This window comes from Bubalus bubalis, chromosome 16, assembly GCF_019923935.1.
Source record: "Bubalus bubalis isolate 160015118507 breed Murrah chromosome 16, NDDB_SH_1, whole genome shotgun sequence".
NCBI lineage: Eukaryota > Metazoa > Chordata > Mammalia > Artiodactyla > Bovidae > Bubalus > Bubalus bubalis.
The window spans coordinates 11,118,701-11,235,176 of record NC_059172.1 but is presented as its reverse complement, the minus strand read 5'-3'; the positions used below and the strand labels follow the sequence as shown (position 1 = coordinate 11,235,176).

Here is a 116,476-nt window from a genome sequence, read left to right as displayed (position 1 = left end):
CAGGTCTACAAGGCCTGGACTTGCCCAGCTTAAAGACCAAAGAGTCCAGAGTCAGCAACAGAGATGTCAATGGGGGATCCTACCTGTCTGAAGTGATGTCCCGGAACAACACCCCACCGTGCGTGGAAAACATCGCTGGGCAGGCCAGGTGAGCAGCCTTCACTCCCCAGAGGGAGGGGGAGGTAACCAGTTATAGGGCAAAGTGATGTCAGGTGGGCTCAACTATGATGTCAGGTTAGAACAATCACTAGCTGGGGTGGGGGTGGGGCAAATATGTAGGAAGGTCAGTCATGTAAATAGGGTATAGGCGAAGCAGGCACTGGTTGGCAAGGGATGTACAGAGGGCAAGAGAACAGCCATCTTGGATGGCATGATCATACGGAAAGGCCTGGAAGCTCCACATCGCCCCCCGAACACACACACACACATTTTGCCCTTTGCATCTCTTTATCTGGCTGTTCCAAGTTATATCCTTTTATAATAAACCAATTATCTAGTAAGTAAGGGCTTCCCTGGTAGCTCACACAGTAAAGAATCTGCCTGTAATGCAGGAGACCAGGGAAGAGCCCCTGGAGAAGGAAATGGCAACCCACTCCACTATTCTTGCCTGGAGAATCCCACAGACAGAGGAGCCCGGCAGGCTACAGTTCACGGGGTCGCAAAGAGTCGGATACGACTGAGAGACTAATACACACACTCGTAAGTAAGCTGTTTTCCTGAACTCTGTGAGATGTTCTAACAAATGATCAAACACAAGGAAGGGTCATGGGAGCCTCTGATTTATAGCCAGAAGGTGAGAAGCACAGGTGACAACCTGGACTTGGTGACTGGCACCGAAGCGGGGAGCGGTCTTGCAGGACTGAGCCCTTAACCTGTGGGGCCTATGTTAGCTACAGGCGGTTATTGTCAGAATTGAGTTTGAATTGTAGGGCACCCAGCTGATGTCTGAAGAGTTGAAGAACTGCTTGGTGGGGAAAAACCCACACACTTCTGGTGTAAGAAGTATTCAGTGAACATTGAACAAAGAAAACAAGTGTTCTCCTTTCCATATTTAAAATAGGACCCATTGAAGGCCAGTTTAGCATGCTAGTATGAATCATAGGGCTGAGCAAGGAGTAGGTGTGCAGGGCACGCTTAATGGATGGTGCTGTGCCAGGGGGTCAGATTTGCATCCAGAACAAAGGCTCTCAGAATTCGGAGGGAGTTCACCTGGGATCAGGTCAGCTTAAAGGTGATCTCCTCCGAGCTAGCCCACCCATGCACTAGGCAGACCTCCTCCAACACGTGTTGTAAATTCAAAAACACACAGGAATCAGGTGCATCCCGTAAATGAGAGAGGAGGCCCTAGAAGAGGGCGTAAGGCATACCTACATATCTTAGGTACACAGCTCCTACACAGCTCCGCTCCATTACTGATATCCAAGACTGTCGACTAAATGTTGCCGGATCTTCCAACTCTGCAAAAATCAAGCAAGCAAACAAGCTGAAAATCTAAATTTTTAAACAAAAAATCTCCCAATCCATTGTGGACTCAATGAAATTAAAAAAAAAAAACAAAACAACACAACTTCGTAGCCCAAACAATACACCTTGGTAGTTAAGATCCATCCAGCCCAACGTACTACCCATTTGAAAAGTCTGTTCTTTCAATTCTAGGAGAATTTCACATACCATCTACCTGGATGGCTAGTCAGGATTTTCCTGAATGCCTCTGATGACAGGGGAGCTCATTACTTAATTTATTGGCCATTTCTAATTGTTAGGAAAATCTTTTTTTTTTTTTTTTTTTGGCCCTGAAGCATGTGGGATCTTATCTCCCCGACCAGGGATCAAACCTGCAACCCCCTGCATTGGAAGGTGGAGTCTTAACCACTGGACTGCCAGGGCAGTCCCAGGAAGATCTTAAATAGAACTTTACCTCCTTGCAACTTCCTCTCACTGTGTTCCTACAACCACCCATGTTCCCTCCCCATCTTAACTAAGAGAACAGCTACCCACCAGGGTCATTAGTGCCAGTTCCCTCCAGAAACTAAATCTTACATCTCAAAATGAGGATAATAATAGCCAACATTTATTGAGCACATATACGCCGGACACTATTCTAAGCACTCTATATGTATTAATTCTCTTATCCCTCAGGAGAACCCTGTGAGAGACACTATTACAAACACATTTTACAGACAGGGAAACTGGACAAATGATGCTAAATAACGTGTCCAAGTCACACAGCTAGTAAGTGGCAGAGCCACGACTGGAACACAGACAACCTGACTCCAAAGGGGATGCTCTTAACACTGCAGCGCTTGTACAGGGACGATCACGCTCATTCACTAATTGTCTGTTGATGTGAAATAAAACAATACCAACTCCTTCTTCTGGAACTTGAACATCATGAACAGGTCTCTATAACACCAGCATTAGAGATGGGTTCCACCATATGCAAAGATGTGAAAGATGAGAAGGGAGAAATAATGGGCTTCAATCATGGAGAATCAAGTTAGACACAACGCAGAACTTCCCAATGTGAGGGCTTTGCATCACTGGAATACAGAATGTAAAGTTGTGCTTGCTTGCTTTCTTGGAGATCCATTTAAAGAGGAAAGGAAGGAAGAAAGGAGGGGACTAATGTTTCTGGATGGCTCTTCTGTCTGAAGCTATCCAGAAGCAAAGACAAGTTTTATCAAGAAATACGGCTTCTGAGAAACTTGCCTTCTTCCAGTTTCTCTTCTTCATGGGTTTCCCTATGGGAGGCAGAACGATGATCATCTGGGTATTTGAGCTTACTGTGGTCTCAGGCCCTGATGGATCCCGGACTGAGGACACTGGAAGCAAAGAGATCAAAGATTCACAAATCAAACCCCATATCCTAAAATATAACTACGTGAGCCAAAAATTGATACAGTGTATGGTTATGCCAATCAAGATGGCTATTCTCTTGCTCTCTGAACATCTCCTGCTCAACCAGCCCCTGCTTCTCTCACATGAGGATGCCATCCTCTTAATTATAGGACTTAATTAGTCCACAGTAATTCACAAGCCCACCTGATGTCAATCCCCCTGTAAATGGTAGCCTCCTTCTCTCCAAGTAGGGAAGGCTGCTGCTGTGCCCTGCCCACTGTCCTCCACACATGCTGCAGTGTCGCTCCAGGAGCTTTCGTGAACGATCCCCCTGTCTAATAAACCACTGATGTCTCGGTCACTGTCTCTGGGCTCTTTCTTCCGTCTTGAGGTTGAGCAACCACAAGCTTGCAGGCCTGTGGGGTGCAGCCCACACACAGAATACCCAGAAGCAGACTATCTTAGTGTAGGAAATGGCTGAAGAAGCAACCTCTTCTCATCCAATCTCCCACTCACAACAAGAATTCTTTCCACTATGTTCCAGGCAGATGGGCACTCACCTGTTCTGGAGGACACTCACCCATCATAGCCCCTGGATCAGCCCCCACACCCTCGAAAACAGGTGAAGCGAATCACAGGTAGTTGTTGCAGGAAAATCTAGAGTCGGACTGAAGGCGAAGGCCTTGGGAAAGGGAAGTTAGGGAGACAAAAGAATCTGATGTGGGAATTTCTCAGCAGGGACTTTTCATGCATGTCCATGTGAACACGGGACAATTTTGAATAATGGTAGATGGATGCAGTTTGGGAAATTTGGAGCAGCTCATTCTAATCCTATTGCTGAGCTCATTTTTTCCAACACTGTGATAAAATGGATTATATTTCTCTGCTCCACTGATGTTGGACTTGGCCTTCCCATTTGTTCTGGTGAAACAAACACGGGTAGAGTTAATAGCACACCAGTTCAGAGTCAAGGTTCTTAAAAGGCATGGGGTGGGGTGCTTCTGCCCCTCCCATGAGCTCCTGGCATTCACCATGAGAACACACCCTGAGTGACTCCTGTTTCCAGGTGGTGGTTTAGTCATTAAGTCATGTCCAACTCTTGTGACCCCATGGACTATAGCCTGCCAGGTTCCTCTGTCCATGGAATTCTCCAGGCAAGAATACTGGAGTAGGTTGCCATTCCCTTCTCCAGGGGATCTTTCCGACCCAGGGATCAAAGCCAGATCTCCTGCACTGCAGGCAAATACTTTACCACCTAAGCCACCAGGGAAGCCCTTGTTCCCAGGAAGATGAGAGAAAATAGACCAGACCTGAACCCAGGACACATCCTGGGGCCAAACTTGGTCAACCTGCAGCCTGAAGCAGAAATGACCCGTGTGTGTGTGTGTTAGTCGCTCAGTCGCGTCCGACTCTTGCAACCCCATGGGCTGTAGCTTGTCAGGCTCTGTCCGTGGGATTTCCCAGGCAAGAATACTGAAGTGGATTGTCATTTCCTTCTCCAGGGCATCTTCCCGACCAAGGGATTGAACACAGGTCTCCTGCATCCCAAACACCTCACAAACGCATGAGTGAGAAAAAAACTTAATGCTAAAGAGCGTAAGCCCCTGAGTTTAGGGATGGTTTGTTATACAGCATTATTGTATCAAAAGCTGACAGACACAGATGACTATTAGTGACCTGAGTATCTGCTGGTTTTGTCACTCACCTGTTATTCTTGTCACCATCTTTTCATGCCTCCTGTAAGCCATCTCCTCTCCATCTCTCAGTCTTGTGCTTTGAGTGGGGAAACTCACCCATGATATACACACCTTTGGCCTTTTATCAATGAAGCATCACAGTCCCCAAACCACAATTTGTTCAGGAAATACCTGTGCCACGATTGCTGGGAAAGGTACAGATGTTCTTTCCCACTGGACTTGTATCCAGGCAGGTGCAAGGCTGGAAAGTCTGGAGCCATCTTACAACTAGACTGAAGGAGCCTATATGAGAAAAGAGCCAGCCAAGGAGAAAGCAGAACCTAGACATGGAGAAGGGCTTCCCAGGTGGCACCAGTAGTAAAACTCCTGCCAATGCAGGAGACATATTCCTGGCTGGGGAAGATCCCCTGGAGGGCATGGCATCCCACTCTACTATTCTTGCTTGGAGAATCCCATGGACAGAGGAGCCTGGTGGGCTATAGTTCATATGGTTGTAGAGAGTCAGACACGACTGAAGTGATTTAGCACACACAGGGAGATAGAGTGAAACCAGATGTCTGCTTTAAGCCCATACATGAAGCCACAGCTGAGGGTGACTCTGCCCTATGGACTTTCCAGTTAAATGAACTAAAAAAAAAAAAAAAATCCTTTTTAGATTAAGCCAGCTAGGCTGAATTTTCAGTCACTTGCAACTGAAATATTCCTGACTGTTTAGAAGAGTTGCCTTCCAACTAACCAACCCAGATACGAATCTCCCTTGGTGACTCCGGTCCTCAGGAAAATACTGCTCTAGGGGATACAGGGGGGTGGGAAGCATCAGGCCATGAGCACTGCCCTTCGGGTATTTAAGGCACCAGGAAGAAAGAGCAGAACCACTGCAAAAGGTTTAACTAACTGTTCTACACGTCAATAACATGTATTTGCCACCTAGACATCTTGGTTTACCATTGTTCCTCTTTTAACACCTAAATCAGGATAGAAAATGAAAGAAGTAGGTGGGAATGAGGCTTTTATTGACCAGGCTTACCAAGAGACACAGCAAGGGTGGCAGAGACTCGGGTGACTCTCAGAACCATCTAGAGACATACCCTGAAACTCCTCCATGAACGAAGGCTGAACTCTTACAAGGCTTGACATTGCCACAGCCGCCCAGATTCATCACTATTCAGCTTTCAAGGCATCAGGGATCTCATGGCAATTTGCTGATTTGTTGTTGCTGTTGTTTTCTTTTACAGTACTTATAAAAGACTTTCCAAAGTACTTTCCCAGTGCTTAAAACAGAGTCTTTTAGGGTAACCTGGGTCCATTTCCTCTGGGATGACATATGACAACCAATCAGCACCCTTCCCCTAGTGACAGCCCTTTGAAACAGGGCTGGAGGCGAGCCCCTAAAAAGAGATCCATACATGTGAAGGGACAGTGGAAGAAGGATTCCGCACCACACTACGCAGACTTAGGGGGCAAACTTGTTGGACCAGGCAGTTTCATGTCTCCATGACTGTGGCCAATGAGGTTCTCTCTACAGGAATACCCTCCCCTGCTTTGTCTGCTTACCTGCCCAATTTCTAATCTACTTTTGCAATCAGTTCAAGCATCACCACCTCCAGAAAGCCATGGTAGATTGTATTTTTGGTCCATATATTCCCCACCCCTCCCAACTGGCCTGACCCTGTAGAAAGATTATACTTCCTGCTCTATTTATGGCCGACTGACCCACATGACTTGCTTTGGTCAGTGCGGCATAAGTGAGAGTGTTATATACTACTCTAGAGCAGAAGCCATTGCATGGCTCTGCCATCTCTCTTTTCTCTCTGCCAAAATCACTGCAGATGGGGAGTGTAGCCATGAAATTAAAAGGTGCTGGCTCCTTGTAAGCAGAGAAGGCAATGGCACCCCACTCCAGTACTCTTGCCTGGAAAATCCCATGGACGGAGGAGCCTGGTGGGCTGCGTCCGCGGGGTTGCTAAGATTCAGACACAACTGAGCGACTTCACTTTCATGCATTGGAGAAGGAAATGGCAACCTACTCCAGTGCGCTTGCCTGGAGAATCCCAGGGACGGGGGAGCCTGGTGGGCTGCTGTCTATGGGGTTGCACAGAGTCGGACACGACTGAAGCGACTTAGCAGCAGCAGCAGCAGCAGCAGCAGCTCCTTGGAAGGAAAGCTATGACAAATCTAGACAGCATATTAAAAAGCAGAGACATTACTGGCAAAGGTCCATCTAGTTAGAGCTATGGTTTTTCCAGTAGTCATGTATGGATGTGAGAGTCAAAGTATAAAGAAAGCTGAGCACTGAAGAATTGATGCTTTTGAACTGTGGTGGTGGAGAAGACTCTTGAGAGTCAAAACTTGGACTGCAAAGAGATCCAACCAGTCCATCCTAAAGGAAATCAGTCCTGAATATTCATTGGAAGGACTGATGATGAAGTTGAAGCTCCAATACTTTGGCCACTTGATGGGAAGAACTGACTCACTGGAAAAGACCCTGATCCTGGGCAAGATTGAAGGGGGTAGGAGAAGGGGACAACAGAGAATGAGATGGTTGGATGGCATCACGGACTCGATGGAATGAGTTTGAGCAAGCTCTGGGAGTTGGTGATGGACAGGGAAGCCTGGCATGCTGCAGTCCATGGGGCCGCAAAAAGTCAAACATGACTGAGCAACTAAACAGAGAGCAGAAGCCATTGCATGGTTCTGCCATCTCTCTTTTCTCTCTGCTATTAAGACCAGCCAGACCCACACAGGGACAGCACTTTTACCTTTGGTTCCAGAATGAAGGGCACATGAAGCAGAACCACAGGCGACCTCTGATGGACAGCCATGCAAATAAATAATACCTTGTTTGTTTTTAGCTACTTGAGTCACTGAAGTCATTTGTTACTGCAGCTCAATGTAGCCCAAGCTGACAGATACACTTCCCAGGGCAGATTTCAGCAACCGCATCCCCTATGTTATCATTGCATATCATATGCAATCCAGTTATATCAATTATTTCACTGTAATAAAATCATTTACTGTCTTCTCAATGGACACAAAACTCCTGACAGAGGCGGTGTCATTTTAACTAGGTTTCCCCAGTGCCTTGCACAAGGCGTGGAACACAGTAAGCCACCAAGAAACATGAGTAAATAAATGGTCAAAGGATCCTAAAGCTCCGTACTGCCCTTTCCTCCTCCAGGAATGAAGCCCTCTCCTGAGGCCTTTTGCATGTTTGCACATAAATCCCCGTTTTCAAGGTGATAGCAGGTGACAAAATTAAATCAAAGAACAAGCTGCAGCTGAACTGTACGAAACTACCATCCTGAGTAACAGGAATTCGGAGGAGCTTTACCGGGAGGATAGAGGGCCTTCTGAAGGGCGTTCTCAAGTTTCTGATGTCCAAGGCAACCAGATTCAACAACCCTAGCAGGCTGGAGCAGAGGAGGGCGCAGTGGACGCTGAGCCTTCCACTCAGACTTCTCTTTGGGGGCTGATAGAGCTTGTCGGCAAGGCAGTTTTCAAAAACCTATCCAGGTCAAGTTCTTAGCAGCTATGGCTGGGACCTGGAATCTCAACCCCTGGCTTGATGCCTCTCTCCTAGTGAAACTTCAGCCCCAGGCAACTGCGACCTGGAAGAGACAGCCCAGCGAATGTCTTTTAAGGGTAGCATCCAGAATCAACCTCTGGCGAGGGGAGGGGCAAAAACACCTCCCACACAGTCCCGCCCTCTGAGTAAGCCCACACCTTCCAGTGCAGGGCATTTCCAACTGGGAGAGCACAGGGTCTGATCTCTGAGTATCTCTTGCTTTTCATAATATTTATTTCTCACCCTACTTGTGTATCCAACACACACCATCTTATCTCAGCTCCTGCGTCAGACGCACAGTAACCCAGAGGAGACAGACCTGGGCCAGGCCTTGCTGCCCAGTTACCAGGGGCAGCGAATGCGTCTTCTTGAGGGCTGAATGGAAGCAAACCACAATATTTACCCCGGGGGCGGACACGTGCTTGGGTGAAACGAGCTGGTGTTTAGGCTCCATCTCCTCCTGCGAAGCTCCTGTTTATTTTTCCACTGCCCTGTTCGAAGCGGGGTGTACACCGAAGGCGCCCTGTGTACAGTCTGTCACCCTGCTCGCGTCCGTTGCCCGCACCCATACGGACTCTAGAGGTGGGGGTCGGGGGAGGGGGCGCCCACAGGAAGAGATGGGAGATTTCAATGCTATTGAGGGCAAGCAGGTGCAGGGCGGAGGGTCCTGCAGGATGGCTGGGGACACGGGGGGTGCTGGGCGTGGGAATGACCTAGTGTGGGAGGGGGCAGGTAAGTGGGGTGCCTGGCAGTCGGGGAGGCCCGAGGGTGGCCAGCTCAAGGGGTTAAGGCTGGGAGCCAACCTTCCCGCCCCCGCCCCCAAGTGCACGCTGCGGAATTTTGCCAGCACGAAGCAGAGTCACGAGCTGAGCCAGAGCAGCGGAGCGGGCAGGACATCATCAGCGCCGGGAGAGCACGCGCGCGTGGGTGGATGGGGGGAAAGGGCTGGGAAATGGAGGTGGGGGGGGGGGTCCTCGCATCCAACTGCCTCCCTCGCCGCCACCAGCCCGCCCGCCGCTGTAATTCCGCATCCCAGCTTCTCCTCGCCCCAACCCTAGGGAAAAAAAAAAAAAAAAACCCTCGAGTGTCCGGGAGAGACTCTGGGGGTACTGGGGGACGGGGCTTGCCCAGAGGGAGGCCGTCGTTCAGCCCCGGGCGCCAGCCCTCCCCCCGCACCTCCTTCCTGGCCCATCCCCCTGCCTCCCCCGCCCCCAGCTCCTCGTCGCCTGGCGCCCGCTCCCCCGGCTCCGCCGCCCGCCCCCGCGCGGGAGCTCTCTGGGCGGAGGCGGCGCGCGCAGCGGCGCGGGGGCGGCGGCGCCGGGAGGGGCGGGCGCCGCTCTCCTACGCAAGCAGCCGCGAGAGGGGATCCTGGGCGCAGGCCCCGCCCCCTCACGTGCCCGCGGCGCAGCGCCGCGTGCGGCCCGCGTGACCGGCTGGCTCCGCCCGGCCGCCCCCGCCGCAGCTCGGCGCCCACGCGTGGGAGGGAGGCCGCGGCGGCGGCGGGGGCGGTCGGGCGGCGCCTTCTGCAGCCGCACCCCTGCCCCCGGCCCCCGCACCCGCGCGCCCCTCTCCGTCCTGAAGCTGGAGGCCAGGGTTGCTGACCTACCAGCTAGCCTGGATCTGGGGGAGGAGAGTGGAACTCTGTGAAAGGAGATCTCCCATCCCTACTCTCCAAACCCCTGAGTTTCAGGAGTAAGAGAGGACAGAGTATGGTGGTTCTTAGTGAAGAGATGGTTCCCCGATTTAAACCTAAGCTTGCCTTGGGAGGGGCAGGGAGATGAGGTTTTGAAATGAGCGGGCGTGCACTGCCCTGTTAGACCTCCATCACTGCGCCGACGCCGAGGCATCACCGCATGGGTTGGTCTCAACCACCAGACTGACGGCTCGGTTGCGTCAGGTGCCCTGGCATGCTGTATACAGTGCCGAGCATCGAGCTCAGTCCACAGGACAAGAGTCTGGTATCTTCTTCCTTCCCGGGTCGGTGACCTTGCTGACTCCCCGGGGCCCCATACCCCTCCCAGAAGTGGCAGGGGAAGCATCTAGAGAGAACCAGGCAGCAGTGGAGGCCAAGGACAGGCTAAGCACCGACTCGAGTGTCCACAGCAACGGAGAAGGAAGCCCATCATCTGTGCCTTTGCCTGTGTCCTTAAGTGACCCATGTTCCTGCCGGGTGTCAGGTGTTGAGAGAGTCCGCGCAGCCTTGTTGCCGTCTTGAAACTTGTGTCTTGCTGCTTGCTGGTTCCAAGGGCCGGTGAAACGGGGTGGGAGAGTGGCTCCGAGTGGAAGCCCCTCAAATAAGTACACAGTCTCAGGGAAAAGCAATGGATGATGTGGTCCAGAGCTTGGGAGCAAGATGCAGGAAGCCCGCAAGTGCCAGAGTGGGAGAGGGCCCTGCATCTGACCCAGGTCTACTTCCGTTTCCCCGTAGAAAACCGTGGTTTGGTTTGGTCTCTTGAATGTGGATAATATTGTCTAGAGCAAGGGTAATTCCCCAGGATGGTTCTTTTATAGAAGGCAAAACCTAGGTGTGTCCAGTTCATAGTGGTTTCGTTTCTGAATGGCCAGGGACTGGAAGACATTTGGAGACAAGAAGAGGGGTCCCCTTGGGCTGTGTCTTTAGGTGTCAGTGTATCTGGACTACTGCCTTTCTATTCATGGCTCTTGAGAAGGCCCATTGGCTCTCAGCACTCACTGTATTAGGTATGAGGGTGGTCAATAGAATTGAATGGCTACTGAGTGCCACGCAGTGTGGACAAAACAAAGGGGATGCCAGCTAATGTCCTTGATCGAAAGGAGTTTACATCTCATAGGGAAAGTCCTTCTTGAGATACATACGTAAGGAATGTGCCTATATGAAGTTAAGAACCAACATGAGTGCTGTAGACAAGTGCTTTGATAGAAGGGCGGGAACAATAGAGGCCAAGGAACCAGAGAAGAATGGGGGAGGTTTTGAATAAATGGACAGGAGCTAGGCAAGGTGTCCTTGGTGCTGAGAACTACCTAAATAAAGGCAGGGAGGAAGGCATGATTGTGGGCAGCCCACTAGTCAGGTAGAAGGCTGGTCTGGCTGGAACAAAAGATTTAGGATTAAAGAAAGTTGAAGATGGCCTCAATGAAGGAATCTACAGAGGCCCAAAGCAGAAACTTCCAGGTTCCCCTGCAGCCGCTAATTACCCAATAGGCTCTAAAGCTCAGCTCTGATCCCATAAAACCCTCCTTAGGAACATGCTGTGACTCTCCATTGCCCAAACTCTCTCTTGGCACTGCAGGCTCTCTGTGATTTATCCCAAACATACCTGTTCAATCTTAACATCCTATTCCCCTATTTGCGGAGCATTGTAATCCACAGCTTGGAGAAGGAAATGACGACCTACTCCAGTATTCTTGCCTGGAGAATTCCATGGACGGAGGAGCCTGGCGGGCTACAATTCACAGGCTCACAGAGTCAGACACGACTGAGCAACGATCACTCACACTCACTCACATAATCCACAGAACTGCTGCTGGGCCCCAAGCATGCCTTCTGCTTTCTCTCTTTTGTGTCTTTACTCATCTGCTTTTCCCCTTCTTTGGAATGTCCTCTCCTCCCTCGCCATTTCTACCCACTCATCCTTGAAGACACAGCTCAAGTGCCAGCTCATCCCACAGCCAGATGTAATTTTCATCTGAGTTCCCACAACACAGTGTACTCTATCTTGGCACCTCACGTTCTCCGGCGTATTATGCATATGGAGAGGCAGCAACTTTCAAATGAGGTACTGCTGGTCCAATCACTTCTTGCCACTCTGTGAATGTCAAGTCTCATCCAAGCCATGGTCATCTCTTGTTTCAGTACCATGATAGCCTCCTGACCAGTCCCATGGCTTTCCCCTTGCCTTCTTCAGTCAGCTTTCGACACAGCAGCGAGTGTAATTTTTTAAAATGTAACTCTTCTGCCTCAAACCCTGCAATGGCCTTCCATCGCATTCAGATGTAACTCAAAATTAACATGGCCTTCAGGACCCTATGTCATCTGGCCCCATCTGTCTTTCACAGGCTCATGATCTCTAGCTACCTTGGTCTTCCTATTTCTGGAATATTCCATTTCTGCTTCAGAACCTTTCTGAAGGTTCTGGTTGACCCCTCTTTTTTTTTTCTTATTTATTTTTATTGAAGTATAGTTGATTTACACTGTTGTTAATTCCTGTTTTCCAGCAAAGTGCTTCAGTGATACACTTCCTTCTTTAATATTCTGTTTCATTATGGTTTATCATAGAATGTTTTTTTTTTAATTGGAAGATAATTGCTTTACGACCTTGTGTTAGTTTCTGGTATACAACAATGTGAATCAGCTATAAATATACATATATCCACTCCCTCTTGAGCATCCCTCCCGAACTGCACCTCTCCTCTTTGGTCCCTCTTAATGAAGTGCATTTCTTTCGGAATGTACAGGGTTTGTGCTCAAATTTCATGTCTGTGGTCAAATACCTTCTTCTTAGAGGTTTTCCCTGACTACCCTATCTGAAACAGGCCTTCCTATCCATCACTCTCCATTTCCTTACTTTTTCTTTCTTTCTTTCTCTGTTTGTTCACTTACTTCTGGCTGTGCTGGGGCTTCATTGCTGTGCACGGGCTCTCTCTAGTTGCGGCAAGTGGGGGCTACTCTCCAGGTGCTGGGCACAGACGTCTCATGGTGGTGGCTTCTCCTGTCGTGGAGCACCGGCTCTAGGACACGCGGGCTTCAGTAGGTGGGGGTCCTAGGCTTAGTTGCCCTGCAGGCATGTGGAATCTTCCCAGACTAAGGATCGAACCCATGTTCCCTGCATCGGCAGGCAGATTTGTAACCACTGGGCCTCCAGGGAAGCCCCTCAGCTTTTCTTAGGAGCCATTAGCACTCTCAGCACTATGTTCTGCTGCTTTGGTTATTTATTCATGTATTGTGTGCCGCTGTCATGAGAAGATGAGCTTGGTGAGGTCAGGAGCTTGTTCACTGATGCAGAATAGTGCTACCTAGCACATGGTAGGCGCTCGATTTGTTATGTGAATAAATGAGTGGGTGAATCTTGTTACTCCGCTATCAGCTCCTTGAAGGCAAGCGCCATGTTTTATACACTTGGCTCTCTTTCCCCAACACCTGGTTTCTGTACATGTAGGTCCACTCGGATACCCGTTGTGGGCATTTCAGATTCTATAGAATATCTTTAACTGACTTTTTCTGCATTAATGTGACTTCACCTATTTAGAAGACATGAAGATATGGTCTCTACCTAGTCCATCACCTTCAAGGAACATTCATTTCTGGAAGATAAACCCAATCAATGTCTCTCCACTGATGAGTTGGGACCTACATTGTGTGTGTGTGTGTGTGTGTGTGTGTGTGTGTGATGAAATAGAACAAAAGAAGGAATATCAGAGTGCATCAAAAGTTGTAACGCTAGGCATTCTCTTTTACCTTAGTGTGTGTTATCTTCAGGTCATGATATAAAATGGAAATCTTACTGTTGGCCAGGGACCCAAAACTTTGAAAGTACTAGATGCTCTATAGATGGTCATCTGTAGAATGCATGCTTATAGTCTGAATAGTTAATACCTAGGCGGTGACTGTTGGCATATGTCCTCTTGGTGGTCACCATTAGCCCTACCATTGAGCCTTTAGACTCCAGGACTGGGTCACCTCAGGCCAAACAACTAACAGGGAAGGAGTAAAGCCCACCCATCAGCAGCTGATTGGATTAAAGATTTACTGAGCATGGTCCTGCCAGAGGAGCAAGACCCAGTTTTCCGTACAGCCAGTCCCTCCCATCAGGAAGCTTGCACAAGCCTCTTATCCTCATCCGTCAGAGGGCAGACAGAAGAAGCAAGAGCTACAATCCCACAGCCTCCAGAATGAAAACCACCATCCCTGAAAGCTCACAAAAATGACCACATGGATCACAGCCTTGTGTAACTCAGTGAAGCTATGAGACACACCATGCAGGGCCACCCAAGACATATGGGTCATGGTAGAAAGTTCTGACAAAACATGGTCCACTGGAGAAGGTAATGGCAAACTACTCCAGTATGCTTGCCTTGAGAACCCCAGGACAGTATGAGAAGGAAAAAAGGTATGACAATGGAAGATGAGCCCCCCAGATCAGTTCAGTCACAGTCATGTCCAACTCTTTGCAACCCCATGGACTGCAGCACATCAGGCTTCCCTGTCCATCTCCAACTCCAAGAGCTTGCTCAAACTCATGTCCATTGAGTTAGTGATGCCATCCCACATCTCATCCTCTGTTGTCCCCTTCTCTTCCTGCCTTCAATCTTTCCCAGCATCAGGGTCTTTTCCAGTGAGTCGGCTCTTTTCATCAGGTGGCCAAAGTATTGGAGTTTCTGCTTCAGCATCAGTCCTTCCAATGAATATTCAGGACTGATTTCCTTTAGGATGGACTGGTTTGATGTAGATGTCAAATATGCTACTGGGGAAGAGTGGAGAAGTAGCTCCAGAAAGAATGAAGGGACTGGGCCAAAGCAGAAATGACACTCAGTTGTGGATGTGTCTGGTGGTGAAAGTAAAGTCTGATGCTGTAAAGAGAAGTATTGCAAAATAAGCTGGAATGTTAGGTCTATGAATCAAGGTAAATTGGATGTGGTCAAACAGGAGATGGCAGGAGTGAACATCAACATTTTAGGAATCAGTGAACTAAAATGACAGGAATGGGTGAATTTAATTCAGATGACCATTATATCTACTACTGTGGGCAAGAATCCCTTAGAAGAAATGGAGTAGGTCTTATAGTCAACAAAAGAGTTCAAAATGCAATACTTGGGTGCAGTCTCAAAAACAACAGAATGATCTCGGTTCATTTCCCAGTCAAACCATTCAACAACACAGTAATCCAAGTCTGTGCCCCAACCACAGCTGCTGAAGAAGATGAAGTTGAATGATTCTGTGAAGACCTACAAGACTTTCTAGAACTAACACAAAAAAAAAAAAAAAAAAAAAAAAAAAACCCTCCTTTTCATCATAGGGATTGGAACACAAAAGTAGGAAGTCAGGAGATACCTGGAGTAATTGGCAAGCTTGGCCTTGGAGTACAAAATGAAGCAGGGCAAAGGCTAACAGTTTCCAAGAGAATGCACTGGTCATAGCAAACACCCTCTTCCAACAACACAAGAGACGACTCTACACATGGACACCACCAGATGGTCAATACCAAAATCAGATTGATTATATTCTTTGCAGCCAAAGATGGAAAAGGTCTGTACAGTCAGCAAAAACAAGACCTGAAGCTGACTGTGGCTCAGATCATCAGCTCTTTATTGAAAAATTCAGGCTTAACTGGAAGAAAGTATGGAAAACCACTAGACTATTCAGTTCAGTTCAGTTCAGTCGCTCAGTCGTGTCCGACTCTTTGCAACCCCATGAATCGCAGCATGCCAGGCTTCCCTGTCCATCACCAACTCCCGGAGTTCACTCAGACTCACATCCATCGAGTCAGTGATGCCATCCAGCCATCTCATCCTCTGTCGTCAAGCGATTAGATCTGATAGAGTGTTTGAAGAACTATGGATGGAGGTTCGTACCACTGTACAGGAGATGGTGGCCAAGCCACCCCCAAGAAAAAGAAATGTAAGAAGCCAAACTGGGTTGTCTGAGGAGGCCTTGCAAATGGCTGAGAAAATAAGAGGATTCTTTACTGCTGAGCCACTGGGGAAGCCCCAAAGAGATATCTAGTCTTTGCCATTCTATTGTTTTCCTTTATTTCTTTACATTGTTCATTTAAGAAGGCCTTCTTATCCTACCTTCCTGTTCTCTGGAACTCTCCATTCAGTTTGGTATATCTAAGTTATGACAAACCTAGACAGTGTTTTACTGACAAAAGTCCATATAGTCGAAGCTATGGTTTTTTCAGTAGTCATGTACAGATGTGAGAGTTGGGCCATAAAGAAGGCTGAGTGCCAAAGAATTGATACTTTTGAATTGTGGTGCTGGAGAAGACTCTTGGGAGTCCCTTGGACTGCAAGAAGATCAGACCAGCCAATCCTAAAGGAAATCAGCCCTGAGTATTCATTGAAAGGACTGATGCTGAAGCTGAAGCTCCACTACTTTGGCCGCCTAATGCAAAGGGCCGACTCACTGGAAAAGATCCTGATGCTGGGGAAAATTGAGGGCAGGAGGAGAAGGGAGTGACAGAGGATGGGATGGTTGGATGATATCACTAGCTCAATGGACACGAGTTTGAGCAAACTCTGGGAGATAGTGAAGGGCAAGGAAGCCTGGCGTGCTGCAGTCCATGGGGTTGCAAATAGTTGGACACAAGTTAGTGACTGAAGGACAGCAGCAACCGAAGATTTATTATGGGTTAACTCTGTGCCAGGCAGTGGGTTATACATTTTCACATAGATTACCTTTAACAGTCCTTATAACAATTCTAAGAGCAGGGTACTGTTATCATTACTATTCCCATTTTACAGGGGAGGAAACTGAGGCTTAGAGGAATTAAGTAACTTGCCCATGATCACAAGGCAACTAAACAGCTAAGCTAATGGTCCACTTTCAGAACCCTCCTTAACTGCTGTGCTGCAATATCTCCTGCAACATCTATCCTTTAATGAACTTAACTGGAAAAGCTCACCTTGTTCTGTGTGCATAAAACAAACGCTATTTACCCAGCATTCTGATGGGAGATGTTTTACAGTAGCCAACAGGAACCAATGAGGAACGTGGATCCCGGGACTTTTGTGCTGCGGAAGAGGAACACAGCCACAGACAACCCATAGCTTGGCCCAGAGGAAGATGGTGCTACCCTCCTGTCTTCAGACTTCCCTGGCAGGGTCCCCTCATTGGTTGAACCAGACATCCAGAGTTCATGGAGGTCAGCCTCCAGAAGCACAGAAGAGAATGAAGGAATTCCCAAGTGGCTCTGGAGGGGCAAGTGGAGAATCTCCAGCTCCCCAACCTCGGTGTCCAGACCCACATGGATTCCCAGGGCCTGGGAATGCCAAGTCTTGGCTCCTGCAGGACTTGACAGCTCTCCACAACTCTCACCTCTTCCCGAAGGACAAGATCTGAATGGGCCAAGTGGGGCACTGTGCGAGCTTGGGCCACACTGCAAGCCCCTCCCTTGGCCCTCTCTTTGTCCACCAGGCTGCCAAGGGAGGAAAACCAGGCCAGGAGAAGAATTGGCCCCCCTCATCCACCTAGACATCTGCACCTCTGCCAGCACTCTGGCATCTTGTCCATGATCTAATCATGGGCGAGGTCAGTAGGTCTTTATACAGGCTGGGGATTCAACTGTCTGTATGGCAGATGGCTCAGAGGGTAAAGCATCTGCCTGCAATGTGGGAGACCTGGGTTCGATCCCTGGGTCAGGAAGACCCCCTGGAGAAGGAAATGGCAACCCACTCCAGTATTCAAGATTCTGAAGAATCCTATGGATGGAGGAGCCTGGTGGGCTACAGTCCACGGGGTCGCAAAGAGTCAGACACAACTGAGTGGCTTCACTTTCAGTTTCTATGGCAGAAATCTGTTCTCTTCAAGGGGAAGGAAGCAGGGCCAACAGTGAGGCTGTGTGTCTGCGCAAGAAGGGAGGGGTGGAATGCAGCCTTCTAAAAACATGTTTCTGCTGTGCACACTTGCTCAGCCTTTGCAGGCAAGTGTGTGGCTGCAGCTGTGGCTAAAATATGAATGAATGTCGCTGTGTGCAGGTGCATGAATGGCTGTAGATTTCTGTGAATGAATGCATTTGTGATGAAGGGTGTCTGGGAGCCTTGCAAGCTGGGGTAGTGGTTTGCAGGTGCCTGGTTGGCTGGAAGCATCCACCGATCAGTGTCTTTACCACAGTCTACAGACTGCGCTGGGTTAGGGGCAGAGAGGAACACTGGGTTTTCTCGTAGCATCTCCCTGTTGCTGCTGCTGCTGTGCAGCACACGCCATAGGCACTTGCCTTGCCCTCCATGAACTGTCAGAGAGGAAAGAGGGGGAAAGACGAGGAAAACCATGTGGTCAGTCTGTCATCGGTTGAAGGCTCCTCCAAACCCCAGAAACTGTCCTTAGATAAACTCTGGCCCTACCAGCCCTCAGGGCTTCTCCTGGGTCTGACAAGGGCCAGATGGGGTTTGGTTTTCTCTGCACTCCACTCCCCTGACCTACTAGCCTGGCATAATAGAATTATGCATTTTCTGTCCTTGTCTGAAAATTTTGAGGGTGACAATATCTTACCTCTGTCTCTCTCTCTCTCAACTAGATTTCAGGGAGTGAAGGCAAGGGCCTCATTCTTTTAGGAAATAGTGATAAGCACAAATGATCGGGTGATGAGGCATGGGAAGCCTGAGTTTGTGTGTGTATCCAAAAAATTAAAGGTCCTCTTAATTTTAAGTCTTAATTTCAATACATTATGGATGCTTGTCCTCCACCCAAGACCCCCCACAACCCTTGTCATCCAAATGCTTCCCAAGAGGGCCCCTGTACACAATGGGCCTAATTAGTCCCCTCATTAACAGTCTCAGCAGAGGCTAAAGACTGAATGGGTCAGAGGCACAAGTGCGAGGAGAGAGGGTCAGAGGGAGAGGGTTGGGAAGCAAGAAATGTGGCCAATGGCCTCTATAAATTGCTTTCTCTGAAAATAGAGAAATCCAATATCCCCCCTCCAAAGTTTTGAGAGTGACACCTGTCACCCAACTTGCTTCTATGTGGGAGGCACTCTCTATGTTCCTGTATATAATTCATAGGTATGTAGAAAAATGTACGGTTGTAAAATAGTCCAGTTAAAAATGTACTGTGAACTATGTGAAGAGGGTGGTGGCTCCCCCAGACACACACACAAAAAAGCAGATTTTTAATACATGCAGACTTGAATAACATAATCTAATTATCAGGTTGAATATTTAAGTCCCCCCAATTAAACTGAAACCTGTTTTGGTGGGCTGCTATGCCTTTTCTGCCAAGCAACCAGGAGAGGAAGGAAGATCCCAGAGCCTTTGCTTATGAATGTACTGTGTCTGCTAAATGTGAATGCCCTGATGCTTTGTGTTTGTATGAATGGGGGTTGCATGTGCTGGTCACAGGCCACGTGAGACACGTGGGGTGGGAATTGTATCTTTAAAAGATGAATTGGGGAAAAAAAAAAACGATAAAGTGTGAATTGCATATATCTTCCCAGGGCGCCCCCTCTTCTCTATTACCCACCACCACGATGAGTCGCAACCGTTTTTATTAAAATTAATTCCTGGCTTTGCAAATATCAATAGATCGATATCTGCACTGTGTTCCACCCTTCACCAGGACCACACTGCTAAAAGCAGAGAGCTGCAACACAAAAGATACCGCAGTCAGCTCAAGCAAGGGGTTATTTTTAGATCAGAAAAAAAAGAGAGGAAAGAAAAAAAAGCAGTTCTGGGTTTTTGCAATCTAATTTGGTCCCTTTTCTTAAGGGGAAAAAAAATCCCATCAATGGCATTTTCCATACAATCTGATTTCTATTTGGCTCCTAGAAAAAGAAGAAGAGATCTGGGGCTGAAAATTCTGGAGTTTTATGGCTGATTCCAGCTAGTAGCCTTTCTTCACCAGGCTCCAACTGAATTAATTTGATACTATTTTTGAAAGTCAGTGTTTCTAAGGGAGACCTAATGACGCACTGACGTCAATGCAGGTCAATAGCACACGCTGCTGGAACTGGGCGTGCTACACCGAGCCAGAGCTGGAGCCTTTTCAAACAGCCCCAACTCTGCAAATATCCCAGCTTTGCAGGGGAAACAAGCCAGGGCTTGGTAGGCGTTGAGACCCCCCACCATTCTTCCCAAACACCCTCAAAATCGATGCATCTTTTCCTGATGCAAAAAAAAAGGTGGGGGGGAAGAAAATCCAAACATATAATCAGACGCACTGCAGTGCAAAAAAAAAAAAAAAAAAAAAGAGAGAGAGAGGAAAAAAAGAAAAAAAAATTTAAAAATCATACCTGTCAAAGGAAACGTATGTAATCCGCACACACACATTTACGCTCAGAATGCAATGCATATCATTAGGGTCTGTCTATATATAGCCCCCGAGTGTGTGTGCATCGGGACTTAGTCCCCAGACGGGGTTTTCAAACGTGGGTGATGAGTTCTTGCTCTGATCAGTTACTCAGGAGGTGCCTGAATGTGTGGGGGTGGGAGCGTGGGAGGGGGGCTGCCTCCTCTCTCTCCGCCGGCTCCCCCTCCTTTCTTCTCTCTCTCTCTCCCCCTCCCTCCTCGCTTACCTCGCCTCTCCTCTCCCTCTATCTCTCCCTCATTTCCTTTCTTTCTCTTCTCCCTCTCTCCTTCAGTCTCCCCCACCCTCTTTCTTACTCTCCCCTCCCTCTCTCCTCTCCTTCTCTCCCCCTCCCTCTCTCTTCTCCCTCTCCCTCCAAGTCTGGCACTGAACGCGAACTGTTTTGCTTTGCTCCGGGAAGAGTGCAGACACAGAACGTGAAATCCCGAGCTTTTTTTTTTTTTTTTTTTTTTTTTGCGTGGTGCATTTAAAACGCTTCCTTATTTATATTACCCTTATTCCCTCACCTCTCCCACCCCCTCACCAGCCTTTCCAAATTTCCCTAGAAATCTCTATAAAGCGTGCGGAGGGGAAAACATTTGCACAAAAAGTGAAGGAGCTCGCCAAGGTAGGTTATACCATGCACTGTCTTGTGTTTGGCTTTTGCAAAGTTTATGATGTCAGTTGGTGGATGTTTGGAGGAGTAGAGCTGTATGACTGGCCATGATTACTGTCTGTTTCATTGAACAATTATGTTCCTACAAATCGACTAGACTTCTTGAGCAGGCTTTCCTGGGGTTGGGTGTGTGTGTGTGTGGTTTTTGCAGAGGCATGCCAGTTGGAAGACAGTTCTGTGGTGTCAAAGTGGGGAAGGGATGCTGTCTCCTCTCCCCCTACCCTGATGTTTTGTGGTGGGGGCGCGGCATGGAGAGGGATTCTGTAGTGGGAGTTTGTCCACTTTGTCATATTTGGGGTTGATTCTCATTCACTAAGTGTCTTCATTCTTGTCATTATTTTGCACATGCAATCTTAGTTCAGAAAAGGCTTCATGAAGTCAGAGCAAAGTGGGGGAGGGTGGGGAGATGGCGAGAGTCAGAGCACGGTGGTGGTGATGGCAGTAGTTACATTTCTTGCATAAAGAATTTACTCTCTCATCCCATTATTTGGAGAAAAGCTGCGTCTTTAGCGGGGGCCGGCAAAATAATTTTTTTTTAAAAATCCTGAATAGCAGGTAAAATGAAATTAAAGAAAGAAAAACACCCCAAACCACCACGTTTCTATTGCAAGAGCAAAAACTGCTACAGCTCACAACCACCTGTAGAGGGAAATCTCTGTGCAGGATTTCTTAGGGCCGGTTGTGTGGAGGAAAACCGCCGGAAAAAAGCGCCTGGCAAACTTTGCAGCCTGAAGCCCGGAGAGGCTGAACTCCGCAGGGCGGAGGGTTAAACCGCGGGGGCGGCGGCGGCGGCGGCGGCGGAGGCTGGCGCGCGGCCAGGGCCTCTCACCGCCTGGGAAGCCGCGGCGCTGGCCTCCCGGCTCTTGGGGGGCTGGTGCTGGGATGGGCCCAGCTTGGAGTGGAGAAGGTAAATAAACGGGGCGCGGGCTTGCAGGGTGTGGGCGGTGGTGCCGCGGGGTGTGTGTTTTGGGGGGCGTCCCGTGAGGTGAGGGGCCGAGCCCTCCAGGGGGTGCCCTGCGGAGATGGGGGGTCAGAGGCCGGTGTGCCCCGCGGAGCCCTGGTTTCCCCGCGGTCGCACAAAGCAAGGTGGTGACCAACAAGTGTTATTCTTGAGAAGATTGATTCTGACAGAGACTTCAAGGGGTTCTCTAATCTGGGTAAATCCACCGGGGCTTCATTGTGTTGTGGCAATGAGAGTCCTTCTTTGTGAGGAGGGAGAGCTTGGGCAGGGGAAGTGGAGGGACAGACAGAGGGGACTTTTTGCACATCAGTCGTTTGACCTTGGGGGGCGGTGAGCAGAGTTCAGGTCCTCCAGAGGGCTGAAAAGGCCAAATGGGATCCCTTCTCCCACCCCCACGTCTTTCATCCTGAGCTTTAAGTTTAATGGGGAAAATTCAACGCCTGGTGTTGGTCAGACCTCGTCAATGGGAATTCCATGTGTCTGAGAGCAGGGTTTTTTTGGTGGTGTTTTTTTTTTTTTTTTTTTTAATCTCTGGAAGCAGGCAGCACTCTGAGCACTAGTACTGTATTTTCCCCTGCAAATGATCTTCTAGGAAAGCTGAATCACCTCCTCTCTGATGAGCAGCCACTTCTGGGAGGTGGAACACAGGTCTCTCCTGAGGGGGGTGGGGGCGGGGAGTCCCCCCACCACAATCTTTAAATATAGACGTCGGGGTGCCATTTGAATGTCTGGTTAAAATGCACTGGGAAATATGGAAACAATAAAAGGCAATGATTCTTTGGTGGGCTGGTAGTGGTCAAGACCACTCAGCGGGGGGTGGGGAAGGTGCTTCTAAAGAAGTGAGTTAGTGACTTTTTCCTCCTGGGGGTGCTGGCAGGCTTACCAGATTCTCATGAGAAGTGAATCTCTTTCAGCAGACAGGATGGGGGACTGGGGAAAGTGCGCTTGGAAATTAGAATCAGCCGTGCCCTTGCCACCTGTTGGCTAGCATAACCCAAAGGCGTAGAGATGAGGTGGGATGTGAGGTGGGATGAGACACAGACTGGGCACTAAGCCTGCTGTGGGGAAGAAGCACCAGGCAGCTAAAGGGAGCGAGTAGATGGCGACCCCGTCCTTCCGGACTCGCTGGTGCCGAGTAAAAAGAGGTCAGCGGGCCTGACATCCGCTCTCCACGTCACTCAAGGGCCTCGTTCATGAGACTGTCTCCTCGCTTTTTGGTCCAGGGGTGGAAGGGAAGAGTCTTTCACAGCCCTGGTTGCTCGTGTCACTCCTTTCAGAAGGAAGTCGAAAATTCTCTGTTCTTGAAGTCAATTGTGGTATAAAGGGAGAGCAGAGTGGTTACAGGAAAAACTGGTCCTGGAAATAGAGCCGTGTGTCCCCCCACCAGCCCCCCAAACCTGCCCCGATAGCTCTCCACTCTCAGCGGTGGTCTCTTGAGGACCAAGGCCCAGAAGGACCACGTTCACCCAAGCCTTAAAGGTGTTGTCAGTCAGGAGTCCTCCTCACCCCAACCCCGCCGCCGAGACCCATGTAAACCCACCTCTCTCAGGTTCTAAGAGGTGCCCAAGCCCACATCACATGCAAACACTTATGTGTGGTGTACGTGTACAATGTGTGTCAAGACCAACCACAACGCACCCAAATGTGCACATGTGTGTGTTTGTGCATGTGCAGAGTTCTCTGCACCCGTGAGCTCACGGACAGCATGGACTCTCTTCACCTCTGTCACTGTGTGAAGACGCCAACGGAGAAATACCACTTCTGGTTTAGGGGTGGATCTGACGTCCCTGAGTATATGTGGTGAACCGGAATTTGCCTGGGGTTTCCTCATATTCATTCAGGAGTGTCAGTTCTCCCTGCGCACGACGTTGGAGACCACTGTTACTACAAACGGATGCCACCTGCTTAGGAGAAGAATCAAGTCCAAGTTTTCCGTTCATTGCCTTGAATTAGCCCTGGTGCCTTGCCTCTGTTTCTCATAAGAAAAATAAGGGTAGGAGCAGGGCCAGCGACAGAACTCAAGGGGCCCAGTAAAAAAATGTAGGGCCCCTCGTTCAAATACGCAGGAAAAAAGTGTTATTAAAGGTACTAAAATATAAAGCTTTTTTCCTTAAGTCTCTCTCTTGTCATGTTTTTTATTTGCTAGTTTCATGTTGTGCTAAATAAAAATAAAATTTTCATTAGCATGAATTTTACCATCCATCTTTATACTGTGCAATGCTAGTTTTAAATGAAAATATAGGAGCATTTAATTCATTTGCAGAATCACTGAAATCACACAACTTGTATCTCATAGGTCATACCTGCGTATGTGTTTACTTCTTACCAGCACACTGGACACGTTGAACAAAACCAACTCAACTGCTTTCATCTGACTTCTAATATGTGAATGTTCTACCAGCATCTCTGAGTTCAGCTTAATGATGAGGAAGGAAGGACTGGAAGGAGAAGCAACTGTGGACTGCTCTAGTCTCCGCTTTCCTTCCATGCCATCCTTTTCAGCATAGGTGGTTGGCAAATAGAGGGAAGGAACAAGAGTAAGAAATGATAAAGTAGGGGTCCTTGGTCATTAGTGTTTCATAGACCCCCACTGCCTTATTTCTACATTCAAGCAAGTTCTGGTTCCAACAGCAGGACCTCTGGATGTTGTCCATGCCCCCCCCCTTCCTCATACACTCACCTTTGACTTACTTTGCATCTCACTGGGCTCTCACTGGAATTCTGTGCTCTTGGGGGAACTGCCAACCTCATGGGGGCAGCGAGGAATGGAGAACACATATATGGTGCGTGTCTTCCTACTCATGCATTCTCCTGCTGAGCACAGGGCCATGTGTGTCTACCCAAGTTGCACACCCGTGAAGCCAGCCTAGGCAAGAAGTCACCCAGATCCTAGACTGGGAGCACTGTTGCTCATTTTCCCTCCTCAAGCAAATAATCCATCTGCAGCAAAAACAGCAACAACAACAACAAAACTTCACTAGCCTCCATCTTTCCTCCATTGGGGTTTCCTCCTTCTCTAACCAAGTCTCACTCTGTGAAAAGCCCACCACTTGCTGGTGAGGGTGTCACAGCTTCGAAGACAGAATCCATCTGTTGATATCTCCCTAATTTTGCTGAAGCCTTGGGTTAGAGCCCAGGCCTTAGAAATGAAGCATCTATCCAAGTCCCACCCACCACTTTTGAGCTGGGCACCATCAAGCAGATCTTCTGCCTGATATGTACTTAGGTTTCACCATCTACAATCAAATGAAAAAATACTTAGCTTTGCTTCATGAGACATTTTGCTATTATTTACTACTTGATCAGTTATTGTTTACCTCACCACTGCTCCAAAGTCTCCTCAGGGATCTCGCGGGCTAGTGTGACAGGTTCTCAGCAATGACTTTGGTAATACATTCAATTGATGTTGACGTGGGAGAATTAGAGTTCAAGGCTCAAAGGGTCAAGAGGAAGACAGACTAAATTCCTGATGGACTCTAGAAGCAAGGGAATTTTTCCTTCCTTCCATCATCAACTGCCTCCCTGCTTCTTTACCTTGAAGGAGCAAAGCTAGGGGGCACCTCAGAAATGTGGGGTGGACTAGAATGGAAATAGGATAGCATTAGAAATTCATCCAGCAAAGAGAACGAAGACGCTACTGACCCTCCATCATTGGATCGGGGACTTTGAGACTTGAGTTTTTCAACCTTAATCTAGTTTTTCTTTTTTTTCCCTGGTCCTTCAGGTGACAACAGCACCCTTTTGCGAAATATTTAGCTTGGACTTAGCTACTGAGAATACCTAGAAAGAAGAAGAAAAGGAATTCCTCTGGTTTATTCTTTTATATAACCTTGACTAGGAGGCTGCTGCAGCTGCAGCCCAACTTAGTGACCTGGAAGGCCAGTCAATGAGGAACTGTTTGGTGTTTGTGAAAGAGCCTGGCACAGTGCTTAACCTGTGGTGGGTGCATAACAAATGCGAGCTGACTCTGAGTGCATCTGATGATTGTGACAGTATGTTATAGTGAAAGAGCCATGGATTTGGCATCAAACCGCACAGATTCGAGTGCATGGATGATCTTGAACAAATTATTTAGCTTCTTTGTGACCTGCTTACTTCACCTAAAAAGTGGGACTGTGTGCGTGCTCAGTCGCGTCCAGCTGTCTGCACAGCTGTGGAGCCCACCAGGCTCCTCTGTCCATGGAATTTTCCAGGCAAGAATACTGGAGTGGGTTGCCATTTCCTTTTCCAGGGGATCTTCCTGACCCAGGGATAGAATCTGCTTCTCCTCCATTCAGCAGGTGAATTCTTTACCATTTCACCACCTGGGAAGCCCCCCAAAGTGGGAGTGTTCACATTATAGTGTCTAATGTATGGAGAATGAAAGGAGAAGTAGCTTATCTAAACACACTCTCTTCTACATACATGATACATGAATCTACACATATTGTGCACAGAAGAAGATGTTAACTTTTTTTTTTAAACTGTGCCTTCCTCTCTGTCTCACCTCACTCAACTGTAGAGGTAGACATAGACATAGCTAGACTCTCACAGTGTCCTGAGTATAACAGCAAATAGTTCAGGGTTTGCAGCCAAACAGACCTGGGTTCAAACATATCTTGGCACTTGTATTTCATTGATTATATGACTTTTCATAAGTTATTTAAACTTTCCAAGTTTTGGTTTCTTGACACTTTAGTTCAGTCATTCATTCGTATCTGACTCTTTGTGACCCCATGGACTGCACAGCACGTCAGGCCTCCCTGTCCATCACCAACTCCTGGAGCTCACTCAAACTCATGTCCGTTGATTCAGTGATGCCATCCAACCATCTCATCCTTTGTCATCCCCTTCTCCTCCTGCCTTCAGTCTTTCCCAGCATCAGGGTCTTTTCCTATGAGTCAGTTCTTTGCATCAGGTGGCCAAAGTATTGGAGTTTCAGCTTCAGCATCAGTCCTTCCAATGAATATTCGGGACCAATTTCCTTTAGGATGGACTGATTGGATCTCCTTGCAGTCCAAGGGACCCTCAAGAGTCTTCTCCAACTCCACAGTTCAAAAGCATCAATTCTTCGGTGCTCAGCTTTCTTTATAGTCCAACTCTCACATCCTCACATCCATACATGACTACTGGAAAAACCATAGCCTTGACTAGATGGACCTTTGTTGGCAAAGTAATGTCTCTGCTTTTTAATACGCTGTCTAGGTTGGTCACGGCTTTTCTTCCAAGGAGCAAGCGTCTTTTAATTTCATGGCTGCAGTCACCATCTGCAGTGATTTTGGAGCCCAAGAAAATAAAGTCTCTGTTTCCATTGTTTCCCCATCTATTTGCCATGAAGTGATGGGACCGAATGAGAGTAATAATAGTATTCACCACAAAGAGTTATTATAATTTATTGAGTTATTTGCAAAGGTTTTGGCACATGGCAAAAGATCTATTACTGTTATTGTTATCTTTATTAGTATACCTATGGCCACTGACGGGCCCACGGAAGCATCAGAAAAGTGACTTGGGAAGCATCTTCTCATGGCCCAGTGTGGGATGGCATCTCCACCATATGACTTTCTTTCCTGGGTAGATTCTTCCTGTTCTGAAGCTAGTGTAGTTGTTCTTAGACCTTTTCACATACATACTCAGGTACTCCTCTTGAGAGATGCTGGGTAAAATCTACCTTCCCTCTTCTTCCCCTACTGAAAGTCAAAGGAACTATTCTCATTGACCCTGCCAAGCAAGGGACAGGCCTGGGATCTTCCCTGGACCTTTTCCTTCAGTTCAAAGCCCATAAACCCTTTTCTCCCAGCTCCCAGTCCTAAAAGTGGAGGTGTCCAGGTAAGGACAAAGGGTCCCTGTCAATACTTAGCACAAGTCTGGACCTCACGAGTCTGTGTATAAGAAGATCATCTGCATTTGACTCACTGGAGCTGAGGGGCAAGACTCAAGTCTCCTCCTTTCCACTGGGCCAGATGTTCAGAGTTCTCCTTGGACATCGTGAGAGTCCCTCAGTGATTCCTTGGGGGCAAGGATGACCATCTACTCCTCATCCAGGTCTTGATTTTCAATGACCTCATTCTCTAATAGAGAACAGAAGAAAGTTATAACTTACCCAGTCCCCATGGCCTCATCAACATCATGGAGGGTCTGGTAGGCCATATATTTTGTTGTTTAGTTGCTCAGTTATGTCTGATTCTTTGGGATCCCATGGAGTGCAGCACTCCAGGCTTCCCCATCCTTCACTATCACCTGGAGTTTGCTCAAATTCATGTCCATTGAGTTGGTGATGCCATCCCACCATCTCATCCTCTGCTGTCCCCTTCTCCTCCTGCCTTCAATCTTTCCCAGCATCAAGGTCTTTTCCAATGAGTCGGCTCTTCACATCAGATGGCCAAAGTATTGAAGCTTCAGCATCAGTCCTTCCAATGAATACTCAGGGTTGATTTCCTTTAAGATTGATTGGTTATATCTCCTTGCTGTCCAAGGGACTCTTCAAGAGTCTTCTCCAACACCACAGCTCAAAAGCATCAATTCTTCAGCACTCAGCCTTCTTTATGGTCCAACTCTCACATCCATACATGACTACTGGAAAAACCATATTCTAGGCTCAGCAGATTCAGAGATCTGGATCCTGCTTGCCACCACGGCACTCACAGTTCAAAAGGTGAAAGAGGCCTTTAGCAGCCCACATTCTCCTCTCAGTAAGACTTATGCCCACCCTGAGTTCTTATGAACTTATATAGCCCTTGCCTGACCAACAAGCCACCATAGGCTTCCTTTCCCTGTTGCAGACTTCTATGTCTTGTGTCCCACTATATCAGGAACACTTTCATCGATGAGTTTATATGAGCATGTCAGTGGGTGTGGATGGATCAGCTGAAAAGAAAAAAGCGCATCTGTTAAGATCCAGGTTTTAGTTCCAGGACTTGGTAATGCTTGGGGACAAGGCCAGGTTTTTATGGGCAGTTCATACTCTTGGAAGCCCACAGGCTGATTATGTTTGAGTTGTCAGGTCCGAGAATTATAGGCCTTATCCAGACCACCATATCTTTGGTATTAGGAACAACCAAGTCTGAGAAGGGAGTGGCTTTGCAGGGAGTGACTTCACCTACCCTCACTCTGGGGCAGGAGTTAGGATCCCAATTCACTATGAGGGTGATTTGCTTCTACTTAGTTTTCTGTTTTGAATTCACTTAGATTTAAGAAACAAAAATGGTTCAGGGAGGTGAGGTAAGAGAAAAGGAAAGAGCAAATTAGCCACTATCCCTCCCTGAAAACATTTCTTTGACCACTTCCACCAAGGCAAGAGAAGTTCTCCTGCTCTATGTTAGCCTACGGATGTCTGAGCTCTCAGACTTTTATAAGCTAACCACCCCCACCACCTGTGTTTCTGGTGATCTGGATATTTGGGGACAGAAATCAATGAGTTCATTCCCTAACTTGGCCTGTGAAGTGAAGTCGCTCAGTCGTGTCCAACTCTTTGCAACCCCATGAACTGTAGCCCACCAGGCTCCTCCGTCCATGGGATTTTCCAGGCAAGAATACTGGAGTGGGGTGCCATTTCCTTCTCCAGGGGATCTTCCAGACCCAGGGATCGAACCCGGGTCTCCCACATTGTAGACAGAGGCTAATACCATCTGAGCCACCAGGGAAGTCAACCTGACCTGTGAGCTGGCATAAACTGACTCTCCCTCCAGGCTCTAGTTCGTGACACAAATTAGAAAAACATCTCCGTTTCTTTTCTAGAATGTGGGGTCTTGAGTACTAGTAGCCTCCCTCAGCAGTAAGCACTGTATTCTCTTATCTGACCCCCCAGCCTTCAGACACCCCATGATCAGACAGCCTGACTAAACCAGGAGGCAGTTGGGTTCCCATCCAGGCTCTGCTGCCCTAACCTCGTGGACTTCGTGATTCACTTAGCCTCTTTTGACCTCATCTCTAAAACGAAGGGTCAGAGTCCGCGCACCCTGTAATTTATGCAATCTCATGACTGTTGCTCAGAGAAAGTTAAATAATTCTTGCCCTTTAGGAGTCACTCCAGTATTCTTGCCTGGAGAGTCCCATGGACAGAGGAGCTTGGCAGGCTACGGTTCATGGGGTTGCAAAGAATTGGCCACGACTGAAGCAACTTAGCATAGCACAGGAGTTCCTAAGGTGTGTTAAAGCTACTGTTATCACAGTCTTCTTCTATGGTGCTGGGTCGAGTGGTCAGGGGGTCCCCAGGCCTCAGACAACAGGTTTCTATGGGCCCATTAGTCCCTGTGATATCTGGTCTTCCGCACTCTGTCCACAGCAAATGCAACACCAGACTGAATATGGATCCCTTTGCATTTGAGACCTATACATGCCCAGACCCTCCCCCACTGACCCTACTGGAGATCCTTCCATGAGAAGGAGAAAATCTAGCACGGGGCTCAGAGCATAAGCCAGACAGCCTAGATGAGAACCCCACCTACTTAAATAGCCCTGAGACCTTGGACAAGTTCAGTCACCTCCCTCTTTTCTCATCTGTAAGATAGGAATAATACTGGTACCTGCCTCCTAGGGTTACTATGAGTAAATTGAGCTATGTGAAGTGCTTTAGGACACTGCCTGGTGTATATAGTGGTTTCCCTGTTGGCTCAGATGGTAAAGCATCTGCCTGCAATGCAGGAGACCTGGGTTCGATCCCTGAGTCGGGAAGATCCCCTGGAGAAGGCAATGGCACCCCACTCCAGTACTCTTGCCTGGATAATCCCATGGACAGAGGAGCCTGGTAGGTTACAGTCCCAGGGGTCACAAAGGATCGGACATGACTGAGTGACTTCACTGGTGTATAACAGGTGCTTGGTTAATTCTTACTGGTATTATTAGTGTTTCCCCCATTCTTAAGGCATCTGTGTCCCTAATACCCCATCCCTTTAGGTCCCTTGGAAGACTTCCAGGCATTGAAGGCAATTTCAGGGAAAACATAAATATTCTGTAAACAATTTGGCTCTGGAAGGCTCCGAGCAGGATGCAGATGAAGCAAGTTGCAGCCCGATGAAGGCTGGCTCCTGCTGAGGAGCTGGTGCCTCTTGTTTAAGTGAACTGGGCCCCAAATCCCTAATCAGAATGAACTTGTCCTGTGCATGAGCCCCAGATATAATCAAAACATTAGTAATTCTCCTGTTATTTATAATCCAGACAAAAGTTTTCTTTTGATTTGTAACTGAACATATTTCAAACCAGTTGGAACAAATTTGCTTATACTGGTGGCCCAGAACAGCAAGTTATTCCATGAGTCAAAACGTTAGAGACGAGAACATGAGAAGACAAGGTAGGAGGGACCTGAGACAGACCTGAGCCTCCTTCCTGCCAGTGGTTCTCGGGCTCTTCAAGACAGTATCATTTTTTTTTTTTCTCTTATCATCAGAAACCCACCTTCTCACTGGACGGCTTCCCTCTGTTGACTTCAGGAGAGGAGGGTAGTAGTAACAGTCAAGCTCGTGGGGTAATTGAAAGCAGGGCCTTTGTCATCTCGGATTGAAGAGAAGTGCCTCCTATGATGTTAGCTATACAGCCTCTGTTTTCCCTACCTGGTCCAAACCTCTGTGTCAAAAGAGCCAACACTGACCCTTAACCAGAGTTGGGCAAACAGAGCCCAGCAAAGTTACAACTCAGGGTAGATGGAGTCATGGCTTGAGAGCTGCTGATATAATCCATTACCTACTTCTACCCCCACTATAGATTATTCTTAATGGCAGGTCCCAAACAGTCTTTTCTTTTCTGGCATAAGGCTTAAATAATTCTACTCTTGAACTAGGTCTCCAGCTGTCAGTCTTCCAGCTCATCCCCAGTTCTAAAAATCGAATGAAATTTCCAAAGATGTAATGAGTCCCATTTGTTCTTTGCAGCTTGGTCAGGTGTTAGATGGATTATCTTAGAGAGAGAAGAGGAAGGCAAGAGCTTCATCCTGGTGTAATTGTTTCCTCCCAAGACAGGGCACACTTACCCATGGAAATGAGGCAATGCAATGAAAAGGAACATCAGATGCTTCCATGGGGCCTGAGGGGAATTTGACAAGGTGTGTACCACGGCCCAGGCTGCACTTACCCTTGGGAAAGTCCCTGATGCTGAAGGGAACTGTTGTCTGTTCTAGAGAACCCAGCTAGGGCTCAAAGAGGGGGTCACTCTGTATTTCAGAATATAGCTAATACACTGAAACAGCTCTTTGGCTCAGGGCAGGTGATTTTGCCTCTCCAAGCCCCAGCTTTACAACTTCAAAATGGACACTGTAAAGGTACTGTTTCACTAAGACGCTGTTAAGGATTGAATGGGATAATGTAGGCATACCTCTTAGCACAGCACCTGAGGCTTGTCAATATTCAGTAAATATCAGCTGTTGTTATTCTTGATAGTGAACCAGCAGGAGGAAGGAGAGGAGCACTCAGATGCTCTTAAGCTTCCTGAATGGCAAGTCTTCATCTTATTCTGGGTTCCTCCTGAGCTCTGCATCATTCTGTAAGTAGGTGATGCACAGAGCCCCTTGGGTACCCTTTAACAAAGGAGGCCACTGCTGATCAAAACCACACTGAGCAAATGTTAATTGCAAGAAAGACTGGCAAGATCTCCCGCCATCTCTTGGGACTCCTACTATTACATTGATTAACTATGAGCCAGAAAATAAGTGTGGGGAATAAAGAAGTTTTGTCCCTTGATAGTGGGCCTCCTGGTTGACCTGAGGGGTCTGAGCAGAGAAGGAACTGTGGAAAATCTTGTCTCAGAGGCTCAGCAGAGTTCATCTTGCACCTCTTGGCAGCATTTTAGGTCTTTTATCTGAGAAGGTGTTCATCCCCATCACTGAGTTCTCAGGTGCCTGCATTTAAAGGCTCTTCGGCATAGGCAAGGACTGTTTCCTTCAGCCTGCTGCTTCAGAGCATCCAGGTTCCATGGTTGCCTTATAACAGGTTTGTAATGAGGACTTTTGGGGCTTCCCAGGTGGCCCAGTGGTAGAGAATTGGCCTGCAGATGCTGGAGACACAGATTCTGTCCCTGAGTTGGGAAGATCCCATGGAGGAGGTAATGGTGCCCTGCTCCAGTATCTTTGCCTAAGGAATCCCATGGACAGAGAAGCATGGTGGGCTACACAGCCCATGAGGTTGCAGAGTCAGACATGACTTAGGGCATGAGCAATAAGGTCTTTTAGGGACTATGATCTTTTAGATTTGATAGACAAAATGCCTGAAGAACTATGGATGGAGGGTCATAACACTGTACAGGAGGCAGTGATCAAAATCATCCCCAAGAAAAAGAAATGAAAAAAGGCAAAATGGTTGCCTGATGAGGCCTTACAAATAGCTGAGAAAAGAAGACAAACAAAAGGTAAAGGAGAAAGGGAAAGATACATCCATCTGAATTCATAGTTGCAAAGAATAGCAAGGAGAGTTTAAGAAAGGCTTCCTAATCGAACAATGAAAAGAAATACAGGAAAACAATAGAATGAGAAAGACTGGAGATCTCTTCAAGAAAATTAGAGATACCAAGGGAACATTTCATGCAAAGGTGGGCACATTGAAGAACAGAAACAGTATGGACCCAACAGAAGCAGAAGATATTAAGAAGACGTGGCAAGAATAAGCAGAAGAACCGTACAAAAAGGATCTTCATGACCCAGATAACCACGATGCTGTGATCACTCACCTAGATCCAGACATCCTAGAGTGCGAAGTCAAGTGGGCCTTAGGAAGCATCACTATGAACAAAGCTAGTGGAGGTGAAGGAATTCCAGTTGAGCTATTTCAAATCCTAAAAGATGATTTAGCACTTAGCTGTGAAAGTGCTGCACTCAATATGCCAGCAAATTTGGAAAACTCAGCAGCAGCCACAGGACTGGTAAAGATCAGTTTTCACTCCAATCCCAAAGAAGGGCAATGGCATAGAATGTTCAAACTATCGCACAGTTGCACTCATCTCACATGCTAGCAAAGTAATGCTCAAAATTCTCCAAGGTAGGCTTCAATAGTACGTAAACCGAGAACTTCCAGATGTTCAAGCTTGATTTAGAAAAGGCAGAGGAACCAGAGATCAAATTGCCAACATCCATTGGATTATAGAAAAACCAAAAGAATTCCAGAGAAACATCTACTCCTGCTTCATTAACTATGATGAAACTTTTGACGGTGTGGATCACAACAAACTGTGGAAAATTCTTCAAGAGATGGGAATACCAGACCACCTGACTTGCCTCCTGAGAAATCTGTATGCAGGTCAAGAAGCAACAGAACCAGACATGGAACAACGGACTGGTTCCAAATTGGGAAAGGAGTATGCTAAGGCTGTATATTGTCACCCTGCTTATTTAACTTATATTATATCATGCAAAATGCTGGGCTGGAAGAAGCACAAGCTGGAATCAAGATTGCCGGGAGAAATATTAATAACCTCAGATATGCAAATGACACCACCCTTATGGCAGAAAGCAAAGAGGAACTGAAGAGCCTCCTGATGAAAGTGAAAGAGGAGAGTGAAAAAGCTGGCTTAAAATTCAACATTCAAAAAAGGCATCAGGTCCCATCACTTCATGGCAAATAGATGGGGAAACAATGAAATCAGTGAGAGACTTTATTTTCTTGGGCTCCAAAATCACTACAGATGGTGACTGCAGCCATGAAATTAAGACACTTGCTCCTTGGAAGAAAAGCTATGACAAACCTAGACAGCATATTAAAAACCAGAGACATTACTTTGCTGACAAAGGCCTGCATAGTCAAAGCTGTGGTTTTTCCCGTAGTTATGAATGGATATGAGAGTTGAACCATAAAGAAGGCTGAGCACTGAAGAACTGATGCTTTTAAACTGTGGTTTTGGAGAAAACTCTTGAGAGTCCCTTGGATTGCAAGGAGATCAAACCAGTCAATCCTAAAGGAAATCAGTCCTGAATATTCATCGGAAGGACTGATGATGAAGCCAAAGCTCCAGTACTTTGGCCACCTGATGGGAAGAGCCGACTCATTGGAAAAGACCCTGATGCTGGGAAAGATTGAAGCCAGGAGGAGTTGATGAAATGGTTGGATGGCATCACCAACTCAATGGACATGAATTTGAGCAAGCTCTGGGAGATGGTGAAGGACAGGGAAGCCTGGTGTGCTGCAGTGCATGGGGTCGCAAAAAGTTGGACACGACTGAGTGACTGAACAACAACAAGGGACTGTGAATCTCGATCTTTGTAGGGAGAGGATGATTAGAAAACTAGAGAATATTCAAAATTCCACGGGCTGGAAAAGTGTTAGCTTCAAAAGTCTCACCCCACATCTCCTGGGATCAGCCCTAATAGGAACTTTCTATTCTGGGTAGCCCAGAGCCCAAACTTGGCATGGGACTCAAGCTGTCTCTGAAGTACAATAACCCCTCCCTGGCTACTCTGAAAACAGGACTGGGTCCAGGTCTTTTGATGAGGGCTCCAATTTTCTCTAAGTAAAAGATTTCTGGTAGAGAAAAAGTTCCTGGCCTCTGAGCAGAGATTTGTTTTATAGAGAAATGAGGTAGACCGGGGAAGTTTTACTCGGGAGCTCCCTCTACTGGCTCTTTGGTAGAAATTCCATAGCAGTCATTTTGCCCTGCCCTGTGGGTAGCAATTTGAGGCATCAGAGCTTCTTGGTGCCTTGAACCAAGGAGAAAATAAGATATCCTGAGCCGCCAAGGGGGATGAAATTCCAGAGGCTGGTTTCTTCTGCCTCCTTCATAATTTCATGTAACATTTACTGGGTGCCAACTCAGTGCTAAGCATCTTACTTGCATGCTCTCATTAAATACCACAATTGCATGAGGCAGCCAAGACCTGGGAAGATGTAAATAACTTGCTGGCATCACCAGAGACTAGCAGACCCCGCCCCTCCGTGACATTCATGATTCTTAGAATTTCCCTGAGAGAGAGCAAGAGAACTCAAGAGAAGCGAGGAGCAAGGGACAATGTGAAACTGGAAGTGAAGCTTATTCTTATTACCTGATATGAATAGGTCATACCTGGTTCCAAGATTGTTCCATAAACTTCCTGGAGCTAGAGCATTCTGAGCCTGTTTTTCTGAAAAAAGATTCAGTCCATAAGGCAATTACTTACATAGCAATGCTTGTCCAATCTGTGCTCTCTGAAGCTCAGACAGAAAAAAGAAGAACTGCCACAATGACTAAGAAGAATTTCCATGACAGAGGTGAGGCCTTTTAAAATTGTGGCGCATGTTCACACCTGTGTTTTTAAAAATAAAATCCTGTGAGGTAGGGCAGGTAGCAGTACGCACATTTTCTAAGTTGGGAATTTCAGGTACCAAGTGCCGTGTTCTAGATTTCAATTGGGAGCAAATGGCAGAATCAAGACCAGAATCTTCACTCGCAGCTCAAGTTCTGAATTTCTGGTTGGTGTTAGTTGAAATCAAGGTTCTTGATCAGGCTTTTTAACTGCAGGTAATAAAGATCGTGAAACCACCTCCTTGGTTTACACACAGATCCTGTCCTGAGTCACTCCTTTCCCTGTTTCAGGTTGGTTCATGATTGAGCTTCCTCGATACAGAGTCATTTGGGAATTGGGAATTACACAAGCCGCTTACTTTTTTAAAGTTGGTCACTCACCAGCCCACATTTTCAAGGTATCTAGGTCCCCGGGAGAATCCCACATATTATTTCAACTTTCCTGTACCATGCAAAGGTGTAATCCTTTTCACTTCACGCAGAACCTTAAAGCATTTTTCCACATTGATTCTTCCTGGACATTTGAGATACGGGTAAGTCATAGGATGGGACTTCCCCAGTGGCTCAACAGGTAAAGAATCCACCTGCAGTGCAGGAGATGCAGGAGATGTGGGTTCAGTCCCTGGGTTGGGAAGATCCCCTGGAGGAGGAAACAACCTACTTCAGTATTCTTGCCTGAAAAATCCCTTGGACAGACTATATGCAGGCTATAGTCCAAAGGATTGCAAAGAGTTGGACATTACGGGGCATGCACACAAGTCATAGGATCCCCATTCCTCTTTGGATTGAGTGATGCTTTCCAGTTTCACTTCTGTGTCTCTAAATCTACACAGTGGGACAGCAGTCACACCAGATATTACCTACTTGCCCTACCCCTGTCTCAAGACCTCCTTCTAGCTGCCCCTTTCCCAGTAGGCAGAGTGATGTCATAATGGGGTCAGAATGGTACCTGCTGATGCAAGAGCAGGCTTGCTGCAGCACCTCCTGAACAATTGGGCTGTCGTTGTCTTAACAGAGTGGTTGGGTTAAACATATTTGTCTATGATGTAACCTCCTGGCCCTCAGCTACCAGTGGAAACAACTCTTTCTGGTTTGACCTGGTTGATATCACAAGCTCTGCTTTGCCAGAAATGTGACTTCTTGATGAACAGTTGGTCTAGATCTACCAATTTGGAGTGAACTCATATTTGGCCACCTGCTGGTAAGGCTGAGCATCCCTTTACCTAACTGTAGCCGTGAGCATCTGGCCCTCGTGTCTCTAATGTCCAGAGAAACCAAAATGATACCACTGAAGGAGAGGATGGGAGAACTTGGAACTGAGTGCTCACAGGGAGCTCTGAGTGATGGAATGTAGATTGCTGACACCCTTTCCCTTTCATTCTTGCTATTATAGGAGCACCAGCGACCAAGAGGAGACCAGATGAGTTTTCAAAGCAGTCCTCAGACACCCAGGACACACCTCATCCTTTGCCTCGTGCTTTCTGCAATGTTGCTGCTCACGTTCATCTTCCTCTTAACCCTCGCCATCATCACCCCCTCTTGATCACCATCCTTCCTCCATTCACTGTCTACCCAGCTCTTTCTCTGAGGTGCCCCTCCTGGGGCAGTGGCTTTGCTCTTTCTTTGGCAAGTTCCCCTCTGAGTTATATCCAGATGGCTGATAATAGTTTCCCTGTCTCCTCCTCCTGCCTCGTGCCAGAATCAGCCCAGTACTCAGCCCCCCAGGTCAGGGAAACCACGGCAAATCCTACCTCTTCCAAAATGAAGTTTCAAGACTCTCTGGCAGAGCAGTCTCACTCAATGAAGGTACCCCAGGTATCTGAGAGTGATGTAATTGAAACCAGATGGAGGCACCATCAATCCATTAATTCTGGTCACATAGAGTGAAAGAGCTTACTTAGGACTGATCGAGAATATGGGGGGTAAGAAAGAAAGAGCCCCAGAATTGGACTGCCCCTGAATACAGGATGAAATCATCTTGATTTTTTTTCTTCAATTAAATTTACATTTCATTCTACCATATTGTGATGGCTTCACTCTAGACATTTTCATTTAAGATCCAAGGCTTTTCTTCATGGGTTTTGAGCCACAGGTTCCTGGATGGTGAGGTAAGTGACATTTGCCAGCACTGTCTAGGATGATTGGTAATGATCTCGGAAACCCAGGGCTCGTGAGACAGGTCCACCTGGTTAGGCTGTAAGATTTTGTCATTTATTGGTTTCTTTTGACCTGAATACTCCTTGGGGATTCCCCAGCCCTGACACAGACATTGGTCTAGCCTCACAATGTTAATCTAGACTCCACATAAAACAGACCCCCCCACCCTGCCACCACCACCACCAGGATTAACCAAATCAGAATTTGTTGAGGTCAGAGTGCTCTCTCCCAATCACTACAAAAAGTGTGGTTCTCGGAAAGCCCACTGTACTTAGAAAATATATTTTCTCTCCCCCAGTTTTATTTCCACTTCTAGGGGTAAGTTAAAAACCATTGGCAGATGCCAGATTTTCACGTGTGAGCTGAACTATCTCCTCTCATGAAAAGATTCAGACTCAGCTCATTAACTCATAGCCTTGCCAATAAGTTAAAAAAAAAAAAAAAAAAGACAAAACCGGCCAATCCAGCGGATATGTTAGGCCTTTCTTCCACTGCTCCATGGCCTGTATTTATTAGACTAGGACTTAAAGAGATGCAAAGCCCATTTTTTACTGTTGGACTATCAGATATAGCAATCCAAGTCTCACAGAGCAGCAGCTAATTTCAAGACTACTTTAATAGTGATAAAAAGTTCAGCTAATTTGAATTCCATTAGATCACCCCCTCCCAATGAATTTGTGATTGAGGTCTCTCTGCCCTCAGAGGTAGACAACTGTCTATCAATGACAAGATCAAGGCCAAACTCACACAGCTATCTTGAAGCACTCCTCTTTTATTATTATTTATTTTCTCCCCATGATCCAAAGTTCCGATTCTTTTCTATGTAGCTTCTGCTAAACTAAAGCACGCTGGTGTCCTGAGTCCCACCCCACCCTACTGCTTCAGCCTCAGCCCCTAACACGTGCTTGCTCTGGCTTCCTTGTCTTTGCTTAGATCCTTACCATGAAGCCCACTCGAGACACTCCCGGGTGACCCTCTAGGTCCCGATTCTCCCAAATGTGCCTTTCATCTGGCAAGGCATCAGAAAGCCTATCATCTGGTTCTCCAAGCAGTTCAAGTGGCATAGGGTGGGGAAGAAGGCATTTGAAAGAGCTTGCTCCTCGATGATGGAGGTGTGCAAAGAGCAGATATTGTCTTAACTGTTCTGATATTGAACACTGTCATCGCTTTCAGGTGGATAGAGAGTTGAGACTTTTGAGTGCTGATGCCAACAAAAGGAAAGGGAGGGGGTGGAATTCTAGTTACTTTTCTTCAGCATGCAAGTGGTCCTTCAAAACATCTCCCTTAAACCTCCAAATATGCTGGCTTCTAAGAAGTGTTTTCCAAGACTGAATGTACCTCTTGATCAGGGTAAGTGATGAAACGTGTACTTAACAGAGGAAGGGGATGGTGGAATAGCTTGTATTATGCATGCTGTGGCTCATCTCCCCCACCGTGCTAATGGCTTGGCCTCTGAAGTTTTGATAATCAGGAAAAGGATCAGGGATGCCAGTTTCTAAAAGTGTAAAGGAGGACTAGTCAACCCAAATGCAAATTTGCTACTGTTCTCACCTTCAAAGACCCTTCTAGGGAAACTGGACTGGGGAGTTCCTAACTCCTCCCTGGTACCACCCACAGGACTTCCTTAATGGAGGTGGCAACATGGTTGGCTGTAGCAGCCTGAATGGACAGAAAGTTCCCTGCATCTTCACTTCACACTGGCTGGCTTCAGACAGATCCCTTGAGTTTTGGATGAAGCTGAACCAGCTGGAACTTTCCGGTAGAGAGATTTGGAGAGGGAGGTCTCTTCTCATAGGCAGATAGCCTTGTGGCGAGGTAGGGAGAGGGAGGGAGTGGTGGTGTGCTATATTGGCTCAAGGGACTCTTAGGAGAAATAAATCAATTTCATTGTCCAGGTTACTGCTGAAAAAGTCCCAGATATCTCTAATTCCTAATGATGGAGCTAGAACTAGAATACAGAAAACTGGATATTGGAATCGAAGCAATATGATAGATGTGAGCATGAGTATGGGAACCGCACAAATACAAATATGATCAGATCCTTAGTTTTACAACTTCAAGCTCCAAGACTTTTGCACAAGTCACTTAAACTGCCTGCTCTCCATTTTCTTAGCTTTAAACTCTAGTCCATGGAATTTAGTCCAACTCTTTAGTCCATGGACTTCTCCAGGCCAGAATACTGGAGTGAGTAGCTGTTCCCTTCTCCAGGGGATCTTCCCTGAAGAACCGGGGTCTCCTACATTGCAGACGGTTGCTTTACCAGCTGAGCTACCAGGGAAACCCTTGAAAATAGAAAAAATAAGTAATATTTTGGGATTGATTTAGGTACAACCTAATGGGGTGGGCAACATCATTATAGTGATACCCATAAAACAGCCATAAGCATAAGATCATTTATGTAATAGCACCCAGCACAGTGTCCAGCACATAATAGGTTCTCAAAAACTGTTGGTTTATTCTCCCCCTACCCTGGCCCTTATTTAGGCCAAAATAGTTCTGCTCCCTGATGCAGACATCTTTGGGCCAAGAGGAATCTCTTTCCTGGATTTCTTCCCTGATAGACTCCCCTTGGTTGATTTCCTAAGAGCTGGATTTTTTTTTTTTTTTTTTCCCTCTTCCAAACAGTACTTTACCTACTGGCATTTTTCTTGGTGCTTGGAGAGCAGACAAGAGACACGGGTGGGACATTTCTGGGCTTCATCGACCCTGAAAGAGAGAAGACTCAGTTCTTTCAAGGGCTTTGTGACAGCAGCCTACCCCACAGGCCCTCTGGAGCAGCATTAGGGGAAATGAGTCCTCTTCATGCTTGGGATGCCCAGGGATGGGTTGGCAGTGCAGAAGGCGGTTTTCATCTTGGACAGATTCCATGTCGGTCTATTAATTCTCTGGGTCCTTAGCTTGACTGCTCAGACAGGAATTGGGCACCACAGCCCTTAGCAAAGGATGGCAGGACAGCCTGGAAAGCCAAGGTCACCAGCTCCAGTCCAGGCGTGCACCAAACGATCTGACTGTTGATGCGTAGGGCAACCAGAGATGCTATCTGTGAAGGACTAACCTTCTGCAAATGTTTCTGCTGAGTTTCCTAGGTACCCCCAGCCCCCGGTGTAACCACTCAGCTTGATTAGAATAGCAAGACAGAGAAGAGAGGCATTCTCTTGTGGGGGGTGGGGGTTGTGAGGAGAAGCAAAGATACTGAGTCCATCAGACTGCCACAAGTAGTGAAGTTTTGGTTGCTACTCTCAAAAGTTCTGAGCACACTTCTTCTATTTCCAGCTCTGCCTTATTTGTTAGGGTTACATACGGGGTTTGCTGAAAGCTGTTAGGGGCGCCCAAAGTAATCTTGAATGAAGCTGCTTTGGCTTCAACATCAGATACAATAGCAGCCAACTACCATAGAAAGCCTAGAAACAGAAAGCAGCTCATGCGGTTCCGAAGTGTCTCTTCTCTATGTAGTTCATGTAGTCTTAGAAATGGTGTGGTCACATGAGTTTATGCTTACACATAGCTCATCTCATATCTCTAAAAACATAGACCTACTCTGTGCCTTTAAAAATATAGTCAGCCTAACACTCCCATTAATCCAGTAAGACTTCCTTGAAACACGTGATGGGGATGCTTTCTCTGTCCAATGGGCCACATCTAATGATCCCATGTGATAAGCCATTTTCAGTGCAAGAACCCAGGCAGACTCTCTCTCATTGATACTTCTTCTGGCTGCCTGCCTCCCCCACTGCAGCGGCATCCTCACATGCATACATACATGCATTCATGGAGCTAAAAATAAACAGCTGTTGATGGGCTGCCAGAGGGTGTCCTCCGTGCTGAGCAGGCGTCCTCTGCCTTCCTATAGTAGGCAAGGCTTAAGCCACAGACAGGAGTTGAGGGTCCAGGACAAGCTTAAGCTTAAACCAAAATCTCTGAGGCAAGTTACCAAGGCTCACAAGGCCTGAAGAGGGAGAAGAGAGGGTATTAAAGATGACACTGATTAAAGGTCAGTCCCATGACCGCACGCTGTCTCTCGGGCCTTGTGCCCCCAATCCTAGTGGTAACCTCTGGAAAATTGTTTATTGGCGTAGGGGAAATCACTGACAGGGGATGTTGATCATTAAAGTTGATAAAGGAGACAGACCAGGCATCAGCATGATGTAAATAGCTTTCTGGTCCCCTGCCTCCTCTCCTCCCCTCCTTGGGGCAGAAGTTATATGAGCTGGATCTGGGATTCTGTGTAGATTTGGGGAGGGTGATTTGTGTATGTAATTGTATTCCGATCTTCCAATCTGCAAGAATTCTTGCCACCTCCACCACATCCCCAATCAATAAACCCTCTGTCACACTGAGGTGTGGCATGTCTTCTGCCAAAAACCTCAGATTCAGACACAACACACACTGAGACACACGCTCGCGTGCGCGCACACGCATTCTTTATCACCCTCATGAAACAAGCTCCTTTCAAACTGGTTTAAAAATAGCACTAATCCATTCAGCTCATTTTTCAGGAGCATTATTTTAAGAAGAAAAATAGAAGATCCCCTGGTCTTTGAGAGGTAGAAAGGCTAAAGACTCGCCTAGTCTTAAAAAGTCCTGATAATGTTGCTAGAGACTAAGCCTTTGCAGTCTTTGTTCCATTTTCTCCTCCTCCCATTCAACAAAAGTTGTTTATCGGCTAATACCCTGCCATCTGGGTATTTATAGAGGTGGGTTTCCTTTTCAGGTGGTGGTGCCAGGGCAAAGTTACAGCAGCAAGCCCTTCCCTGTCCCTGGCCTCTCCGTCGGCTCTCCGCTCCCCCCGCCCCCCTGCAGTGACTGGAGGCCGGTGGATTTGTGAATCAGCTTTCCCCTCCCCTGCACAGGGGAGCTCCTAAACGCTGCTGGCCATTTGCAAAAGGCTGTGTGTATGTGTGTTTAATTGCAGGTTTATTTGTTCCTGCTCTGGGAGTCTGTCTGTCTGTAACTTGGATGACTGCTCTCTGGGAAGCTGTAGCTGGCTGATTCCGTGGGCGACCGAGCAGGATGCGTGGGCGCAGGAAACAGAAGAGGGAAAAGAAAGCGGGAGGGAGAGAAAGGGAACGCGAGAGAGCGGGAGCCTTAGAATCTGTTATTTGCGTCACTCGAGGAGCCGGGGCTATCTGCCCGACAAACACACAGAATTAATCCGAGTTATAGCCAGAGCTGTCTCCGCTACAGCGGTCAGCTGCGAAAGGGAGGGGAAAGGACGCTCGCTCTGCGTCTGTGCAGAGCCGAGCTTGCCCCTGGCGGCGCAGGGCGTTTGGGGTGGGGGGCTGTCCTGCTGGGCATGCCCTCGGGGCCCCGCACGCCCGGTGCACACCAGGTTGCAGCCTTCTCTGCAGCTGCCCAGCCCAAGCCTGGGGTGGCGCCCGCCTCGGCCACCTTGCTTGTTCAGTGGCTGCACCGAACACAAAGCGTTGTCTCTGAGCAGAAGCCTCTTCTCGGCTGAACCAGACCCACCAAGAGGAGAATCTGCACGTGACGTCAGTAGCTGATGACTGACGCAGGCTGGCAAAGGAGACTCAAGGCGGCTGCTCCGCGCTGCCTTCATGAGTCTATTTTCTCCAGCCCCTTCGTAGTGAATTACTAGAACGCAAAACACACACACACACACACACACAGCGCCTTCAAAACATACATTTCCAAAGGCGGTGTGTTGCAAACACAGCGAGATTTTGCAAAGCATGGGTGGGAAACGTGGGAAGGGTATGGAGGGTTTGTGTTTTTTTTTTTTTCCTTTCCTCATTTGGGAATCTCCAGCGTGGACCTCATTAGACTCTAGAGCTTTTTTTGGAAGCTCCTCTGGGGATGGGGTCTAAGCACCCCACCCCACCCCCATTTCCCAAGCAGTTCTGGTCAATGGAGACCTGCAGCTCTAAAAGAATACAACCACTCCAAAGCCTTCTGGTCGGGGAGACAGTGAGGAGCTTGCAACAGGCGGAGGCAGACGGGAGTTAATGGGAGGGAGGGAGAACATAAGCAATATTTGGGTGTTTTTCTGTTTTGAAAAAATCATCTGCAGTAATGTAAGTGAGTGTGGTGGTGCAGGGAAAAGTGGGGAGGGGGCGCTTAATACACATCTAATGTTTTGGACGTAACGTTCCGGCGAAATGCCTTTGTGTGTGGAGGTTTTTTCAGTACTTGCTAAAAATAGCATCAGGGTTTGATCGTGTTCCAGAAATAGACCGAGGGCTGCACTGGGATAAAAAGCCAGCGCGGGTGGAAGAAAACCTGGACATCACCGCATTCCTCCCCCGCCCCCAACTATGTCTGGAAATTAATTGTTGGATTTTTCCTCTCCTCTCTTCTGTCTCCTTCTCTCTCTCCACTTTCTCTTCCCACCCCTGTGTTTCTCTTTCTCTCTCTTAAGGAGTTCCCGTTTGGGTAAGTAATATTATGTCATGTGCATGCCGCAGACTGTGAGTATGAACTGAGGCTTACTTTGTGCATGCCCTGGGGTTCTTTTTTGGCTGCCTTTTCACCCCTTTTCTAAAGAGAAGGGTGGGACTGAGTAGGGGGTGAGGGGTATAGCTGTGTGTGTGCATAATGAATTTGGGGCTGCATGAAAAGGAACCGAAAGGGGGAATTCTTGCAGAGCCGGGAATCACCCTGACCAATCTCTGAATCAATAGCTGCAACTCTCTCTCTCTCTATGGGTCGGCGCTGTTGAGCCCGGTTCTCTCGACTGCCCCCCTCCCTTCCCCATTTTCTCTGTCTTAAAGGGTGTCCAGATACGACTTAATGGGTCATCTCTCCGCGATATTAATGGAGACGATGCGATATAGATTAAAATTGCATGGTGGGGCTGGGAGGTAAATGAAGGAAAAATCTGCGTTCCTTTGACAAACTTCCCTGCTCGCTCCGGTCCGGGAGCCGGAGGACCGCGACCCTGGCGGATCCCGGCTGGCCCAGGGCGCGGTAGCTGTCCATGGAAGGCAGGTGCTGAAATTCCTTGGTCCTTGGCGAGTTCAGCTCCGAGCGCCAGGGGGCGGGGTTGGCGCCAGTTGCGGATAGCCCCGCCCTGAATGCAGAAGTGGGATACGGAGAGGAGAGGGTTAAGGATGTTCAAAGAGGATAGTCGTGACTTCGGTGAGAGCTTTGGGGAAAAGGAGGGGTGAGTGGGAAGGCAAGGGAAAAAAATGTAAAGGAGGGGGTGCAAAGTGTTAGATTCGAGGATGAGCCAAGGCCCAGCGCTCCAGGAACCGCAAGCCGGTGGTTTACCGGCTTTCTCTGCAGAGGCCAGGCACTATCTGGGTCTCCATTCCCAGGCGCCCGCACCTTCCCGCCAGTGGGTTTGAAAGATTTCTCTCCAGTGATGGTCCCTTTCAAATAAGAGGCTATAGGGTTACTCTATTCGGACTCTCGTCGCTCCCACTTCATACCCCCACGTTCCCACATTCTGCAGTTCTTGGGAGGTGTGTAAAGATGTGTCTGTGCGTTATGGCATTTTTCTTACTATTCCCTTTCCTTCGCGTCCTAGTCATGGGAGCCCCAAATGAGTTGGTGGAATGAATGAATTAGAAGCCAAACCAAAGCACAGGAGTTGCTGGTGCGATGCGCAGAAAATCCAGGCTTGGGAACATCGCCCAGCGCCTTCAAGCCAAAAATGCCAAAGGGTTTCTGAAAAACCGGGTCTGAAGGAAACTAGGGAGGGAGGGGGTTCTTCTCCAAGTTCCCAAATGTTAGTGGGGAGACCATCAACTCCCTGGGGTTATGGGGTTGACCCAACGTGATATACACTGCAGTCAACTCCAGTGACTTTAGTTAAACCTGGAGCCAGACAGGTGAAGAGGGAGGAAGGTTATCAGAGGCCAGAGTGTGTGTGGGGGCGGGGAGCGGGTAGGAATAAACATCACTGGGGCATACAAAGACATCCTTGCTGATTAACTCCTCGGGGAGAAATAATAAAAATGCATCCTCAAATTGGCCCACAAGGGTGGGCTGTAGACAGTGGGGGGGAGGTGGTGGTGGTGGTGAAGCTATCTTGTAGATCTGCAGTAAGCTTGTGTACATGCAGGGATATTTTCTATACCTGTAATAATAATAAAGAAAAAAAAAAAAGGACAGTGAGGTAAGTATCTGTGAGGTCTGGCCTTCAACTGAAAGAGGAGAGCCCAGGTACTCCATCCTAACCCACTAACAGCCTATGGCTTCAGTGACCTGCCCTCCCCACCCCCCCAACTCAGGGCACCAGAGGCGCAGCCCTGGGGTGCGGGCTGGGGGTCGAGTTATTTTTACTTTAGAAGTAGTCTCTCTGGGACGATTCCCTGGCTGAGACAGTATTCGTCAACTCATAATAGTAACAAGGGCTGTTACTGATGTTGTGGAGAATAACGCAAATAACTTCAACCCACACTTCGTCTTGACAATTCAGCTCAAACCAAAGCCGCTCGCAGCCTCCCGGCCCACCCCTCGGCCTCCTCGCCACTCACCCGGACCCACTCGTTCCCTTTCCCAAGCCTTGCTCCTCTCAGCCCCACAAGTTGCGTGGTTATGTTTACAAATTCTGCCACATTTGCAAAGGCAAGAGCTTGGGTGGGGGGGCGGCGCTAGGAGGGATGGCAGCGCAAAAAAACACATGCAACACGTGGAGCGGTGGCAAGGGGGGTCATTAAGGGGAGAGAGGACGCCCCATGTCCTCATTTCCCCCCCGGACCCCTCTCCTCATCGCTTGGCACAATGCACAAGTTTACCCCCGAACTAGATCCTATTAAATAATTCAATGGTAGCTGTGTAATTTTGGTTGGAATCAGCACGGATTCCCAAGTCGTGACTGCAAAAAGTGAGTAATGCGCGCTGGCTGCGTCATGGCTCTAGTCACAGTTCATTCCGAACTGAGAAGGAATCGTGACTTCGCCTGGAGACGTCCCCTACAAGGGAGACGGGGCGGGGGGGTGGGGGGGGTAAGGGAATGGAGGTGGGGGGGAAGACCTATCCAATGAAAACCGCTGCCAGGGGGACTTTTGAACTCCGCCGCTCGCTGTCTGGCTCTCCCCTCTCGGCCCGGTGCACCTCTCTCCACCCTCCCCCCCGCACCCTCCTGGCCGGCGCGCTTGCCAGCGCGCTCGCTCGCTCGCTCTCCCGCGACCCAACGAGTCCTCAACAAGTTGGAGGAAGGCAGGAACGCAGGGGTTAAGCTCGGAGAGCCGCAATTACCAAGATCGTGACCCTCCCACACAGTACAGTAACTTATATACTTACCTGGAAGAGCCCGCTCTACCGCCGGGCCAACACCCGTGGGGGGCGGGGAAGGGCGGGAGGAGAGCGGGCCGGTTGGAGAGGGGCTCCTCCAACGCTGGCTGCAGTGCGGACCGGACCGGCGCGCTCCAGGGACCTGGGGACCCAGGTAAGGAGAAGGGGTGACGGTGCACAGGTCGGCCGGCGGTCGGTCGGCTCAATGGTCGGCTGAGTAGAACTTTTTTCTTTTATTTCCCACCCCTCAGGGGGCCGTGCCGCCGTTGCGGCGGCCGCGGACTGTGGAGCCCCCTCTGGCGCGGCGGACGCGCCGACGCTCGGAGGGTGTGTGCGTGCGTCTGCCGGTCGCCGATCCGAGGGGACGCCGTGGGAGGGTGGGAGGGTCGCAGAGCTGCCGGAGGGTGATGGATGGGCGGAGGGGGTGGGCCAACACAGACTTGGAGAAGGTCTAGCTGGATTTTCTCTGGGCAAGCTTAAGCCAGAGCTTGCGTGTGCGCCCGCGCCCGCCGGCACGTCGGTTCCAGGGTGGCAAAGAACAAATATGGCAACTTTTCGCCCCAAGTTCTGGCGATGTTTTGCAACACCCCACTTAGGCTGAATCTTTCCTCCCCCAGGGGGACTACCCTCGGGGAGGGAGGTGGTCCAAACGTTTCTTTGCCCAAATCCTTCTTGGACCGTGATGGGGCGGGGTGGGTGGGGGGAGGGGAGGAAGACCAGACTGGGGAAGGGTGGCGCTGCCCTGGGGAGAAGGAGGGCAACCCCTCAAAGTTTGGCTACGTTGGATGGTGGAGGGGGCCTAAAGGGAGAGAGGGAAGAGGGAAGGAGGGATAACGTAGGAAAGAGATCTCCCTCCTCCTTCCACCCTGGTCTCCCTTCCCCTCCCCTCTCCTTCCTCCAGCAGAGGGTGGAATCTCCCGACGTTGTGGGAGCCGGCGGTCGGAGAGGGGCTCGCCTCTTGTTGTTCCTCTCAACATTCTGCAGAATGGGTAGGGAGTGCGGGGCGGGAGCTGGAGGGTGGGCTGCAGCAATGAAAGGGCACCCGAGGCAAGTGGGACATTAGACACAGAACATCTAGACGAGTTTGGGGGGGGGGGGGCGGCTAGGGTACGGAAGGAGGGACTTCACCCTGCTTATCGAGCCTCCAGAACTTTACGGGGAGTGGGGTTCAAGCCATCCTCCTTTTTTTTTTTTTTTTTTTAAAGAAATAGGCTGACTACTGTGCAGTTTGGGTATATTTTCTGTTTATCTTGGCCTGTCATTTTACGTCTGAATCTCCTGGCTTAGGTCCTGTTGGGAGAGGTCGCTCTCTTGAACCCTGGCCCAATATCTCACGCCCTCGCCTGGGCTGGAATGGGGCAGGGCGGCTTGGCCGGATTTTTTGCAACAACAATATTTTAACGTGTTCCAGTCTGGGTTTTGTTAAATAATTAGAAATGGAAATATTTTTTTCCTCCCTCCCCCTTCTGGAAAAAAAAAAAAAGGAAATGTGAGCTCTCTCCTGATTGGTGGGTGACGATTTTAGTCCGCACCAATGAGCTGGCGGCCTCGTCTGTATTTATTTAGTGCTCTGGGGGAGTTTTTCTCTTTACGCAGCGCCTGTAGTCACGGCTGGAACCTCTGCTGGGGGACTAGGAGGGACAAGAGGGGGTTCAGGGGGAATCCGAACTGTACCTGTTCAGAGATCCGCGACCTTGCAGCCGGGGCTGGCGGAACCCTGAAAGGGGAAAGAGGGTGACAGGACAGATAGGCGGAGAGGCTCAGGGTGCTGGGGTACCGGAGAGGGGTGGAGGCTGGGTTCCGGGATCCCTGGTTCCCCCCTCTGTGCTCCTCCTCTCGCCCTACACACACCTCGCTCGAGGCTGTTGCGGGCTGAGTTGGGGGATCGCGGACGGTGTGGAGAAATGGAGGGGTTGGGCGAGGGGTTCGAGGAGGGGCGAGAGTCGGGCGGGCGGCGCGCGGGGTGGGAAGGCTGAGCCGCGTTGGAGCGCGCTGGGGAGACCCAGCCTGCTCGGCTCCGGGGTTCGGAGACATCCTGGGCTGAAGGCGGCGGCGGCGGACTGAAGAAGCCGGCAGATTCTGCCCTTCGCGAATCTTTTTGCGGTCTGGGCTTGCTGTACATAACTCAATAGCCGGAAGCCCTTACCCCAAAAAGCATTCGCGGAGGGCGCACTCGTCGAGAAGACGGCAGCCACCAGCGATCGCCGAAGTCCGCACCTTCCCGAAACGGCTTAGTCCGAGCCTTTCCCAGCCCTCTCCCCGTTTTCCACGGAAGAATCAGTCCTTTACCTCGCGTCCTTCCCGCGCTCCCTGAGGCTTTGGTCACCCGCCTGTCCTCCGCGCAGGTCCCCCACCCCCAACTTTTTAATCCACTTTGTATCACAGGGGGAATCGGAGCAGGCGGTGTGCGTAATGTTTTCGGAGAAGTGGGAAGAAGCTGAAATACAATAAAAGTTTACACAAGTTGTGTCTCCCCCCCCCACCACCAACCTCCGCCCACACCCCGAATAAGCCCATTCACCCACTGCAAAAAAAAAAAAAAAAAAGGAATCTGGTCTTAGGGCCAAATCGGTACCTGGAATATGAATCAGTTTAGGACATTTTCTGGTTATTTTTGACCCATATGATCCAACTCTGCAATATAGGGGTGGGGAAGCCCTTGAGGGAGAGGCGGGAAGCCCTCAGCATCTCCTTTCCTAGTGGGGGACCCCGAGGTGAGGCGAGCCGCGGTGAACTGGGCAGCTCCGAAAAAGAGGGAAAATACCCAGGCACCGCCCGCTCCCCGGAGTCCCTTCTTCCCCCCACACCTGCTTCCAACCTAATTTGAAGCGTTTTGCAGCCTCAGGTCCCCCCCATCTCGCCTTGCTCAAAACTAAGTAACACAGAAAGGGATAAAACATGTGAAAACTGGGAAAAACCCCGCAGAGAAGAAGCCTTTGAGAGATGTGGTTGCACCCGAGTCAGCAGCTCAGCAGTGGCAACAGCAGCGCAGTCCTGGCCTCTAAAGAGGTGCCCCGTCCTGGGGAGCGAAGCAGAGCTGCAGGGTTAGGGATCAGCTCTGGGTACCCCCCTCCTCACCTTCCCTTCCACTGCTTGCAGTCGTGACCGCTTCGGTTACAAGTGGCAAAGATCAGGCCTTCACCATGCTCTGCGCCCCCCACGTCCTTCGTCAGCTAGAAACACTGCTAGACGCCCTTAGGGACTGAACCAGAAGGACACACAGACACACGGAGGCCCAGAGGGATGGACACGGCTAGAGGATGAGTCTAGGGATATAAGAGTCCGAGACCCGAGGGCTGCGAAGCTTCGCATTTTCGGGGAGGGCCTGAATTTCCCCCCTGCACCCCAATCACCATTCTTCCAGCAAACTAAACGCCCACCATCATTCCCTTCTCCCTGAGCGGAGCATCCAGAGTTTACCCTCTCCCGCAGGAGGAAAAAGGGCTCCTAAGTCCGAGAGTGCTGGACAGAGTCAATCTTCTCTAGCTCAGCCTGCGAGGAGGCACAGAAGGCGAGGACGCCAAACTCCAGGGATAAATCAGAGCCCCTCTCCACAGATAAAAGAGATTTTCTCTTTCCGGTTGCGTTTTCTGAAAGAGTAAAAGGGTCCCTAAGATCTGCAAAGGAGATGGAGCCAAAGCAAAAGCTCTGGGGGATTTCCTCCCTGCCTCTCACCTGGGGCCGTCTGTGGAGCGATAGCTTCGCGGAGGGAAGAGGCGCAAAAGCCAAGCTAGATTAAAAATAGCCTCACCCCGTGTCCCCTCAGCATCTCTTTTGTTTTTCTTTTTTTGCTTCTTACCTTCCCCTTCTCTCCCCAGCCAGAAAGCCCTCCTCTCTCCAAAAACCGGAACCTCCACCAGGTTTTGGAGAGAGGTGACCTGAGCGAAGTGAACTCGCACAAAACCAGTAGAGCCGCCTGAGGGAGGGCGGCTCGAGGCTCCCGCGCCCCTGGCCCCCTCACTCCTCCCACGAGGCGAGGTGTGGGGCCGGGGCTCGGGAGCCCACGAGCACCCGGCCGAAGCCGGCGTCGTGCGCGCCCGAGCGAGTCCTCGCCTCGCCTCGCCTCAGCCAGACAACTGTTGCTGCTTTGAAGAGCTGCTGCGGCTGCAGCCCAGCTGCTGGGGCGCCCGGCCGCACACCGGGGCTGGGGGTGCTCACTCCTGATCCGGGGCGGGGGGCTTGCGGAGTGTGGGGGGGTCTCATTCCGGGTGGGATCAGAGGAAAGCACCCCCCTCCCTTTTCCCTTCACCAGGAGTGAAAATTGGTGGCTTCTTGTACATCTTTCCTTCCCTCCTAAGGGCGGCTGCTTCAACCTGAGGCCAGTGAGAGCTGTCTCTCCGCTTTCTCCCCACTTTGCCTTTGCTGAGAAAGGAGGGCAAAGTAGGGGGGAGGACCTCTTTGAACCCTCAAACTGCTAACGCACACACCTTTTGGAAAAAAAAAAAAAAAAAAAGCCACGTCACCCAGTAAGCCAGGGGCCTGATGGAAACTTCCAGGCACTTGCATCTGACGCAAACTCTCGAGCCTTTATATTAGGGAGAAGGGGTAGTGGTTAGAGACCCTTCCTCACTCCAGTCTGCTTCTCCATGGGGGTGGGAAGTGTCCAGGGAGTCCCTGGGGACACTTGGTCCCCGGAGCCCATCAGCTAGCTTAGTTTTTGCCCATGTCAGAAAATCCAGACCAGACTGGTCTCTCGAGCTGAGGAAGGGGTGAAGACATCACGGAGCCCCCTCTCTATGACCTGCCCCCTAGTGGTTGGGTCAGGCTGGGGGTTCCACGTGCTCTCACCCTCAGGCCCAGTTTTGGTTGCTCTGTTCCTGTGGCTTCCCCCTGCTTCTCCTGCTCTATCCGTGGCTGGGGCCAAGTTTCCTCCCCTTGCCGGGCTCTTTTGCCCCTTCTGGCCTCTTTCCCAAGACGTTGTGGTTGCTTTGAATCGCTTCCTTACCTGCCTTAGGCTGGAGGCAGAGGCAGGGACTGAGTCAAAGGCGCTGAGCACACTTGCTGCAGTCTCAGACCAGGACCCTCTCCTCTGTCTCAGGACTTCTCAACCTAGGGGGCTGTGTGGGCATCTCTGGAAAGCTCTCCCCTTGCTTCAGCTCCCCTGCCTTGTAATTCTTGGCCCAGATGCACCCTTCTGCCCTTTTCCTTCCTTGTAGTCTCCCTACCCCCATGATTTCCTATAAAATGTCCCAGCCCCCAAACTTTCCCATTCTCCTCCAGAGCCAGCAAAGTAACCTTGCCCATCTTTGGCCCTTTCAGGTAGTCAAACCTGCCCTGACACCTGGACGTCTGCATGAGGGGTGGTCACTGAAGGAGGAGTTGTCAGAGGCCATAGGAGCTAAAGAGTCTGTGCAGATGAGCTCTGGAGTCCCAGGTAAGTGCAAAGATACCCCAGCCCGCGGCCCCTTGGCCTGGGCAGTGTGTGTACACTCCCCACTTGGTGATGAGACACAAGGCAGCCAGAGATCCAGTGCTTGGGGATGGTCCTCAATGGCTTAGCATTTGGCAAAGAGAAGCATCCATCATACAGGTGAGGGGGGAGGCACAGTACCCCATGAAGCAGGCCCCTTTCCTGTCTTATCCTCTAGCAGGACCTGGACCTGGGTGTTTGGAAGCTCCCCAGCCTTAAGGATTCAGAGGTGCAGGGCTTCTTTAGTGGGGCCCAGAGTTGCCCCTCTGCCCCCATGTCCTGGGCTATGTCAGGCCTCTTAGGGGCCCAGGAGAGGTGTGGAGTTGAAGGGTAATTTGCTGCTGAGCTTAGTTTTTCTGAGGAAGCCAGTACATTGAGTTATGTCTACTTAACTGGGGTTCATCACAGGAAAGATAAGAAGATTTTTAGGTTATTGATTTTTTTTGAGGGGTAAGGCATTAAACTCTAAACACATTTACTTTTACTATTAACCAGCAAAATCCTTTGCTACAGAGCTTTTGTTTAGCTGCTTTGCTGAGCTTCAGAGTCATACTGTGATTTGCATTGGGGAATTCAGTTCAAAGCTAGGCAGAAAATTTTGAAACTCCAGGGCTGTTAGATTTGTGAGGTAGGGAGAAACCGAGCTCCCTATCTTATCCTTGGCTGTTTTGTGAGCAAAATGTAGGAAGCTGCTAGAAATTCTATAGGAAACTTGAGGCTCATGGTAGAACAGAAGCACAGTCCATAGAAGACCTTCAGATCATTATACAACAGACCTATTTACTGAATTAAATGACTGCTACATATATTTTGTGAAATGTTTACTTTTGAGAATGGAACTTTAACGATAAGCTGATTGATTAGAAACCCCTGTAATCCCACCCTGTAAAGTGAGAGCAAGATCTTCAAATCACTGGCTGAACCTAACTTCTCTTAAATTCCCCTTTTGAATGTAAGTTTTCAGCATCTGTCTTAGAGCAATAGGGCTGTAGTTCATTCCAAGGGTTTAGCATATCCCCCTTTTCCCCTTTAACTGATATTTCAGTTGCCTTGTAGAAACATCTAAGAAAATAATATAGGGGGTAAGATTTTCTTGCCTGAAGGGTAACCTCTTCTAAAAGCATCTGTTGATGGGTTAAATCTCAAACTTAAATATATACGTAGCATGTGAAAGCTAGAAAGAGCTACAGATATACAGACAAATACCTTTATTTTATAAATCACGAAACAGAGGTTCAGAGAGATTAAGTGATTTTACCAAGATCACACAGCTGGGGCTCAAACCCAGGTTGTTTATTGTCTACTCTGGATTCTTCTGTCTTCACTCAGTAATTCTTAGCACTACTAAATAATACAGACTGTCCATAAACACAAATTGTAACAGATTCCCTTCCAAAATGGCTTGCATTTAGGATGCCAGGGTTCAAAGAAGAGTTTACCTAAAGGTTCTGCTGCTAGCAGTTAGCATTCTGGGGGCATCACTAGGTTAGGCAAGGCTCTCCTCTCTTGCTTCTGACATAGCCTAGACCTCAGTGCCTCCATGTGGGCCTTGATCCGCTAAGGAAGTCATCAGCACAAGAAATTTGCTGTGTCACAGAATCCGAGTACTGGTCTCTTCCAGAGTCTCTCTTAGCCTGAAGCAGTTCCATGAGGCCTAGGCCTCTCTCCCTTATTTCTTTCCTCTGGGTGGCAGCTTGAATCTTATCCTTCTTGCCTACTGGGCTTGACTGGGAGCTGTTAGGAGGGTAGTAAGGTCCAGTTGAATTCTCCCAGGATTTCTTAATTACTCGACAAGCAAGGAAGGTCCACACAAGCAGCTTTCAGACCAAGCAGGGATTCATTTGATCCTTGTCCCTTGGATATCTTTTAGAGTGCTGCAGGTCACCTGTTCTAGGACACTGGCTTAGTCTGGTCAGTTTTAAGATTTACTGCCAATGCCTGGATCTAACTCAGCTTTGCATATTTCCATCAGTGACAGCCATTTTGATGCCATTATTAATCATGCCTTCAGCACATAGGAAGAGTAGCCATGCTGTGTGTGCTGTGACCAATAAATTATTGTGGCGGCCTTTTTTTTCATAGACTTTCCGTGCTGAATGCTTCCTCACTTCTCTTTCCGGGTGTGCTCTTACTGGCAACTTCTAACTAGGAAATAAGATGCATTTCTCAGCTTAAAAGAAACAGATTGGAAGGAAGAAAAATGAAATGGAGTGAAAGATACAGTTAGGTTAAAAAACAAATCAAAGAGACTGGCAAACAGTGGAAGGCATTAAAAGAGCTAGTTCTATCTGGTCCTGACTACTTGGGTTCATGACCCTGAAAAAGCTATTATATCCTTCCCAGGCTTCTACCCCTCCATCTCTAAAGTTGGGTCCTAGAGCTCAGATCCCTCTTGTTCATTCATTCATTCAACACATGTTGAATGTTTATTGAGTCCTTACTATATATCAGGCCTTATTCTAGGCATTGGAGATATAAATAAATTATTCTCCCTTTGATAACCTAATGAAGGTATGGAGCTTCTTCCCGGAAAAACAAAACAACAAAAGGAAAGAGAAAAAAGAAAAACACAGATATTTTACATAAAATTTCAAGGCGCTCATGACTTCCCTAGGCTTCACTAGGCCCTAATTAAACATTTTTCATCTAGTTAGTCTCAAAGTCCTATATTTTACAAAATTAAGGTTTGCAGCTTAGGTTGAATCATCAAATCTTGATTTGTAGCTGTTCTTTTTTTTTTTTTTTCTTACCTAGCAGCTCTGTGTTGTGTTTTTAATCATGGTTTTTGGCCTCCCTTTTTTGTAGAATAAATATTTGGAATTTAGTTAATACTGCAAAAGGCTAGAGTAAATGCTGAACAGAAAATCAGTAACTGAAAGGCAAAGCAGGCATGGAGGTGAGGTACAGAAGCAGATGAGAAGTTTTAATGGCCAAATCTAGCCCAGTCCTGCAGAATTTTGAAGTGACAATCCATCTTTCAGGCTAAATGTTCTTGGCAAAGTCTGGTGATTTGGCGGAGGGAACAGAGGTTGGTGTTGAAGCTGGACAGTGTAATGTCTCAACATCAGGGCTCAGAGCAAAGATGGATTTTCTCTGGTGCTTTTGACCACCAGGGAAAATCAGAGATAGACAGGAGAGGGATTCCCTGAGAAGGAAAGGAACAGTCCATTGGTTGGATTATTATGTTGGTAAAACTGGCCCTGTTGGGATGATCCTGTTGGGTTGGTAGGTTGCCTTTATATAGCATAGCTGGGGGCTTTATGGCAGGCAGTGCTGCTGAGGTCTTCAGTAAAGGAGAAATTGGAAGTCTTTAAGACTCAAAGTGGACATGGAGAGGTCAGCATGCAAAGGTTTTGCCCCACTCTAAGTCTTCCAAAGCCTCTTTCTCACCTGCTGGTAGCTCCCCAAAATTATTTCCTGCAATGAGGAAGGCCTGGCTTTTTTCATTTAGGGTGAAGGATGTTTATAGACTTTAGTGTGATCAGCTACTGATGCAAGCTTTACGTTCAGGGTGAGCTGGATGCTCTTACTCGGCGCTCCCAGGGTAAATAGCCAGTGGAAAGCACTGCAGGGAGATGACCTTGGAAGTGGAAGGTCTGGATTAGGATCTGAATTTGTAAAGACTTCTGGTAGACTGTGGGAGGATCCGGTGAAGTGTGTGAGTTTCTACTTAAGCAAGAAAGTAACAGATTGCTTCTGCTGAGGCTCAAGAATAGAAAGATCCACCTAAAGGCAAATCAGTCCTTCTCATTTTCCCAATTTCCTTATCTGTAAAATGGGAATAACAATAACAACCCTGAGATTCTGGTGAGAATTCAATCAGATTATGCATATAAAGAGCTTCACTCAGTTCTGAATAAACGTTAATTGTTGTTATTATTATGTTTTTTTCCCCCTGCCTGACACATATAGCAATGGCATACAAGGCTTATATCATGGAATCTGCAGTCATAGGACCAGAGCTATTCCCTGAGTAACAGATAAAAGATAATCTTTTCTGAAAGCATCTGTCCATTTGCTCCATAGCCTGCCAGTGCCCAGGATTACCCGACTGGGAGTAAATCAGGAGGGCTGATAGAAAAATCTTTTTCTCTACTTGATGTATCCCTACCCAAAGATTATCTCTTTGTTGTTTCATTCCCCTTTAATTCCTTGCTTTCAAGTTCTTTTTAAAAATCTATTGAATTTAATCACAATTGTTTTTGCAAATCATTCCCTTTTTGACTTAAAAATTTTTTTTGTGATCAGAGGGGGAAAAACGACTCACTGAGAATACTTACCATTCACCTTTTACGTTTGGCTTATATCCAGTCCTAAGTTTTCAGTTTAGGTGATTCCCACCGAGGAAAGAGTAAAGGAACAATAAAAGGGCAAGAACAGATAACACTGTTTGCTATCATCAAGGATGCTTTCTCTTTCCTTTTCACATGTATTTTCTCTTCGTTCCGTCCTTCCTCCAGCTTCACTTTTCACTGTCTTATAAATCTTTTTGTCTTCTCTTATCACCCCTCCCCACCTCAAAAAAATCTTTGCTCTCTTCTCTTTGATTCACTTAACTTGTTCTATCCGGCATTTCTTTCAAGTCTTAGTGGAAAGTTGCAGGGTGACGATAGGAAGCATCTTCACGTTTTCTGGGGTCTTCACGTTTTCTGGGGAATACTAGAAGAAAAGGGCTACTCTTTGTACCCCAGAACCTATAAAGCACATCTGAGGCCATTCCAAAAGATGTTTTTTGCCTTTGTTTGCTTTTTATGTATTTTATTTAATTTTCTTAGAAACAGGTGCCTTCTCCACAGGCCTTTCTGCATTTCCCCCACAGCCTACCCATCAACTCTACTCGAAGACTTTTCTTCTCTTTTTAAAAAACCATACTAAAAACCCCAGGGACGTGTCAAACGCAAACTGCACAGTAGTCCTCGCCATCCCTTCTTTGCAGCCTTTCAAGGGGCGGCTAAAAAGCAGCATAATTTGAGGAAGCAGTACAACTGCTTGGTCTAAGGCCACGGGCTTTGAGGCCAGTGCAATCTCGGTTTACTTGTCAGTTCTGTTCTTTTCAGCTGCATGCACTAGAGCAAGTTATCTCTCTGAGTCAGTTTCTTCATCTGTAAAATGGGGATATTCAAGTGCCTATTTCATAAAGTTGTTGGGAAGATGAAATGAGATATCAGTTAACACACAATCTGGTACTTCAGGCGTGTAGTATGTATTCAACCAATAAGCACTGCTAGCCTGGAGAATCCCAGGGACGGAGGAACCTGGTGGGCTGCCGTCTATGGGGTCACACAGAGTCGGACACGACTAACACGACTTAGCAGCAGCAGCAGCAGCAGCAGTGTTAAGACAGGTGCCTGCAGACCCAGGGTCTAGATAGAGTCCTGAACTGGTTGAAAGAGTGAAATAGGAATAGGAAGCAGGTAACACCACCAGGAGTCATGAGGTGGGAGATGAGTCTAAAGTCAAGGAGTGCTAGGATCATCTTGAGATTTTCCTGATGTTGTGAATTGGGCTAGGAACTGGTCTGGAGCTGAACAACAGTAATAGCCTTTCAGGACAGCTGTCATTCAAACTGCAATGATTTATACCACACTGACCTTTTAATATCTCCACAGGCAAATCAGACTGCCTTTGTAAAAAATTTTGATCCCCAGGGTTGACCCCTCTTTAAAGCCCAGAACTTAGGTTGGTAGAAAAAAAAAAATCAACTAAAAAAATAGTTTCACTGTTTCAAAGTGGAGTTAAGTGATTTTTTTTTTTTAATTATGGGGTCTCTTTTACCCTTTGAGTTTGTGACAAGAATACTTGATCAGAGATAAGAAAAAGAGCAGAAAACCCTCTTGCCAGAGATGGGTGTAGTATGAACCAAAATGAAATTGTCTGAGAAGTTCTGTAATTCTTAGCTGATAAAGGGGCAGTAAGTAAATTGGCAGCCTATACATTGAGTTTGAAAAGGAAGGGTGAATTAGAGATAGCCCTCCAAACTTTATCCTCTCGACTTCTACCACTCTGAACCTCAACATCACATCTAATGAAATGATATTTAAGTAAAAGAGGAAAATTGTTTCCCCTCAGCAGTTTTCCTTTATGCCTCTCTTTTTAAATTTTAAATTATATGTAGGTAATGGAGCACAGAATCAGTCATTTATAATAAAACTTTTTAAAGAAAGAAAAAAATTTATTGATAGCTTCCTGATTTAAAATTTGCTCATTAAAATCTTAAAGAATTAAAATTAAAATACTAAGAAAATATTTTAGGCTGTAACACTAATTTAGTATTTTCATTTATTTACAGACTTATGAAATCCTCCAGTTCATAGCTATTTCCCCCTCAAACTTGCCCTTCAGGGAGCTTGTCCAGAAAAAAACCTATTTCAGATAGTTTTACATAAGAATTATTTGCATTTAAATATGAAACAGTCATGAAAACAGTTGCTATCTCTTCAAATAATAAACAAATGGTATTTTAAAAATACAAGCTTATTACTTTTTTGAGGATTAGCTATTAGCTTTAGAATTTTTTTCAAAGTCATGCTTTAGAATTCTGAGAGAAAGGAAAATATTTTTTTCAAAGAAGGGAAAACTTTAAAGATAAACTGTAAAATGTTTTTAATCTTATGATTAAAAATCTTGCTTCTCAGTGAGCTACCTCTCAGCTTCTCTGAGATTTTAACATGAAATTTTGTTTATTTTATTTGTATAACATTAAAGATAGTTTATCCCAGTAAAGATCATTATTTAACCAAAGCTCAAATATCTAAGAAGATATTTTATTTATGATTATAAAACATTAATTTTTCATGTGGCACAAAACAAATATAATTTCCACAGAGAGATGTGTGATATTCATTAATATGCTTATTTTAGGGAGGAGTGGCACTTTCTTCTACTATTCATCAATTTATTCCTTAATATAAAAATAAGATGTCTTTTTAGTTAATCTCTTTTTTAGTTAGAAATAGAATTTTCAGTCAAAATGTTTTCTCAGATATAATTTTAAACTGACCACACTTTTTTTTTTTTTGCTAACATACTTAGGAGTTTATGTTTTAGCACTAGGTCGATTTCATCTTTAATTTTTTTCTGTATATGCTCACAGATTATAAAATGTATAGATTTAAATATAACACATCAAAATAGGTTGTCTTATTTCTAATATTTATGCTTCTAGAAGGATTATACATGGCACTAAATAGGGGCTATGTATTTATTGCTATGTTTTTGGCAAAAATATTTTTTATTTTTTTTAAAAAAATGTAATAAGGCTTTGTAATAAAGTAGTAGATTCTAGAAGTTGCTTGAGGAATCATATTATAGAATTAAATAAAATTTATGGAAATTTCCCCAAAGGATTGCAATTTAAAAAGCCAAATATCCTCCCCCAAAGTATAAAAACCTAGGTCATAGAATTGCTCCAAATTAAAAAATTTTTTTTCAAAAATCTCACAGATCTTTCATTGGCTCTCATACCTTGCACCACAATCATCAACCTGTTGCAAATGTACTAAATCTGCCATAGAGAAGAGGAGACATGAGGTGATTAAAATGACAAAAAATGCCTCAAGTAGTCACTGACCTCTTCTCTCTGCCATTTTCTTGAGCCAACAGGCCCAACCTCAGAAACAATTTTTCCATATACACAAATCTTTTTCCATTTTTCCTGTTGTCTGTTAATATGCAGTCCTACAGGGGAAAATACAGCTTATAGAGCTATCTTTTTTTTTAATGGAGGTTTTTTGATAGTCAGGAAGGTGATGCCTGTTAATTCTTCTTTCTTTTCAAGGGGGTCAGAATTATGTTTTTGATGTCATGCACCCTTGGAGGTTAATTAACATTTACTGAAAGTAGGGGAAGGAGTCTGTGATCTTAAAAAGATCCCCAAAGAATGAGGTGAAAATCTGTCACTAGATTAGGAGCTGATTCGGAGAGGACAAGGTAAAGAGAGATACAGGGACCTTATCCCAGTGTCTTAGTTCAGGGCACCATCAAAACCCTGAAACTGTATGCTCGACATCGGTCTACATGTTAGTTTCATTATGGCGTTTTTTGTCTGTTGCGCACGTGTATGCGCACACATACACCTATATATAGTCTCAGCAGCAGAGACGGTAGCTCATCTTCCTTACCCAGAAGGTAGAACTTAACCGCTTGTATCTGAAGGTAACCTAATGTTAGAACATAGTCTCATGCTGGCTTAGACTGACTGATATACTAGAAGATATGAATTCCTCTAAATTTCATTTAAAATTAAAGTAGTCTGCACATGAATAAGCTAAATATTGACATTATTTTTGACATAAGGTAGTCTTTTCATCAAATGTAAGTGGCCCTCAACTCTGAATTAAACCTAAGAGGTCTTTTGTCTCCTTAAAAAGACTGATGGAACTGTGTCTGACAATGCTAAATAAAAACATCTTTAAAGAAATAAAATTTTAGTCTCCAATCCGGAATATAGGGAAGCTCCAGCAATGATGTAGGAAAGGCACTCTTTAGAATGATTTAGCATCAGTATCATGTACCCCCCAAAATTACAACTGTCAAATTTTTAAATCCTGTGACAGGAGAAGGAATGCTGGTTTTATTTTCTCTTTGTAAACTACCTTGAGATCCTTCGAAGGAAAACAATAGATAATATAATTATAACCTTCAGTGTTGCTGTAACCATTATTATTTACTGTTAATTTTGTTATTAAAAAATATTGTTCACGGACAAAAAAGGAAATAGTATGAATAGCAAAATAAAAGAAAAAGTAAAACATGAAGAAGGAAAGAGAAAACTTGAGCATAGGAAATTAAATGTGCTTAAACCTGCCTCTAGTTGAGGCAGGTTTAAGCACAGTATAAATACCAAATAAAACTCTTCCCTGTTCCCCTTTCTTTCTTCAGGAATGCACATACATAAACCCAAAATTGATATGCAAGAAGCAGTTTTTAAATTGATATGTACAAGCTTATTTAAAAACTTCACTGCTATTAAATTTGCCATCATATTTGGTAAATTTAGAAATCAGTGTTTTCTGAAAGAGATTTTTTTTTTTTTTTCCCCCAAACTAGAAACAGGATTGAAAGGAGAAAAGGTCAGTTCATCCTTCACCCTGATAATTGGATTAAGGGCTTTCTGAGTCATAAAGATCGTTAACTTTTAAAAATCTTAATTACTCCATAATGACATAATTCTTCAAAAAGTAGCAATTACTTTTAAATATCCTGAATAAAAAAATAAAAATTTGGAGGAGGATTTTCTTTCAGGAAGAAAAAAAAAAAGGGCTAGCAAATTCTACAAAAACAAACAAAAAGTTTGAATCTATTTTATTAATATATTGAAAGTATAGATTTGGAGGGAAATGTTCTTTTCGGGGAATCTTCAGCAAAGGAAAAAAATACATATTTGATTTTAGGAAAGCCATTGCAGTGAGAAAAATATTTTTAAAAGGATATATATATATATTAAAATATATGAAGAAACTGAGTCTTAAAAATAGTGTCTTGAAGTTTTGGCTCAAAATTTTAATTGATTTTCTTTTCTTCCTTTGTAAAAAATTTTTAAAAATTGTGTTGATTGAGCAATACTGATCTGAAAACTGTCCCCCTCCTTGTAGACTGGCTTAGTTTGGCCTCTAAGAGCTAATGGCTGTACTTAACTGAAGATCCCTGTTTTAAAAGAGCCCTTCTGCTTCTCCTATGTTTGCATTAAAAATATGTTTAGCCTATGAAGTACATTAGTCACTTTTCTTTTCCCTTTTTTTTTTTTGATGTTTTATTTTCTCCAGAATTTTGCATGATGTTGCTCCACAGTCCCTCCAAAAAGTACCTAATCAAAATTTTCTTTTGTCTTCTTTTTTCTTTTTCTTATTTTATAAGTTTATTTTTCCCTGCAGATCTAATACCTTTTACTTATAGCAAACTCATAGTCCTGATATGCTAGAGCATTTTTATTGGTGCCACGGTGGCATTTCTGTATTTGAGGCCCAGTATTATGTGCCTTTGGTTAAAACAGTCTGATGAAATACTGGCACAGCACACAGTAAACATTTGATAGAAACAAAAGATGTGAGTCTGACCTTGACCCTAACAGCACCAAAGCCCCTGTTTATTCTTGGTTTTCTCTGACAGCAGAGGGAACAAAGGACACCTTATATCCTTGGGGAGGCATATGGAGAACTGTAGTGGGCCCCTCCTAAATCAAACTGAGGGTTCTCAGGTTCATCTGTATATGCACACACTTGGTATACAAGCTGTGTCTTTTCATCCAAACCTGTCTAAGGAGAGATTTAGTCCAGTCTAATTGATGGTTTTGAAAATAGCTGAGTCCAGATCAACTGGTTATTAAACAGTGAATGGATATGCCTTCATTGACACTCTGACTAAAATTGAGTGTTACATGTTCCCTCACTCCCTGCAGAAGTTGATGTAACCCTGTTGATTTCTCATTCATTTGGTCAAAAGAGATCCTTCTGCATGATTAGTCAGATGCTAAATGTAAATGAAGAGAACTTATTTGTTAATGGTGATCTTTGAGTTCTATAGGTCTGTGTATTTTTTAAAAGCCATTCTCAACTGTAAGATTAGTGGATTTAAAAATAATCTTCACTAGTTTCTTATGAACAACAACAAAAAATGGTAACCTCTAGTAAAGAGTAACCAAGCAGTGTTTTTACGGTTTGGGTATTCACATAAATTGTAAATTTCTTGAAAGTAGACTTCCATGGATTAACAGCTTTTCACCTCCCCCCTCAATGCACAGACACAAAACATTCTCAGAACACACACACACACACACACACACACACAGAAATCTATTGCCCTGTTTCCATAGTCTTCCATATTTTGTTGTACACAGATGGCCTGAAGAGTTAGCCAATTCCCAAGTCATCTCGTGTATGTTCTTTCAACATAGAATCTTAGGAACTGATCAGTACCTCTGAGGTCATCCAGCCCAAATGCCCCATTTTACATAAGGCTTCGTTGGTGGCTCAGATGGTAGAGAATCCACCTGCATTGTGGGAGACCTAGGTTCAGTCCCTGGGTTGGGAAGATCCCCTGGAGAAGAGAATGGCAACCCACTCCAGTATTCTTGCCTGAAGAATCCCCATGAACGGGGGCCTGGTGGGCTACAGTCCATGGGGTCTTAGAGTCATGGAGAGTCGGACGCGACTGAGCGGCACAGCACAGCACACAGTGTAGGGCTCTGTCTTGTCTAAAGTTCACAGAAAATTAGTAGCTGGTCCAGAGTTAGAACCGTCTAGCTTGTCGAGGTCCGACTCTGGGCAGGATAGAGATGATGCTGAGTTTCCTGGGTGGGGCCAAGAAAAAGAAGCAGAAAAAAGGACAGTGTTGTTTTCTGGCTAGGGCATTTTTCTAAGACAGAATTACCAAAGACTAAATATTTGGCACCCCTTCTCTATGCCATCCAACTGAGTTGAACAGTCTAATTTTTTCATTAAGTCTTCTAAAGGAGATGTATTTAAGTGACCTCCTGGTGAAGGTCAGAAATCAAACTATTACCCTTCTCTTTAATAGAATAGCACAACATACATTTATGAACGCCTGAAATGTATGAGCACTACCTGTTAGCAACAGAAGGATAAATTAGATGATGTCTGTGAAAGCACCTGGCAACCTTAGTAGATGTTCAATAAACGTTCATTCACTTATGACCCATAAGGACAGATTTAAATCAAGACAGATTCAAACAGCAACTAATAGAGGGCAAAATGAATTAAGTCTAACTAGAGGTCAAAACAAAGTGCCATGGCCCTGAAAAAGGAAGCCTAATTCTGATGGGGGTTCTGGGGGGTGAGGGACATGTGAGCTAAGCCTTGTATACTGAGTAGAATTTTGATACAAAGATGATGAATATAGGCATTCCTGGCGGTGGAACTTGATAATAAAGGTCTGGAATAGTGAATGCGAGGTGGATTCTGGGCTAATATACTGTGATTGGAGCACTGGATGATTGGAATGGTGAGGAGGAAAAGGAAGCTACAAAGACAGGGGCCAGGTTATAGAGGAAGCTGAATGTTGAGCAAATGACTTTGTACTGAGTTTTGAAGGCATTGCAGGATCACTGAAGGCTTTAGATGGGGGAGTTGATCTCTGATGATAATATTAGAGAGAGGTTCAAAGAGCAAGGAAAATGCAAATAAGTGACTCAACTTCATTCTGGTCATTACGAAAGACCCGTGTTTTTGTGTTCCTTTAAGGGAGGTCAAGATACTTGATATAAACTTGAGTATTGCCTGGAGAATCCCAGGGACAGGGGAGCCTGGTGGGCTGCCGTCTATGGGGTCGTACAGAGTTGGACACGACTGAAGCGACTTAGCAGCAGTAGCAGCAGCAGGGTGATACCACTTAGGTGATCACAGAGCCTGATAACTTGAGGAGCGATGTGGGTCTTAGTTGTCCTCCCTGTAGAACTCAGGGTACCTGGGGCCAGTGAGTGCCCTCCAACGAGCAGTCAAGTGATCAGATATCGTGCTGCTGTGTATGCTGTGAATGAAGTATCCTTCCCAGGGTGGAAAAAGCCCCTGACGTGGGTGAAAGGAAGGCCTCTGAATATCCAGTGCCTTCACCCAGAGTTCCATTATGGTGTCTTATGTAGCTGGTCTCCTGGGTCACTTATGTTCCTTTTGAACTGTGTCTACAGATAAGGTAGTACCTCCTCTGGCAGGTGGGAAAGCCGAACCTGCAGGTGTCCATGCATATGTCTTGCTCCAAGGATACTAGATGTAGACCTTTCTGATAACAGCTGTTTTCTACTCCTGATGCTGAGCCTTTGTTTACTCATGAATCCGTTTTAAAATTAAATTAAATTTATTTATTTTTGGCTGCACTGGGTGTTCAGTGCTTTCCGGGCTTTCTCTAGTTGCGGCGAGCGGGCACTCCTCTTCACGGCTGTGCATGGACTTCTCCTTGTGGCGGCCCCTCCTGTTGCGGAGCTCAGGGCTCTAGGTACATGAGCTTCAGTAGTTACAGCACGTGGGCTCCGTAGTTGTGGTTCCCAGGCTCTAGAGCTTGGGCTCCACAGTTGTGGTGCACAGGCTTAGTTGCTCCACTGGCCTGTGGGATCTTCCCAGACAAGGGATTGAACCTGTGTCCCCTGCATTGGCAGGAGGAATCTTATCCACTGCGCTACCAGGGAAGTACATGGATCCAATTCTTGACTTGGGGTCTTTCCCCCTCCAAACTTGATCTCGGTGAAGTTAATTTGCCTCCCTTGCATCTCCATTTCTGTCTGTGACAGTCCATTGCCAGTAGGAAAGTGTCTCTCCGTGGGACGCAGAGTGGGAAACAGATCCTCCTTTTATGTCACTCCACCCTGCAGCTCTTGTCCCTTCTTACTTTCCTGCCCTCTGTGCCTGCCTGGTTGCCCTTTCTGCTCCTAAGTGCCCGCCTCACTGTTCGTCTTCTTCTCTTAGTCCTTTTGGCTTGAGTTGCTTTTCCTTCGGAATCGTTTCTCATGCACACATCTCACATCTTTGCTCAAATGTCCCTGTCCGGTGCCTTCTGTGTCCGAGTGAGGTGTGATAAGTCAGACAAGGGAAATCCCTTCTGTGGGTGCAGAAAAGACTCGGTCAGACCTCAGGGTGCTGTAGATCAACAGGAGAGTAGGCCTGGGGTGTGTGTGTGTGTGTGTGTGTGTGTGTGTGTGTGTGTGTGTGTGTGTGTAAGTGTCTGCATAAGTGGGACTGCCCTGCGGTGCGTGTATCCAACAGAGCAGTTATACTCGAGGGAACACCATACACTGGATGTTTAAACATCTGGGCTCGATTTCTTACATCATTTGCACAATATCATGTTTAAGAATTAAGTGGAATCTTTTTTGTTAGTAAATACTGCATCTAATCTCATTTTATTTTTTATAATATTTATCATGCTATTTATCTAATCAACTATCTATCCACTGATTCTTTTATCTGGATAAAAATTATCTGGACTGATGTTCACCTGATGGCAATGTTGGTTATTTCTAGATGGTAGGACTTGGTGTGGGGTTTTTTTCACTTTTTTTTTTTAAACTTTATTTTTGATGCTTTTTTGCACTGCTTAAATTCCTAATAGGAAATCAGAATACTGGAATAGAATGAACATTGGCTTATATCACAACAGCCTACGTGTCCCTTAGTACTTCATCTCATTCTGGTTTGGTTTTGTTTTTTGCATTTCATACCACTGACTCATTTAATTTGTAACTGAAAATTTGTACCTTTTAATCTTCCTCACCGACTGCTCTCAACACCCTCTCCCACTCTGGCAACCACCTATTTGTTTTCTGTATCTATGACTCTGTTTCTGTTTTGTTATGTTTGTTCATTTGTTTTGATTTTTAGATTCCACAAATAAGAGAAATCGTACATTTTTTTGTCTTTCTCTGTCTGACTTATTTCACTAAGAATAATACCCTCTAGGTCCATCCATGTTGTCACAAAAGGCAAGATTTCATTTTTTAAAGGCTGAGTAATATTCCATTGTGTGTATATATATATATATCTCACATCTTTATTCATTCATCTATTTATGGGCACTGAGGTTGGTTCCATATCTTGGTTTATTTTGAATATTGCTGCCATGAACATAGGGGTGCATATCTTTTCAAATTAGTGTTTTTGTTTTCTTTGGAAAAATACCAGAAGTCGAATTGCTGAATCGTATGGTAGTTCTATTTTTAATTTTTGAGGACGCGCCATACTGTTTTTCACAGTGGCTGTACCATTTTACGTTTGTTCTCTTACCCTATAAAGAGGAGGAGATTTTAAAAAGCCCCAGCCAGCTCCCCAGATGCATTATTATAACTTTGTTTTTCTTTTTAAATAAAAATCACTATTGTTTTACTTTTAAAGGTACTTTATTCTTTTAAATATATCTGTGATTTTTAAATAATTTTTAGGCACATAAAATAGAACAACTAATGGAAGGATAAATGAATGGATGGTAAGAGATAGTCAATATATTATTGATGAGATACAAAATGAGGTCATACTGCTATTTTGAAATAGAATGATTGTGTTTAACTTAAATTGAAAGAAGAAAAAAGAAATTGTAGGAATCACTAAACTTCAAATACACATTTCTTTATCACAGGAAATATCATTTCTCAAAATATCCCTTCTAATTTTAAGAAGAGATTATGAAGTTCCTTAAGAAGTTATAGCCTTTATTTTTTACCCTGAATGATTTTGTTTTAGGCAGTGTTGATTTATTCCCCTCATGCAAGCACTCTTTTTTTTCCCCCACCTCTTTCTCTCTCACTTTGATTTTTATTGTTGTATCACATTATTTTGCTATTGTTTTGGTTATGTTTTTATTATATGTGCATTATCAGGTTTGGTATCATTTCTATAGCCATAATTCATATCATAGCTACTGTCTAGTATTTGTACTTTTTATTAGACTTTTTACAACAGCTTCGCCACCCTCAAGTTCTTTATTTGGATTTATTTTATAATTGGCTGGGTTTTAGTGTAAACACTTTTTTTTTTCTTCTAAAACAACTTACTGGTACTGTTTCATTGAATTCTTTTGTATATGTTGCCTATATGTTTGAATAAGGATACTGTTCTTGGGTCACCCTTTATTTCTAAAGAGCTATATAGTTATTCCTCTGTTATCTTTTTGGCATTGAATATTATTTCGGAGAAGGACGTCGGGTGATTATTTCTCATTGTCAGTAATTTACCTTGTATGACTGAATGTGTAAAAAGTGTTTTCTTTACCCTTGATGTTGTTTCGGCCTTGTAAATGTTACATTCCATATTTCTAGAACCCAGTGTGTGCTTTTCCATAGACATTTTCAGTTCTACCTGACTTAATATTATTAACTGTAAGATCTTAGCAAGTTATTAATCTCTTTATGCCTCAGCTTATCTGTTGTTCAGTCGTTGTTCAGTCGCCCAGTCGTGTCCGACTCTTTGCGACCCCATGGACTGCAGCTCGCCAGGCCTCCCTGTCCATCACCAACTCCCGGAGTTCACTCAGACTCACATCCATCGAGTCAGTGATGCCATCCAGCTATCTCATCCTCTGTCGTCCCCTTCTCCTCTTGCCTTCAATCTTTCCCAGAATCACAGTCTTTTCTAATGAGTCCGTTCTTTGCATCAAATGGCCAAAGTATTCAGTTTCATCATCAGTCCTTCCAATGAATATTCAAGATTGATTTCCTTTAAGATTGACTGGTTGATCTCCCTGCAGTCCATTTACAACTTATCTGTAAATGTAAATAATTATGTCTGCCTCTAAAATTGGTTGGGATGATTTTAGTTAATTTGTGTCAAGTGCATAGAATAGTGTCTGGCATATAATAAACTCTATTTTAAAGGCTACTATTTTTTTTAGGGAAATTTTCTTTTGTTGGGTCTTTCGGTACTTTTTCCCACTTTATGTGTTGAGTTTGATACTTTAAAGATACCTATTATTATTATGTTTATCTTCCATGTTTATTGGCTTCTCCCTAATCTGCTTTCTCTCTTTCACATACATTTAATTATTTCAACCTTTATTCTACACCTGTGATTTTTTTTTCAGCTCTGTCTATTCTGTCCCTTTGGTATTTTTATTTATAATTTTTAAATGATATTGTTCTGGCATCCATTTGTTTCCTCCAACCTGTTGTTTCTTTTTTCATCTCATTCTGGTTTTTTTTAAATCATCTCTTGACCTCATGTTCTTACTCGGTTATTCTTTAGTTAAACACACTTGTAAAGGATTTCTCTCCTCTTTATTGAGTTATATTTTGTAGGCTGGTTATTTATGTGTCTTTTGCATGCTGTGTATGGGGTTGCACAGAGTCGGACATGACTGGAGCGACTTAGCAGCAGCAGCAGCATGTGTGAGTGTGATATACAGACTTGTTTTAGTGCCATTTCATTTTTTAAAAATACTTGTTAATTATTTGGCTGCATTGGGTCTTAGTTGGGGCATGCAGGGTCTTCTGTTGTGTCTGGATCCACCAGGAAAGTCCCTGCGTTGATTTTTTATCTTGATCATGCTTTAGCAGTTCTATCTATATTGTATTTTCTCTCTTTACTCTTACAGTGTTAGTAGTACCTTAACTATCATCTCACAGTATCATTTGGTTTTTTTTCTTAAGGTCTACACTTTAAGAGCCCTCCAGTTTTTCCTAAAGAGCAAGGGAACAGAGAGGATTCACCTGGGGCAGGCTTTGTTAGACAGTTTGGGCTCTGCTCTCCCTTTGAAGGTTCATTAGTTGTCCTGGACCAGCATTCTCAGCACCTGGCTCCAGGTGGGAGGTGGATCTCCTTTTGCTGGATAGATAACTTCTGGCTTCAGATCCCTGCCCCACTCAGGACATGCCTGGAGCCTCCACTTCTGCAGGAGGCAGCCTCCTTGTCCACTTCCCCTGCTTCTATCATTGCGATTGTTCCCCCTACTTCCCAGTGAAGAAGGAAGACGCTACGCTAGTCCCAGTTTTCTTCTTACCAGGTTTGGAGTTTTAGTGAGAATTTTCATGATTGGTGTGACTTATTGTGAGAGCTTTTGAAAAGTCAGTATGCAGTTAGTGGGCATTCCATTCTGCTGCCCAGCTCCATCCCAAATCAGAACTGATTTTCTTTAAAAAATTTTTAATGTATTTATTTGTTTTTGGCTTCTCTGGGTCTTTGTTGCTTCTCAAGGGCTTTCTCTAGTTGCGGTGAGTGGGGGCTACTCGCTAGTTGCCGTGCGGGAGCTTCTCCTTGCGGTGGCTTCTCTAGTGCAGCATGGGCTCGAGAGGGCGTGGGCTTCAGTAGTTGTGGCGCTCGGGCTTAGTTGCCCCACAGCATGTGGAATCTTCCTGGACCAGGGATTGAACCTGTGTCCCTTGCATTGGCAGGCAGATTCTTAACCACTAGACCCCCAGGGAAGTCCTGATTTCCTTTTTAGCTGCCACTTTTTGAGTCTTACTTCCAGCACTGGCTACGCCCCTTTCCTTGTTGCTACTGGAGAACTTTGTGGTCACTTGACTGGGTTCTAGGGAAGGGATATCTGTGAGGCAATTCTCTCCTCATAACCAGAGTCATTCTCTGGACCTCATTCACTTCCATCTGTCTGGCCCTCGTCTCTCAGGAATATTGAGGGGCTGATTGTAAAGTTAAAAAGAACTTTTATGGAATTATATATACAAAGGTAATACATGCTCATTTCAATTAGTTCAATAATACAAAAATGTATAAATACTAAGTTCGTGTTTTCCTCCCAGCAAGTGCCCCTTTCCATTTCTGTGAGATAACAGCTTGGATGTGGGAGGTAATGTCTTTAAAGACACAAAAACCCTTTAGAGGTAAGGTGTAGTGCGAATTCATTGTACCAATAATATGCACACACAGATTTGGTCCTTTGGTAATATTAGCTAATTTGGTGGGATATTCCCAATGTGGTCTTGGAAGGCAACTTGAGAAATGTAACCTCCATGAGAGTAGGGATTTGGGCTTCCCTGGTGGCTCAGCAATAAGGAATCTGCCTGCCAGTGCACGAGACTTGGTTCGATCCCTGGGTCAGGAAGATCCCCGGGAGAAGGAAATGGCAACCAGCTCCAGTATCCTCGCCTGGAAAATCCCACGGACAGAGGAGCCTGGTGGGCTATAGTCCATGGGGTCGCAAAGATAAAAACACCACCAGCTGACACACACTGCTGACCCTCCATACTTACAGCAGCGTCTGGCACAAAGTAGCACTCATTTCATTTTTATCCAATAAATAAGCAAATGACTGAATAACGGTCCTCAGGTGTGCTTGTTTAGAAAGACACGTATGCCATTTGTCTTAGGCAGCTCAAGCTGCTGTAACAAAACACCGCAGACTGAGTGGCTTAAATAGCAGACGTTTATTTCTCAGGATCGTGGAGACTAGAAGTCCAAAATCAAGGTCCTGGTAGCTTCGGTTCCGAGTAAGAGCCAGTTTCCTGGCTTGTAGACTGCCTGCTTCTTGCTGTGTATTCCCGTTGCCTTTCTTTAGCACGTCAGCACATGTGTGTGGGGAGAGCAAATTCTGGTCTCTCTTTCTCTTCTTATAAGGGCACTAATCCCATTATGGGACTCCACTCCCTCATGACCTCCTTTAGATCGAATTACCTCCCCAAGGCTCCGCCTCCTAATTTCATCACACTAAGTGTTAGGGCTTCAACATATGAATTTTGGGAGAACACAGACATTCAGCCCATGATACTACACTCAAATGTAGTAGGTAAGGAGTGGAAAATATGACTGGCTGTAAGCTGTTTGAGTTAAGGTCTGTCATCCGGCTGTATCATCCTGATTATTTTAACTGTGGTTCTGCACTAAAAGATGGATGGGAAGGAACATTGGAACGTGGATTTTGAAAGTGAGTTGAGTCTGGGTCTGGGTTTTTCCCTGTTAAGTAAAAGGAACTATTTCCTCTCTGAGCTAACCTTAGGGTTCATTGTGTTCAGATACTCTTTTTTTTTTTTTTTTTTTTAAATATTCATTTGGAGGAGGAAATGGCAACCCACTCCAGTGTTCTTGCCTGGAGCATCCCAGGGACGGCGGGGCCTGGTGGGCTGCCGTCTATGGGGTCGCAAAGAGTCGGACACGACTGAAGCGACTTAGCAGCAGCAGCAGCAGCACTGGGTCTTCACTGCTGTGCACAGGCTTTCTATAGTTGCGTCGAGCGGGAGTTTCTCTCTAATTCTGGAGCTTCTTATTATGGCGGCTTCTCTTGCTGTGAAGCACAGGCTCTAGGGCACCAAGGCTTCAGTAGCTGTGGCACAGGGGCTTAGTTGCTCTGTGGCATGTGGGATCTTCCCGGACCAGGGATCAAACCCACGTCCCCTACATTGTTAGGTGGATTCTTTACGACTGGATCACCAAGGAAGTTTTCCAATACTCTTGTAAATGGTCAGGATAAAAAGGAACCCTAGACAGATTGTTTTATTTCAAAGAGAATATCTTCATCATCCAAGTCTCTAGAAAGTTGTTTGGCAGACAGGCTGAGGCTGGGGCTGAGATTGCGGGAGGTTTGCCATCCACCTGACACAGCAAAGCTCCAGGCATCAAGACTGGCAGAAGACTAGTTTGGTCCATTTAAGGAGGTTCCACTGCAACTGACTCCACACACACACACAAAAGAATCCTCGATTTTCTTCTGAGGACTCTTTTTAAAGAATCTTTTCTGGGTTCTTGGTCCAGAAGGACAGTAATATTGGAAGTATACTTTTGCTGTTAATCAGATTCCATACATCCTCTGCAAGGATGAACACACATCAGTAATGAGTGAAACGAATCTTGGTTTGGTGAACTTTGAAATCTTTTTGAGTGAAAAAAAAAGTGTTATAAAATGTGTTTTTATTTTTATTAACTTTACTAAGGAAAAACCTTTAATGAAATTTTACTTTGTGTGTGTATGGTTTCCAAGTTTCTTGTCCTGTTAGGGTACTATATCTTTTTATCTCTTTTTAAAAATGTAAAAAAATTATGTTAACTTGGGGAAAAACATCATTCAGAGTAGAAGATTGGATACAGAAAGAGACATAATCTGTTGGGATTCATAAAGCACATTTTCGTTGGCCAGTTTGAAAAAAGATACTTGTAAGTGATAAGTTATAGAAATGAATTTGGAATAATTATTATTTAGAATTTGAAGTTCCATGGCTTAAGCCTTTTTTAAAAAGCTTGCTTTATTTTTGTTTGTTTTGGTTTTTGGTGATTGAGTTTTTGTTTTGGGATCACATAAATCTATGCCCTGATTCTGCTATATTGTTTACATACACTTTATTTTAATGTGTTATTTCTAATTAAAAAAATCCTTCAAAGAATCAGACCAATATTTTTCCATATTTATTTTTAGCTCAGTGGTAAAGTTATATAAGAATTTAATCCAAATTTGTCTCTGAAAATGTAGACATAATCTGTTAATACAGAGTAAGACATATAACTGATGTACTAACCTGATAATTTTTGTAGCCAACATTTAAAAACTGTGATGCTGTTTGAGTAATATTTGAAATAAATGAAATACCATGGAGCTTTTGTGTTTAAAAATCATTATTATATAACATAGGCTTAGTTTGAATTGTAATATCTCAACTATATGTTTCATTCTCATTAGTTCCCCCATATATCTTACCTTATAATATGACTGTACATGAAAAAAAAAGTGTGAATTTAAATAAACCAAAATTCTGAATATTGAATAACTTATTTCTATTCTTCCAAATTATTTAAAAATTTTTATATGGAAATAGATATTTATTTTGACCTAGACTGATACAATTTGGTGATGTGAGAAAATTCCTGGGCAAAAATCTTCAATTAAACTAGAGATCCTTTAGTCTATAAGGAAGGGCAATGTTAAAAGAACATTAATGGGTTTACGTGGGTGTGTGTGTGTGTTTAGTCGCTCAGTCGTGTCCAGCTCTTTGCAGCCCTTTGGACAGTAGCCCACAAGGCTCCTCCATCCATGGGATTTTCCCAGCAAGAATACTGGAGTGGGTTGCCATTTCCTTCTGCAGGGGCTCTTCCAGACCCAGGGATGGAACCACCGTCTCTTGCGTCTCTGCATTGTAGGAGGATTCTTTACCTCTGAGCCACTAGGAAGGCCCTTATAGGGATAAAGGCCCATTTTATTTAGATTTACTATTGTTGGAAGTTTTCCATTTTGTAAATGTAGAACTATCTGAAAATTGTGTACGGTCGCTTGGTTTTGTGATTTTTTTTTAAATGTGCTTTAATGTTTTATTGTTTATTGTTCAGTCGCTAAGTCATGTCTGACTCTTTGTGATCCCAAGAGCTTTAATGTTAAAGTGCCACAAAAGTCATCTGAAGGCAGCTACTGTTTAAAAAGATTAACAAATAAATATTTGTTGTTATTAGAATGTTGAAAAAAAGAAAACTCAAAATAGGAAAAAGTTAAAGCTAAGATTTCCGTCACCACCTATTATCCACACCAAATACAGGATTCTCCTAATGGGTTAGTTCTCCTGTCATGGTTCCACAGACCCCTGGGTCTGGGATGGGTATCATCTCACACCACAAGGTGAATCTCAGCTTCCTATGTGGAATGTGGTTATGCGATCTTCCATCTACCTCTTAAATGTGATTTGAAAATTGCTTAAAGTTGGGAACTTTTAAATAACATCTTAGAAGCTATGATGTACTCTACAATGATACCGTTTTATATTTTCTATCTAAATATAAGTCAAATTGCAACTGCCCTTCCGCCATGTCAGCTGGCTGTTAGTTCTGTATTAAGGCAAGATGGAAACTTGGGCTTCCTAGACTTAGATCCTCCATTTAGGGGTGATCTTTGCAAGAAGTTTCCAAGATTTGCTGTTGGGAACTGCTGGGTATGGGAGATTCCCACAAAGGGCAAGAGTAATACTTGGCCAGGTTTTCTGTGGTCAGAATGAACAGAATGTCTTATTCCAGAAAAGTAAATCTAGCTTTTGGACTGGATGGGTAAATAGCTATGTGAACACTGGCCTGGAATTCCTCACCCCATTTGCTGCTTCTATCTTTGGTGGTCCATGGAATGAAAGTGGATTTGTTTTCTACACGTGCTGGAGCATGGTATGTCTCCTGAAGTCAACTCAGTTATTAAGTGTGTTGTCTTAGGCAGCTCACCAAACCTCTGTATTCATTTTGTCCTTTGTAAAATATGGAGCATAGTAATCGCTTATTTGTAGTACAAGAGTGGCTCTGAAATCTAATAAAATTAGAATATACTGAAGGGTATAAAGTACTATATGAGGGCTTCCCAGGTGGCTCAGTGGTGAAGAATGTGCCTGCCAAGCAGGAGATGTGAGTCTGATCCCTGGGTTAGGTATATCCCCTGGAGAAGGAAATGGCAACCCACTCTAGTATTCTCGCCTGGAAAATTCCATGGATAGACGAGCATGGCAGGCTACAGTTCATGGGGTCACAAAAGAGTGGGACATGACTTAGAGACTAAAAAATAACAACAACAATAATAAAACACTATATAGATATAAGATATTATTATCATAAGTAATAATTACAGACTTGCTGAAGAAATTGAGTGCCATAGTCCCTTGTGTTCTAAGTTATATGAAAGTTAACGTATGTTCTTTGTAGACTGCTTCAAAGTACACCAAAGAAATTATTCAGTCGTAAAGAGTTTTCTGTGGCATTGTGGATGCAGCTGATCTAATGGACAAGGAGCCCAGGACATCTAAACGAACTTGACTGGGAACATCTAGCAAAAGGGTCTAATGCTAGAACATCAGAGCCGGACAGAAGTAGAAAAGACCCGAGGAGGTCATTTCATCCCAGCCTCTAGCTCTGGTCAGGTCAATTCTTGAAACATTCAAGGTAGAAACACCTATTTTATTTTTCAGTTCAGTTCAGTTCAGTTGCTCAGTTGTGTCTGACTCTATGTGACCCCATGAATCGCAGCACGCCAGGCCTCCCTGTCCATCACCAACTCCCGGAGTTAACTCAAACTCACGTCCATTGAGCCAGTGATGCCATCCAGCCATCTCATCCTCTGTCGTCCCCTTTCCCTCCTGTCCCCAATCCCTCCCAGCATCAGAGTCTTTTCCAATGAGTCAACTCTTCACAAGAGGTGGCCAAAGTACTGGAGTTTCAGCTTTAGCATCATTCCTTCCAAAGAAATCCCAGGGCTGATCTCCTTCAGAATGGACTGGTTGGATCTCCTTGCAGTCTCAAGAGTCTTCTCCAACACCACAGTTCAAAAGCATCAATTCTTCAGTGCTCAGCCTTCTTCACAGTCCAACTCTCACATCCATACATGACCACAGGAAAAACCATAGCCTTGACTAGACGGAACTTTGTTGGCAAAGTAATGTCTCTGCTTTTCAATATGCTCTCTAGGTTGGTCATAACTTTCCTTCCAAGGAGTAAGTGTCTTTTAATTTCATGGCTGCAGTCACCATCTGCAGTGATTTTAGAGCCCAAAAAAATAAAGTCTGACACTGTTTCCACTGTTTCCCCATCTATTTCCCATGAAGTGATGGGACCAGATGCCGTGATCTTCATTTTCTGAATGTTGAGCTTTAAGCCAACCTTTTCACTCTCCTCTTTCACTTTAATATTCCCAAAAGGGAGTTCTCAGAGTCTCTAACTTAATCTTAGTGAAGTTCTTCCTGATGTCTGACTACACCCATTATTATTACAACTCAAGCACATTTCTGTAGACTAGGTACTTTGAAGGTACAGAGGACAATATATCTGCATCCTGATGGAATCTAACTCTGGGCACATCACTTCCAAAGCCACCCATCTCAGATGTTCTCTGAGTGGCATGGCTGACTGAGGCTGCCATGTACGGACATGGAGTCAGTTATCACCATGCAGTTATGGCTGGGTTTCACCAGGAGGACATGTTTTTCAACAAACAATAACTTACCTCCTATCATAGGTCATTAGGGTTTATAAAACTCTTTCTCAAATATTAGTGCCTTTGGCTCTCACAACAAACTCAACTGTCACTGTGTCTGCTTTGAATATAAAGAAACTGATGCTTGAAGAGTTTGAATCAGATCTGTGTGTTTGCGGACTTCCCTGGTGGTAGAGTAGTTAAGAATCCACCTTGCAATTTAGGGATGTGGGTTCCATCCCTGGTCAAGGAACTAAGATCCCACGTGCCATGGAACAACTGAGCCCTCAATGAGCCCCAGCACTCTGGAGCCTGTGAGATAAAACTAAGACTTAATGCAGCCAAATCAATCAATAAAATCTTAAAAAAAGAAAAAAATTTCTGTGTTCATCCAGTAACAAGGATGAGAAGGCAGGTCTCAAACACGGGACTTTTGCCTCCAGGTGCAGAACAGTAATCAGGGCTTTCTGGAGAATTTCCTCATGTCCCCAGTAATTCCATAAACAAATCGGGATAACCAGTGCTCTAGGCAAGAGAGGGAGTAAAACTGGGATCACCTATGACTTCTAAATTGAGGCCAGGCAATTAGTGCTCATTCTTATAGGGATAACTCCCTTCAGGGAATTACACGCACCTACATAACAATAGAATGTCTTGGAAACAATGCTTTCCAGCCACTGCCTTGGGAGTCAATGTGGATAGTGCTGCATGAGCTTGGGCAAATTATTTAATGTCTCCAGAAGGTGTCCTGTATCCATAGACAGGGAATTGCAATAGTCCCTACATCAGATGATTGTGTGGACATTAAGTAAATTAATGTATGGAAAGCATTTGGCTCAGATGGGAATATGTTCAATGAGTAGTATGTATTATCTTAGTTATTATTGTGTTGAGACATTTTGTTTCACTCTCAAAATGTCCTGGAAGTCATATTGCTTCCTTGTGTGAATCCTTGGCCAGGAGAGTTCAGGGAATCATAGAGAGAGGAGTGATGGGAGTACTGGTATCTATATACTTTGTGTGTGTGTACATGTGTGAGTCCTGTGTAGCATATCCTGGTATAATAGGCCTGAGAGCCATCAATTAAACTATAAAAATTTCCAAGAAGAGAAGGTAGATGTCACAGATAGTTTTCTCATAGTCAAGCATTTTATTCATGTCAAAGCCCTTTACACTCTGATTCAGAGACCATGTGATTTTATTTAACTCTAATATATATATATATTTAACAAGCACTTACTCATTATGGGCTTTCCTTGTGGCCCAGCTGTAAAGAATCCGCCTGCAATGCAGGAGACCTGGGTTCGATCCATGGGTTGGGAAGATCTCCTTGAGAAGGGAAAATCTACCCACTCCAGTATTCTGGTCTAGAGAATCGCACGGACTGTATGGGGTCGCAAAGAGTTGGACACGACTGAGTGTTTCACTTCACTACTCATTATTTAACATGTGCCAGACCCTGGTTTAAGTGCCTAACAAAAAATAACATCTTTGATTGTCATGACAAATATAGAAGGTAGCTATATTAATATACCCACTTCCCAGCTGAGGTAATTGAGGTGCAATCATATAAATGTAAATCCATCTATAAAATAATATAAAAAGCATAGAATTATTGAAGTTTATATATTTGCATAGTACTACATACTTTCTTCGGAGAAGGCAATGGCACCCCACTTCAGTACTCTTGCCTGGAAAATCCCATGGACGGAGGAGCCTGGTGGGCTGCAATCCATGGGGTCGCTAAGAGTCAGACACGACTTCACTTTCACTTTTCACTTTCATGCATTGGAGAAGGAAATGGCAATCCACTCCAGTGTTCTTGCTTGGAGAATCCCAGGGATGGGGGAGCCTGGTGGGCTGCCGTCTATGGGGTCGCACAGAATCGGACACGACTGAAATGACTTAGCAGCAGTAGCAGCACATTCTTTCTTGATGGCTTTCATGTGCATTTCTTTTACAAATGATTCTTAAGTTTTTTAAAGGCTTTTAAAATTTTTATTTATGTACTTATTTTTGGCTGGGCCAGGTGTTCATTGCTGGGCATGGGCCTTCTCTAGTTGTGGCAGGTGGGAGCTACTCTCGTTGCAGTGTGCAGGCTTCTCGTTGCAGTGGTTTCTCTTGCAGGGGCTCTAAGTGTGTGGGCTCGTTTGTGGTGCTTGGGTTTCATTGCCCTGCAGCGTGTGGAATCTTCCCAGAGCAGAGATTGAACCTGTGAACCTTGCACTGGCAGGCAGATTCTTAACCACTGGACCTTCAGTGAAGTCCCTAGTGATTCTTAATTTTTGGTGATCCAATTTCCCAGCCCACTTCAGATTAGAAGCTGTGGACTCGAAGTTGGCGGAAGGGTGGCATTGGTGGCAATAAGATGGAAAAGCTGATTTTGAGATAATAATTGATAGTGACAGGATGAAAAAAGCTGATTTTGAGATAACCAATAGAAAGACTATAAAATGCAGTCATGAGAACTCAAAGAGCACACTGGTTCAAGACTGTTTAATGTAGTGGAAACAAGTCCTACACATTTCAGTACGTCTTGAATGCATAGCTCCTGTCTGGCCAGCAACAGGTTCACAGTGATGACTAGGCTGTCAGGAAGATGTTCCTCTGAAAATGAAGGAAATATATATATATATATATATATTTAGCTCATCAACATGTCTTTTTCAAATTGAGCTATAATTATCTTATTATATTAGTTTCAGGTATACAGCATGACTCGATATATGTGTACTGTGAAATGATCAGCTCAAGAAGTCTAGTTACCGTCCATCATCATATAGTAAGGAATACTTTTTCTTATGATGAGAACTTTTAAGATCTGTTCTCTCAACAACTTTCAAACCTACAATACAATATTATTAACTATAATCATCAAACTGTACATTATATCCCCAGGACTTATTTACAGTTGACCCTTGAACGATGCAGGAGTTAGGGATGCCAACCTTCTGTGTAGTTAAAAATTCACGTAATTTTACAGTCTGGCCTCCATATCCGTAGGTCTACATCCATGGTTTCAAGCAACTGTGGATCGTCTGTGTGCTCAGTCGTGTCCAACCCTTGAAATCTCACGGACTGTAGCCCGCCAGGGTCCTCTGTCCATGGAATGTTCCACTTAAGAATACTGGAGTGGATTTCCATTTCCTAGTCCAGGGGAATCTTCCTGACCCGGGGATCAAACCTGCATCTCTTACATCTCCCACGTTGGCAGGTAAATTCTTTATCACTGAGCAACCTGGGACCCTTGTGGATTGTTTAGTGATGGAGTATTCAGTATTGGATCCAAGGAAACTGCAAGGAGCTCCAACCAGTCCATCCTAAAGGAAATCAGTCCTGAATATTCATTGGAAGGGCTCATGCTGAAGCTGAAATTCCAGTACTTTGGCTATCTGATGTGAAGAACTGACTCATTGGAAAAGACCCTGATGCTGGGAAAGATTGAAGGCAGGAGAGGGGGACGACAGAGGATAAGATGTTTGGATGGCATCACCGAGTCTATGGACATGAGTTTGAGTAAGCTCCAGGAGTTGGTAATGGACAGGGAGGCCTGGCTTGCTGCAGTCCATGGAGTCGCAAAGAGTCGGACACAATTGAGTGACTGAACTGACCTGAAGTATTGGAAAAAAAAAAAATCCATGTATAAGTGGATAAGCAGTTCAAATCCCTGTTGTTTGACGGTCAAATGTATTTTATAACTGGCAATTTCGACCTTTTAACCACATTTACCCATTTTACTCCCCCTCCCCATCTCTGTATCTATGAGTTAGATGTTGTTTGGATCCCACATGTAAGTGAGACCAAACATTGTTTGTCTTTCTTTGTCTGGCTTATTTTGCTAGCACAATACCCTTTAGGTTCATCTGTGTTGTCCCAGACAGCAAGGTTTCCTTCTTTTTATGACTGGATTATCTCTGTCTGTCTCTCATTCTATTTCTGCTTTGCAGATAAGTTCATCTGTATCATTTTTCTAGATTCCACATGTAAGGAATATTATACTGTATTTATCTATCTCTTTCTGATTTACTTCACTCTGTATGGAAATCTCTAGGTCCATCCACATCTCTGAAAACACACCATTTCATTTCTTTTTTATGACCGAGTAATATTCCATTGTATAGGAATCCATGTTCTTTATCCATTCCTCTGCCAATGGACATTTAGGTTTCTTCCGTGTCCTGACCACTGTTTTCTTTGTAAAAATATTAGAAAGTACACTTAATCAAATAGAACTTATTAATAATATCTAACACTCAGAGATAGCATCTTAGTGTATATAACTGTATATAGGTTTATTTTACAAAAGCAAGCCTGTATATGGATTTTTCATTTAAACTATTGAGAACAGATTTTCATGTAACGTCTACCCACACGTGTGCTAAGTCGTTTCAGTTGTCAGCGCTTTGCGACCCCATGGACTGTAGCCTGCCAGGCTCCTCTGTCCACAGGATTCTCCAGGCAAGAATCCTGGAGTGGGTTGCTGTGCCCTTCTCCAGGGGATCTTCCTGACCCAGGCAATATCTATTCACTACAACAGAATTTTAAATGGCTGAGTAGAACTCCAATACATGCATGTATCATGATGTATTTAACAATCCCTTATTGTTGGCAATTTCTCAGCCTAAAAATTTCGGAGCGGGGCTATTGTAGGTAATGTAGCAATGAATATATTTGCAGGTGAATTTTTGTGAACGTTCCTGACTAGTTCTTAGCCTAAATTATTTACCTTTCAGAAAAGTTGTTCCAGATAGTAAAGCACTTGGAAGGCCTTGTATGAAAAGCAGTTGAAAAGAGAGTTAAAGAGGGGACAAGAGGGAGCCGCATAGATGGGTCTGCTCCAGTTAACCGGGAATGTCCTTTTATTGAGGAGTATCTCATTTCCAAATGAAATCATATACCTGAGGTCTTGTTTTCTAAGGCTTCAAAGAACATTTTTTTTTTTTTTTGGTGTATTCTGTTTTTCTGCCTGCTCCAAACTCAATGTGTAGGAATTATTAGTGGATCAGAATTAAAAGCCTGGCTCAATGGTCTGTCTCTGCTGCATGCTGTGTGATATTGGGAAAATATTAAGAGTCCTCTGAGCTTCACTTTCCTCTTCAGTAAAATGGGGATAATAGTATTTCGCCTGTGGACTTCCTTGGTGGTCCGGTGGCTAGGGCTCTGTGTTCCCAGTGTACAGGGCCTGGGCTCAATCCTTGGCCAGGGAACTAGATCCCACATGCCACAGCTAAGAGTTCACATGCCACATCTAAAGATCCCATGTTTTGCAACCAAGACCTGGCACAGCCAAATAAATAAATATAAAAAAAGAGTATCTCCCGTTACTGCCTCATGGGGCCTTCTGAGGTTTAAAAACCTCAAAATAGGGATGATGTACATTCATTCTCTTTTCAAAACAGTGAAAACCTTTATGCATGCAAGCTATGATGGATGTGATTTAGTATATATTTAATGTCCTATACACTCTGTACCTCTGATCAAGGAAGAAGACCCCCCACCAACCTGACAAGGAGGCATGGGTTCTAATCCTAGATCTGACACCAAATAGCCCTGATGGTTTAAGCAAGTCACTTTCTCTTTCTGGAACTATTTCCCTATTTGTGAAATGAAGGGGTTATATGATATGACCAGCAAGATTTTGATCTGATCTTTATTAGTGACTCTGATTCAGAACATGAATTATTAGTCTTATAAAGGAAACAAGATCCAGACAGATTAAACCTGTTGCCAATGGTTGCATAGTTTGTATTTTCATCTACTCCTTTCTGCAAGGCTTGTAGCAAGGAATAAAATGGGTGATTTTTCCCAGTTGTTACTAAGAAAAATTTGGAATATAGTTTTTCTAGCCCCTTTCCCTAAAGAATTCCTTTCTCATTGTCTTTTTCTCTTTTAGCCTCTTGGATTGCTCCATTATTGTTTGGCAAGGTTGATTCAGGTATAAAGGATTTAAAAAACGTAGTTGATGTCACAGGGACCCAGGATAAAACTGAGTTCCTTACTACATAATGAGATCTTTGAAACCAGGATTATCTTACAAATTTTCATATCCCCAGCATCTGACATAATGTTTGGCACATAATTGGTGATTAATGATAATTGTTATGAAAGGTAGGACAGTGAGCAGACAGGGGTCCGGGCAGTGTATAAGGTATCTGTCTTATAGTCAATTCTTGGTCTTAGACAACTAGCTCAGTAGGAGTCTTCTTTTTTAACATTAAAATTTTTTTTTAATTTCTTTTACTTTTTTGGCTGTGCTGAGTCTCTGTGGCTTCGTGTGGACTCCTCATTGCAGTGGCTTCTCTTGTTGTGGAGTACAGGCTCTAGAGCTTGTGGGCTCATTAGTTGTGGTACACGGGCTTAGCTATCCCGTGATATGTGGGATCTTCCCGGGCCAGGGGTTGAACCTGTGTCCCCTGCATTGACAGGCAGATTCTTAACCACTGGACCACCAGGGAAGACTCACAGTAGGAGTCTCAGGAAGTACTTAGAAGGTTCAAGGAACTTAGGAAGAAGCTAGTGGAGACAGAGGATGGGGTTGAAATCCTGGCTCTGACGCTAGCTGAGCGCACTGAACCTCAGTTTCCTCGTATGTAAAAATAAAATACAGGTAGTGTTACCTCACTACCGTGGTTATATATAGCGCTGGGATAGTGAGGGCTCGTGACAGGAAGGTTCTCTTCGGGAAAGAAGTGTTACAAGATACTTGGGGGCAAGCCATGAGCAGCAAGGGAGATCTTTGGGAAACTGTTCTTGGTCATCTTTTAACTGATGCCACCAAAAAAATGGTATTTTCTCCTCATTGCTACATCCACCAGTGGAATGTGTGCGTGAACACACTGGTGAGTGCACCCACTCTTGGTCTCTTATGGATAAAATGATACCTGGAGAATATATAAGGTCTCCTAGAGGAATATGATGTTTTTCTTCCTGTGGGCATACTTTTAGCACTTGGGAGATAGCCACTTGACAAACAATTGAGCACATTTTCTCGGAAATTCATTAGGGAACTCCAGTGTTCCAAGAGTTTTAAATTTGTTCCTTCCTCAAACCCAGTATATTTGATTTTCTATTATCTGCATGCTGACTGACTATTTGATCTGTAGTCTATCCGACCATGATTCCAGCCTATCTTCTTCCTGACACGTAAAATAACTCTAACAAAGACCTTGGATGCTGTACCTTTAATTGAATCTCTCCAGAAACATAGTTATTTTAATATCATTTTTTAAAAGAGCAACAACAAAGAAAACAGTGCCACAAAGGTAATCTAGTTTAAAAATATATGTAGATGGGATTCCAAATAGTTTGTGTTACTCTGTGCTTCTGAATTACTCATCCCATAGGGGAAATCTCAATGTTTCTGTTTAGTCTCTAAGTTGTATCTGACTCTTTTGCGACCGCATGGACTGTACCCCGCCAGCCTCCTCTGTCCATGGGATTTCCAAGGCAAGAATACTGGAGTTGCCATGCCTTCCTCCAGGGGATCTTCCCAATCCAGAAATAGAACCCGAGTCTCCTGCACTGCAGGTGGATTCTTCACTGCTGAGCCACCGGCAAATCTCATTACCCCCGTGGCAAATATTACCCATCCTGCCAGAGTCAGCTCAAATGACACTTCTTTAATAAAGACTTTTCTTCCCCCAACTCTAGAATGGTCAATAAGTTCTTGTTTGGAGCCAGTTTTATGGCAACTCTGAGACATTGATTTGTTTAGTAAGGGAATAAAATGTTATAATTAAGAATTTATTATATAGAATTTATGTTTGAGATGTGTGCATGCTCAGTCATGTCTGACTCTTTGCGACCCCATGGACTGTAACCCGCCAGGCTCCTCTGTCCATGGGATTTCCCAGGCAAGAATACTGGAGTGGGTTGCCATTTCCTCCTCCAAGTGATATTCCTGACCCAGGGATCAAATACTTGTCTCTTGCATCTCCTGCGTTGGCAGGCTGCTTCTTTACCACTGAGCCACTTGGGAAGCCCTTACATTTGAGTTATCAGTGGTTTATTTTGTTTTGTTTTAATCCTTCAGAACTGCAGACTCCCACATTGGCTATGGAGCCTCACTGCTTCTGGCCTGGGAAGGATATAAATTCCTCAGTGATCAAAATAGCTCTGGTCAGGAGTAGGTGACAGCTGGACTGCAGTCATCACTGGTCTTTGTTACCAACAGATCCTTCTAAATATTTGATAAATATAACTATCAAAAAATACTTTATTTGAGGTGACTGTTAAAAATAAGTTAATATTTGAAGTTCCTCTCATATACCAACTTTTCCTTGTACACTCTTTCAAATTCTGACAACAATCATGAAGTGAAGTTTCAACATTTTAGGGATGAGAAACTGAGATTTAAAGAGGCTGAGTTACTTCCTCAAAGTCACCTATATATACTATAAAAAAGTCATATATATATATATATATACTATAGTATATACTGATTCTTAGTTAATTGTATGGCATCACTGAGTCCGGCTTGGGCTCATAGTAGGTTCGTACTAAATAGTGGTTATTATTATCATCAGTACATTTTAAAGGAATGAGCATAGGTCTTCTAGAGAATTCCAAATCTCATGTTCTTTCCACTGTGCTGGGGTACTTCTATTGTCTTTTCTTTGTCTGACTTCTTTCTGGTTGAAAATAATGACAGAAAAAGATGGCTATTTTCTTGGTATCGGATGATATAACTCATAGGGAAATGTACTTTGAAAACTGGAAATTTTAGGTGTTAAAATTATAATTCTATCAATTATTAAAATAGTATAACATTCAAATTTTAATTATTATTATTCATCTACTTCCATCATTATTAGATTGTAAGTCCTGCTGCATAGAAATCTTGTCTTACTCTTTGTGTCCACAGAACAATTAGTTATGTGAGGCTTAATAAATGTATCGTGCATAATGTGTTTGCATTTACTTGCTTGAAGAGGTAGATTGGGATCTGTGGACAAGTCTGGGTTTGGTCTAGGCTGATGGAGGGGTAAGCTGATCTAGTGTCAACTTAAGCAAGATATACAATATGATAGAGTAGAGCTCATTCACTCATTCTAAAAGGTATGTTGAGCATCTAATCCATGCCAGACACCACTCCAGACAAAGGGACAGCTGTGAACGAGGGTGAGAAAGTCAGGCAAAGGAAGCAGATAACATATAAGTAGGAAAATTACCCATTGCACTACAGAGTGAAGAAAATAAAAATGACTAAAGTGAAAGAGAGTTTTTTAAAAGTAAGGCAGAAGATATATCTGCTTTAGATAGGGTGGTAGAAAGAGGCCTTGCTGAGACCTGGATGAAGAGAATAGATGAGCACGTCCAGATCTTAGAGGAGAGGGTCCCAGGAAAGGCCAAGGCTGTGAGGCGGAGACCTCATTGGCATACTTGCAGGAGAGTAAGCCCAGTGTAGCTGGAGTGTGGTGAACAAGATGAGACAAGGGCTGAAATGTGAGGTCCGAAAAGTAGTCAGGAGCCACATCGGTTAGGCCATATTGTGTGTGTGCTCAGCCACTCAGCCGTGTCTGACTCTTTTCAACCCCGTGGATTGTAGCCTGCTAGGCTTCTCTTGAGAGTCCCTTGGACTGCAAGGAGATCCAACCAGTCCATCCTAAAGGAGATCAGTCCTAGGTGTTCATGGGAAGGACTGATCCTGAAGCTGAAACTCCAATACTTTGGCCACCTGATGCGAAGAGCTGACTCATTTGAAAAGACCCTGATGCTGGGAAAGATTGAGGGCAGGAGGAGAAGGGGATGACAGAGGATGAGATGGCTGGATGGCATCACCGACTCGATGGACGTGAGTTTGAGTGAACTCTGGGAGTTGGTGATGGACAGGGAGGCCTGGCATGCTGCAATTCATGGGGTCTCAAAGAGTTGAACACAACTGAGTGACCAAACTGAACTGAGGCTTCTCTGTCCATGGAATTTTCCAGACAAGAATATTGGAATGGGTTGCCATTTCCTACTCCAGCGGATCTTTCTGACCCAGGGATCAAACCCACCTCTCTTGCATCTCCTGCATTGACAGGTGGATTCTTTCCCACTGTGCCACCTGGGAAGCCCTTAGGCCTCATGAGCCCCAGTTCAGGAGTTGGGGTTTAACTCCAAGATCAGTGAGAAAGCCATTGGAGGGACTGAAGCAGAAGAATGACATGCTCTGACTTATTCTTAAAAATATCTCTTTGGTAACATATTCACAGGCTTAAAGAATGAACTTATGGTTGCCAGGGGGAAGGATGAGGGGAAGGATAGTTAGGGAGTTTGGGATCTACATGTACATGCTGTTATATTTAAAATGAATAATCAGCAAGGACCAATTGTATAGCACAGGAAACTCTGCCCAAAGCTATGTGGCAGCTTGGATGGGAGGGGAGTCTGAAGGAGAATGGGTACCTGTATATGTGTGGCTGAGTCCCTTTGCTGTCCACCTAAAACTATCACAATCAATTCCCTGACAGTTCAGTGCTTAGGACTCTGAGCTCTCACTGTGAAGGGCCTAGGGTTCAATCCCGGGTCAGGGAACTAAGAAACCACAAGCCACACAGCCAAAAAAGAAAATAAAAAAGCTACTGCAGGTGAGAGAGAACAATGGGAGATGCTGAGAAGTGGATGCGTCGTGGGGTTTAGGCTCTCGGTGCTCCCAGGAACCTGGACTGTAACACACCCCTGTACCTTCATTTCCTCTGGGGCTGGAAGCTTAATGAACACATTTTTGCCTATTCGGGACCAAAATTGGAATCTTAGAGTTGGAAATGATTACCTTTCCCATTTTACAGATGAAGACACAGAGGCAAAGATGAGGTGTAGTGACTGGTCAAAGTCACAGCTTCTCACCGGCAAATCCGTCAACAGGCCACTTCTCTCCCAGAGTTCTTTCCTTGGCAGAAAGCCACTCCTCCATAGCAGCGTTCGCTGCCTTTGTTTTGACAGAAAGCCTAAAAGGTCGGGCCCAGAATATTAGGGGGATTTCCTGTGAGTTGTCTAGATGGTTATGTGGTTTGGTGACTGGTAACACTGTGAAAAATATGACTCGCCCTGATCCTTGTTTCTAGTACAGACGTCACCCACGAATAAAAACAGTTTTGCTTCTTCTTTTTTTTTCCCCCTAAACGCTATGGATTTTGTCTCTTTTTCATTTTTCTTTGTTGCCCTGACTAGGACATTCAGTACAATGTTGAGAAACGGTGAAAGCACGTAGTCTTGCCTTGTTCCAGACTTAATGCTCTGGGGGAGGTTAGTTGTAGGTTATTCATAGTTGCCTTGTATCGGGTTAAAGAAGTTCTCTTCACTCCTGGTTCAATAAAATTGATGTTTTTTAAATTTTCTTTTTCCCGAATGGTCATTTGAAGTTCTCCTACATATGTGAACATGATTGTGTCCCTGTTCTTTATTTTGTAGATGTGATAAATTACATTGAACTTTAATATTAAACCAATATTGCACTCCTGGAATAAACTCTCCCTGATCATGATGCATTATCATTTTTATGTATTATCGGATTTGGTTTGCTAATATTCCTTTTTTTTAATTAATTAATTTATTTGGCTGTACCAGGTCTTAGTTGCAGCATGTGGAATCTTTAGTTGTGGCATGTGGGATCCAGTTCCCCGATCAAGGATTGAACCCAGGCCCCCACGTGGGAGTGTGGAGTCTTAGCCACTGGAACACCAGGGAAGTCACTGGTTTGCTAATATTCTGTTAAATATTTTTGTCTGTGGTCTCGAGAGATATTAATTATAACTTTCTTTTTGTATAATGTCCTTGGCTATTATTATAGGGGCATTATAATGTCTCATAAAGTAGATTTGGATATATTTTCTCCTCTATTTTCTCAAAAAGTTTATACAAAAATGATATTATATTTCTTACTCATATTTGGATAATATTTACCAGTGAAACTATCACAGACTGGAATTTCCTTTACAGAAGATTCTTAATTCCTTCCCCATAGGTAAAGATATAGGATTATTTGGGTTTTCTATTTCTTCTTATATCAGTATGTAGGACACAAATTCTGTTTCAACTAAATTCTCAAATTTATTCACATAAAGGTGTTCATAATAACCTTTTATTATCCTTTTAAAGTTTGAAAGATTGGTGGTGACACCCCTTTCTATTCTTTATATTGTTATTTGTATTTTCTCTCTTTTTCTTTATCAATCTACCTAGAAATATGTTACTGTTATTGATCTTTGTCAAAGAATCACTATTTGATATTGAGATTCTTTTTCTATTTTATTGATTTATGTTATTATTATTTTTTGTTACTACATATTTTGGCTTAGTCTTCTCTTTTTCTAGATTCTTGCATTGTTAATGTAAAATCTGTCCTCTTCTAATTTAAGTATATAATACCCTGAGTACTACGTTGGCTGCATCCTACAATTTTTCTGATGTGATTTTTAAAAGTATTATTTATTTCAAATTCAACTTGGGGATAGTTTACATCTCTTTTTAAAAATGTTTATGTATTTATTTACTTTTGGTTCTCTTGGGTGTTCTTTGCTGTGAGGGCTTTTTTCTAATTGTGGCAAGTGGGGGCTGCTCTAGTTGCAGTGAGACGTCTTCTCGCTGCAGTGCTTTCTTTTGTTACGGAGCGTGGACTCTAGGGCGCTCAGGCTTCAGAAGTTGTGGTGCACAGGTTCTGTCATTGTGGCTGAGGGCTTAGATGCTCTGCAACATGTGGGATCTTCCTGGCCCAGGGATCAAACCCATGTCTCCTGCATTGGCAGATAGATTCCCTACTGCTGAGTCTCCAGGGAAGCCCTACATCTCTTTCTGTTAATGATTTATAATTCAATTCTTTTGTGATCAAATAACATGCCATATAGCTTCAATCCTTTGAAAGTTACTGAAAATGGTTTTATGACCCTGCCATTGCACTGGGCTTAGTTGCTCAGTCGTGTCCAACTCCTTGCGACCCCATGGACTATAGCCAGCCAGGCTTCTCTGTCCATGGGATTCTCCAGGCAAGAATACTGGAGTGGGTTGCCATGCCCTCCTCCAGGGGATCTTTCCAACCCAGGGATCAAACCCAGGTCCTCCACATTGCAGGAGGATTCTTCACTGTCTGAGCCACCAGGGAAGTCCTTTATGACCCTATATATGTTTTATCTTGGTGAGCATTTCCTGTGTACTTGAAAAAAAAAGTGTATTCTGCAATTCTTGGGTATAATTTTCAATGTGTTAATTAAATTAAGTTGTTGATAGTACTGTTCCAAATCTTATATTCTCGCTAATATTTTTGTCTGCTTGTTTTATCAGTTACTGAGACAGAAGAGTTAACATCCAACAATAATTGTGGATTTGTTTATTTCTCCCCTTAGTTCTGCTTTGCTTTCTTATGATTAGTGTTTATGCATTTTGTCTTTTGCCATTTTAAATTTTTAATTCATCTGTTTATGTTTAAAGTACATCTCTTTAGCATAAAGTTAGGTCTTGTTTTCTTATGCAATTTGATAAGTGCCTTTAATTAGAGTACTTAATAAATTTACATTTAACACAATTGTTAATATAGTTGGATTTATGGCTCAGCGGGTAAAGGGTCTGCCAGCAATGCAGGAGACACAGGAGACTTGGGTTTGATCCCTGGGTTGGGAAGATCCCCTGGAGGAGGAAATGGCAACCCACTCCAGCATTCTTGCTTGGAAAATTCCATAGACTAAGGAGCCTGGCAGGCTACAGTCCATGGGGTCAAAAAGAGTCGGACACAGCTAAGCACATGGCACATAAGACTACAATCTTATTTTCTATTTGTCCCACCTGTCTTTGTTCCTTTTTTTTCTCCTTCTTTTGTAATAATTTAGTATTATGTAGCACTGTTTTATCTCCTCTATTAGCCTTTCACTATATTTGGTTTTTTCTGGTTGATCTAGAAAGTATTATTTACATTCTTAACTTATCATAACCTTCCATGAATTAATATGCTGCCACTTTGTATATATTATAAGAATCTTGCAATGTGGTATTTTCATATATTTTACTTCTACATATATTATAAACTGTACTTTTACACAATTACTTTTTAGGCAATTATACAGTTAGGAAAATAAAAATAATTATATTTACCCACATATATAATGATGCTCTTCACTCCTTTGTCTATGCAATTCTTCAGTGTAAAGAACTTCCTTTAATATTTTTTATAGTGCATGTCTACCAGCAGTGACTTATCTCAATTTTTATCTTAAAAAAAGGCTTTATTTTTGCCTTCACATTTTAAAGGAGATAGAATTCCTAATTGGCAAATTTTTCTTTCAGCATTTTAAACATATTCTTCCATTGTCTTCCAGCTTTCATTGTTTCTGATGAGAAGTCAGTACTTAAAAATTTTATTTTTCTGTATATGATTGCCTGGCTATTTAATTTTTTTTCTATTTATTTTTGTCTCAGCAATATACCTATAATAGGTCTAGGCATAGATTTGATCTTATTTTTTCTTCTTGAGATTAATTACATTTCTAGGATCTATGGGTTAATGTTTTTCATCAAATAAGGGGAAAAGTTGGTCATTGGGTCTTCACGTAATTTCTGTGACTCAATCTCAATTTTCTTTCCTTCTAGGACTCCAGTTACACCTATACTAGACCATTTTATATTGTCCCTCATATCCCTAGGATCTGTTCATTTTTTTCAATCTTTTCACTTTCTGTGCTTCAAGCTCTTTGATCTCTTCTTCGGCAATATCCAATCTGCTGTTTAGGCCATTTGGTAAAATTTTAATTTCAGATATAATAATTTTTACATATAGAATTTCCATTTGGTCCTTTTTATAGTTTGTATTTCTATATGGAGATTTCTTCTGTTCACCTGTTATGTCTAGTTTTCACCTAAGGTTCTTACTATGTTTTAAAATTCTTGTCTACTAATTCCATTATCTGTGTTATCTCTGGGTCTGTTTCTTTTGACTATTTTTTCACCTTAGTTCTAGATCACAGTTTTCTGTTTCTTTACTTAGCTAGTGATTTTTTTTTCATAGTATATTGGAAATTGTGGATTTTACAATGTTGCAAGTGGTTTGCTTTTCTTTTTTTGAAGAGTGTTGACTTTTGTTCTGTCAGGTAGCTAATTTAGTCACAGATTAGCCTGATCCTTTTGAGATTTGCTTTAATGTTGGGTATAGAGTAACTCTTATTCTGTAGCTAGAATAGACCTACTCCTACCTCTTTGCCCTTCTGAGATCTCAAAGGAATGCCCAGTATGTATAGCGAAGTCATCCTATTCTGATTTGTCAGACCTCCAATGTCTCCAAGCCCTGTGCAATATCTGGAATCTTTGCATAGCTCACAGTTTCTTAATCATTATTCTCTGCCATGGCTTGCAGAGTCTTTTCTATGCATACATAATTTAGTCTCCAGTAAAAGATTCAAGGAGACTTTTATGCAGAGTTATCAGAGTTACTGCTCTATATACAGCCCCTTTCTCTCTGGTATGCAACACACAAATTTTAGCCACCTAAGCAAACCTGAACTCCAGTTATCCCATCAGATCAGTGAGATCATTGTGCTTTGATTAACTTAACCCTTCCTGCACCACATCCAGAAGGTTCTTTCTCGGAAGGAAGCTGAAGGAGATTATGCAACTGACATCATGTGTTTTCCTTTTCTCAGTGATCACATTTGTTCTCTGATTGTTGTCTAGAGTGTGAACACTTCTATTTCAGTTTTATATTTTTTTATAGCAGAACTAGTTTAGTACAAATTCACCCATAATGACTGAAAATGAAAGTCTCTAGTACAATGGAGTGGTTCACATTCAATTGTTCATACCCCTCCATCTTACATGACTCTAATTTTGTTCGTTTGTTTGTTTAGTGGAAGTATAATGGATTTACAATATTTTGTTGGTTTCAGGTATGTAGCAGTGATTTGGTTACTTTTTTTTCAGATTCCTTTATATTATAGGTTATTACAAAATATTAAATATAGTTCCCATGCTAAATAGTAAATCCTTGCTGTTTATGTATTTTATATATAGTGGTGTGTATCTGTTAATCCCATACTCTTAACTTATCCCTCCCCCACCTTTGCCCTTTGGTAATTATAAGTTTGTTTTCTATGTTTGGAATCTATTTCTGTTTTGTAAGTAAACTCATTTGTTTTATTTTTTAGATTCCACATATAAATGATATCATATAATATTTGTTATTCTCTCTCTGACTTACTTCACTCAGTATGATAATCTCTAGGTCCATTCATATTACTGCAAATGGCAATATTCCATTCTTTTTTTATGACTGAGTAGTATTGCATTGAATAAATATACTACATCTTCTTTATCCATTCATCTGTTGATGGATACTCAGGTTGCTTCCATGTCTTGGCAACTGTAAATAGTGCCGTTATGACTATTGGTGTGCATGTAGTCTTGTCAAATTAGAATTTTAGTCTGTTCCAGATATATGCCCAGGAATAGGATTACTGGATTGTATGGTAGCTCCATTTTTAGTTTGTTTTTTTTTTTTTAAGGAGCCTCCATACTGTTCTCCATAGTAGCTGCACCAATTTCCATTCCACCAACAATGTAGGAGAGTTCTCTTTTCTCCACACCCACTCTAGAATTTATTATTTCCAGACTTTGGGGGAATGGCCATTCTGACCTGTGTGAAGTGGTACTTCATTATAGTTTTGATTTACATTTCTCTAATAATTAGTGATTATTGTAGATGGCTCTAGTTACTTTTGGGAAATGGGATATCTCTGAAAAGGCATGTGAAACTACATATATTTTACAGACAGAGAGCATGGCCAAGGTGATATGTGAAATTCAAGATGGTGTTTACAAACTCTGGTTTAATGTTTTCCCTGTAAGTGTGGTTGTGTGGTTTTGTATATTCATGTGTGAGAAAGGAAGAGTGAGAGAAGATGATTATTAGAAGGGGTAAAGAGAGATCAAGTAAATATAAAAGTAGGGAGGACACACTGGGAGGGTCCAAACCTTTATATTTAAAAAATGATACTCAACATTGGAATTTCCCTCATGGTCCAGTGGTTACAGTCCTGAGCTTTCACTGCAGGGGGCGTGAGTTTAATCCCTGCTTGGGGAGCTAAGATCCTAGAGGCCGTGCAGTCGAAAAACAATACTTAGCATGAAAGTGATTTAAAACGTAAACCAAATTTAACTCTCGTCATATTAGCTAAAATTTTGACTGCCTTGTTCTAAGTGCTTCTCATATTTTAACTTAATTAATCTGCATGACAACCCTTTGCGGTAGGTGCTTGTATTAGCCTCGTTTTACAGACTGGAAAACTGAGAAGCAGAGACATGGCATAACTTTCCCAGGGTTTGTTGTTGTTCAGTCTCTCAGTCGTGTCCAACTCTTTGCAACCCCATGAACTGCAACACACCAGGCTTCCCTGTCTTTCACCATTTCCCAGAGCTTGCTCAAACTCATGCCCATTGAGTCGATGATGCCATCCAACCATTTCATCCTCTGTCACTCCCTTCTTCTGCCCTCAATCTTTCCCAGCATCAGGGTCTTTTCCAGTGAGTCAACTCTTCGCATCAGGTGGGCAAAGTGTTGGAGCTTCAGCTTCAGCATCAGTCCTTCTGATAAATATTCAGGGTAATTTCCTTTAGAATTGACTGGTTTGATCTCTATGCTGTCCAAGAGATTCTCAGGAGTCTTCTCCAGCACCATAGTTCAAAAGCATCAATTCTTCGGCATTCAGTCTTCTTTATGGTCCAACTCTCACATCTGTATGTGACTACTGGAAAGACCATACCTTTGACTATATGGCCCTTTATCAGCATAGTGAAGTTTCTGCTTTTTAATACTCTGACTAGGTTTGTCATAGCTTTTCTTCCAAGGAGCAAGTGTCTTTAATTTCATGGCTGCAGTCACCATCCTCAGCGATTTTGGATCCCAAGAAAATAAAATCCGTCACTGTTTCCATTTTTTCCCTATCTATTTGCTCAAGGTTACAAAGTTAATAGATAGGAATTAGGGCTTGATCTCAGGTGGTCTGCATCCAAAACTCTACCTTTTTAACCTGTGCACTGCCTTCACAAGAGAGAAAGATCTTATTACTCTTTCTTTCCCTTTCCTAATTTTTCTGTCCCCATACTTTAAAAGGGTTTCCCTTTTGGCTCAGCTGGTAAAGAATCTGCCTGCAATGCGGGAGACCTGGGTTCGATCCCTGGGTTGGGAAGATCCCCTGGGGAAGGGAAAGACTACCCACTCCAGTATTCTGGCCTGGAGAACTCCATGGACTGTATAGCCCATGGGCTTGCAAAGAGTCGGATACAACTGAGCAACTTTCACTTTTATACTTAAAAAAAATTCCACATTAAGTTTTGGTGAGGTTTAAAAACCTCACTGGGATTTGGTGCTGGTGAGAGGTGCTTGACAATTGAAGAGCCCAGCATTCTGTTGGTCCAGATTTTTCACTTCTTAACTTCTTCTATTTCATCAGTTTCAGTAACCAATATTTGTTTTGATATTTAAGTGACCTTCAAGTGCAGACAAAAGTTGATGAGTGACTCAAGGAGATTTTCGGTGCCTATCTTCTTAATCTGGACTGCTTGAGAGACCAGCTGACAGTTATGATGACCCATTTTTCTTGATGTCATAGGAAGTTGTTGGGGGAAAAAAAAAAATCACGTCCCTAAATCATCCGTAATTCACATCGGGAGACTGACTGTTTCTGCTTCTGACAAGGAAGGCTACGCTGGGATCCTGATCGAGACTGGCAGCTGAATTGCACTAGGATTTTTGTTTCCACTTCTCTACCTGCCAGTTGCTATCTCCCTGGGATGAGTTCTTCCTGTGATCTTTGAGATTTCAAGAAGGAAATGGATAGCAGATTGCAGGCTATTATTACGGCAAGATCATTTCTCTTTGGCCACCAAACAGTTGTTCCCTGAGTCACTGAACCACTCTGTTCAGTGTCTGTCAAACTCAACTGCCTTTGAAATTTAGAGGAGAAAGTCTGTGTGTGCCAAAACCAAGGCCCTGAGTCACCCAGCACCCCGCAGGAAGACAGCAATGAATTGGGTTGGAAGTAGTGCCAGGAACCACACCTTGCAGTTAGTGTGGACCTACATGGGCCTATTCCACAGACATCTTTCCAGACATAAAATCTCATGTGCTCGCAGATAGGCGGTACCACTGTCTATTCTCTCTGCTGTCTGCAAGGTTCCTCATTAGTGAATCATCTCCCTAAGTATCTTTTAACATGGATTGAGCCAGGTACTAGGGAGATCATATTTTGAAATGTCTAAGGAAACAGCATTAGACATTACAGTTTATGAAACAAAACAGAAGGAGTTTGTATTGGGAAACATAACCTCTTATTTACTAGAAAGACCTGAATTTGGACAGATCTACCTGGGTCCATTTGAAAACCAGAAAACTACTGTCCTTTTTCTCTTGTCAACTAGAATTCTGCAATTATTCTATATAATTGTTATTTTTCTTTTCTTTTTGGAAGGAGTCTCCTGCTGAAGAAAGAATCTAAAGAGATGCCTAAGTTCCAGGGGATTTTCCTCTAAGACTAATAACATCAAGATAGCTTTGATTTTATTTATTTATATTCATTATTTTTTTCCACAAGAGAAATTTATATCATCTTCAGAGATCTTGGGTTAGAATTTTTTATTTCACTTTTGCTGGTTGAAGATGAATCTCAAACCCTGATGCTGTATTTTTGTTTATTTCATGAAGAATTTCAGATGGTGCTTGACAACTGATACCTCCTATAAAACCAACAAAGACTGTCTTATACTGTGTCTATTAAAGATATCTTCCAAGTGTCATTTCACCAAGTAAAGAATTTGAACCACCTCACACTATACATTTTTGGTTAAATATTTGAGAGCTATTATTTTGAAAGTCACCCATAGTAATTAATAGACAAGTCAAAAGAATTAAAATTTTGGGTCTGTTTCTACATTTATACTCCATCTTCTCCCTCTTTAAGTTCTCCTGGAAACAAAACAGAGTATCCCTCTTCCAGCAAACCACTTCAAAATTCCATGTAAGAAAATACCAAACTTGAAATTATGAAACCTCACCATCAGTTTCTGAGGATTCCGGGACTAGAACTCAACCAGAAACTTTGTAATTTAGGACTTGAGAGCCTAGAACATTAACGTCTGAGTTGGAATGGTATTGGCTCCAAGGTTAAAAATAGAGGACCACATTTTTATTGCCTGTGATTATGACATACTCCCTATGAATACCAGTAGGGCTCAAACATGTACCAAAGACAGCCAAAGGGTAAATAAATTAACTGAAATGACTCAGAAAGCACCGAGGGAGCAGAAGTGTGTGTTTGTAATAAGGGACTTTGTTCTTGAGAACAACCCTACTCAGAACTCAAGGAACAGAGCCTCAAAGAATTATAGCACTTAAATGAGTTTCATTTATAAGCTTTCTCCACTCCTATATACACATATGATGACTTAAAGGGACTATTACTATGTTTGGAAGTTCTGGGCACTTACCAGACATTCAAGCCAATGCACTTTTCCTTTTAACCCAACAGAATACCTAAGTCACGTGTACTAAGAATGTTTCAAAAAATAGGGACTTTCCTGGCTGCCCAGTGGTTAAGACTTCACTCTTCCATTGCAGGGGGTGCTGGTCCCATCCCCGGTGAAGGTACTGAGATCCCACGTGCCGTGCATGGCAAAAAAATAAAAAATAAAATTTTAAAAATAGATAAAATAAAAAGACTAAAATACATTGATGTAAAGACCTTGAGATTGTCTTCAATCCCTCTTGCCAGCTGACTGCTTGGAACAGCTTCCTGCTAAAGCAATGTGCTACTACTGAAGCCCATCTTTGTAGAATATTTTTTTCTCAGTGATTTGTCTGCACTTAACCTGGCTGCATTTTTCTGTGCCAGGACAAGACCTGGTTGTCCATTGTCTTTCATGAAGGCATCTACGGAAGGTTTTGAAATCCACTGGTTTAGAGGAAAAAGTGCTTTCATGTTTGATCAGTGCGTAGGCAAAGGGCGGTTGGAAACAATGCTGAGTCACACTCCAAACAACTGCATTTGCAAACAAAGTGAGAGGCTCCACCATAGGCTTTGAAGTCCCAAACCTGGGTTCTCACGTTGGCTTCAATCAAGGGCACACCTCTCAGTGACTCTCAGCTTCACTTACCTTTTGGTTAAATACCAGTATTTATCGAGCACTTACTATATACTAAGCACTTTTAGTCATTTAAACTTCACAACAATCCTGTGGAGTAAGCATTATTTTCACCCCCATTTTACAGATAAGTAAACTGAGGCTCAGAAAGTCTATGAAGCTTGTTCAGTGTTACACAGCTAGAAAACTAAGAAGACCAACATTCAAATTCTCCTCAGTCTCATTTCAGAGTCTGAGCTTTTAGTCACCCTGAAATAGGTCTAATAACAACACTGTTATTGACGGTATGAGGATCAAAAGAGATAATGTTTGTAAAAGCACCAAATTCATATACACATGGGAGGTATTAAAATTGTTAGAATGAGGTCATTTAAGAAAAGGGAAAACTAAGAAACAGTTATATGACATGGTTGTGGAAAAATACTTTCAAATGCCTATAAACCAGAGCTTACTTGTTCCTTGTAAACCAGCTTAGAATTTCCTGACAGTACCCCATCAAAATATGAAATACGATATGTTACATAAATCAGGTATAATGAATGACCATTCCACTTTATTTTTTGTTTTGTTTTTTTATTTGAATTTTTTTTTTAATTGAAGGATAATTGCTTTACAGTATTGTTGGTTTCTGCCAAACAGACCATTCCACTTTAGATTTTATCTGTTTTTGAAAGCTGGGCAAGCTGAAAGACAAAGAGAAGCAACTTTGATCCATTGTTAACTCCGAGTCAAGCTGCACTGGTTTGCTATTTTATTTAAGTTATGAACACATTTGCACAGAAATTCAGCTCAGACACCCAGGAATAATAACATAGGTTACCAGTATTCTAAAAAGTATTATTTGTTGCTTATAGGACAAAAGAGGATCAGAGTCTATGAGACGAAGACATAATGTTCCTTAAATCACCACCACAATCCCAAGTTCTTTTACTTTCAAATAGAAATTTAAAAGGACCTCAACAAGCAGTAAATTTAGAAACAGTGATCAAGATGTTTTGTAGACGGATAGTTAAAAACAACCCAAACAACAACACAAACCCCCAAGGATATTGAAAAGATTTATTCGCGTTCCATATGCTCTTTCTCAGAAATATATAAAAGCCAAGTGTTTGGACTCCAAAGCCAAAATATACTTTCCCCTCCATGGGATCTGTAGGTTCCTCAGATCTACAAAGAACTCGGCTTTTGCTGCATGAGCCTGTCTTCTGTGGTTAGAACTCTGTTGACACGTGTTGTATGAGATGGAAGAAAAGGCTCAGACCCTTGTCCGTTCCTTCTCTGGGTCAGGAACTCATCAAGAACCCTTCAGCCATCGGTAGGACAGTGATCATCATTAGGACATGGCCCAACTAGATGGAGTCTCTTGTGTGAACCACTTCTTAGAGTCCAACAGCTGGCTTGCCTTTTCCTAGTTCCCATAGTACTGATGGAATTGAGTAAAGTGATTGGTTATTTTAGGGTTATGCAGACAGATATGAATGTAGAATAATAGGTAGATCAAGAGTAAAGGAACTGTGGTCACACACATGTCACAAAATGAAAATGAAAACCCCCGTTACCGGATACTGCACCCTTTGGGGAGCCAAGGACTGAAAATTTAGAATTCATATTTATATCCCTTATATAGAATTTTTTCCAAATTCTTAAGCTTGATGGTAACAGTAATTCCCTACCTTTTTAGTTGGGGATATTTTACCTGATGTCCTTTTTTTCTAAATTATGAGTCCATAGATAGAAAATACCTTTCAGAGCTATAAATTTACATCATATTTAGTGCATGTCTAATAATTAATTTTTATTGAAAAGAATAGCAATTTATGAAATTGGGGCTCTACCAGAAAATCCACACTGAATGCTTTCCATCCTTATGGGTTATCCTAGCTGATCTCTATCTGCTGGGTTATAAAGGTTTCTCTTCTGAAAATCAAAGGTTTAGTTGAGTCACAGCACCAGTTATGTAGCTGGTGCTGCAATCTTACTTCTTTTGTCCAAAAATAGGAAAGGGTATGCACCCTAAACAATTTGGAGTGGTTTTGTAAAGTTGCACGCGCTCTGTCCTCGGAGAAGGTAAACCAGAGATGGGTTATCCTAGGAAGGAAGAAACAGGATGAAGTAACTGAATGCCCTGTACAGTGTTCGAGGCACAGGGAATTTTACACTCTTACTGTTTTAATCCCTATTGAACTCTGTTAACTTCTCAGAGCCCTTGGCCACCAACTAAACTTTTATTATCTGAAGTTGGAACTTCACTTTCATCCTATCAGTAAGAATACTGAAAATCCACTGTAGGATAAATAGAAGAGGATATGTGATAAAGGAGGTGACCAGATTTTATAAATGAAAGATTTGCAACTCACTGATGGAATCTGCAATGTTTTGAAAAGGTGCTATTGCAGACTTACTAGCCTAGTGTCCTTTCACCTGAATTTTACTAGTTCATGCACTTCGAAAAGAAAAGAGGGCATGAATAAGGAACCATCATATGAGAAATGAAGACATGAATCCCCTTGAGAAAAATTTTTTTGGAGAAGAAAGGCTTATAAAAATTTATCTAGGTACACCCAAACCAAAATGGCTTAATAAAGGACCATTTTGGAAAAGGCAGTCTCATGAATTTTAACATCAAGAGGAAATCAAACAGTTCTACAGGGTATGTGATTAAATCCTTTTCTGTTTTGAGTATTTTTTTTTCCTTTAGGTTAACTCAGTTTGTTTAATAGTGAATAGATGCTATTTGTGATGTCAAAGAGGTACTTTGTGGGTTTCAACAATAACAGTAAGGAAAATAATATTGCTAGAGTCGTGTTTTAAGATCAACTGATTAACAAAATTCAAGGCCTTGTATGGTTTTTGGATCTTGTGGCTACAGCTTTACCTTCCAAGTTTTATTCTGAAGTGAGAGTATAATTTATATTAAATGGCTGAAAATAAAGAATTCCATGCAAGGTCTTGTTTTATCAACATAGCAATAGCAATTGTTTGAGCTGTAAGCTGACATTCATTAGAACTTCTGAATCCATCATATTTTTAAAATTTTTATTTCTTTTTACTATTTTCTTTTTCAGTTTTATTGAGATATAACTGACATACAGCACTTTATAAATTTAAGGTGCACAGCATAATAACTTGACCAACATACACTGAAAAATTATTAACAGTAAGTTCAATGACTATAGTTATAAAAAATTTTTTTCCTTGTGATGAGAAATTTTAGGATTTATTCCTTTAGCAACTTTCAAATATATTATACAGCAGTGTTAACTGTAGTCATTATGTTGTTCCTTACATCTCCAGTAATTATTTATCTTATAACTGGAAGGTTGTATCTATTGACCACCTTCATTCACTCACAATTTAAACTCTTTTCCAGTCTATTAGCCATCTGAAAAAATGATGATTAAAGATTCAGATTTTTTTTTGCACATTCTTCAAACATGATTTTTTTAAAGTCGCTTATTTTTTATCTTATAAAATGATCCATAATGTTTTCTAATACAGGGTTTCAGCAACATATAATCCAACAGATCTGTGTCTAACAAATTAAACCATTGCTACATTGTTTCCTTTCTCAAAAAAACAAGAGTCCTTCAGCAATATGTTGTAAAAAACCACAAATACAGACTTTTTCCTTTTATATAAAAGAGTAAAAACACTTTCATTTGTTCATGAAAACTGGGTGGGGGAGGAGAGATAATTTATATTTTCCTTCATTATAAGTGCCTCATGAAGAAGATTTGAGTCGAATTTTTAGAAGAGAAAAAGCAGAAGAGACCCTGGTAAGTTTTAAAACCATATATATATAGGATGAACACTTAAAACTTCACAAGCTTTCTGGAAGGCCTCAAATGCAAGCATTCAGGGGGGTTACACATGGAAGATAGTAAGAATTACAACTCAAAATGCAGTCTCAAAAATTCACGATCCTTCCAAGCCTTATTCAATCTAGTTTCCTGTCTAGACTTGCAAATTGAACTGGAGAGTTGAAGCAATTATTCAGATAATTCAAAGGAAAAAAATCCCCTCACTGAAAAAAAATTTTGAGGAGCCTAAACTATCTGAATTATTTGTCCTCACTGATCAATTCACCAGATAATTGTACTTCAGTCTGAGAATTTGAAAAGCGCCTTAAGATTTGAGTCAGTAAGAAATTTCATGAGCATTTTTTTTTCCTGTGTGTTCAAACTCAATAAAATGTGTATAATTTATAGGAAAAGAAAGGGAGCTCTCGGAGAATCCTCTTTCAAGAACATTGGAAGCTATTTTAATGAGGGATAGAAAAGTTTGTATTTGTAATGACTCCCCTCTCCCTACTAAAAAGTTTTCTTAAGTCTAACCTTCTAAGTACCTTTCTTTTTCAGATGAGATGACAAGATTTAACCAGAAGACAAAAGAAATTCATTAAGCTATCTTCAGCTGGATTTGATATCCTATAGTTATGTTTACATGGTATTTGTATATTCTTGTGAATTACACTTTAAATAAAGGAAGGAATTATAACCAGTGTTTAGTACACATTAATATTTTTTATTGATAGATGCTAAAGTAACAGCCAAGCTATGAAATTGTAAAGGTTCAGAAGTTCAAAAGTAATTGCATTGATCCAGTCAGATAAAGGTAGATAATATTTAAAAAAAATTTTTTTAAACACATTTTAAGTATACTTTAAAAATTTAAATAAAATGTTCACATAAAACTGAACTGGGCTGTAAATTTCAAAGTAAAAATTGAGTAGATTAATAGTCCATGAAATATATCAGATATTTAAATTATTTGAAATTTGAAACCCATTCATGCCAGAAATTACTACTGCAAAGGCCTGTCATACACCCTATTAGAAAATTAGAAGCATAATCTTTAAACCAGGAATAGTTAAATAAGTATTAAAAGGAAGCTTATTATTTCTCACTTTTTTCAAATATAGACTAATGGAATAGATTCAACAGAATCACATTAATTCCGATACTGCTTTAAGGAAGGTTCAGGCACACACAAAATTTAAAAGACAGTTCTACAAACAAAAACATTATCAAAACAATGATTCCAAATCATACATGAAATGGCTGTTGTCTATTCACAAAAAGCCTAAAGTTTATGAAGCTAGACTGATAACACATAAAAAGAAAGCAAAACCAAAAATTAAAACTTCCTCAAATTTAACTTTTAGGATCTTCCATTACAGTTTTGTCATATTTGAAGATTTTTTTTTCAAGATGGCATGATTAAATATTTTAAACTTTTTTTTATAAAGCTTTTATAAAGCCTGTGGCAAATGCTGGCCTTAATCCCTAAATGTTAAACTAATAGTAACTGTTAAAATGATGTACATATTTTTTCATGTATTTTCATTCATGTATTTTCAGAATTAAAGTAAAAATAGATAATTCTAAAATAATCTGAAAGATTAAATTTTGTTTATTAAGAATCAGTTTGGCAATTGTTTTATAATTTAGAAAAAAAGAAGATAGGACTAAAATATGTTTTGTTGGGAATCATAGCTTAGAAATATGTTGAAAGCATGTAAGACATTTTATCATATGTTTACGTGAACTTTATTTTAAAGGAAAGAACCAAATTATAGAAAGAAGATGTTATCCTTGTAAAGTACATTGCTATAATTATTGCTAAGTTGGAACATTTTTATGAAATCATAATTGATAACTATAGAAATTCACTGTCAACATAGTCCTGAAATCTGTCTTTAATAATTCAAAAAATATTTTAAAAGACCAAAATTAACAAGTTTGGACTGATAGTTAACATATAATACTGTTAAAAAGCAATATGATTTTGTATTTTCTTCCATAAGAAATCACTGGTAATTTCTAAATGTTAATACAAATTATTTTTAATTCATAAACCTTTTAGTTTAGGAATAACATTATTGTAAATATTGAAAACTCTTCCTCTGCTTTTTAAAATTTTAAATTCTTGATATTTGAAATACTAATATTTGAAAGGAAGATGAGATAACTTCATTAAAGTTTTATTTCTATGAAAAGCAAGGAGTTGCCAAGAAAGTATTAACTGCTTAAGATTTTTTAATTTCAAGTTTTGAAAAACTGAAATTAAAAAAACTCTGCATTGTATCTATTTATAAAACAAAGGGAAAGTATACATTCTGAATAGAAATTCTATTTAAAATACTTACTAAATACCAAAAGCAGTTTTAACAAGATATATAAAATTTTTAATTGTTGTAGTCAAGCTCTTTTTAGATTTATAAAGCAGAATAACAAAGTTTTATTCTGAGTGCCAAATTTTTAATTTAAGTAAGTTGATATTTTATTGCTCAGATTTTTGTAAACTTTAGTTGGAATATAAACCTTCGACTTACTTCAATTTATTTATAAATTCTAAATATAAATATAAATTCTAGAATTCATCACATATTTATTTATTGGTTTTTTAAAATGCAAATAAAAACAATGCATTTCTGTTTTCACAGATAAATGAACTAGTAGCAAGAAACAGAAACCATATGGCATATTGAAGATTTCTTGCATTTTATTTTTTTTAATTTGCTAAAACAATAATTTCAGAAGAAAAGTTTATTTTCATTTTATCTGAGACCTGTAGTAAAATAAGTAACATTTTCAAAGGAAAATAATACCATTATTTTTCAACTTTCTATTTTTCCAATTCTTAGGCTTAAATGAAACAGATACAGCAGATTACAATTTTGATGCAAAGCGTAACTCAAAATATGGTTCATAATCTTATCTCACTAAACTAAGTATTTGCATTGCTATAAAAATAAATATTACATGTTCTATGGGGTGAAGATAATAATAAAATGGGTATTACACAGAATGTAGGAACTGCCACAGAAAGAATCAATAAGGAGGGAAATTTTAATACAGTTTTAGAACCTTCAAATCTATGGCTAACCAGTTGCATTTACTTTGCTTTACTTTCTTAATGAATTAATCTCACGATTTTGAAAGTTACGGAGGGATAGCTTGGTTTTAGAAGATGCACAAAGGTTAAAACAACTCGGTTCTCAGCTACCTGACGCTTACAAACATCCGGTTGTGAGGCTTCATGCAGGCAACAGAGTTCTGTGCAGATTTTTGGTTTTCATACAGAAATACTGACATTATAAAAACACAATAACTGGTTTTATAGTAATTGTATGAAGTTATACCAACATTAAGAAAAATTTTAGGGATAATCCCTATTATCTCCTGAATTTCTGTTAAAGTATTAGTCCTTAATTTGAAAACAAAATTGACTCAATTACAATGAACTGTATTTAAGAAAAAATAATTTAGGTATGTTTTTGAGTTAAAATAACATGATTTAACAAAGTATTTATAATGATATAGAATAAGGACCATAGAGAAAACTAAAATGGCAATTAAAAAATAACCCTAAAATGTCATTTTACTATTTTATTATTTACTATTATGCCTTTATGAAATACCAAAAACGTTTTAAAAATAGTAATGCTATATGTGTTAGCATATAATTTTTAATTAGCTTAAAAATTTCATAGTATTAAAAAAATCTGTATTCTGGTCTCAGAGTAATTGCCAATATCAATGAAAGCTTAATAAGTAAATTGCATCTCTTTCTGAAACATAATTTCAGATATTCTAAATGATTTTCCTCTCTAGATTTTGATCAAACAATTCTGACATAATTCTAATCTTTAGACTCTTGATCATGATAAATAAATCTTTAAGAAGTTTTTTTTAATCAATTTATTTTTTAATTGAAGGATAATTGCTTTACAGAATTTTATTGTTTTCTGTCAATAAATCTTTAAGAAGCTTTAATTTTGCCTAATGTTAAAAAAATCTTATCTGTATTTTCAAAGTATCATTAGAAAGAATTGAAAAACGGTGGCAAAAAAAAAAGTGACAAATTTTTCTTTTTGCCAGTTACAATATAGGTAATAATAATATTTTAAAACTCTCAATATTAGTCCAGAAGTTTTTGTCTTTATGACTTTTTTTTACAAATACCACATAAGAAGAAATAACCACATCAAAGATTTACTGCATAACACAGTGAACAATATTTCATACTTTATAATAACCTATAATGGAAATAATTTGAAAAAATAATATATGTATATATAACAGAAGCACTTTGCTGCACACTTAAATCAAAACAATATTTTTTTGTTTTACTTTATATATACTTTTAAAAAAGAAGAAATATAAAATTATGGTTTAAAATGTCTGCAACATACCACATAAATATTACAAAGCAATGATTTTTTTAATAACTAGAGAAATTAGATCCCATTCAATACAATTTTCTTTCCTTTTTTAAATACAACATTTTAATTTTCTTTTTTTATTAGGTTCTCATGTTTTGTTTTTATAGTGATATCCCATTTTACTGAAGAACTTTCTGTTCGAAACTTACCCCGAATAAAATAGATTTGAGCATTCTCAGTGACATTATTGGTTCAAGCTTAGCAAACTATTGACTACATTTCTTTTGCTATCCACATGTTAATAAAAACAGCAACAAGCAAACCTCCTGGTCTTGATCACTCTTCATTATCACGATTGACTAGAATTTTAGAAGCATTTTTAATTCTCAAGATGTGTTAGGCATTCAGATGAACACTGGCTCATAACTCACAAATAAAAAAGAAATTGGCTACACAAAAAGAATACATTGTGCAAATATAAATGTTAATAAAAATGGACAAGAAGACCACTTCACCGTCTTGCAGTTTTTCAGACTTCGACTTAAAAACATCGTGTCCTAATACACATTTGGCTAGGTTAGAACTAGTCTCCAGAGCAATGTTAACTTGCTAATCCCCCCTCCTTTTTAAAAAAAAAAACCCTGTATTATAACCATAACCAAAGAAATAACAAATGAATAAATATGTGGATGCATACATGTATATTCTTTTGGTTTTGTATATTTTATTGTATTCATGGTTGTAAGTAAACTGTGATACTACATTATGCCATCTGTAGACTATCCCAAAGCTCTCTTAAAAAGCTCCAAGATTCATCTAAGTAATTTTCAAACAAGTATTGTTGACTTTTGCAACATCGTTTAACTGGCTTAATCAAAAGTATTACGAGCTATCTAAATGAGCATCTAAGAATGTCACTTATCTTTACTGATAATCCATACCATTAATCTCATAATATTTCACCTGATGTCTGGGTTTACTGTTGCAAATGTTATAAAGTAGTTACTGGGCCAAACATGATCCCAGCCCTACTGTTTTTTTGTGTGTGTGTTTTTTTTTTTTTTAAATGTTGATAGAATTGGAAGTTGATTTACCCAGGACTATTTTTCTGGAGAAACACGGATAATGGGTGGAGGAGGATGGGAGAGAGGGGAAAGGAAGAAACGTCTTTATTCCTCTCTATCTACAAACCTGGAAAGATCTAATAACTGTCAGTTCTGACAAAGCCTATTTGCAATCTCTTTGCATCGAACAAATGACCTAGATTTCTCAACAAAATATAGTAATTTTTATAATATTATAGTTTTCCGAATGAGCAGTGTCAAGTGATTCTAATGGGGTCCTGTAACATCTTGGTATTCAAATTGTGATCTTATGTGGTCTTTTTTGTTTGTTTGTAACAGGAGTAAGTCTAGTTCATTATCTCTAAATGTACCTTGAGAAAGCTACTATTATATTTTTATTTGTCCTTCGTATTTGTACAATTTTCTCTCTACGTTTTTAAATCTATTAGGTCACCCTAACCGATATAAAATTATGCTGTCCTCAGAAGAGTTGACCGGCAGATGATCCAAAACCTTTGGGAGTCCCGTTCTTGGAGTTTGTGGAGCCTGCCTGGTGCAGTTTCCTCCTCTCTCTTCCTTATCACTTTTCTCTACATCTGCTGAGAAAACAATCTGTAAAAGAATCTGTCTGCAATGCAGGAGACCTGGGTTTGATCCCTGGGTTAGGAAGATCCTCTGGAAAAGGAAATGGCAGCCCACTCCAGTATTCTTGCCTGGAGAATCCCATATACAGAGGAGCCAGGGTCGGGGGGGTAGAGGGGCTACAGTCTGTGGGGTCGCAAAGAGTTGGACACGACTGAGCGGCTAACACTTTCATTTTTTCAGCATAGAAGGACATACTCTCTCGCCCACAGGCTTGATAGGCTTTATACCAGTTTACTTGGTGAATTCCTTGTGACTGCACGTTCTTTTCTGTATTAAAGGATCACTATAAAATAGGAAAGCCCATAGGGTTGGGCTTCCCAGCCATGGCAACACCTGCTGTGAGACCCAGAGGAAACTTACAAATCAATACATTCTCCATAACTTTTTAGTAGGGATGTTGTGTGTTAGTCACTCAGTCGTGTCTGACTCTTTGCGACCCCATGGACTGTAACCCACCAGGCTCCTCTGTCCATGGGATTATCCAGGCAACAATACTGGAGTGGGTTGCCATTTCCTTCTCCAAGTAGGGATGTTGGAGTGTTGAAATTCTTTTTCTTTTTTTTTTTTTTTTTTGAGGGAATATTTGTATTTAATCTGCTCTCCAATTCAAACAGGATGTTTTTAATCATTAGCTTTTTTTTAAAAAAAATTGGAATATCAAAGAAAAATCATAATATGTGAAGTTCAAATGTAGACAACAAACAGAAATTATTGCTTTCAGTTGTCAGTTAGGAGAGCATCTGATTCTGTGCCCAGGAGTGTTAGTCTATCAGTCGCGTCCGACTCTTTGAGACCCCATGGACTGTAGCCCAGTGACAGGCTTCTCTGTCCATGGGATTCTCCAGGCAGGAATACAGGAGTGGGTTGCCATTTCCTTCTCCAGTGTGTCCGGGAGATCTGACTTGAATTCTGAGCCTGGCAGTGACTCTCGGTGTAAACTTTTACAGTAATTTCTTTGTCTGGAAAATGGGGATAACTCTATCAGCCACAGAGGTTTCCTTACAGGATTAATTGAGGTAATGCATAGTTAAACGTTTTGGAAAGGTGAAATCCAGGGCATAGCAAAGAGAACCGGAGAGGAGGAGGAAGTTCTGGATTTTTCAACCTGCTGGTCATGTCACTGTGGTTGCTTTCCTCTCCGATCCCAGTCTGTTTATAAGATGTGCAAAGTGAGCTGGTTGAGTTTAAGTCCTCTGGTTACTTTGACAACTCGTCTTTGGGGGTGATGAATAAACCTTGGGGCAAGTGTCTATTGACAAGATAGCAAGGGTCCGAATTACCCCCAAAGTGGGGGTTTCCAGAGTGCTTTTAATTTTTTTCAGCTCTCAGCTTAATGTACTCCATTTCTATTTGCTTCTCATGCTTCCATTTTTTTAGGGGATACTGTCCTGGAGGGTATTAAAAATCACGAGAAGCCCCTGAGCACAAAGGTATCTGTGACAGCCAGAAGCATTTTTGTCTAAATGCCATGCATTGAAGTATCTTGCCGCAGAGTGGACTGTGGGGGAAGGTTGGCTATGTGGCTGCCTCAGCTTCTGTGTTTCTATGAATTTCATCTCCTTGTAAGAACCTAACTGGATAGCTAACTGAAGGGGTAAAAGGCATGAAGGTTTAAGATGGTTGAGTTTTTACTGCCGTAATTAATATATCACCTCTACTGAAGTTTCCCCAGCATTGGACTTAATGCCCTGTAAATAAAATATTAATCATCTAATAGCTTTCTTTTCTTAAAAAAAAAATTTACCTTTGCCTTTCTAAAGTTGATTGCTTGGACACATGACTGAGACTACAAAGGAGTTTTGAGTTTTGGTGCAGGCAGCAAGTAGATGGTGGGTGGTTAGGCCAGGGGTAAAAAAATAATAATAATAATAAAGTTTTTTTGAACAGATTGGGTGGGAAGTAAGGGAACTCAAGTGTCTCTTTATAACTATTTAATAAGAGAGCTCCAAGTCCTCTTGTATCAAGAGGACATTCTAAAATATATTTTAGAAATAAACACAACTTACTTGTTAAGCTTTCATTGTTATTGGCAACTACTTTAAGAGACCGGAATATAGATTTTTAATACTACAAAAAATTTCTAAGTTAATTAAAAATTACATGTTAACAGATACAGCATCACTTTTTTTTTTTTTTTAAAGAAGATCTTCCAAACATTTGCCCTCAAAATTCCTAAAGGCAGTTTCTACTTTGTCCAGATAATGGTCAGTCCTAATAGGCACCAACCAAGCTCCTTTCGACCCATTCAGTAAAAGGAGACTATTAATACTGCGAAACAATAAGGTTCCATATCAGGAGACTGAATGAAAAACAAAAAAATGAGTTTTTTTCCCTCTCTTCTTCCCCCTTCCTTTCTTTCATCGTAAGAATTGTTCTCTGTTAAACCCTGAGCTGCTCTGCCCTATGGTACCCTGCAATGAGCTATGGGTTCTCAGAGAAATGACCTACCTTATCAATGTGTGATGGAGAGCTCAATCTGCAGGGATCCTGCCATTTTCCTGAGGCATGGTTTGGACTGCGTCTTGGGTAGCCTCTCTGTCTACAGCCAGCGTCCTGTGCTCCCCTCTCATCTCTCCCTCTCACCATCCCGGGGGCTGGAGAGCGATCGGGAGGCAGTGGTTGGTCACTCCACAGCATGGCGCTGGGGCTGGCTGGGTGTGTGTGTGTGAGGGGCTGGGAAGTGAGAAAGAAGGGATGAAGAAAACGACCAGAGCTTTTCCTTCTTCTGAAAGGTTGTCCGAAGGTACAATTCTTCTTCATTTTTTAGTTTTGCTAGCTGTTCTCTATTATGTCCCTGGCAGTTCCTTGTTTTGAGCTTTTTGCATCTATTGAAGAAGATAAGCAGTTCAGAAAGCTGTATGACCTCGGTAAGTCATTTTACCTCTCTCGTCTTTCTCTGTAGAGAGAAAAAATTGAATTAGATGATCTTTAAGGACCCTTTCAACTTCAAAGACCAATGTCTTATTACCAGGGATGCAGTGAGAATTAGTAACACTTATTAGATGAGTAAACGATGCTAACATCCTGTTTCTTGGACATGCTGTAGAGGATGGCATAATATAAGACTACTTATACTGTAAACTTCACTTAGTTATTCTGTGCAGGGGAAAAAACTACCTTTTTTGTGAGGCCATTAATGTTTTTTGATGTGTGTTTTAAGGTTGTTTCTTGTAACATCCCATTGAATGAGGGTAGGAAGGTGTCGAATGTGACGACCGCAGGGGTAAGGGTGGACGCACAGCCTGTCTGTCCATCCGCATGTACGCTGACTGGCTCTGCAGACAATGTCACTGGTCAGGGATGGATGTCTGCATTTTTAGATCTCCTTAGGTCCTTTACAGCATTTTTTTTTTTAACTCTTTGCATAGTTTCCATGTTTCTTGCCTTTAAATTCAGAAGAGTGGTAAGGGGAGGTAGCCAACTATTAAGTGATTTGTTTTTCTGGAAAGATTTTTATGACTAAAGGAAAAAATAAAAGATTGTCTTTGGATTCTGGTTTCCCATACTGTCTGTTGCTCCCATTCTTGGTAGTAGTTCACTTTGATTTCCTCCACCTAAATTATCATATCAAATGTAAACGTTTCCACATATATATTTTTGTAAATGTACACGTGGGCATATTGGTGTGTCTTTTTTTTTTCCTTGTTGGTTATCTATTTTATTTTTGGCATGTCTTTTAGAATGAGATTCTTGGGGGGAAGGCATGTGGCTGAGTGTTGCTGAGCATGCCTTACTAAATTCTGATACTGTCAGTAAATCTTTTCTACTTCATATTTTTGCTGTAGTTCCCTTATTATAAAAGAAAAGAGAGAGAGAAAGTATAATATGGTACACTTTGGTTACAGGGAAGGGGAAGGTATTTTTATCTTTTCACCCAGTTTTACCTCTGAGAACAAACTAAAATTTGTATTTCCTTAACTAGTTCGGTCATAGGTAAACCAAAAGAAAAAAAAACTGATTTAAAAAGAATAAGAGAACAACATTTTTAAGGTGGCTTTGTGGCTTCAGGGAGAAGGGGAAGATGCCAAAAGTAAAGGTTGAGAAAAGATGCGGTTTAGCTGTTACAAGCAATGCTCTCACCGAGAATAGCATGAAAGAATAGCCTTCAAGTGTCGGAGCTTGCAAAACCCTCACTGACCATCTTCCTTTGTTTGCGTGAGTTCTTGAGAAACAAAGATATATAGATATGGATAAAAGATGTGATCATTTCTAGAAAAACAAATAGTTTGCTGATGGTAGAGAAAAGATAAACTTAGGTAGGTTACTTATTTTCTTTATTCTTCTATGTCCTTCCAAAGTACAAGAGAGGTCTTTTGCCCTAGTCTTTATGACAAAGCACAACACAAAATTTATGTCAGGTTAATTTCCAGCCTCCTCCCTGAACCCTTCGAAAAGCCTCTTTATTCCTCACTCCAAGAAAATCCAGATAATCCAGTTGTTCCATCCCTCTCATGGATTATTATAATTTTACTTTTACCAAATTAACCAAATAATTGAAGGAAAAGTGAATTTTTTCCTCCGAATTTCAATGAATTTGACTGTATAGAAAATTACTACCTTAGCATCTTGTGTGGATGGGGCTATACAGACCTATAGTGAATGATCAGGCAAAGTAACCCTATTTTAAGCTATGTCACTATATTCAGGGTTTATGGTCCCTTGTCCCACTCTCTTTGCTCACCAGTGTCCACTGATTAGTGAGGGGAGATATCTATTTGAAATTTCACAGAATCTTTTATCCAGTTCTCATCAGTGTTTGATGTAATGTGACATCGCCATCAGACAAAGGGAGATTAGATGGTGCGTGATGGTCGGTCAGATAACGGGTGTGGAGCAGTCAGGGTCGGCGTTGCTTTCCCAGCACAACTGGTTGGAATTAGCTTCTTTAGAGAGGGCTTTTAATTAAGAACGTAAACACTTTCACTGATGACAGAATAAAGACTTAAAAGATATTATCAAGAAAATTATATTTCAAGTAGAGAAATTAGAATATGGCCTGGGTAATAGGGAGTTATTGTTATTTTGGTGGGAGTGATAATGGCATTCTGATTATGTGGGAAAATATCCTTACTTTTTAGATGAACACAGTGAAGTATTTGGGAGTTAAATGCCACGATGTCTGTAATTTCCTTTAGAGTACCTCAGTAAAGAAAAAAGGGAGATGAAGCAAATAATGATTAAATGTTAATAGCTATTTAAATAGAAATGATGTATGCATGCATATTTATTATACTATTTCTACTTTTCTTTGAAATTTTCCATAATAAATAATTAGGACCCCCCCCCAAAAAAAAACCTTTAGGGATTCACTATTTTGATGCAAAAAATACCACACATTTGATAAAATAAAATTTCATTGAGATAATATTTTTGTGCACATACTAGAGGGAATCATAGACTTAGAATTTCTCTGGTCTAAGGGAAAATTTAAAGTTCTTGGTGATGTTTTAGTTCTTAAGAATATGATTGCTGCTAAGTCGCTTCTGTCGTGTCCAACTCTGTGTGACCCCACAGACGGCAGCCCACCAGGCTCCCCTGTCCCTGGGATTCTCCAGGCAAGAACACTGGCGTGGGTTGCCATTTCCTTCTCCAATGCAGGAAAGTGAAAAGTGAAAGTGAAATCGCTCAGTCGTGTCCGACTCTTAGCAGGTGACCCCATGGACTGCCTCCTCCGTCCATGGGATTTTCCAGGCAAGAGTACTGGAGTGGGGTGCCATTGGCTTCTCCGTAAGAATATGATTAGTAAGACATAAATTGGCATAAAAAGAAAATCCTGTACAAAAATATTATGTTTTTTAAATGCATTTAAAATCCTATAATTGAAACTACAAGAAAAGCACAATAGACACTAAAAAATGAAGACGTGTTCCATTTTATTTACTTGAGCTAACTGATGAAAAGTTAGGTTTCTGACCTTGGGGCAAGGTGGAATGTTGCTTGAAGAAGGTCACAGAAATAAAACTTGGGTTCTCAGAAAAGAACTTGAGAGGAAATCAAGGTAGCCAATATCACCATATAAGCTAACTGCAAATCTGATGTTGATGATATAAATTATGAAATTACAAATTGTACCAAGATATTTTATTTTAATTGTCTTTAGAATTGCCAGCTTTATGTAATTCTTTAAAATGTTTCTTTTGCCCTTTGAATAGTAATGACCACAATAGCTATGTTGTAACCAAGTAATGTAGTACTTTTATGGTATATTAGTATAGCATTTGTTTCTCACAAAATGTGTGTGTTTATTTATTGCCATGAGGACACAAACAGAAAATATACCTCCAGTAGTGCAGGGTCTGTTTCTACATAAAATTCTAGAGTGCGCAGCTCAGCTTCACCTGTGATGATGTCAAGCTCTTTGATTCTTTGCTGTACACAAATGCATGACGGAAACTACTGTTACCATATTTAATATGTCACATTGATTTAAAGATATAAATGGCCCCAGTTTTGTTTATACAGGTAGGGAGATCTTTCCTTTTGAACACCTTTTATCTTTTTTTTTTTCAGTTAATACATATAAAATGGGCTCATTTTCAAGTATAGGGCTTCTGTGAGAAATACATTTCATCAAATCAGTATCACCATTTGAAAACACTTTAAACCTGTATTCAACATGGAGGCCAGTTTTAATAGATGTGAAGGGTCTGGTAATCTTGCTCTTCCCAAAACAATCACTGCCGACTTGCAGGTTAACAAAGCTCAGCTGTGCATCAGGAGATGAAGACAGGCAAATCTAGACTTGTTGATTCCCTGGAATTCGCTCCTTAGCAAGAGCAGTGTGGTTCAATAGATAAAGTCCTGGACTAAGAAACACGAGACATGGGATATTTTAAAGTCTTAAAATTTGTGTCTTTTAAGTTAGTCTTGCATTAGTAAATAGTATTTAAAAAAAGAAGAAGAAGAAAAAGCGGGTGTGTTACTCCTGGGTTCCAGTCCTAGATTTTTGCTCTGACTTCTGAACTTAGTGTGTTCATTAGCAAATTGAGAACTCACCCATTAATAACTGCTGACGTCTTCTCAAACGGTTTACTCTGTGCTGGGCACTGTTTAGAGTGCTTTACATTAAATTTCTTTAATTCTCACAATCTTAAAAGAGATTTCTGATTATGCTTAATTCATCAATTAAGAGATTACATATTCTGAGGTAATCAAGTGCTGGGTAATCAGAGGATTTTAGAGGTGAGACGGCCCATGGAAATCATTTAAGCAGAGAGGCAGTGCATCATGGTGGTTACGGGTATAAGCTCTGTCCCCATAATGCATGGTTTTCAAACTTGGATCCTTCACTCATTAGGAATACGTCTTGGCTTAATGACTTCACTTTTGTTTGCCTCAATTTCCTCATGTGTAATATGGGGATGATAATAGGTCTGCATTAGAAGATTGATAGGTTAAGTGAGCAGTGTTTAGTCATCTGTCATCTAGGAAACTGTCATAAATGGTATAGATGAGGAGGATAGGAGGAGGATGATGCTGTCAACAGTAGGGTAAGTAAACACTGTTGTTTTACTTAGAAGAATGTGTTACAGAGTTATTAAGAGATCCTCAGTTAGGTCAGAAAAAGGCAGCTGGTGGCAGTGATGGTCTTGATGGGAAGGATGGAGTTAAGATTATCAGTGATATAGAAGGTTTCTTAGAGAAAGAAAATAAATGGTTTGAAGAAGCAAATTGAAGAGGGGACTGTTAGCCTAGAAAGGCATGAAAAAATGTGTGTTATATTGTAATTGAGCAAAAAGTCTACAGAAACACAGTGACAGCAGTAACATAGAAATGAGGCCCCAGTTTGGGTGCTCGTGTGGAGTGAGTCCAGTTTCTCTGGATCATCACAGACACATATAGAAATGTTAGAGCTAAATGGGACCTTGGAGATTGTCCTGTACAACCCCCTCATTTTACATTTCTATGAGAACAGAGTTTGGAGAAATTTGGCCGGGATTACATTACAGCGATGCCAGGGAAATTTGTGGTATGTTTAAGAGAGATTTCAAGTAAGGATGAGGGAAAAGACAGAGGAAGTTTCTTGAGTTTTAAAGTGATACTCAGGTAGCAGAGCAGAGTAGAGAAGACAGTGAATTTTCCCAAATTAATTTTGAAAAAGAGGGAGAGAAGGAGGAAGAGAGAGAACTCTAATTTTATGCTAAACGGTGTTCCATTGGATTTGTGATAAATGTATAAAAGTCCATGATAAAGAAAATTCTTTTTTTTTTTAATTATTTTTAGGAACTTGGCTTCTAAAATGAAAAGGAGGTTTTGGGGAGAATCTGGCAGTGTCGATGCTTCCAGCAGATGAACAATCAACCCCACCTGCAGCTGGTGTTGAAACTGGTAAGCAGTTAATCTGTTACTCTTTAGGATGAATATATCTTGGCTTTTTTTTTTTTAATCACTTTTAACTAAGTTTAAGCTTAGTGCTTTCCTTTAAATAATGAAGAATCTCAACAGGATTGAATGAGTCAGATTAATTTGGCGTGGAGTTCTGAACAGGGGAGCGGACAGAAATCCTCCTAAACACTAACAACATTTTACTGAGTTTCCTTTGCAAGGCACTGAGCC

At 42.9% G+C, this 116,476-nt stretch overlaps 5 long non-coding RNA genes across 6 annotated transcripts in view; 2 read left to right on the top strand and 3 right to left on the bottom strand.

Moving 5' to 3' along the window:
* Window positions 1-2,536, bottom strand: part of LOC123464998 — a 3,547-nt gene extending 1,011 nt beyond the window's left edge. Inside the window, exons 1-3 of the long non-coding RNA XR_006640072.1 lie at window positions 2,368-2,536; window positions 1,368-1,457; window positions 1-28 (exon numbers count right to left, since the gene is read on the bottom strand). The exon at window positions 1-28 is cut by the window's left edge and continues 1,011 nt beyond it. This is a non-coding gene — a long non-coding RNA (uncharacterized LOC123464998). The remainder of the gene's footprint in view (window positions 29-1,367; window positions 1,458-2,367) is intronic.
* A 19,988-nt stretch (window positions 2,537-22,524) lies between these two features.
* On the bottom strand, window positions 22,525-32,936 carry LOC123329710. 2 transcript variants are annotated; one of them, XR_006640070.1, is made up of 4 exons: window positions 31,756-32,936; window positions 24,392-24,651; window positions 23,432-23,567; window positions 22,525-23,011 (listed from the first exon to the last, which is right to left on the bottom strand). It is a non-coding gene; the product is annotated as an uncharacterized LOC123329710 (long non-coding RNA). The 2 variants fall into 2 exon arrangements; XR_006545241.2 differs by lacking the exon at window positions 31,756-32,936 and adding an exon at window positions 31,084-31,743.
* A 3,911-nt stretch (window positions 32,937-36,847) lies between these two features.
* On the top strand, window positions 36,848-37,900 carry LOC112579559. Its single transcript, XR_003103881.2, has 2 exons — window positions 36,848-37,084; window positions 37,277-37,900. It is a non-coding gene; the product is annotated as an uncharacterized LOC112579559 (long non-coding RNA).
* Window positions 37,901-40,655: 2,755 nt separating this feature from the next.
* On the bottom strand, window positions 40,656-47,385 carry LOC123329711. Its single transcript, XR_006545243.1, has 2 exons — window positions 47,248-47,385; window positions 40,656-40,746 (listed from the first exon to the last, which is right to left on the bottom strand). It is a non-coding gene; the product is annotated as an uncharacterized LOC123329711 (long non-coding RNA).
* LOC112579560 lies at window positions 46,877-116,249 on the top strand. The gene is made up of 3 exons (XR_003103882.2): window positions 46,877-47,392; window positions 52,498-52,612; window positions 116,144-116,249. It is a non-coding gene; the product is annotated as an uncharacterized LOC112579560 (long non-coding RNA).
* The last annotated feature ends 227 nt before the right edge of the window (window positions 116,250-116,476 follow it).